Here is a 144,179-nt window from a genome sequence, read left to right as displayed (position 1 = left end):
AAAATGTAAAATCATAAAAATACACAAGTTTATTGTTTATTTATGACCTAAATAAAAATATAAAGTACTGAACCATTTTTATGTCCACAATAATCAAAAAGCAACATTTTCTCTTTCTTCTTTGCACTTTTTTTTATTTGTTTGAGGCACTAAAAACACTCTAATGTATGTTAATAGTTATATATAATTAATAATGAAGTGATAATAAAGTCACTGAAGAAAATCAAACATCCTGAACATTTTTTCATTTCTAGTCATGAGAGCAATTAGCTGTATGATTATCACTATAAATGTACTAAACTCACATTTGCTTTTACAGCAGTTTGGCTCAAGTTTGGCTTTATCAGCATGGAGGAGTCAGCTGGAGCAGAGGGGGTTAGAACACGGCAGGACATAGACTCTTATTTGTTGGACATCTTGCCTTGGATTAGCTAACAGCAACGCAACTCTACCAATGACTGTTTACTCTGCAACGTTGATGTTTTATCGCCACAAATAACTCAAGCCTGAAGGAGTTCTGCTGTGCGGTGCTAATGCTAGCAGCTAGCTTCTACTAGACATTGCCTGCTGTTTACTGGACACTAAAGGAACAACAGCTGATGGGTGAGTCCATGAATATTAAGTGACAGTGTGACGTTGATCTGTTTCACAGTCTATGTTCTATCAGCAGCTAATGCTAGGTGTAGGAGACTATTTTCATGTTCAGCCTGCATGAAAAAGTCAGAGTAATCAATTTATAATCTGAAATAATGATTAAGAAAGGGGTTTTCAGTGTTCCACGGCTTTAAAGGTGAAACTAATGTATGAGATAGACAGTACACACAAAGCTGTTCTGACTGTGATAATTATGGCCTACAGCTAATAAAAACTCCAAATTTAAAATCTCAATCAATTAGAATATTGTAAAAAGTTTCAATATTCAAGGCTCAAAGTGTCACGCTCTAATCCGCTTATGAATCAAAAATACCTGCAAAGGTTCCTGAGCCTTTAGATCAGTGAACTTCAACTAAATTTGTTCAAGGGCTGGAGTTTTCTCCAGCAGACACCATAAGGCCCAGATGCTCTTTTAAAATAAAGTTACTGTAACTTAATGAATAAATTTTTTAATTTGCTTTGTTTTCTAACTAAACTGTTTGGATTGTAGTTGTGTTTGGAGAAGGTAAAATAAATTGCTGATATTTGGGACATGAATTGTGCTGCTAAACTACAAAGTCCCCTAATGGGGGGACGCTAGGGCCCGGATGTAGTCCACGGGCCGCCAGTTGAGGTTCAATGCTTTAGATGGTCTCTCAGTCTAAGGACTTTTACACAATATTCTAATTCATTGAGTTTCACCTGTATTTTGCTGGTGCATGCTCAAATAACGGTTTTTACATATTTAGTTGTAATGAGATATTTTGTGCATAGAAAAACACCATGGTTGTGTGAGTAGGTGACACTTACACCTATATGTCTCCACAGATTGTTACACAGTGGTGGTGCCTATAAAAAAACTTAATGGGTTCTCTTTTAAAGGACAAAACCTTATTAAGTTGTGTTCACATCTCTGATATTCTTTTGTCTAGACCTCAACAATAGCAAATATTTAGTAATTCTAAACACACCGTTCTACATTTTATTTGTACAACTACTTCATTTTAGTGATTAGCAACAAGATATAGGAACCATTTTAACATTTCACACATGACATGATACAAAACAGGTTGTTTTGGATGCTAATCAGGCTGCAGCTGCAAATAAACATTCATGAAATCCAACTTTTGTCCATTTATCTGCTGCTGGCTTTCTGTGTTTTCATGGTGCGCTTCATTTTGGGAGAATAGTGAGTATTTAAAAAGCGGATGTCAGTGTCATGCTTGATTTTGTCGCTCTATGGCAAGAACATGCCACAAAATCAGAAACTGCTGATGCAGCAATGAGACTTTGACCTCAGGATGTCAGATCACATCAGATGTCGAGCGGTCAGAGTAATATGTGGCGCAGTGGAAAGTCAGAAATTAGTAATACAGTTTATGTGATGCACTATTGCTGGCGCTAGTGTGAGGTGTACATGTGGTCTGACTGAAGACAAAGCTCATTCTGTGTCTTTAACTACGTGCTGATGGGATTGTTTGACACACCGTTCCACCATCTGCAGAGCGGTCGCACGGTGGCATCACTTTATTTCATTCAATAATGTAAGCACGATCATGGAAACGCACACACACGTCCCACTTTTCCTCTTTTTCCTCACTCCACTTGTCATCTTTCTTTGTCTTTTCTCTCTTTTTTTTTTAAAAGCTCTTTGTTCTTTGCCCACATCTATTTTTATCCCAGCGTTCACAGGAGGAGTCAGAGAAATGACGAGGCTTGGGAGACTTGCTCATCTCCATGGCAACTATATTGCAGGCCTTTGCTTGTCTAATGTAGCCATTTCCTCTGTCTTGCATACCTTCATCTTTCTCGGTTTGTTCATGTGTCTTTTTTTAGTTTTTATGAGAGCACGTCCTCTCCGGATGCTCATTGGAGGTCTTATTCTTTTGCACGCTTCCTCCATTGGAACCTCTTCTCCTCATGCTTGCCCCCCACCCCACCCCCCACCCGGAGCGGATTAAGCTGTCTTCTCCTCTCTGAACCAATGGGCGTGCTGTTGGAGAGTCATTCTGCGCTAACCCACGCCTCACTCATGAGACATAACTCGGATGCCATTCGACTTGCCGCCACTATGAGGCCCACTTTCATGAGCCTAAAAATCTCTGTGGGCTTTGTTCATTCATAGGGGTTTCCCCATTTTCTCTCTTCATCCCTCCTCAACCCCCCCACTCTCTTTCCCTTCTATTTTCCTGCTGAGAAATGCAAATTTGCTGGCACCTTCCCCACTCAATCACTGCAGCCTGGCACCCTCTTAAGAAACACAAGTTGCACTGCTTTTTTGTTTTTGATTTCACAAGTAGAGCATGTATGTCACTCGCACATTCGCTTTGATGTTTATCCACCTGGAAACACATTTAGAGGAGGTTCCATTCAAACGCTGTTCTCAATATAGTTCAAATGTAGTAAACTCATTTTAAATTCAGCCACTAAAAATGAACCGACGTCATCATTGTTCAAACGATACATTTCCCAACCCTTGTTCCCCTAAATGACGGAAGTGTTCAGTCTTAAAAAAGTCAACATGCATTTATTGTATTTTGGAGATTTCTTCCTGTCATAAAACCCCAGAAAAAGAGCTGTCAGGATGACTTAAACTATGTGGACAAAGACAGAAAGAAGAGTCACTGTTAAAGAGAAGGTTAATAATAGATGTACAGTGCTGTGGAAAAGCCCGTTAAAGATTCTTTCTTTTTTTTTTAAATTTGTCACACCTGAATGTTTCAGATTAACAAAGAAATGTCAACAGCAGAGAAAATATTCAGAGTGAATGCAAAATGAAGTTTTCAAATGACAAAGCTCCTTAAAGGCGTTTTTACACCATACTCAGGTCGGCCTGGCCCAGGTTGGCACAGCTCACCTCAGCACAGCCTGGTTGTGTTTACATTGTCTTCTCATGAACACAGATGTAGGAGGGCTCCACTTCATTTGTTCTACGTAGCCCCATTCATGTTCCCTCTGGATTCTGTCCTCAGCAAGCAAAGACAGAAAAGTCATTACCTCGCCGTAGCTCAAAGCCAATTCTTCTGAGCAGAAATCTCTAAAACCGTTCTTTAGTAAAAATTAAACACGTGCTATGCATGCCCGCTGTTTTTTTGGGTTCAGTTAGGCGGCATTGTGTGACATTACTTCACATGCACACCACCAGGGCAATCACTTAAGCTGGTATATCAGTCCATAAGTGGTAGAGTTGGATCACCACACAAAGAACTGCAAGGCTGAAAAAAGCATCTTAGGTGTGTTCTTGCTGTGTCTTTCTAAATCCATGCTTTCGTTCTTTTTTAAACACAGAAACAGTTTTGTTTACCTGTTTGGCAGCCGTCGGCGAAACTGTAGCTACAAACAGGTAAACAAAACTGTTTCTGTGTTTAAAAAAGAACGAAAGCATGGACTGAAAAAAGCATTCGGCTCCGCATGGACAACACAGATGTAAACGCACCATTTAGGAGCTGAGCATACAGGGCCACTTAAACAAAACTTTGTGGAAAACGTTACTACCCCTCATTATTTCATGGGTTAACAGTGGTTAACATTCTTTAGACAAGGGGTGGGGGGAGCTCCAAGTCAAATGGAGTGCACACTGTGCAGAGGCGCTAGTGAGGTGAGGTCACCGGGCCACAGTTCTTGGGCAGCAGAGCGCATCAGGCACAAATAAAAGACAGAACGGACCAGAGAATATGAGCAAACTTAAATGATCCCAAGATAATTATATATTTTTTGTTGATGCGACTTTGAGAATGCTACTATGGCCATGTGCAGGACACAGCTGCCTGGAGGACATGAATAAAATTCAATTCAATTCAAAAATACTTTATTAATCCCAGAGGGAAATTGATTGCTGTAGTAGCTCAGAATAATAATAATAATCAAGTCATCAAAGAGTTGTTGTATATTACAATGGCTGTTGGCAGGAAGGATCTCCAGTAGCGGTCAGTGTTGCAGCCAAACTGAAGAAGCCTCTGACTGAAGACACTCTTCCGTTGTCGGACATTTTCTTGATTCTCTGGAGAATCCTTCTTTGCATTATCTCTTCCAGCGGTTCCGAAACTGCCGAAACTGGCTGAGTCCTTGAAAGGGCTTGGAGTTCCTCCATCTTGTTGGCCAGTGATCTCACATTGCCCATTATGATCGATGGAAGAGATGGTTTGAATTTCCTCTTTCTCTGTCTCCGTTTTGCTCCCGCTCTGCACCCACGCTTCTTGCGTTTTAGCTCATTTGGGATTTGTGGCTTCAGTTGAGGTATTATTTCAGCCTTTCCAATGTTAATCAGCTGTTCCCGATTGTAAACCAGCTTGTTGCCATGGTTATGCATCATAACAAATGCTCAAAAAGTGAAAAAAGCTAAAAAATGCACCCTCTGTCCTCGCCACTAAAAGAAATTCCCGGTATGCTGAAAGTCAGGGGCGGATTTAGACTGAAGAAGATCTGGGTCTTAACACACGTGCGCGCGCACACACACACGTGGCACACACAAGTCAACATCACATATATTTGTCTTGTACCACATAATTTTTAATATGAAGCTACATATTAAGCATATTCATGTGGCAAGGTGGAGAAACGAGGGCCCGGGCGGGATTCGATCCCCAGACTCCCGGGTGAGAGTTATACACTCTAACCAGTCAGCCAAAGGGACATCCCCGTGGCCAACTAGCCAGGGCACATGATCAATCGGGACATTGTGACAGGACGCTCACACTGCCACATTCAGGGCAGAGTTTTGTTCCTGTTAGTGTTTAGTGTGAGATGATAGTAAATATTCCCGTGTTCTTTCTCCAACAACTTTACCTGATAGTAAGCTAACTTTAGGCAAACCAGCAGCACTTCAAATATTTTCAAATAAGACTCAAACACCTGAGTCAACACCAGTCTCATCAAAGCTGGGGTTCTGTCGCGGTACTTTTGGTCATTAAAAAACGCCTTTATGTCCATCTTTACATTTGCGTTTCAGGCAGAAACTGTAGAAGAAGCCAGGCATTGTAGAAGAAGCTGGCTGCTGAAGGGCTTCTTCAGTGGTGGAGGCTCAAGCAGGCTGTATACAAACTACTGCCAGCTGCTCCCTCTCTGTTGCACTTTGGTACTGCATGTTACTTCCACGTTTTAGATTTGGGGCCTTTCATAAAACATTCGGGGCTTGAGCCCAAGTAGCCGGGCCTAACGCCGCCCCTGCTGAAAGTCCATAAAAAATCTGATATAGGTTGAAACTGGGTCTGTTTTCAGGCTCCCCCGGGTGTGTAAGTTGAAGGCTTCCAGGGGAGCCCATCACCCTTTTAAGGGAGCTGGGCTCCCCTTAGCTCCCCCGTAATTCAAACCCTGCCTTTCACATTGGATCATTTGGTTTGGACAGCTTCTTTTTCTCAGTAAATGAAATTTTCCTTTGAAAACTTAGTCGATCTGGCAAACACTTAATAATTATTATTCGAGATCGACCACTATGGGTTTTCACTTGCAGATTACCATATGCCGATATGTAAAAGTCTTGGTCAGCCGATTGCTGATATGTACTGCCGTTTTTTTGGCCGATTTTCGGCTGATGTCCGGAAGTTTTCTGCCTTACTTGCAAGTTAAAGTGTCACTGATATCAACAGGCATATTTCCAAACCTGAATCAGTTTTTTTTTATTTTGCCCACTGCACTGCAATCAGATTAATAATCATATGTTTAACCAAAGTTACTCAAACAGATCAATAAACATACTTATTTAGGGTAAGAAAGCGGTAAAAAAATGTTTTTATATCAGTTGATAATAATGATTTAAAGCATTCATTAGCTGCGTGGTTTTCGGAAATGTAAATATACCTTTAAATACATACAATTCACTTTAAACACCTGGCTGCCCACAGATATGCCTGACTTTAAATCAGCACTACTAAAAACATAATTTGCAAAATATCAGTCAATCCCTACTTACTTTACAACTGTATGACAGAAGAAAGGTGTCAACTGATGTGCAACCTTATCATCAGTACAACCTCTGCATTTTATTAAAGAATAAAAAAAATTCTGGTCCCAGACTAGCATGTGGGATAATGAAGTTAATTGTGTTTTGTGTTTTGTGCCAGTACACAAGCAATGACAGATGCTCGTAACCCCGAGGAGCTAAGTGCTTACCCGTCGACCACCAGATTGCTCCAAAGAGAAACTCTCACTCGTCTTTTCAATCCCTGTGGCGACTCTCGGACCCTCCGTGCTACCTGCTAGTAATGGAGCAGGTGGACCCAGCAGGCCCAGGAAGAGGCTTCACTTGTCTCATGTCCAGAGCTGTCCCATGCATGCCAACACGGGCGATAATGGAGACACCGTTGGCCAAACGTGCAATGTTTCACAAAGGTTTCTTTGTACAAAAATACAAGGGAGCAGCTGCATGCAAACCAACATGCAAATAAACAGGCATGTATAAATAGGGGGATTTACATGTGATTATTAGTGTGCACAAATAACCCAGATTATAAGAGCTGACTTAATGGGGACATACAAGTCCTTCTCAAAAAATTAGCATATTGTGATAAAGTTAATTATTTTCTGTAGTGTACTGATAACCAATAGACTTTCATATATATTAGATTCATTACACACAGCTGAAGTAGTCCAAGCCTTTTATTGTTTCTAATATTGATGATTTTGGCATACAGCTCATGAAAACCCAAAATTCCTATCTAAAAAAATTAGCATGTGTCATCCGACCAATAAAAGAAACTTGTTTTTACTACAAAAAAGTCAACCGTCAAATAATTATGTTCAGTTATGCACTTAATACTTGGTCAGGAATCCTTTTGCAGAAATGACTGCTTCAATGCGGCGTGGCATGGAGGCAATCAGCCTGTGGCACTGCTGAGGTGTTATGGAGGCCCAGGATGCTTCCATAGCGGCCTTAAGCTCATCCAGACTGTTGGGTCTTGCGTCTCTCAACTTTCTCTTCACAGTATCCCACAGATTCTCTATGGGGTTCAGGTCAGGAGAGTTGGCAGGCCTATTGAGCACAGTAATACCATGGTCATGACCTATCTCCAGCAGTCAATGGGCAATCAGTCGTGGTACACCCTGGACAGAGAGCCAGTCCATCGCAGGGCAACACAGAGACACACAGGACAAACAATCATGCACACACACACTCACACCTGAGGACAATTTAGACAGACCAATTAACCTAACAGTCATGTTTTTGGACTGTGGGAGGAAGCCAGAGAGAACCCACACATGCACAGGGAGAACATGCAAACTCCATGCAGAAAGATCCCAGGCCGGGAAGCGAACCCAGGACCTTCTCGCTGCAAGGCAACAGCTCAGTAATACCATTGTCAATAAACCATTTACCAGTGGTTTTGGCACTGTGAGCAGGTGCCAGGTCGTGCTGGAAAATGAAATCATCTCCATAAAGCTTTTCAGCAGATGGAAGCATGAAGTGCTCCAAAACCTCCCGATAGATAGCTGCATTGACCCTGCCCTTGATAAAACACAGTGGACCAACACCAGCAGCTGACATGGCACCCCTGACATCACTGACTGTGGGCACCTGACACTGGACTTCAGGCATTTTGGCATTTCTCTCTGCCCAGTCTTCCTCCAGACTCTGGCACCTTGATTTCCGAATGACATGCAAAATTTGCTTTCATCCGAAAAAAGTACTTTGGACCACTGAGCAAGAGTCCGGTGCTGCTTCTCTGTAGCCCAGGTCAGGCGCTTCTGCTGCTGTTTCTGGTTCAAAAGTGGCTTGACCTGGGGAATGCGGCACCTGTGGCCCATTTCCTGCACATACCTGTACACGGTGGCTCTGGATGTTTCTACTCCAGACTCAGTCCACTGCTTCCGCAGGTCCCCCAAGGTCTGGAATCGGTCCTTCTCCACAATCTTCCTCAGGGTCCAGTCACCTCTTCTCATTGGGCAGCGCTTTCTGCCACACTTTTTCCTTCCCACAGACTTCCCACTGAGGTGCCTTGATACAGCACTCTGGGAACAGCCTGTTTGTTCAGAAATTTCTTTCTGTGTCTTACCCTCTTGCTTGAGGGTGTCAATGATGGCCTTCTGGACAGCAGTCAGGTCGGCAGTCTTACCCATGATTGCGGTTTTGAGTAATGAACCAGGCTGGGAGTTTTTAAAAGCCTCAGGAATCTTTTGCAGGTGTTTAGAGTTAATTAGTTGATTCGGATGATTAGGTTAATAGCTCATTTAGAGAACCATTTCATGATATGCTAATTTTTTTTAGATGGGAATTTTGGGTTTTCATGAGCTGTATGCCAAAATCATCAATATTAGAAACAATAAAAGGCTTGAACTACTTCAGTCGTGGGTAATAAATCTAATATTTATGAAAGTCAGAAAATAATGAACTTTATCACAATGTGCTAATTTTTTAGAAGGGACTGTACATCCGTTATTGTTTTTAGCATTATTTCAAACCTTTACTGGAAGCATATAAAATTTGCAAAAAAAGCTAAGTGATCAAAGTTTTTGCTCTTAAACTCTTGATTAGCAATTCAGCATTTGATAATGCTGCCATTCTCTCTCTATGTGTGTGTGTGTGTGTGTGTGTGTGTGTGTGTGTGTGTGTGTGTGTGTGTGGAGGGGTTAACTCAATAATACTGAGTGCCCCTCATTACCGAAATGGAATGCCTCAAGCCTTCTACTCTCTGCCTACAATGGGAGCGAACATCCGGGAGAACAGTTCGGCAAAAGTTCTTTCAAATGTCTGAAGAGATTTAAAATGTTATGAGCACAGAACCACCTCCATTTGCTTGTACTTGAAGCAAAAGGTGACTGCTTTGGAGCGATGCTAAGGAACATGGAAGTTAGTTCCATAATTTCATTGGTGAATGTCCACTTTTGTTTTGCATTATGAGCACATGCTGGAGCTTTTTGTCTCTTACAAAGTTCATCTCTGGCCAAAGATACAGTGTTTGCTATGGTGTGTTTGTTGTGTAACTTAATCTTGGACCTTAGCAGCTTGTCCATGGGGGCCCTAGGGTGTCACCCTTGCTGACGTGAAGTGAAAAAAATATCTAAGAAGTAAAATCTAACAGTAGAACAGATTATTGCACTTTGAGGTGCACACACTTTGAAATATGATCAATTAAAGTCCAACGGATGTGAAAGCAATGCAAAACGGTTGCGGAACATACTTCACAACAATTAGCTGCCACCTGTAGCAAAGTGTAATGATTTGGACGTGCCCCAGAAACAAAGGTTACATATCGAGTCTTTCTTTTTACCTTAAAGGGTTCAAATGAAGACAACAGGACTTCTTTGGTTTCTTGAAGACGTTTCGCTTCTCATCTGAGGAGCTTTGTCAGTTCTAACTCGAATATGGGAGAGTCCAGCTTAGTCTACTCTATGCTTCCAAAAACACGTCAAAACAAACTGCACAGTTTAGACTGGGCCAGACAGGAAGTCAAATAAAAAAGCAATATAAAACATATGCAAACTTTCAAAATAAAAGTTGTGCAGATAAACGTACATAAGTTCCTGTGAAAACCTCCATAGTCAATGTAAACAGAAGTATGGACTAAGCTTGATGCTTGCTCATATGTATGTATTCCTCTCAAATTGTTCACTCGCGCATTGTCTGTGTAAACATTCAGCTTGTATGTTTATAAACATTTGTGTTAATAATAGTACAGTATTTGAATAATGCTGAAATGTATTCTCAAAGCTAACACCACCAGAAGACACACTGGGTTACACTTTGTTATGAAGATTTTCTAACAATAACAGTAAAATCTTTGTGTGTTTGGTTTTGGCAGAGCTGAGGCTGATTTGGCTAATGTGAACACCCAATCGTTCTTTTCCTCTCCCACCTCATTCACACATTTTGTTTCTCTGTTGACAGACAACATAGCAAGTGTGAAATATTGACAGAAATGTGGAGCTGTCACCTCCAAGGCTTTTTGAAAAGCTGCTGCTCAGTGTGAGAGTAATATCTGCCTGTTAGTAGTAGGGGTGCTCTGTTGATTATGTCTTCTATTTAGTCAGAAATATGACTTTGTGTGATCCACATACTGAAGTTTTAATTTTAATTTATGTGTTTGCAGGTTACATGGAAACACAATTAAGGACCTAAAGGTAATAAAAACATGAATCGTATAATATCTCCACCACTCTTAAGGCTTTTGGTCATTTGCAAGGAATTTAGGGTATTTTTATTAACTTTGAATTTAATTATTATCCATTAAAGGAAATATGTTTCTAGATGCTTAAGTAAGTTAGGTTAAAATGCGTAACTGTAGCATCCACTGCATCATAGGACAAAATGATCATGTATTATTAAATTAACCCTAACCCTATCCCTAATGGTTGAATAAACCAGTATATTCTTTGGAGATTCACAGATGGCAGCAATCTGTTTTAAATATAGAGCTAAAACAAGGCTTGCCCCAGTTGACCCTTCAAAATAGATTGCTGCCCTTTTAGAATAACTCTGCTTCGTAAAAGTTCCCCATCTATCTATCTATCTATCTATCTATCTATCTATCTATCTATCTATCTATCTATCTATCTATCATCTGTCTGTCTGTCTGTCTGTCTGTCTGTCTGTCCGTCCGTCCATCTTCTTCTGCTTATCCGGGGTCGGGTTGCAGGGGCAGCAGCCTAAGCTGAGAGGCCCAATTTTCTCTCTCCCGAGCCACTTGGGTCAGCATTTTCAAGGAAAACCCAAGGCCATGGCCAATTGAGAAGCATCCCTCCAGCGTGTCCAGGGTCTTAAAATGTTATTTGTTCCAATTTTAATGATATTCTCAAATATTTTTCTGAAAATCTTTTTTATTTTAAACTTTTGTTCTTGTGAAACACCTCGTGATTTTTATCTTGAGAGGCGCTGTGTAAAAGATTGTTTTCTTTCTTCCTTTCAGGTGTCTTCTCGGTAGGATGCGCCTGAAAAATCGGACCAGGGAGGCATCCTGACCAAATGCCCAAGCCACCTCAACTGGCTCCTCTTGATGTGGGGGAGCAGTAGCTCAACAGGTGGAGCGGGTTGTCCAGTTGTCAGAAGGTTGCAGGTTCAATCCCGGCTCCGGACAGAGAACTCTGTTGTGTCCTTGGGGAACACACTTAACCCACCTTGCCTGCTGGTGGTGGTCTGAGGGACGGGTGGCGCCTCGCCTCAGTCAGTGCACCCCAGGGCAGCTGTGGCTACATCGTAGCTCATCACCATCGGTGTGTGAATGTGTGTGTGTGAATGGATGAATGAATGATAAAGCACTATGGAGTCCTTACTCTGAGAGGCGTGCAGGTCATTTATCATTTATCATTTATGTGGAGGAGCAGCGGATCTACTCCGAAACTCTCCTGGATGACTGAGCTTTTCCCCCAACAATCTTCATGCATCAGTTGCACATTACACTTAATTCGGCAAAAATGTTAAGAAGTTCCAGCTGGACTTGAGCCGTAAATTAAATGGTATTGCTACATTTAGTTGCTGTATTCGATGTTGAAGGTGTAAATGATTGTGTCATGTGTCACTATTAGGAAGTTTGACATTTGCAGCTATTTTAAGATAGCAGCAATGATCGCTGGTCTTGGCTGTGTTTTGGCTTGCAGAAAGACATAACCTTACTTTCTAAAATAAAAGGCTTTCTACAATGGGTAAAATGGTACGTTTTAAAATAAAGTTTTACATGCAAACCTCAAATCATGGAATTTTCCTCTTTGTTGCTGAAGGGCATGGCCGTAGACAGCTAGAAACAAGATGGTTATTGCAGTTTAACCTTCCAGTGCTTAAATGCATTCTAATGAGGTCCGAAAGAGTCAGGCAAATGCAGGGCAGCTGTTATGGTGCACCGTTGGGATTGTCGGGGGAATCTACTGCTGACACATAGAGCAAAGTGAGGATGCAAGATAGCATCTTTGAGACAGACAATAGCTGGAATATTTTATTTTTGTCAAGGAATAGGAGAGCCTGAATAACTTTTAAAATGAGGGTTTTTCATGATCAGGCCACATTTTCATACTGTAGGTCATGGAAAGCATAACGTGGCCTTATCCTAGTGTGAAGGAGGTCTAACACAGGCTCTGAGAAAGCTGGTCCAATATATTTTCAATCAAATCAATCAAAGATACTTTATTAATCCCAGAGGGAAATTTTACACCTTTTTGAGATACAGGCCTTTTGCAGGACATCCTATAATGGTCTATCTCCTCAAAATGAACTTCATGAACTTGTCGTCACCACTTCTATACCTAAGTTAGAGCTTTGTGTTATTATTAGCTCTGCCATCAGGTCCTTGCTGTAAAATGCTTGGTTAAAACGTGTATTAGTATCTTCCTTGTTTGAAAGAAAGGTAACAGCTTGTTTGCATCGACAGCTGGTGTTACGTGTGTGTGACGGTTTATCTGAGCAGAAAGTACTGCACAAGTGCAAGAATGCACCAAATTTACAGGAGAAAGGTTTGCTTTGATATCAGCTATAAGGAGGCTGTTATTGACCATTGATGGAATGGGAGTGACAGTCGAGCAGTCCAGAACAGCATCTGAGGTCACACCTCCCCCTTTCCCTCACTGAAATACAGTGTGGTCAATAATGCCAGTGAGATGTGGTCTGATGAGTGGTCTATACCTCCAGGCAGGAGGAGGTAGTTTCATAAATCAATCATGTCTGTGAGGTTCTGATTGCTCGTAAGAAGGCGGGATAAAAGGTCATGTCAGCAGTTTTTTTTTCTTCTTACAACAAAAACATATTTGTAAGCAAAAATAAAATGTTGATAGACATTTCTGGTATAGTTATATATTTCTATGCTGTGTATATGCCCCATAAACTTTTTTCTGTACACGACTCATTTCAGAAAATATGAATTCAGGAAGTCAAATTTTCATACAAGTGAGGTTATATTGGACAAAGATGTGATGATGCAATGTGACACAATAATAAACCGCTGAACCGCTCTTGATGTTTTCTACTGACAGATAAAGTTTATTATCGCTTTTTCAGTTCTATATTTTATTTATGATTTTTCTTTTTCTTCCGTGTCATCACTTTCTATCTTTTGTCCATCACAGCGAACACCATCATGGATATGCACAGATTTATCTCACACACAATCAGCAGAAAAATTTTGCCACTAATTCTCATCGGAAGAAAAAGCATGTTTATTTATTGTCTGCCTTTGAAAGGCAGTAGGTGGAAACATTGCTGTGTGTGTGCGTGTGTGTGTGTGTGTGTGTGTGTGTGTGTGTGTGTGTGTGTGGCGTGTGTGTGTGTGTGTGTGTGTGTGTGTGTGTGTGTGTGTGTGTGTGAGTTCATGTCTTTAATCCACTGTGATACACACTGTGGTCACTTTATTGGGTACACCTTGCTAGTACCGGATTGGGCCCCTTTTGCTTTCAGAATTGCCTTAATCCTGGAACAAGGTACTGGAAACATTCCTCAGAGATTTTGGTCCATATTGACATGACAGCATCACACATTTGCTGTAGATTTGTCAGCTGCACATCCATGATGCTTATCTCCTGTTCCACCAGATCCCAAAGGTGCTCTATTGGATTGAGATCTGGTGACTGTGGAGGCCATCTGAGTACAGTGCTTACAGGAATGGCACACGGTGTGGTCTTCTGCTGCTGTAACCAATCTGCCTGAACATTTGATGAATTGCGTTTTCAGAGATGCTCTTCAACTTTCAATCAATCAGTTTTTATTTATGTAGCACTTTATCCTACAATACATGCAACTCAAAGTGCTTAACAAATTAAAAAGGCCCCGCAAACACACATTCCCTCCCATCCCCAGAATTTTAAAAACAGTCTGACAATTAAAACCCCTTCACGACACTCAACATCCGGCACACACGCGCGCGCACACACACACACACACACACACACACACACACACACACACACACACACACACACACACAAACACACACACACACACACACACACACACACACACAAACACACACTCATACATAACCCCTTCCCCATGGTAAAAAAAAGTATGATTGACTGAGATCAGATGAGCCAGACCAGCTAAGATAAGGATAAGGAAACACCATCAGGGGAGCCATCCGCCCCAGCAGCAGCAGCTGAGGCACTGACACAGGGCGCCCAAGGCAGGGAGGGCAGAGACCCCCCACCTCCACCTAGGCACACCTGGAAATCACCCAGGCCACCACAGCCGGCCATCGCCGCCGGGGCAGAGGGCTCCCACAGAGGAAGCACTGGAAAAAGGTTAAATTAGGGTTAACATATAAAATAAAAAAAGCTAAAATGAGAATTGTAATATAAAAAGTTATATAGATTTTTTTTAACCGTGTCCTTTCTGGCTGTGAAGCAAACAGAATTGATGTCTGAATGCTGGTAACAAGCCTTACAGATTTACTCTCAGGTGGAGCATCAAAGCGTCTGCTTTCAATGTCACACCTGATACTTAAAACTTTACTGTTATTGTTTTTGAATGCTTTCTTATTCCGACCAGACACGGAGACAAAGGTGAAAGAGAAAGGAAAAGACAAAAGGTGGGGAGAGGGGGGGAGGGGGGGGAGGGGGGGGGCACAAAAACAAACAATTATGAACAAGAGTCTGCTTCTACACCTGCAGAAAAAGACAAAAAAGCAAAAGAACAAAAAATAAAGGGACACAACAACAATACAACAAGATCAAGCTATCACTGTGTCAACTTGAGGAAGAAATATATAATCAACATTGTTTAACTGAAGAATCACGATAATAAATCACAGTGCATTAACTGCCCACCATAGTCTTAAGACCTGTGTTTAACATGCCCAAGCCCATACTTTTGAGAGCACCATGTGAGCACCTGTGTGTGTACACTCGCTTGTTTATGTAAGGTTTCTCTATAGGAGCGTCCAACAGAGAGTGTGAGGGACCACAGATCTGCCCCCCAAAGATGCGTAGGAGATGGGGGGGGGCTGCAAGTCCCAGAGATCCAGGCACTGCCCTAGAACACAGGAACCCCAAGGAGACTGAAACCAGAAAGGCCCCCGCCCCCCTCGAGAGGCACATAGGATCGCCCCGGGGGGCCACAACCAGCAGCCGGCAGAGTCCCGTGAGACATCAGCGGCAAGCCCACAGGCCCGCCCGAAGCCTCCCACCCCCTAGCCGGCTGAGCCCGGGACCCAGCGACCTGGGACCCAGCGGCGACCACCCCCGCCGGGGACCCAGCAGAGCCCAGGTACCCAGACCCCACCAGGCAGCCACCGGGATTGATCAGGCAGATGCCAAAAATCTTAAACCCCCAGACCAGGTTGCCACAAACACTCAGGCAGACCAAGGCACAACCCCCCACACCAGGTGTGGCAAGGGGAGGGGGGACGAAGATCTATATAATCAAAAGAAGTTCCAGGAGGGGGGATGAGTCAAAGGCCCCACCTGACATATACAGTCATACACAAACATAGTCACACACTCCCTCCCTCATGCTCACACATGCACATACAACCCAAGACTTACAAAAATGCACGCCGGACACCCACTCCTGCTCCCCATAAACACCCTATTCACTCTGGTCCCGGTACTGCTGCACATGGGGTACAACCATCACCGGTAACCAGAGTTTGACCCTTTCTGCTGGGGTGCTGATGAGCAGGCTCCCCCGCCCAACGCTGAGCACAGCAACCCACCAACCCAGACCCCAACTAGATGGCCAGATCTCCCTCCTAGCCTCCAGCCCCAGGGAGCCAAGCAACAACAGAGGTGTGCTAAGACCCCTAGTCTCCCTCCGCCTGCTCCAATATAGTGTTGTGTGATCATGAGGTCTATTCCATGGCTGTGGTGAGCGGGCAGTGCGGGCATCATCCGGCCTATGCCAGCTGATGCCACCACACCACCCAACTTGGACCCACAGCCCTCAGTGTCTAAGTGCAGTTTAAAATTGGAAGTGGGCACCGGCACTCGGTATGAGGCTGAAAAATCCCCCTGCCAAATGCCGTTGAATGTGCTCACTCCCAAGGCCCTAAGTGTTTTTGCGTGGAATGTCATTGGTGGAAGTGTTTAAGGTACAAATAAAATTGCGGGGCAGGTTGCCACAGGAATGCGGAAATGGGGTCCATATCCACACACCCTGACTTGTCCACCCCCCAAGGTCCTATGTGCATGATTGTGTGATGATGTGAGGGAGCAGGAGGAGAAAAATGTGTGGGGATGGGGAGGAATGGCTGGTTGGACTTGAGCCCTCCAGAGAGCCAGCTCCCCCACTGGCCCCAATAGGCACCTCTGTTGCCAAAATGCCACCCAGGGCATGGAGACCCCAGCCCATCTTGCCAGGGCCCAAAGCAGTACCATTGCAGAGCCCCACAGAGTCCGAGGGCACCAACCCAGCCCCACCCCAGCAGACTATCTACTCCCATCCCTGCATTTGCACAACTTCCAGAATATATAAGACATAGGACATCCAGGTAAGGTTGGGTCCTCCCCCTCCTGGACATCCCCCTCCCCTGTGATGGAACAGCAGAGGAGCCAAGGTCCAATCGAGGCCCCTGAGCATGGGCCATGCACTTCTGCATGTTCCTGCCTTCTTCCCGGCAGCATACATGTCCGAACCCGACCCCCAAGGCCCCGCCCAGATCCCCACACGGGGCCGGCCCCCCCACACCCCGAGCCCCCAGACCCCCACCCAGACCCGCTCAGGGGCAATGCAGCTGCCAGGCAGCGACCGATGGTCACCGCCAAGACCCCCAAGGGGCCCCACTCACAACAGCCAGTAGTCCACCCCCCAAGGCAACCCAAGCACCTCCATAGGGGGGAAGCAGCCCCCCCCCCCCCCCCCCAGTGAACCCACCTCCAGGGAACGTCCGGATACTCCAAACTCAGACCCTCCACCCCATCACCCACATCATCCCGGAGGACAATATCAATGATCCCTCATCATCGCTATGTGATGGAGCCGATCAAAGGAGCCCAGAGAGATTGATTTGAAGTGGAAACAGAGGCTGTATCAAGTGTAATATGATCTAAAAAAAAGATTTCTATACTGGTTAATGCAGAGAGTTCCTCTATTTTTCCAATTCAAGAGGATAGTTTTCTTAGCGATGCATATGGCAGTCAGAACCACATGAACTAAAGATGTTTCAATCGGGACATCGTCCAGGTTTCCCAGTAAACAAAGAGAGGGGGAAGTTGGGATATGACATTTCAGACACTTTGACAGGTCTTCACATACTCTACCCCAAAATTCCTGGACAGGTGGACAGGACCACAGTGGATCTGCCAACTTGGAAGAGACATTAATTCCCAGGTATGTGATATTCCCTGACTCTAACTGTGTATTAAGTAAATTGACAAAAGAGAAATTAATTGGTAGAAATGTGGATTTTAACCAGTTTATAGATTAATCTGAAACTTTTGAAAAAGAGAAGATTTCTTCAAGAGCTGCTGGACCTTCTAACTGTTCATTCATTGTGATTTCTGAATCTGTGCTAAATGAACAATACGATGCTGTACATTCATTGGAGGCAGCAAATCATCAGGCTGTAAAATATTTGGTGCACATCAGTGCTGACATGTGAGAACAGGATCAAGTTGCACCTTCCTGTCCACCATGCTAAATCCTAGTCTCTTATAGATCTGTCGGAAGAGCGCTGAGGTCCGACCTCTGGTTTCAAAGTTGCTATCTGCTGGGAAATCAGTGGGGTACGTGTGCAAAAGCAGGGCTCCCTTGGGACAGTTCACATCTGCACACATCAGCGCTGTTTTGTCACCACCATTTTTTCCTCAGCAATGTCAGATGAGGTCAGAAGGCCCACTAACTGGATCCTCACACACAAATAACCCTGGGATACTCAGGGGACGGACTTCACACAATTAAGGTATCAGAAAACAAGGAAACTAGGCCATCAGAGTCTGTAAATATATTGTTTTGATTGTGAAATGTTTTTGTGTGGTGACTAATTAGATGCAAATTTCATTCATTGTGTGGACTGGAGTGCTATTGTCAAATGATCTCCCTAAATAAACCGCTACCTGCGCTCTATAACTTCCTCTAAATCTCTGCTGCACATTTGTTTGCTCTTCAGCCCGCACTGGTCTTGTCTTTGCTCTGTTCCGTACAGTATATGAGTTTCTCCCCTCAGGTCTCACAGACATGCAGAAAACTGAGCTGTGCACATTTAGGTTGACAGATTAGTTTACATTCGGTTTGACACCACGAGAGAAGGGCTCGGCTTGCCTGCAGTGATGGCCTGTGTTCTGGGTTGGTTCAGTGCAAAAGCACGGCCTGCCAGGAGAAATATGGAGGTCCAAATCCTGACGCGGTGGGACCTGCCCGTGGGTTTACAGCCCCGTGCCTTTGGAACACAAGGTGAATCATCTCTACAGGAGTCTGCATAGACCAAGCAAAGCAGAAAGAAGCCCTGGGGAAGATTTGGTTTCTAAATTAGTGGCCACTGAAGGCTGTGTTACGGAAGAATGCATAATCAGGCTCCAAGTGAGCTTAATTCAGCACTGACCATCTCAGAGAGGGAGGAGACAAGCCACTCAGTCATGAGCTTATTCATGATATTGCTAGTAATTATAGCATATGCATCACACTCTTAATTATATCGTTAATCTCTCTATCAGTCAATTGCATCGGATGCATTTCTCGCTTTGAGCATGATTTTCTGCACTTAAACATTTAGATTCCACTTTTAAATCCTCCAGAAACTACAAAGACCCGAGTCACAGTATTACCCCACCCTGATCCATTTATCCACATCTCTGTGAGGCCACCTCTCTCTAAAGGAGTAGCACAGCTGCTGTGAGATGGCTCAAGTCCCCTGGCTGTTCCCGACCACACAAACACACACAAAAACATACATGCCCACACCTCCGTTCCCCCGTGTGGGCTCCGCAGCTGTTCCCATCTGTGAATTGGATCACTCCAGCCAGAACAAAAATAGTTCCCTCGCAGAAGATCAAACATAATGACATGTCAGATTTTTTTTATGTACACATTTGTGTGTCTTTTTGCGCATAAACTCAAGAACATTTTTTACAAACCAATAAACAAAGTGTGCTTGAGAGATGCTTTTAACATTGAATTGCTTCACATGAGGAGATCCCTGGTGGAAAGTGCATTAGATCCCGGCTCCTCCTGGCTATGACGGCAAAAGAGTGAGGAAATACCTGCTCAACCAACCCAGCCTGAAGCGTATTTCATTTGTGCTAAGAAGGCAGAATATTTGATGATTTTCATTGTATAAGTAGTCTAAAAATAATATTGTATACCGTATGGCTAATTCAGCTATAGGGTTCATTATGATTAATTATTTTGCCTTCACTGGGTTTTTAAAGGGACATTATGGAAGTTTGATAGCAAAACATGTATAGAAATAATACATTTCTTCTTCATACATTCTCCTGCAATGCCCTGGTCCTGTAGAATGAGCCCTGGCATTTTTACTGTGATTGCCTGTTTCTCTGTAAAATCACAGAAAAAGAGAGTTGCTCGGGTCGAGCAGGCTGCTAAATGCACGTTCACGCTCAGGCATAGCTGTAGCATTTGCTATCAGTAGCTTTAGCAGCAGAGAGAGAGATAGTGCCAACTCAGCGACTTTGTCGCTGTTCCTCACGCATAATGATGAACCTAGCTACATTTCTGAGGACCCTTAGCTACTTTCTTCTAGATATTTCTTGCAAATTAGCAACAAAATAGCCATTTTCGCTCCGAACTGTTCTTTGAACATTGTTTCAGCTGTCATTAAGGATATAAGAGCTACAGATGCAAGAGTTACTTTTGGTGTTTTAGCTCATCTAGAAAGACGACGGACTCCCGTGCAGAAGATCCGGGTTCGAATCTAGATGTGAACAAAATTTATTTAGAGTTTATTTTTTACATTAATGGTATATTTTTTACAGTAAGATGGCCAAATTTTTATTTGAGACCCGCCGAACGGCATTGAATTCACAGATAAAAAAGATGTGGGTTTAACTTTCATTTTGGAACAATTTTTCAAGCAAGGGAAGGGAAGCTCTATGAAGCTGACGAACTGACCCATCTTAAAACTTTGTCGGCTGTGCTGAAGAGAAAGGTACAGAACCAAATTATATAATTAATTAGCTGCGCATTCTCCTGTCCTCTATCCTCCAGGCCACACACACACACACGGAGCTGAATGTCTCAGATGTTATTTTCGTTAAGGAGTGTGCACGTACAGCATGCGTGCCTCGTGCACGAGCCTACCATTGAAGCTGCCATTACGCTTTTTGCCTGAGGGGGCAATCGCAAGCATAAAAATTCTAAACTCCGTAAAGTCCCTTTAAATGAAAGTGAAAGAAGTATGAAAGTCTACGTATTTTGTTTTGCTATATTTGATGGATTTTTGAGATAAAACGGGAAACTCTTGTGGAGATTTTTAGTACAAGCACTACAAATGTATTAGTTTATGACCCAGTATTTCATCATGGTAGGACCTTTATTTATTTATTTATTTTAAATGGGAATAAGGAAATTTATATTTTGGACGTTTTTGAGTGCTGGTGATGTTTCACATGCATGTCCAGGATAAAATGGTCTATCCAAAGTGGTTTTCTTTTGTATTGGGTAGCACTTTACAATAAGGGTCCTTTTATTAACTTTACTTAGTGTATTATAAAGCATTAATTAACCAAGTAAAGTATTAATCATGTCAATGTTAATATAAAAGGGATACTTATCAACTTTTTCATATTTTTAAATCATTTTATTGAGCCAGCATGTGCTAAAATTACCATTTACAGAATTAATGAAATGTCACTCAGACCCCCACCGCCCCCTGTGGCCAGAATAATGCATTTGCAACTTCAGAGGGCTGGCTTGGTCTCTTGGGCTGACATACATGACATGGTAGCCTCGTTAAAGCATGTTTCCTGCATGAACACAGCTGAATTGTTTAATTTAATGATGAACTGCTCCTGTAGACACTAATGAAGGCTGGGGAGATATTTCAGCTTTCAGCGAGTTAGAGAGGAGATACGTATTGCTTTCAGTTCTACTCAAGGGACAGTAGAGGTGCTAAAAGCAAGCCAAAGCTGGCTAGTCACACTTTAAGTAGTGCATTACTAAGCAGGCCCTTTGTTCTAACCTTAAAGTTGTGGTTCACTGAAAAAACATATTTTTTGTGATTATTTCTGATTATAATTAGTCACTCTGAGTTTTTCATGCAGGCTAAACATGAGTCTCCTATACCTTTCTCCTGCGTTAGCTTTGATGGAATAGACAGTGGAACTCTAGGATTTGAAAATCCTGACAGATCTACGTCACACTGTAACTTAACATCCATGGACTCACCCATCTCGGCTTGTGAAGAGGAAGGCTGTTGTTGGTTTAGTGTCTAGGAAACCGCAGAGAACATCTTAGCTAGCAGAAGCTGACCATTAGCATTAGCAACCCCACAACACAGCAGAACACTTTCAGGCTTGTGTTATTTGCAGTCAGTGGTGGAGTCGCGTTGCTGCCATCCAATCTGAGGTGAGATGTCCAAATATCAGGTAAAAAGACTCTAAATCCTGCTGTGTTAAGCTCTCCACTGATGTAGCGTACGGCTAGTTCCTGAAACAGGCACATCTGAGCGTAATATATAACAATACATAATGTAATAATAACATAATCAGAAATAATAATAAAAATATATTTTCTGTCAACCACACCTTTAATTAAGGGGCCCATGTTGCCTTGTATTGTTTTCTGTGTGCGTTTTTATTGATCTATGCAACTATTGCTTTTAATTTGAATAAAGTTGGTTATGTTTGTTCTCATATACCACATGTTGAGTCTGATGCTGGCAGTGTGCTTTATAAAGTTAAGTATAGTATCCATCATTGACTACTTATGAAGTCTTTCCCTACCTCAGTGGGTCATAAGTCCTTCTCAAAGAAAAACAACAGCAACAACAACAAAAAATAAAAACACCTCATCAAAACACTGAAACATTTTAGTTTTTTTGATTTTCCAGATAATGTAAAATGGCACAAATTCAGTTACGTTTGATCTTAAAGAAAACAACAAAACATGTGAAATCCAAGTTTGTAAATCACAGAAAGATGAGAAACAGGACTGGATAATGAATATTTGTTCAAATTAGATTTTTCTTTTCAAAACAACATCTCAGAGGTTTCTGCTCTCATCACTCTGTGGTCCACCCCAAGTTCACCACACAGGTTCTGCAAACTCTGGAATCCGGGAAAGGTGCATTTCTCTGATGAATACAAAAGCGTTAGCTCACCATATGTCTGATGCCCAGCCAGGTGGCTCGCTAAGGCGAGCGTGGGCCTATTTATAACATTAGATTGTTGTGGGAAGGTCAGTCGCTGCACTTTGAATATTCTGGAGCATCCTTGAGCCAAGTCTGCTGAGCCTAGCTCTGAAGAGGAAAACTATTCATAAGACTAAAACAGCAACAGTCTTTAGTTTGCTGCAACTCCACGTCACCTTTTGAACTTGTTCAATTCAAACTTTAATATTTTAAAAACGTTTGATTAATATCAATCAATCTTTCATATATAATATTAAAATTCAAATCAATTTATAACCATTTTGCAAATCAATCCTTAAAATGAATCTATTTATAAATCAGTGTATTGATTGTGCCAGTCGTTATGATAATCGGTAGCGATGGAGAACGATGAAAACAGGGGCAGCCTCCGCCCCCTCGGTGTGTCCGTGTATTGATGACAACTCATCCATGTGGTCAATGGGGCATAAATAATGGTTGCTAATAGTTACTCAGACGAAATGGCTCTGACTTCTGGTGCTGCAAATAGCAACATAAAATGTTTCACTTTACCACAGACTGTAGGCTCAGTGTAGATCCTTTTGAAAGGTTAAACCTAAATGTCACCAAGAAAGGAAATTTAAAGTAGGAGATGCACTTTTTATTTGTGCACTGTCATGTTATTCTAAGTACTGCACCTAATGTATAACTTGCATAGATAAGGAGACAGAAATCAGTCTTAGAAAGTGTAAAGTGCCTTTTCCACTGGGCATCTCAGAAATCGGTGCATAGTTTACATCATGTCCAATGGGCAGATAATGCTGACCTTGCTTGTTTTACTGCTGTTCCATCATCTGATTGTGCTGTGAAGGATTTAGTGGACACTTGGATTGCGATTTGATGAGCCTGATGATGCACTTTAGTGGTTTGCGTGGAGATCGGACTCTTCTGGATCCCATCCAGTCACGCAGGGCTGGTGTAAAATTCTAGAGAACACATTTGAAGCAGTGACTCCATTTTGAATTTCAAGGAAAGAAGACTGATGGAGAGATCTTAAGTCGCCCATGGTTAAAAGTGTGAATGGATTTCAAGCTCACCTCTGATTGGATGGTGAAAATATGCATCGAGCACACATACGACTCTTGTTTCTGCAGAGGGCTACCCTTAGCCTCAGTCGCCTCTGCTGGCAGATTTCCAGTCAGACAGGCCATCTGGTTGTAAATAATTTACTTCTGGGATATGAATGGTCTTCGCTGTGGTAATAGCTTAGGGTATTTTGTGCTCTGCTGCATTTGTGGCCTTGAGAGATTTAAAAGTCTACATGACAAATCTGCTATTTTACAGATCTGTTAGGCAAACTTATCTAGGTATTTCTATCGAGCGTGATACATTTTTCTGACTTTCTTCAAAGAAAGTCCATAAATATTCTTTGTCCTAAAATGTTAGGTCAGAATAGTTCATGCAAACATTTTTAATAAATCTTTTATCAGTTTTGTGGAACATCTGACAGCATTAGCTCTATATGTTAGTTGAAACTCCCCAGTTCCAAATGTTCATAATTTTTGTTGATAATCAGAAGTAAGGGTGCATGTTGGTGCATTTGGCAGTACTGTTGTCTTGCAGTGAGAAGGTTGCAGGTTTGCATCCCGGTTATGAACGTATGAGTGATGTTCTCCCTATACATGCATGGGTTTACTCCGAGAGCTCCGATTTCCCAAAAAGATGCATGTCAGGCTAACTGGAGACTCTAAATTGTCCCTGTGAGTGAGTGAATGTTTTTGTGTGTCCCTGTGATGGACTGGAGACATAAAGTCTGATAAAACATTCGTAGTGTTGTTTTTTATGCTATGGTTAAGTGAATGTTAGAACCAGACAAGAGAAACCCGTGAAGATTCCTGATAATTTGTCTGAAGAGCTTGGCTCCTAAAGTATTTGCTGTCAGAGCAACTCTGTATCTTTGACAAAACAACTTTAATCTGTTGTTTCTCCAGGGGTGGAGATGTGTGTGTGTGTGTGTGTGTGTGTGTGTGTGTGTGTGTGTGTGTGTGTGTGTGTGTGTGTGTGTGTGTGTGTGTGTGTGTACATGTACGTGTGGGGGGTCTCTCTTTGAAAGTCGCACCTGTGCTATTTCTAATGCTGCTGAGAGGATCATGTGGCCAAAATATAAGAGAGAGAGAGAAAGCGAGAGAGAGCACATAGTGGCAAGCCACGGCAGCCTCTCGCCTGATTAAAGACTCTGGTATTTATGACATCAGCAATAGCGCTCAGTGATAAATGATGCAGTTTGTACCCACAGATAGTTAATGAGATAATGAACTTGGGTGCAGGTGCTTAAAAAGTTGCCACTTTCTGCTCTTTGTTTCATAGATTTAAAAAAAAACAGCTTAAAGCTTCACCTGCTTGCTCTCCAGGTTTTGAAACCCAAATAAAAATACAGTGAATATGTTAAACATCAGTCAGAGAAGGAAAACTGTGATTAAAAAAAATGGTCAGATGGTAACAAAGACACTTCTGAAGTCAATATTGTGGCTATTGTAAAAAAGAAAATCCATTTACTGGCTGCGGCTAAATTTCTTATAAAAATTTCCATCTATTAAAAATGTATTTTAGCCTTTCTAATGTGTTTTGCTGGGTAAAGATTAAGCCAACTTTATATCTTACTTTTTGGAAAAAGTGTTTTGAACAAACTCTGTTTGTAGAATTGGTGTTTATGTTCTTCACGACTGATGAGCTAATAGCTAGTCCTAGCACAATAGGGAGCCTAAGTCATGCCCATCAACTTCAGGACCATGGGTCCCCAGAAGAACGAAAAAAATGAATACAAGTCAACGAGGCTAAAAACGCTATTTTCTAATTCTGTTTGTTTTGTGCCATGGATTTCACATATGATGTCCGTGAATTTTAAAGATACATTTTGATACCAAGAACGTGCTTATTTTCAAACAAGGGGAAACGCTATTTTAAGTTCTGTGTGAAAATAGGTCCAGGACTACAAATGCGCTTCATGAAAGTGACATCTCCTCCTTGAATCGTCACCTTATCGTGGTGAAGGAGTTTGAGTGCCCTAATGATCCTAGGAGCTATGTTGTCTGGGGCATTTTGTACCCCTGGTAGGGTCTCCCATGACAAATTGGTCTTAGGTGAAGGGTGAGACAAAGAACGGTTGACAGGATCTTTCATGGAAGTAAATTCAAAGAGTCGGAGTACCCGGCCCGGAGGGTTGCCGGGGTCCTACCCTGGAGCCAGGCCTGGGGTTGGGGCCCGTGAGCGAGCACCTGGTGGCCGGGCTTTCGCCCATAGGGCCTGGCCAGGCCCAGCCCGAGCCGGCTATATGGACTCATCCAACTGTGGACCCACCACCTGCAGGAGGAACATGAAGGGTCCGGTGCAATGTGGATCGGGTGGCAGACCAAGGCGGAAGCCTTGGCGGTCTGATCCCCAGACAAGAAAACTGGTTTTTGGGACATGGAACGTCACCTCGCTGGCGGGGAAGGTACAGGAGCTTGTGGCAGAGGTTGAGCAGTACCGGTTAGATATAGTCGGACTCACCTCGACACATAGCATTGGCTCTGGAACCCAAGTCCTTGAGAGGGGTTGAACACTCTCATTTGCTGGAGTTGCTCTGGGTGAGAGGCGGAGGGCTGGGGTTGGCTTTTTGTTAGCCCCAAGACTCTCTGCCTGCCAAGACTCTCTGCCTGTGTGTTTACCCCGAGGGACGAGAGGGTAGCTTTCTTGCGCCTTCAGGTCAGGGAATGGGTCCTGACTGTTGTTTGTGCTTATGGGCCAAATATCAGTTCAGAGTATACCCACCCTTTTTGGAGTCCCTGGGACGAGTGCTAGATAGTGCTCCATCAGGGGACTCCAATGTCCTGCTGGGGGACTTCAATGCTCACGTGGGCAATGACAGCTTGACCTGGAGGGGTGTGATTGGGAGGAACGGCCCGCCTGATCTGAACTCAAGTGGTGTTTCGTTATTGGACTTCTGTGCAAGCCGCAGTTTGGCCATAACGAACACCATGTTCAAACATAAGGATGCCCATCGGTACACTTGGTACCAGGGCAGCCTAGGTCGCAGGTCGATGATAGACTTTGTAGTCGTATCATCTGACCTGCAGCCGTATGTTTTGGACACCCGAGTGAAGAGAGGAGCAGAGCTGTCAACTGATCACCACCTGGTGGTGAGTTGGATCAGATGGAAGGGGAAGATGCTGCGTAGACCTGGCAGACCCAAACGCATAGTGAGGGTCTGCTGGGAATGCCTGGCAGAAGAACCTGTTAAGACGGTCTTCAACTCCCACCTTCGGCATCGCTTTGACCGTGTACCGAGAGCAGTGGGGGACATTGACTCCGAGTGGGCCTTGTTCCACTCTGTGATTGTTGAGGCGGCTGTTGCTGGCTGTGGTCGCAAGGTGGCCGGTGCCAGTCGTGGTAGCAACCCCCGTACCCGCTGGTGGACACCAAAGGTTCGGGGAGTTGTCAGGCTGAAGAAGGAGCCCTACAGGGCATGGCTGGTCTGTGGGTCTCCGGAGGCAGCAGACAGGTACCGGATAGCCAAGCAGGGTGCAGCAGTGGCAGTTGCCGAGGCAAAATCTCGGGCGTGAGAGGAGTTTGGTGAGGCCATGGAGAAAGACTATTGATCGGCTCCAAAGAGGTTCTGGCAAACTGTCTGGCGCCTCAGGAGACGAAGGCAGCAACTCGCTCACACTGTTTACAGTGGGGATGGGGAGCTGCTGACTTCAACTGGGCTATAGTCGGACGGTGGAAGGAATACTTTGAGGAGCTCCTCAATCCCACCTATGCGCATTCCGAGGAAGAACCAGAGCTGGGAGACCTGGGGATGGACTGTCCAATCTCGGGGGCAGAAGTTGCTGAGGTAGTCTAACAACTACACAGCGGCGGAGCCCCAGGGGCAGATGAGGTTCGTCCTGGGTATCTCAAGGCTATGGATGTTGTAGGGCTGTCATGGTTGACACGTCTCTGCAACATTGCGTGGTCATCAGGGGCAGTTCCTGTGGAGTGGCAGACCGGGGTGGTGGTCCCCATCTTTAAGAAGGGTGACCTGAGGGTGTGTTCCAACTATAGGGGTATCACACTCCTCAGCCTCCCTGGATAGGTCTACTCCAAGTTACTGGAGAGGAGGGTCCGATCGATAGTTGAATCTCAGATTGAGGAGGAGCAATGTGGTTTTCGTCCTGGCCGTGGAACTGTGGACCAGCTCTACACCCTTGCAAGGGTGATGGAGGGGGCATTGGAGTTTGCCCAACCAATCCACATGTGTTATGTGGATTTGGAGAAGGCTTATGACCGTGTCCCCAGGGCATCCCTGTGGGGGACGCTCCAGGAGTATGGGGTGGGTGGCTTTCTGTTAAGGGCCATTCAGTCCCTTTACCAGAGGAGAGTGAGTTTGGTCCGCATAGCCGGTAGTAAGTCAGACCTGTTCCCGGTGAGGGTTGGACTCCGCCAGGGCTGCCCTTTGTCACAGGTTCTGTTCAGTACCTTTATGGACAGACTTTCTAGGCGTAGCCGTGGTGTGTGTCGAGTTTGGTGGCAGGAGAATCTCGTCTCTGCTTTTTGCGGACGATGTGGTCCTCCTAGCTTCATCCAGCTCTGACCTTCAGCTCTTGCTGGGTAGGTTCGCGGCCGAGTGTGAAGCGGCTGGGATGAGGATCAGCACCTCCAAATCTGAGACCATGGTTCTCGACCGGAAAAGGGTGGCTTGCCAACTCCGGGTCGGGGGAGAGGTCCTACCTCAATTGGAGGAGTTTTAGTATCTCGGGGTCTTGTTCACGAGTGAGGGTAGTAGGGATCGGGAGATCGACAGGTGGATTGGTTCAGCATCTGAAGTGATGCAGACGCTGAGCCGATCTGTCGTGGTGAAGAGGGAGCTGAGCCAGAAAGCCAGGCTCTCGATTTACCGGTCGATCTACGTCCCAATCCTCACCTATGGTCATGAGCTTTGGGTAATGACCGAAAGAACGAGATTGCGGATACAAGCGGCCGAAATGAGTTTCCTCCGTAGGGTGGCCGGGCTCAGCCTTAGAGATAGGGTGAGGAGCTTGGACATTCAGGAGGGACTCGGAGTAGAACCGCTGCTCCTCCGGATGGAAAGGAGCCAGTTGAGGTGGTTTGAGCATCTGGTCAGGATGCCTCCTGGACGCCTCCCCGGGCAGGTGTTTTGGGCATGTTTTGCCTGCAGGAGGCCCCCGGGTCGACCCAGGAGACGTTGGAGAGGTTACATCTCCAATCTGGTCCAGGAACGTCTTGGGGTCCTGCCGGAGGAGCTGGTGGAGAAGGCTGGGGAGAGGACGATCTGGAGCTCCCTTGTTGGGAGGCTGCCCCTGCGACCCGGACCCGGATAAGCGGAGGAAGATGACGACAACGACGACAAAAGTGACGTCATCGAACCAGACACGGAGAAAATAGAGGAAAAATGGCTGTAAGTTCAGCAAACTTCCCACAGGAGGAAAGAATCACCATAAATCTGGTCATTTGGTAAGTAGTAGCTACTTTGGGGAGAGGAGATTATGTGGTGACGTCATATATGCAACATGCCGATTTCTGGTGTGAAGTAGTGCTAATTACAAACTTTTACAAGCTCATAAATCTCAAAGTATGTGAGTGGTGTGGTCGAAACACCCATGATTACTTTTCATTTAAACATAAGTGCGATCCGGGGCGTAAGGCAAAGCAGATTAGAAAATTGCTCTTTTAGCCTCATTGACTTGCATTCATTTTTTTCTTTCTTCCAGGGACCCATGAGCCGACCGGACAGGGAGGAGACTTAGTCTCCCTATCAAGTCCAAAGTTAGTATCCTCAGTTTTACAATGCTATTTTAAATAAACCTTCATATATTTAGCATTTTTTGGTTACATGACCCCTTGATGCACTGGGATTGCTACATTTTTCAATGAAACTGACACCAGTATAAAGGTATGAGGTAAGACTGCTGCTGTTTGTGCTTCAATGATTTAGTTTATCAGTGAGTAAACTATACTTATTGAAATACCTGTCGCTTCGGTTAACTCAAAAAATTAATCAGTTGTTGATAAGCTGCCAACATTTCCATTCATTAGTTTATGCGAATATTCCGATGAAACAACACACACACACACACACACACACACACACACACACACACACACACACACACACACACACACACACACACACACATACACACACACACAATGAAAGGCAATAAAACCGCTTCATCTTCCAAATGATTTGACTCATTGTGTCGTTTGCATCACCATGTCATCGTTTAGCTGGAGATGTTACATATTTTCACTCTCCATCTATATTTAGTTTTAAAGTAGGGATGCTTGATACAGTTTTTTTTAGCAATATCCAGTATCGTCTATGAATTTCTGACACCGTTATAAACCAATACCGATTTATGCATGGTCCCCCCTAGTGAAAAAGAAAATAAATACATAATTTGGGTTGCTATCATCACATATCTCCTATCATGAATGCTAAAGCTTCAAACATTATCTGTGCAAAATTGCAGTTAGTAAAAGAAAAAGATGTCATGATTTGTCTCCAACAACAGTGGAATGACATTCTCCTCGATATAATCCTGGTCAAATGCTCTGTGAGACCAAAGACAATTATTAAGTTCATGATGGGAAATTGTTTGATAAATAAGTTAATAAACAGTACAAGTGAATTATCAATAAGTTTAAAATGTTTTATATTGTTATGTTGTCTGTGTGAAATGCAACAAAGTGAGCGCTCTCAACTGTCTTAGTGTGTTTACGTTTAGGTAAGAATGAAAATATAAACAGCTAACAAACACTGGAATCTGGCTCTTTACATTTGTACCTTGGAGAACATTTGCTTTTGTAAGTATCAATTTGTTTAGGAAATGTTTGGGAGTGTATTAAAGTCACTCAGTTGATAAAATGCAAGCAGTGTTAGTGTACACATGCTAAGCTAGGCTAATTGCTAAGCGTGACGCTAAGATGTGTGCATTCGTCCGTAATGTATTGTTTCGGTTTCTGTATATTACCGCTACGTTGATAAAATATTTATAAAGATCTTCATTTAAGAGAAGCAAGCATTAAGTGAAGAATCGTGCTTGTTTTAGTTGTTTTGCTAGCTGGCTAGCTACACACAGCTACGTGCGCTAAGGACAGTAGATCCTATATACACGGGCAATTATACACGGCCTAATTATTCACAAGCTGTGTCAAATAAAACTAAAATATCTCAAAAACTAAACCTCAGATCTGTCATATTTTGGCATTTTGAGAGAGAAGAGATTAAGCTGATGTATAATTTGTGTATGATATATTTATGGTAAAGGTCATTAGAGGAGGAAAAACCTATACCAACATTTTCTAAAATTGCATTTTAAGGCCAATATCGGCTGACAATATTGGTCTACCGATATTATCTCTATTTTATCCCATCCTATCCTATTTTATCCCATCCCTAGTTTGAACCTAGTTACATGTTAAAGAACTAATTTTATGTATTTAATCAACATGCACATGCATATAAGAGTGCAGTGTTTATGCAGAGATTCTAAATTCACTGTACAACAGGAACTGATTGAAAACCAGGAAAATAATGTGTGCAGTAAATAACAGCTTCACATTACTGTACATGGGTAATAAGTAATATTTTACTGCCTCGTTGCACAAAATGATCATAATATATCAGAACTAGGTTGATACGATTATTGATGAATCCCAGAGGATCAATGTCACCCACCAAATGCAAAGATTTCCTTTTTGTTTTAGGATCCAAATCAGCTTTATTTCTCACCTGTTTCCAAATAAACCTGAGAAATATGACATACAACATGAGACATTTTTACTTGAACCTAAAAATAGTGTCTTGTGATATAGCATTGAATCACCCTTTTTATACTCTTGTCCCATCAGCTTCTCAGCCGTCATCAAAAACTCTGACATTGTGAGGTTTTACCACATTTGTAGCCAGTTAATATTCAGGAGGTGTTCTTGAAACGTAGTGAGAAGCAGTAGTCTAATCTACTCATGTGACTAAAGTTTTAATGTCATTCTAATACCAGCTCGGCATGTAAGGCACTGAAGGGTTTATTATCATTATTAAATCCGAGCCAAACGTGGTTTTGTGCAAAAAGAGTCCTCTTTTCAGTTTTCATGACAAAATAACAGTAGAGCAGATGGTTGCTCCGCCTCATAAATTTTAAAATTTGAATGTTTCATTCACCTCATAAATGTTAAACAAGTTAAACTCGAAGAACAATGTCCTCCATACGATGCCATCTGGACTCAGACATAATGTTAAACAGGTCTTGGATTAGAAAGTGTACTGAAATGAAAAAATATGAAGAACCAACAGGTTTAGGAACACAAAAGGTGTCAGTAGAAACTTACATTTTGGTAGTGATGGTAGGATGGAGCAAAGGAAGAACACATTGAAGAGAAGGTTGTTTTCTACTATAGGAAATTCAGGGTAATCTTACTGAACCTTCACAGGATGGCCGTCTCCACTGTTGACCATCACCTTCTGCTGGATAAGCTGAGAGACTGTTTAGGCCTATCAGGGACTGCTCTGGAATGGTTCTCATCCCATCTGTGAGAGCATTCATTCTCCGTAACAGTCTCCAAGTTTCGGTCCACCTTCACCTCCCTTACCCATGGTGTCCCACAAGGTTCTGTTCTGGGGCCTTTGCTTTTTCTCCTCTATTTGCTTCCTCTTCAGCACATCCTGATCTATTTGAAAGGAATCTTCTACCATCTTTATGCAGATGACATCCAACTGTACATCTGTCTGAGCTAAAGCTTTAACACACCTGCTTAGACTCTATTAAAAGCTGGATGGTGGGAACTTTCTACAACTTAATGAAGATAAGACTGAGATCCTCATCTGTGCCCCAGACAAGCTGGTTCCCAAAGTCATAAGCTTAATTTACACCAACCTTTTTGGCATTGAACGAGAAGGGTCGGCTCACTAACCTTTCTGTCTTGATTGTACCTGTCCAGACTATCGACCCGGACCGCACCACATTTTGGCCCCCTTTTGGACCGCTCCAGCATGGTTAGGGCAGAGCAACAACAAAGTCCACTGATTGGGGGACAGAAATACGTCACTATATGCAACAAGCAAAATAAAGCCCGGAGTTCTGATGTTTGAATTTTTGTTAGTTGTACCCAAATGTGAGAAAATGCCAGTAAGTAGCAACAAGTTTTGGTCAGCTTCAGAACTTGATTCGAGGCTACTCTTTTGGTCAGCTTGCGTCTCACACCAAACCCTTAGGAATCTTGATGTGACCTTTGACCCAGCTCTCACCCTGAATTCTCATGTCAGTTCTCTTGTTCGCTCTTCCTTCTTCCATCTCAGGAACATTGCTAAGCTGAGTCCCATTCTGTTATTCACACCTTCATCTCCTCACACTAACCCCGGCTTTCCACAGGAGCCGTCAGCAGCACGTTACTGCAGCAGCACGTCATAGCTGCTGATAGGAACCGCTGTGGTCAACAGAACCTTTTCCACGGGAGCCGTCAGCAGCCGTCAGCAGTGCGAGTCGGCCGCGTCTCAGGAGCAGCATGTCACGGCCTTTACGCGCCGGTTCTATTTCCTACGCGCGACGCCTCTGAAACGGGTCAATTTAGACATGTTTGGGGAAGGAAAGACAGGAAATCGGACGCGGAAATGGAGAGAAGCACCCGAGATTTTCAGAATAAAGAACGTACTGCCTTCCGGTTGCTTTACTTTTAAAAAAGTTACTAACTGTGCGGCCCCGTGAGAAGTTATCACCTAGCTAGCGGTCTCCTTTGTTTTTCAGGTCCGTATTGGCGATTATAAAACGGACAGAACATAAAACACAAACCATGTTGTAATTTTCTCCTGCTTGTTGTTGTGTTTACTGACGAAGTCACTCGTGTGACTTCGTGCTCTGTCGGTGACAGCTGCCCCCCTGCTGCTTCGCGTCTCGTGGGAAGGGCCAAGCAGCAGCTTACGCGAGCAAGACGTGCTGCTGCAGTAACGTGCTGCTGACGGCTCCCGTGGAAACCCGGGGTTAGACTACTGCAACTCTCTTTTCACTTGTCTGAGCAAAACCTCCCTGAACCGTCTACAGGTGGTTCAAAATATTTGGAGGACTTCTGACCAAGTCCTCCAAACACACCCACATCACCCCGCTTCTCCTCCAGCTTCATTGGCTGCCAGTCAACTTCAAGGTTCATTTCAAGATCCTGGTTCTGGTCATTAGGGCCTTACATAGACAAGCACCATCATACTTTGATGATCTTCTCAGTCATTACAACCCCAGCAGGTCCCTGAGGTGGAAAAGGGAGGGATAGATTTATGAATCCAGATAAAAAGTCATGTGAAGAAGCTGTGTCTTCTGACATTTTTGCTTTTATTCACCTTCTTTTTAGGCCACTTTTTAATTATTCTATTTAACCTTGTTGACACTGGGTAAAATTTCACTTGACCTTATTCTATGTAGGTAGTTGATGTCTGGCTGTTAAAAAAACAAGATGAAGTATTCCTGCATGGTTCATTTAGCTAATAAGATGATCTCTTCTCCCTTTCCTGCCCTACACAGACACAGAACCTCCCACTCATTCCCTTTATGACTTACTTCTCTGTATCTGTGAGAGGAGCCGTGATCGCCACCTAATCCTGTAACTCCTGGCAGCTGTGAGCAACCTCTTCAATTACAGATTCCCACTAGAGGATTGGAGCCCGAAAGGAATAGCTGAAAACTATTACACAATTATTATCTGCTTACAGTGCTGTAATTATAGCTGACCACATTCTTGTTAGGAGATGTGGGAAATGCTGAATCCAAGTTTGGGTACAGCAACTAACCTCTGACCTGTTACTTTGAACATCGTTGACTCTATTTAATATAATTATTCCATTTAAAAAAGAAGTTGTTTAATTTCATTGTTATTATTACAAATGTATTCCTTTATTTTTTGCATCATGGATTTAAGACAAAAGGACCATCACGGACCTATAAATATCACAAAACAGCAGCTTTGACTCCATTCATTCTGAGGTGATACTCGTTCCTCCAAGGAATAATAAGCTTTCATTTTTGTTAATTTTGTTTTTGCATCAAACAATTTTTCGGAGAAACTGTGAAATGGAGCAGACATTCAACACTCGGAGTAATGGACAGGACACAGGCAGATGGAATGTGGTTCACATCCTAAGAGAATTCCCTTCTCCTGTTTCTGATTGGCAGAGGGAAAAAAAGAAAAGCAACAACTAAATGAACTACTTGAGAACATTTCAGCTCAAAACGAATAGAAAGACAAAAATCTGCAGCTTTATTTGAGTAAATAAGATCATACACGCTGCAATGTGCTGATATTTGTCCCCTTTTATTTTACCTTTTGTATTTGTTTTTGTTCTCAGCCTCCCTGGATGCTGAATGCTCACTGCACCTACAGTACCTTGCATCACTGTGCCAGCTCTCCTCCAAGGACCTAAAAGCTTTTCATGGCAAAATATTTATGAATCTAAATACAGCTATTTTGCTTTTGAAGCCGAGAGCCAGGTGCAAGATGTTGCAGCACTAAACCTATGGAGTCGTATTTGCAGACCCTTGCATAAAAGTCCATTTGGTCAGTGACTATTGACTCTCTGTTGGGAGGACAGGTAACATCCCATAAAGAACATGTTTTTGTGCAGAGATGGATTGGGTTTTCCCATCAACACACAGTGTGCTGCATCACTTACTCCGAAAGTTCTGAGCAGGAGTTTAACATTTTACAGAACAAAACATGTGTGTGTGTGTGTGTGTGTGTGTGTGTGTGTGTGTGTGTGTGTGTGTGTGTGTGTGTGTGTGTGTGTGTGTGTGTGTGTGTGTGTGTGTGTGTGTGTGTGTGTGTGTTAGATCATTTATTACAAAAGGCAATGACAGCACTTTGCCCGCCCATCCAACACATTCAGACCGCTCACATTTTTGAATGCGACTTCTAAAAATGCATCTCCAATGTCAATCATGTCAAAAAGACCAAGACAGTGAAGGAAGGGTTGGAGGTGCATCATGGTTTATCCTCTTTCCTCTCAGTTTTTGTGCTTTTGTGGTAAAAAACCCACAGTAACCTAAATGTGACCAAGTGCACCTGGAAAGCCTCTGCTCGCAGAATTTTAAAATACCTTTGGCACCATTGTGTTGTTTTTCTTTTTTCCCCCTTTCTCTCCCGTGTGTGTATACAAGCTGCGAGCAGTCACGCAGCTGTTTCCATGGCAATATCTATCTGTGTGAGGAATTCATTAACCCTTTCTCGTAGGAGTTCCATGCAGACTACCCACGCAGAATACAGATAGGAACACAGGAAGGGATAGCACGGCGCTATTCTTGACAAAATGCAACTATTTCTGAAGTGCTCCACATTTTTGGAATACATTGGAGTATCCATGCTTTGCGTTGGCGTTGGCATCCTTTGTTTTTATTCTATACAGACAGATAAAGACTTTTGCATCAGGCTTTGACATTTGAATTGAAGGAAAACATGATGTGAAGACACTTCAAATGGAAATAGAAGCTTGAATAGGAACAGAAAAGTGTGCCCTTTTTTGGGCTTTGAGCTAAACTCACAGGAAAAGCTGTAAGGCTTTGATAGATGAAACATAAATGTGTGGCACGCTGACATCCATCGCGCTGAAAGACATTGTCATTTAGGACACATAAAGAACCGGAGCTATGTATGCAGCATGCAGACACCTCCCCTTAAAGACCAACAACACAAACAAGCATCTGCTCTCCAAAGGGAGAAACAACCAAGACCGACTAAAGATTTTGTCACATGACATGTTGTTTTGACATTGATGAACCAATGGCAAGATTAACCTGATGCCAGACCTTAATTATTAATTTTGTTTATATCAATAAAAGGCCACAGAGGTCTGGTTAGAAACACACCATGCTCTCTAAATGAAATGCACTCAGAGTGGCAAAGGGACACAATTGAGGCAAGGGACGGAATTACACATTCATATTAGCGTTTGTCCTCCATCAATAGTTAATTAGCATCAAGAGTGGTGCCTCGCCCATGCTAATTCTGGAGCCACGTGACTCTTTGAGATGCTCCGGTGTAGCTAAAGATGAGCAGTTCATGTCATTTAGCCGAGTGTTGCCTGCATGGTGGAAAGCCTCTGGTTATAGGAGATTGGAGAGGTGTGGAGAGGATCTAAATAAACAATAAACACTTGGGTGCCATCGTTTTTGGTCTATTTTTGTCATTTTAACTGCCAGAGATTTTCCTCATTGGTTTCCCTGGGCAAGACAAAAATAAAATGCAGAGACTGGGAAATGTAACAGTCAAAGAGCATCTGCTGCTTCAGACTTTCTCCTCTTTTTAATTTTATCTTTTCTTTTATGACTGAAATATAAAGGAAGAAGGATTTAAGTGTAAACAGGTCTCCTCACAAGTATTTAGCACACTGTGGCGCAGCTCAGCCTCGACGCACAACACTTTCATTGGGCTTTGTGCGGTAGCATAGCAACAATTGCCTGGTAGCGTGCTTCAAGGTAGTGCTCCGGAGCCGTGTGTTTTTCAAATCCTCCAAACTCATCACTGCAGTCAGCGAGCGCCAAGATGCACACTGAAGTTAATTTTCTCAAAGCTTTAGCGCGCTCTGAGGAGAGAGGTGGGGATGGGGGTTGTGGGTGGGGGATGCTCCCATAGTAACGCTGAAAGTGCAAGATCTCATGGTTGAACAATAGGAATTCAAAGGGAGATCATGTAATATAAACAGCAGCTAAACAAAACACTGCTTTGCAGAGGCCATGTGCGGCAGGTTGACTCAGACTCTACAAGACAGTTGGAGGGCTGTCCAAATCATTTCTAATTAGGTCGTGAGTCATAAGGTCAGCTGACCTCCATTTGACTTGTGTGCATCCGATCATATTTAGAGACCTGAATTCACCTGTCAATCCATAAAACGTCATCATATAGATGTGTCTTCCAGCTCAGGGTGGAGCTGGTACCGTATTTTCACCATCACATGTCCTCCCATCTACTTACAATGACACTGATCAAATATGTGACAGGATTTCTCTAAATGATGCCTCGCCAGATTTGATTTGAGCATCTGATTGTGTTCTCTCCAGGGTGGCTTCACAAAATTCCACAACACATTAATGTTAAATGGTTTCTCATTACGAAGCATCAGAGCCTGATGAAGAGGGGATGAAGCATGTTGAAACATCACTAGACACATCGGTTAAATATATCGTCTGTTACTTAGAGCCCATGATGACGCCGTTTGACGGATATAAACAGCAGGAGGAAACGCCAGTGACTGGAAGGCACCAATGCATTAACCATGTGATGCTATTTATATCAGAGGAGCAAGGGTGACACAGTAACTTGCATGTGTTACGTAACATGTAGATTTTGTAAAACGAGAATGGAGGAAGAAAACATGGTGGATGTGCATCTACAGAGCTAGAGTCCCTTTTCTGAGATTACTATTGCTGTTAACTGCGGTTCTTAAGAAACACTGGGAATGGAGGTGCAATTTTGCTGATGTGTACACTGAGCATGCTCAGAGACGGACATAATTCATAGCATGCTGTCACCATTCTGTCACTGCTCCACAAGATTATCAGTTGGAGATCAACTGCTTGGAAACTAGTATACAGCTTCAACAAGAACTCAACAGACAAATTCCTCTACAGTTTATTCATGAGGGAGAACATATTTTGGTTTCATGCATTTTTATTAAAATAACATGAATTTGAAGATAAGGTTGGAGCCCATTTATCGATTTTATGAAAACTATAAGAATTAACGAGGCTAATGGTCACAAAATGATTACATCGGACTCCCTTTCATCATTGGCAACAAGTGAAGTGGTAAATGTGTAAAACAACAATGTTCATGAATGGCAAAAGTTTTGTTACCGTTTGTTACAAATCAGTAAATGCATTTTGTCCTCTCAGGCTCCCATAGAAAGAAACATATCCTCTAATTTGGCATCGCTCAGAGACTTAGACCCGCTTCCATATTTAGACCCGGTTTTTATGGTTATATGTTACAAATCCGCCAATATTTTTCAATTGGGCATCATTTAATCAATTTCCAACAACATTTCCATTGATATTTCCAGATATTAATGCTAAAAACTACACAATGTCTCTTAAAATATATTCTAAAGCAATCTACAAATTGTAAAATCGTGGTGAACGACTGTGTGTGCGGGGGTTCTAACCACAATCTTCAGCACTTCTGCTGATGATAAATGTGGAAAGTGAGTTCACGGATTTTTATATATTGTTTGTCCAACCAGTCTTCAAGTGTAATGTATTTGGTTTCTCTTTTAGTGAAATTGGGTAAGAAGACCCAAATCCAGGCACACAGCAAGTAGCTTAAAGACATTCAAACATCTTCATTTACTAAAGTTATTTTAAAACATAAAACAAACAATTAGGCAAAGGTTAAAGAAAAACAGGAATAAAAGCAAATATCCAACAGTATCTTTGGCCTTATATGATCTGAGAAATTCAAATAAAAACCAGGGACAATATATTGAAGAGAAGTAAATGGCGGTGTTGTTGACTAATGTAAAGGAAGTGGTTTCCTGACCATTCACAGACTTGCAGTCTCCATTACTTTCAACAGACTGTTAAAAAATTGGGCACGTCTGTCACCCTCTGTGGACCTGCTGCAGAGCCCTTACTTTGATGCCTAATGGCATTGCGTATCTCCGCAGACCGAGAAATATAAATCAGGCTTGAGGCATTCCCAGGCAAGCAGAAAGACTGTCCCTCCAGCGTGCCCTGGACCTTCCTTTAGGTCCCCTCCTGGTTGGACAGATGCCCAAGCCACCTCATATGGCTCTTCTCGATGTAGAGGAGCAGCAGATCTACACCGAGCCCTTCCTGGATGACCAAGCTTCTCACCCTATCTCTAAGGGAGAGTCCAGACACCCTGCAGACAAGACCAATTTTGGCTACTTTTACCCGCAATCTCATTCTTTCGGTCACTACCCAAAGCTCATGACCATAGATGAGGGTAGGAACGTAGATGGATCTGTAAATCGAGAGCTTCGTTGTCCGGCTCAGCTCTCTCTTTAGAACAGCAGACGCAGCACCAATCCACCTATTGATCTCACGCTCCATCTTTCCCCCATTAGTGAACAAGACCCTGAACATTTTTGTGTCTTGTGTCTTAAAATATAAATATAAGCATCCGTCTCTCAGATGACTGGCATGCCATCACACTTCTAGGCTAAATTATTGTCCCAGTCCATCCCTCCAACTGGATAGAAGGTTTGCCAGTAGGTCCCTAAAAGACTGGTGACGTTATTGAGTGCTCAATAAGTGAATACTGATCATTCATTCAAGGGCAGACCCCTGATAGAGTGCATTTATTAATTTATCAATAATTGTTCTGGATCACTTTACATCAAGTTAAAACAGTAGTAGAGTTTGGGAAATAAACAAAACTCAGCAAGTGAAATGTCAGGTTACTTAAGGTCACATTCAGAACCATAGATGCTTGTTTATAACTGCTGGGTCCATGTGAAGCAACAACTGTGAAAGCCAGTCTGACTGTCTTGCAGATCATGTTAAGTTAATTGTCCTCCCTTCAGTCCCAGGTCACGGCCAGTCACGGCGTTAGCCTTTGACATACAGTATGTAATTGCAATGCCACTCTATTTCAAATTGCCACATTATCTCTGTCATATGATTGGCAGTTTATGCTTCCTGCACGGCTAAAGCCCAAACTATAATTGGCTCGTTTGTGACATTTCAGAAAGGGTGACATATAGTGTAAATCAGAAAACATCACTTGCTGTTTTCCACACTTTGCCTATTAATTTGGTTCAGGGCTGTGACGGCATCAGTGGGCGGGATGTGGTGCTATATTGTTTCATGCATCCCAGCAGAATATGTCAATATATTAATGGCTGAATATTCTTTGCAGGAATGCATTTCATCTACAGACGTTTAAAGATTCTAATATGAAAAAAATGTCAGAGCCATAACCATTTTTGGTCAAATCTTGATACTGTATGTGTGACCTCGTGTAATATCGCAATCTGTTAGCACTCAGAGCAAGTGTTGGGAAAGACTCTCGGCTACTTCCTCACCCAATTCTGGCTAAAAATCTGTGAAAAACAAAAAGGACTGCATGGTGGAACAGTTGGTATCACCATTGCAGAGTAGCAACTACAAAGTCACAGGCTCAACACTCAGCTGGAAATGTTTAGTGTATCGTTTGCTTCCAACCCCCCACCCCACCACCACCACCACCACTAACCTACCCACCCATGGGTTTTCCGTGGACATGCTGGTTACTTCCCAGAGACCAAAAAACTGGACATTAGGTCAGTTGTTCCTAAATGGTCACAAGGTGTGAAGGTGTGAGTGGATAGTTGTCCGTCAGGCAATGAACCACACCGTCTTTGATGACCATCTCCCTGTGACCTTGCAGAGGAAATGAATGGATGAATAAATGTGTAAACTTCTTTGGAATGATTAGCTGCTAATTAATGTGTCTTTGCTAACAGGAAAAATGGTTCACTCTAGTTCCACTATATATATATACATTAAAGTGGTAGGCATTGACTATGACATTAAGCCTATAAGCCCTGTTGGCTCTGAACATGGTCCTTGTGATCCTGAAAGTGATTGTTAGATGGAGAAATAATGATGATGAAGCAAAAGCAGTGCTTCTTCCTTCCCCAGTGATGCACACTACACTTCCTTATTGTGACCCCCCCCCCCCCCCCCCCACACACACACACACACACACACTCACACCCTCTCTCTGTTTTTAAGCTCTGTTGTACATCAGTAGCTGTCTCCTTTTGTCCCGCTGACAGCACTGGGTCTACTCCTTTAAATGAGCCTTTGCGCATAGCCTTCGAATCACCACAACTGCATCAGTGCTGGCTGGGTTGCTTAGCAACTGGACAGCACAGAGATCCCTGAAGAAAACCTCCTCTCTGTATGTAACACAACTCACTGTGATTCTTAGATTGTGATGTGCGCGCGTTCGCAATCTCCAGCAGAAAAAAAAAGTTTACGTTCTGGTAATAATTATGATAATCATAAACTGAGTAACAAAAAGGGATACTTTTTTGGATTTGGGCGCGTGCACTCGTCGCGCGCGCGCGTGACTCAAACATGTGGCTGAGGCATGAAAACGCAGCAACACACACGCGCAGCATCCTAATGGGGAGCAAAGAGAAAATTCAGCGCTTGGACAACCTGTCGCTAAGGAATTCACCTAGGTGTCCCCCCTCCTCCTCCCTCTCCCCCCCTCAGATGTGAGGGACTTAATTTTAAATCAAACTGAAACACGGATCCAGAGGAGGACAGGACACCAGGTCTCCTCACCATGTCTCTTTGGACACTGGAGACGACAACCGGAGCGTGTTAACGTGTCCAAACGCCATTGAGCGCAAGGCAGCTGAGGCAGGAGTCCTTCTCACGTAGGTTCGCATCTTTCTTTTTCTCCCAGCCCGACGCTGGGAGACATGCTTTGACTAAACAGGGACCATCCGTATTTCTGGGCATCTATTTTTTTCACCAGAGGAGCGATAGCCCGCTCTGACGTCTGCATCAGATATTACCGAGAGCTTTTTCATTGTGCATTTTCCCCTCAGTGACTTTGCGCTGATCTACATCATCAGCAGCAACAGCAGCAACGGGGGAAAAAGAAGGGGGGAATGAAGATTCCATTTTTCTTTTTCTTTAATTAAAAATTTTCGTGCGCGTGAACCCACCCGCTCCCCGTCAGCCGAGCATCGTTTTCAGCTCAAACTAATATCTTATTACAGCATCGCGTTAAAGACTGGCGCCAGAGCCTCGCTGGAACCATGCCTCTTCTGCAGATTTGGACTGGGAAATTTCATCCACCAATTTGATCGTCAGGAGGCTGCTGCTCAGTCATTCATGCCAGTGTTTGTTTGGGTTTTTTTCTCTTTCCTTTTTCTTTTTTTTAAGAGGGAGAACATTTGTCATCACTTTTAAAAGTACTGTGTAGGCTGTTTTTATTATTCGAACAAGATGTCTGATCTTCTGGTGCTGGTCGAGGGGCTCTGTGACCTGCACGGATTTCCATAGCTGTGGAAAACAGCAGGGGCCAAACACCACATTCTTCTTTTTTATATTTAAACCACCCAGCCCGTTATTAGAATGAAGACATAGTAGATGTAGACTCATTTATTCGACCATCTCAAAAGGCAATTCTTTTTTTTTTCTTCTTTTTCTTTTTTGGGATTGCCTTGTTTTTATTTTGTGCAGTTTTTTTTTCGGGAGGACCACTGGACTGGTTGGATTACAGGAGCTATATCTATAAGGATTTGTGGAGATGTTGGGTCGTCAAGAAGAAAAATTATGTGGATTTTTCTCTGCTCTGGCGGCTTTGTCCTTCGTATGCTTTGTTCAAAGGTAAGAAAATGGCTCTCGGGAGGGAAAAATTAAACTTTCACACCAATGAAACGAGATCAACGATCAATAAAAGGGCTGAGATGTGGCAAATTACATTAACGGGGTACCCAGGCCTAGTTATTAGGGGCATTGCTGCCGATATATGCTCTATTAGACAGAGCTGTGACGCGCGCGTGCGTAGAAACATGCGTGTGCACAACAGCAAGCCTATTGTGAACCTCATTCCGATATCAAAAAGAGGATATACGTGCATACATGCAAGATGGCCATCCTTAGATAAGCTGTTATTATGATCAGATCAATTATTCATTGATTATAGACAGATATAGTTCTCTAATATTCATTCCCAGTATCCCAACTGCTCGTTTTATTGACCAAAATCAAATCAATCCAAATCAGAAAAAAATCTCTGCAGGTTTTCTCCTTCCCTTTAGATTAAAGGCTGGAGAAGCTTTCAGTGTTTTAATAAATAAGCTCTTGTCAAGGCCTTTTAATGTTTACAGCCCACATTTCTGCACCATCTTCCACGAACATCATCCCAGACAGCTTCTCCTGTTGGGTTCTCTTATTGTTTTGATGTTGAGGACACTGATGTATGTCCCCTGTGGTCCGTGCTCAGTTTCCTTCTCTGCAGCGATCAGTTAAGAGACTTCTGGACATTCTGATTCTGTCAAAATCAGATTCAGGCATTCCTTCCCTCGAGCAGTGATGCTTTTGTGTTGGAGATCCTGAAACCAAATAGCTAGAACAGTGACACAAAATATCTGAAGAGTCCTATCATGGCATTATCAAGAGACTGGAAGTTTTCTGATTTTGCTTCAGCTTCCACCTTCCTCTTTCTAAGAAACCCCAACTAGTGAGTCCAGGTGATGCAGGTCATCAGTGTTATTGGTGTCAATCCCCCCTAAATGGCCTTTCCCTTCTTTTTCCAGGTTCAAAATCAGCTCAGACAGGGTCTTTGACTGCAAGATGGAAGGCTTTGTTAGAGCTCTCTTTCTTTAGACATAACCGTGAATAAAACAGAGTTAGGACGGAAACATGACAGGGGCACTGTTACTTTAAATGCCTTCATTTTGAAGGACCAGCATTAATAAAAGGCTTGAAAGATTTATTGTCACTATTGCCCCCCCCCCAACTCACCTCTGTGGATGAACATGCAGTAGGTGGTGTGAAACTGCAGGCACGTGCATAGCTGCCACCGTGTCTCAGTTAGATCTAGTAATTTGATCAGCAAATTAAATATTAAAGCTGATCTGATGTTGACTACATCAGCATTGAGATGCAGGCATTTGTGAATGAGTTGTTCAGTTAATCTCACGTTCCTTAAAGCATTCCCTTGCTGACACAATAGCTTTCTCCCATCAAAGGTTGCATTATTTTTTTCCAGCTGAAAACATATAGCACCAGCAGTAAAATGTTCCAAACTTGCCAAATGAAAAACATCAAAAAGAATCAGTGTCGTTACTTGTGTTGTTTAAAGGAGGCCATTATGCTTGTGGTTTCTGCCCTCAGCTCCTCCACCGGAAGCACTGGAATGACTGTGGCAAAGACTACCGTGGACAAGTTGCTGAAGGGATATGACATCCGTTTAAGACCTGATTTCGGAGGTACGTTCTGTGACTAACTTTGGTCTCTGGGCTCTGACTGTGGTGGGTGTCAACAGGTCAGGGTTTGAGCATCCTGCTATTTGTGAGTCACCTGTCTAAAATATGTTGAAGAGCTGGCTGGTAGCAAAACGTATCAAAGTTGTCCACTTGTGTAAAAGCAGGCCACACATGAAGAAGAGCAACAGAACATGTTTTTGTTTCTTTAAATCGTCTTGATCTTTAATATGTTTTGGAGAAGAACTGTGTTCAGCAATATTTATGTGAGTAGTACCGTATTAGTCTAATAATAATGACAGGATACTGTGCATTTGCTCTTGCTAACTAGTTGCCGTTTTGCTGAAAAAAAACAGAATGGTCTAAACTAGTTGCAGGTTTTGCGATCCCTTATGATTTCAGGTAGATTGCTGAATATGTGTTCAGTTTTCAAAACATCAATAATACTGGATGAGAATTTGAGCTTATTAGATAAAGAAACCCTTATCTGAAACAAAACCACATTTAGTTGGGGTAAAATATCTTTACATGTGACTGGACAGAATTAGACTTTGTGTTGATTGCACAGTTATTTCAACTTGGTTGACAGCTAAGCAATGATGCTTTTTTTATGGTAAAATTCTCTTGGCCATAATTTGTCTTTGTCTGCAAGTTCTACATTTCCAAATAAGACATGCACATATGTTCAATAAATATCAGTTTGATCCACACTAATGTTGTCCTGCATTAGTCATCAACCAAAGGTTTCCTGACCCAAAAATAGTCAATGTTGATTCGAGAATACAAATATTAGTGGTTGAGTTGCACAAATGGCTAAAAACTACAAAAGTGATCCAACATAGCCACCATTTTTAATGCTACATCCACAATGGGTGCCAACCCCAATGTTGGAAACTGTTGCCATAGACCAACTCGGTTGTAAAAATATTTTGCATAACCGAGATATTTTTGTCTTTACTTTGAGTTTTATTAATTGTTATTAATGTGGCATTTTGTGCACAAGAGCTATGAAAAATTGACTGAAACATGGAAATGTCAGGGTTAGGGTTAGGCTAAACATGGTAACATGGTATTTAAAAATATCCAACCAAAACTTGCTCACATCAAAAAATATTTTAATTTCTTCACAACTTGAACTGTGGACCCCAACATTTGTTTTGATGATTATCGTTTTATTTAGAGATAAAATCCAAAAGGTGCTTATCACATGTATCTCAACACTCTTCCTATATTTTCAAATGCGCTTCAGGCAGCAGCTTGTCAGTCCTGCTACTACAACACCCTTGATGATAATGAGATCAAGCAGTGAAAAACATAAAGCAGGTGCACCTCCTCATCCAACTTTCCACTGGTTGGGTGCTCTGCCAAAAGCAGATGCTCTGATGAAGGCTTATGTGCCAAGATGCGTTAGCTTGATGTTAGCCAATGAAAAACTATGTCATACTTGAGGTTATGTCTTTGGTTTAAGTCTCTGTTTTGGAAATGTTGCCAATTCAAACATGATTCTTACATTTATTGATTTAGTATTGGAATATTGGAAAAACACTATCAATAATGAAAAATAATCATCTAAATATTAAACAGTTTCTCATCTTTGCTGTTAAAATAAGTAATTACATTTCCTGACACCTAAAATGCAGTATTATATAAATATTTATTTATTTATATACATTTAGACCTAATATATGTGTAATATTGTTATTAATGTGGTATTTTGTGCACAAGATATATATATATATATATATATATATATATATATATATATATATATATATATATATATATATATATATATTAGGTCTAAATGTAAAAACTCATAGTAGATGTGCATTATTGCTATCTTGATGTTAAAATCAAACATAGTTTTAAGAAATATCATCATTTGAATGTACAATGAGGACAGATTTGTTTATTACTTGCTTGTTGATGAAAAAGTGAAGCCCAAAAGCCCACAGTAACATTACGACTACAGATGTGGTCGTAATGGGGCACCATGTTCTGCTGGGAAAACCGTCGTCCTAGCTAAGAAGAGGTTTCAATTAAATTCAATTCAATTCAATTTTATTTATATAGCGCCAAATCACGACAAGAGTCGTCTCAAGGCACTTCACATAATAAACATTTCAATTCGGGTCAGTTCATTAAGCCAATCAGAAATAATGTTTCCTATATAAGGAACCCAGCAAATTGCATCAAGTCACTGACTAGTGTCAGTGACTTTACAGCAATCCTCATACTAAGCGAGCATATAGCGACAGTGGAGAGGAAAACTCCCTTTTAACAGGAAGAAACCTCTAGAGAATCCTGGCTCAGTATAAGCAGCCATCCTCCACGACTCACTGGGGATCGAGAAGACAGAGCAAACACACACACACACACACACACACACACACACACACACACACACACACACACACACACACACACACACACACACACAAATAACACACACACACACACACACACACACACACACAAGACAAAGTAATGTGTCTATAGTTATATTGTGATTTCTTAGTAAATATTCTATTTAGCGAGAGATAAACTTTATTGTATTTATCCTAGTGGATCTATAATTAAACGGATAAACTAGTAGTAGCACATCCAACGTCAAGGAAAGCAAAAAGTTATTATCAGGAGAGGGAGAATGTTTAAGTGGTTAGCAGCAGTGTGCTAGATGATAGCCCCCTCCATGAGGCCACCACAGCTCAGCAGAACATCATTGTAGCTTCTTCTGGGGAGAAAAACACTTAGAGAGAAAATAAAGTTAACAGCTGAAATTGCAGAAAATACAGTTAAAGAGCAGATTGTAGAAGAAAGTAGTAGAGTGTGAAAAGTGGTCAGTGTATCCTCCAGCAGTCTAAGCTTATAGCAGCATAACTACAGAGGTAACTCTGGATAATCTATCCTATTTAGATGGAGGCCTGTTGGAGGCAGGGCAAGGGAGAGCCGTCTTTACCGACTGTACACTCCACCTCCCTCTACTCCCCCACTTGTCCAGATTTAGGCTAACATCAGATTTTAACCATAGGCCCTATCAAATAAAAATGTTTTAAGCCTAGTCTTAAAAGTAGACAAGGTGTCTGCCTCATGGACTAAAGCTGGGAGTTGGTTCCATAGGAGAGGAGCCTGATAACTAAAAGATCTGCCTCCCATCCTAATTTTAGATATTCTGGGAACCACCAGTAGACCTGCAGTCTGAGAGCGAAGTGCTCGGTTAGGAACGTATGGAAAAATCAGATCACTGATGTATGATGGAGCTTGATTATTAAGAGCTTTATATGTGAGAAGAAGGATCTTAAAATCTATTCTGAATTTAACAGGTAGCCAATGTAGGGAAGCTAAGACAGGAGAGATATGATCTCTCTTTTTAATTCTCATCAGAACTCTAGCTGCAGTATTTTGGACAAGCTGAAGACTTTTAACTACATTCTGTGGACTTCCTGAGAGTAATGAATTACAGCAATCCAGTTTTGATGTAATAAATGCATGAACTTGTTTTTCAGCATCACTCCTGGAAAGGTTGCTTTTAATCTTAGCAATATTCCGAAGGTGGAAAAAGGAAATCCTACAAACCTGTTTAACCTGGAATTTGAATGACATGTCCTGGTCAAAGATAACACCAAGGGTCCTTACTTTGTTCTCAGAGATTAATGTTTCTTGATCAGAGGTTATGGGACTCACATGCTTAAGGCTCTGAGCCTCCTCAGTCTGCCTGCAGGAAGGAGGGTTGATATTTCATTTGCTGGATGAGTTATGTCCGTCACTACATTCTTAGTACTAATCCGCTATGTTAATGTTGATGTCCTCTGGTGAACGTGGCTGCTTCTGGACGTTTGTTGAGCAAATCTAACCACTCTTTCTAGTGTCTTCTTGTCAGTCTCAGAGCAGTTTCCTTAGTACTAGTTCACACAGCAAGATAATTAATGCTAAAGATAATCTCATCAGATATTCCTGCTGTGTGGGGTGTGTTAAAAGAAATCTGATCTGTTCTACTCAGAAGGACGTAGGGCAATCCCAATTACAAATTGGGGATAACACATGTTAGATTACGTTCACTCAATTTAGAGACAAATGAGCATGTTGCTTTTTGAATGTGATATTTAGCCAATCATGATTTGAGAGGATGGAAGCAAGCTGCCCGTATCAAGGGGAATCCAAATCCTCATTGTCCGCCTTGATTGTTTACTCCGAAGTTATGTTTGATCTTGCTTGTAAGAGAAATCAATATGTGTGTGGCGTGTTGTTTATGGTGAGTAGCCGTACACTCCAAAACTGTTATATCTATGCTTTTTACTGCCAAGTGTGGAGTCTCTACTGTTTTGAAAAGGAGACAGTTTTAACATATTTTATGTGAACCAGGTCTTACCTGTCCTTTATGGAAGATGTTGAGACCACACAGCCATAAAATAAACAGCAGCTCAGAGACTGGGATTTTTCAACCACCTTGTGAAATAGAGCCTTTGCTGTTCCTTATTAATGATGGTGTATGTGTTCATGGTCCATGTAATGTCAGTGGTCACATACATTCCCAAGTACATTCTTAACCCCAATGATGATTGTGTGCTGTAAAACAATGAGCAAGCTCCTCTTTGCCCTGCCTACAAGTAGAGTTGCATTTTGTCAAACCAACAACAGCAGTGTCATCTGCAAACTTTGTAATATATGTGAGTAGTGTGATCAGATGTGGGCTGAATACACATCCTTGTGGAACACCTGTGTTGATAACTATTGCTAAAAAGGTACAATTACTGACTGACTCAATTAATAGTTGAGATCCAAGCAATAAATGTGTTTTTTATTGTAGATAACTCTTTGAGCTACCTCAGTTTCAAGAAATAAAGTGTAGTTCTGAGTTGATTGGAGAACAGACTAAAGTGCATTTCTACTGTCCCATGACAACAATCATCCAAACAACATCATAGCAGTTTATGTAAATACTATTTTACAAACTTGTAGATTGCCACTAAGGGTTCATGCATGACAGGGTTCTCAACATAGAATTGTATGATTATATCCAAACACAAATAGCAGTTGCTAGCTGTAGCACTTGAGACCATAATACCACAATATTTCTGCCAAATGTGGGGAAGAAATGGTTTGTTCAATATCATTATGCAGAACTCCATTTCAAAATATTCAAGTTATCTATTAAACATTTATTTGTCTAGCTTGTTGAAGTTCAGCATACTAAAGTTAACTAGGACAAGTTTTGAAGGTTGAGAATCCCATCCAGTGAGTAGCTGTGGTTTCCTCTCAGGCCCGGGAGCTGTACTTCATCACGCCTTGACATTTGCACCATCAGTCAGCTACTTCTGCTGTGACACAACTGCTGACGACCCCAAGCACTCAAGATTCAACACATAGGATTTACATTTGGCACAATGCTGGAGACCAATGGTGGCTTCTTTCCTGGCTAACACCCATGCTTGAAACAAAGACTATTCTAAATGCACATTTTCATGAGACAAAATTTAGAATCATGGGCAAAAACAAGGTCCTAGGAGATGCCATCAATTTTCATTTGTAGTGGTCACACCAGTATAGCCATGACAAAATGCCCTGCCTGACATCACCTTCTTCCTTACATTGATCTGTGTGCCAAACTGGACGTCAAAGGAGGAACTCTGCAATAGTCAAGCAAACGCAATGGCAGCTAAATCATTTTTTTATGTTTACTCAGAATTCACTTAGGTAATTTATGTTGTAAATAATCCATAGCTGACTTAATATTTGAAATAAATGGTTGATGTCATCAGTCAAGCTGCGCATGCTTGCTGCCTACTTGTTGATAAAGATTGTAGATCCATCATCCTCAAACCATCATGAAATCGGCAAGAAATCCATTTTAATCTCAGTATACTCCAGCTTTACACCCACAAACACCAATGTTTTTGGTACAGTTTGTGTGCTTTGTTTTAGGCAGAAGAAGCTCAAATAAGTTTTTTAAAAAATTGAATGCATTTCCCAATCACTGATGTTGCATTAGGCAGATAGGTCATAACGCAGAAATTAAGAAAATTATTAATTTGACTATAACTATTAAGCATGCCATTTATGGACTGAGCTCAAGTTCTCTTCCACAAAAAAGAAAACAAAACAAAACAAAAAGGCTCCATCTTGGTACAAACTCTGCTGTGATCCTCATGTGCCCATACAATATTTTGATTACCAGGCTAGCAATAGCAGAGGCCGTTGTAAAGCTGGACTAGGTACTGAAATGTCTTTTAGATACTCAGATATGCCTGAAGAAATGGAAATACATCAGGCACCTACTGTGACTGTAGAAAAAAAATCATCACAGTGTGTTAGGAGCGGGTAGAGGATTACTGTAGAGAATTACAGCCATTAAAGAACCTGTTTGTACCAATACCCTATTTGAGTTCAGGTCGTTTTCACTCATAATAAAGTACAATTGCAATATCTTCTCCAATGTGGACTCTACTATTCAAACTTCTTTGCAAAACTATAAATTATAATGAATAAGGATGTGCTTTGGAAGTCGATAGAGTGGTATACACATTGCACGGGCATATCTTCAATTTCCCAGGCAGAGATGTACTTGTGCAGTCTTTTAAAAAGTTGTTTGCATACATGTGTTTGTTGACTTACATTTGTTAACCCTTATATTACCTTTTAATTTCCAAACATCTCTGGTGTTTGAGCACAAAAAAATGCACATAGATAACTTCCTATAGAAATATTATATAATATTTCATATGTCCCTATTTTTTTACATGAATTTTATCCTTCTCTTCAGCCCTAACACAAGATAATAAACAATGTGTGTGTTTCTGAGGTTTAACCCCTTTATTGCCAGGTTTATGATCAATTATAGAACTATGAAAATAAGAAAAAAACTTTTTTTTATTAATTAATTTTTTGTGTTTTATGTTCAGATTACTTTTTTGGGGGTTAAACTGTCACAACCTTGGAGTGTCACAAATAGGCATAAAATATTTTTGCTCACTTTATAGATTTGGTGTAATTTTGTGTTTTCTAAAAAAGTCACAATTTTAATTTTGGTTCGCACAAAAAATGCAGACACAATACTTCCTCATATAATGTTTCATAACTTCCAAGTTTTTTACATGAATTTTGTCCATGGCTTCTGTCCTCACAAAATATAATAAAATATTTGTGCGTTCCTAAGATTTAATCTTTTTATTTCCCCCTTTATTGTCAGGTGCATGATCATAACCAGAAATGTAAACAATTAAAAAATATAAAAAAAATTTGTGTGTTATGTCCAGATGATTTGTTTTATGGGCAAAATTTCAACACATTGGAGTGTCATAAATGGTCATAACATTTTTTTCATAGAATCTTTTTTATTCGAATGCAGCGTTAGTTATTTCCCCGCCATAGATAAGAAAAATGCGCAATCTAGTGGAAAACGTAGAAAAAACTCTAAATTGAGTCTGGAACTACCCTGGGAACCCAGGCAGAATAATAAATGAATATATGTATATGCTAATATTAAGGCTTGCTAGAAAAAAACGATTTACATGGGAGTCAATGGCGCAAAAAATGCACCTAGGTCGGTAGCGCTTCAAAATGATTTTAGTGTTACATTAAATGGAGTAGGGGAATTCGTTTTAATTATTTTTTTACATTTCCCCCAACAATACACATTCTCCCCCCAAAAAAGATAAATTGCAGTAGTATAGCCAAAATTAACCATAAAAATACACCTGTCTGCACAAAAAAATTCACTTAGGACATATAATTCATTGAGATATTTTGAAGTTATAAAAATGAGGGAAGTCTGGGCCTCTCGCCTTAGGCTACTGCCACCGCGACCCGACTCCGGATAAGCGGATGAAAATGGATGGATGGATGGAAAAATGTATCTCTTGTAGCTACAAACTCATTTGGGAGTCAATGATGTCAAAGTGTCAGAACCTACAAATCTCTACAGCCTTTTTCCATGTTTTTTCCCCTGATAGACAAACTGAAATTCTGGCTATGAGTGTCGGACGCTCAACATGACAAGCTAAAGATAGCTAACCTTACTGCTAAATTTTGCAGTAGATAACCAGTTAAATGTAAAATTTTTAGCAGTGCAAAGGTTGTACTTACTTTGTGTAGATAGCTCTTTGAGCAACCTGAATTTAAAGAAAAAAGATTCATAGCAAAACTCATTAGGTTGCTAATTTCACATTCAATATCAATTAGCAAGAACTACTAGCAGTTGTGGTATGTAGCTTTAGCCCTTCCAGCAGGAATGTTATTATATTTCTGATGCATGACTGTCTAATGCAAAATTAATATCTAAACATTTATGAAAAAAAATTGAGATAGGACTTGTTTCAAGATAATGGTAGTTCACGTTTCGATTTGACCCTTCCCGTGTCCCAGCGACACCGTGGATGACCAGCAAAGTGAAATTCCTATTAAAAATCTGCAACACCGCATTCAAGTCAGGGGACAGGGCAGCGTACGGCGCGGCCAGGGTGGAGCTGAAGAGAGGCATCAGGGAAGCCAAGGCTGCCTACAGAAGGAAGATCGAAGATCATTTTGCTGAAAACGACCCCAGAAGGATGTGGCAGGGGATAAATCACATCACAAACTACAAAATCAAGAACCAGGCAACATCCAGGACTGATGCCTCACTGGCTGAGGATTTAAACCACTTTTTTGCATGCTTTGAGACAACCAGGCCATCCACTGACACATCACTTCCACCCGCGCCCAGCACCGGCACACTGACACTTCAGGAGTATCAAGTGCAGGGTGTTCTGAGGTCAGTGGATCCAAGAAAGGCGGCAGGACCTGATGGAATACATGGGAAGGCTCTAAGGGCCTGTGCTCATGAACTGGCCGGAGTCTTCACCAGAATCTTCAACCGGTCCCTGGAGCTAAACATCGTACCGCCGTGCCTGAAAACCTCCACCATCATCCCAATAGCGAAGAAGAAAGCGGTGGACAGCCCGAACGACTACATGCCAATTGCACTCACGCCTGTGGTGATGAAGTGCTTCGAGAGGCTAATCTGCAAGCACATCAGAATCTGTTTGCCTCCCACTCTGGACCCCCATCAGTTCGCATACAGGGCAAACCGCTCCACCGAGGACGCCACCACCATAGCGCTCCACACTGCTCTGAGTCACCTGGAGCTCAATGGAAGCTACGTGACAATGCTCTTCCTGGACTGCAGCTCAGCATTCAACCACATCATACTGGAAATCCTGATCCAGAAACTGTCTCACTTGGGACTTTCAACCTCCATCTGCCTCTGGATCAAGGACTTCCTGACAAACAGACCACAGGCTGTGAGGCTCGGCCCCCACCTGTCCAAAACCATCACACTCAGCACCGGGTCACCACAAGGATGTGTTCTGAGCCCCCTACTGTTTACACTCTAAACATCCGACTGCTACTCGAGCCATCCCTCGAACACCATAATAAGTTCGTGGACGTCACCACCATAATCGGACAAATCTCTAGGGGAGATAAGTCGAACTACAGGGATGAGGTAGACAGACTGATTGAACGGTGCTCAGTAAACAACCTCAAACTGAACATCACAAAAACCAAGGAACTTGTGCTGGACTTCAGGAGGGGCAGAGCAGAGCCGGGCCCCTCTACATCAACGGAAGCCGCGTGGAGAGGGTACACTCCATGAGGTTCCTGGGCGTGCAGATATCTGAGGACCTCAAATGGACTACAAACACCACGGCTGTGATAAAAAAGGCACAGCAGCGTCTCCTCTACCTGAGGATGCTCAGGAGCATCAGCTTGGAGGAAAAGCTGTTGGTGACATTCCACTGAGCCACCATAGAGAGCATCCTAACGTATTGCATGACAACATGGTATGCAGGGTGCTCAGCTGCAGACAAAAAGGTGCTGCAGGGAGTCATTGAAACAGTGCAGGATATCATCGGCTGCTCTCTGCCGAGCATGGAGGACATTGCAAACCCCAGATACCTCGGCAGAGCCAGAAACATCATCAAGGACTTCTCCCACCCCAGCAACCACCTGTTTGGACTGTTGCGGTCTGGTAGAAGATACAGAGTATACAAAACGGGGACAGAAATATTCAAGAACAGCTTCTTCCCCAGGGCAGTCATCGCTGCTAACAGCTCACAGAAGATTTAGGGAGGATCTTGTGCAATATACAAGTCATCTTGTGCAATATACATAAGTCAGTGCAATATACAATTTACATAAGTGCAATATACACAAGTCAGTGCAATATACACAAGTCAGCGCAATATACACAAGTCAGTGCAATATGCATATGCCAGTGCAATATATTATGCCTTGGACGATATGTCACCTGTTTTCTTTGACGGTATCTAAACTCACGACTGTATTTCTTTTCTGCCATGACTGTATCTCATCTTATTTATGTTTATTACATTATTTTTCTTATGCGTATTACATTATTGTATTCAGCACCAAGGGAGTAGCACTCCAATTTCGTTGTACTCTGTACAATGACTATAAAGGCTATTCATTCTATTCATTCCCAGACTAGCTGTTAGCTTATCAATCTGGTCAGAAGAACTAAACTCTTTCCCTAACCGAGGCTGTTCAAAAATCTATCTACGACAGTTAAGATGTGAATTTTCCATAGAAACCCAATTCTAAGAGGTGAAATCTGCAATTCATTGAGATTTGTCTGAAAAGAAGTGTACAAAAAATTAGAAGTGGGATGATATAATATTTATGCTCATATTTATGTCCTTTACTTGTGACACAATACATTTATCTAAATTCATGAGTGAGCCATGCTTTTATGCTTGCACACAAAATTATTCTAGTGGCCATGAGAACCTAAACACTTCTACGGTAAATCTTTTTTTGTTAAAGATAAGACTGACTAAGAGAGTGTCTGCAGAGCCTTTCGAACACACCGTATGGGCTTTCTCTGACACACACACTCCACTTGCTGTGTGATGAAGTGGTTTGCATAAAAGCGATGATCCATAAAATGTATCTGAATAAATTTATAAAGTAGAGTAATGAAATACATGACCTAGCTAAATCAGTTTCATAAGAGCCCTATTTAATTATTTACTATTCTCCCGATACATTTACAAATACGATGTTTCCTCAGGTATTTAGATGATTAGGTCTGTTTTAGATCATGATTAACAAAAAGACATTTACAGCAGATTTACAGCATGTGTGGTGGAAAAAAAACAACTTCCAGATTTTGTGATGAATTACATTTGCTCTGTCTACTTGCTGTTTTCAGCCATTTTAGTTTCTGTACGTATTTCATTCTGCTCGAGAAAATGAAACATTGATACTCAGCACATGCAGCTGGTTTTGATGCCAGAATTCAGAAAGACTGCATATGGTCCTGAAATTAGAGCCAAGCACTGAACAGTTTATTTACCACAAGAACTATGGCATATTAACAGTGTCTGATTTAAATGCATGCTGGCAAATTAACATGTGGTCACATGTTCATTGGTTTAGTAAGAATCTTTGTGCTTTCAGGACTCATGGTGTGTGTAAATAAACTGCAGTTTTCTACTGTCAGTCAGAAAAAAAAGTGAGATGATCTGTCACTGCGTCCGCTATTGATTTGTACATGGGAACTGAAATCATGGTGAAAAATGGGCCACCAGAGTGCAGACGTACTGACGATTTATTTTACTTTATTGACGCCAACATGATATATCAACAAGAAAAATCCAAAAACGAGCGAGTCTCCTGTCCATCGGAAGAGATACTGTAGGAGCGCTGTGCTCGGCTCTCACCTCATTCACACATCTGTCCTTCAGGAGGACATGTTTGAAATCAAGCTGCTATCACAGGAATGAGTTTTATGATCTCAGCTTCCACCATTACCAAAGCATGAAGGGTGACGTATCGAGAACGCTTTGAACATGCTATCCTCAGCAAGTGGAGGGCATTTCTGGAGGACTACATGCATCAAAAAGCGTTACTCAGAAATGTACAATATTGTTAAGAACAGAAAAATGGTTGAGCGCGCTGTTATTTCTTGTCTGTTTAAAGTAGGCTCTAAATGGTTGGAGCAAGGAAAGGCAATGCATGTATTAAAATAGAATAGCTGACCATAAAGTACATTTAGTGAAGTTGAAAGTCCAGCTACTAAAAATAGCTGGCCGATGTCCAGAGGGGATTCTGATGCAAACACTTTTGAAATGGTGACTTTGGCGTAAGCTTTTGTTTTTCAAACGGCCACTCATCTACAATACTCAGGATGTTTTCAGATGGATATTTCTTTCCGTTTCTAAAATATAAACTACATTTTTGAATGTAAAGCAGTCAAATCGATGGCAGGGGTATCAGTGTTGAGTTAAAGATGTTCAAAAATACCTTTTTCTTTGACCTTATTCAAAATGTCTTCTCAGGTTTTTTTTAACACAAATCAAAGTTTAATGAGGACATGAAGATAATAAAGAGATATAGAAACATAGAAAATAATGGTTTGTAGGGTCAAACTAATGTCATTGTTTTCAAATTTCATCTCACCACCTAAAGGAATGATTGTAAAACTAGACTTAGCAAAAATCTCTGTTGTTCTTGCCATTTTTATTATTTAATTAACGATGCTTGATTAACGAATTAGATGAATAAATGTACGAATGCAGCAATACAAATTAGAAAGAATCTCAATAAGGAATAATGAGGCCTTATTATGTAAAAAATGTTTACAACAATAGTCTACTACAAAACTGTACAATTTTTATTCAGATTTTACTTTAGGTGAAATGCTACAAGTACAAGGGCTGCATGGTGGTGCAGTGGTTAGCACTGTTGCCTCGCAGCACGAAGGTTGCAGGTTCGAAACTCAGCTGCAGAGTTTCTGTGTGGAGTTGCGTGTTCTCCCCATGCATGCATGGGTTTCCTCCGGGTCCTCCGGTTTCCCCCACAGATCACAACATGCCCTATAGGTTATAAATTTTAAGTCACTTTGGATAAAAGCATCTGCTAAATAAATAAACAAACATAAACATTTTAATTATCTTGCTCTCAGTTAGATTAATTAATGTGGTTTTATATAATAAAATAGAATTAATTTATAAATCCCACAGTGTGGACATTCACTTGTCACAGCAGCATATACACAATATTAACAAGATTACAGATAAACACACAAAGGCAGTAAGCTATTATTGTAACCTTCAAACAATAAAAAAACAAAAAACTATTAAAAAGAACATTTGTGTTTCCAGAATTATGCAGCATAAGGGACACAGGGATAATAATGTACATCTGGTGTTGCACAAGTATTGAACACACACTGAATATTGCATTGATGTTATTGTGTACCAGGATAATGCCAGTACTTAGTTAAACTGAGGAGTTATACACTTACTGCAGAGGGGATGAATGACCCACTGTAGCATTCTGTTTTACATCTGAGATGTCTCAGTCTGCCTTCCAAAGAGCTGTCCATGACCTCTACCGCAGAATGCAGTGAGTGGGAGGAGTTTTCCAAGATGGTCATCTTCTTTTATTTTTTTAATTTTATTTATTGTTAATTTTTTCCGTGTCCTGTCTGGCTGTGAAGCAAACAGAATTAATGTCTGAATGCTGGTGACAAGCCTAACAGATTTACTCTCAGGTGGAGCATCAAAGTGTCTGCTTTTAATGCCACGCCTGATACTTAAAACTTTGTTGTTATTGTTTTTTGAATTCTTTGTAATTCCGACCAGACACGGAGACAGAGGTGAAAGAGAAAGGAAGAGACAAAAGGTGTGTATATGTGTGAGTGTTGGGGGGGGTTCCACAAAAATAAACAATCAATGATGAACAAGAGTCTGCTTCTAGACCTGCAGAAAAGGGACACAAAACAAAACAACAGGAGTAAGCTATCACTGCGTCAACTTGATGAAGAAATGTTAAATCATTGTGATTTTGTTGGATGGTGATTGTCCATCCAACAGCTCCAGTAGAGCTATAGCGTTAGCACATTCCCGGGACTCTGCAGCCTTGCAGCTCCGATGCCGCAGATCTCGGAGTGCTTCATCTGGGCTGTTAGCTGCACAAGTGACGCTGCATACCTGGTCGTCTGTGAAGCTGAAAGCAGGTTCATTGCTCAGAGGCGCAGCTAGTCATTTCACCGCATTCAAACGAGGATAAAGGTTGTTAGTGCCAGAGCTTAATTTGAGCCTGTCTTACTATGAAAGGACACATTCCAGTAACTGTCTGCTAGGATCTGGCAACTCAAAGCTAACTTTTTAGCTAACAAGCCTTTAGTTTAGCGCCAATGTTCAAAGCACTAAACAAGAATATCAAAAGCAGAAGTAGCCATATAAAACTTTTCACTTCCTTTGATTACATTTTTTAAACATTCACAGTGCTGCAGCGGTATTCTGAGCGGTTCCGGTTCAGTTCTGTGTGCCTTCTGCATCAAAAAACATCCCTGCTACGGAGAAATTCCTCAACTCTCTGCAGCCACAGGGCATTCCACCACATCACCCATTCCTGATGCTCATGCATAACCTCAACCCATTATACGGGATGGTTAATGGCACCAGATTCATCATCAAATCATCCAGCTCCATGTCATCCAGGCTGAGGTCATCACAGGCACCCACAGTGGCAGACTGGTACTAATCCCCAGGATCCCTATCGTGCCCTCAGACTATCATCCTTCCTTCACCTTCACCAGGCACCAGTTCCCCATCAAGTCTGCCTTTGCCATGACCATCAACAAGTCCCAGTGCCAGACCTTCGGCAAGCTCAGAATCTTTTTGCCACAGCCGGTGTTCTCCCATGGGCAGCTGTATGTCACTGAGTCGAGGGCTGGAGAGCAGGAAGGAGTGAAGATGTTGGCGTGCGACAAGGAGGCGCCCCGACAGGCATCATAGACAACTTAGTGTACACAGAGATTCTTCAGAACTGAGTTCGATATCTTCATTAAGAAACTGATGGCCATTAAATTTGATGATTTCTCAAATAAATGCTGTTTTTAAACACCACCATTTGAGTGGCTTCCTGAATGTACATGCCACTACTGTTGTGCTCCTTGCAAGTTTCAGAACCAGCTCTCTTTGCACAGCTCTGATGAAAAGGGACTTTGGAAATTGATCACACCTTTTACAATGCCACGCTTCTTCGTATAACCCATGCATGTGCACGGGCACGCACACTAGTAACTCTAACACTTAATTCAGAGGAATTGGGTCATTTGTGTTACATTAAAATAAAATAAAAACTACATATTTTTAAAATCCAATGATAGGGTTTTGGACTACAAAGCCACCCAGCAAACATGCTCGTTAGGGCCCACCATGGGCTTTAGTGGGCTGTGTTTTGGGTAGTATAGACAGGGAAAACCCACACTTACCCTAGAGCAGGGATTCCCTAAGTGTGGTGCGCGCACCCCTGGGGGTGCGAGAGCTGCCACTAGGGGGTGAGTGATGTGAAAAGTGTAATGGCTGCGGAGCTCAGAGAAGTCTGTCATATGTCACCATTAGCGTAGCCAGAAACTCATTTGTGGGTGGGCCTAAGAAAAAGTAAGTGGGCCCAATAAATGTAGTTGAAAAGTATATTGTGTGTGTGTGTGTGTGTGTGTGTCCTCCGCATGTGCCCTAGCTTCATAATAATAATGCGCCGAGCTTCAGCGCTCTGGCCTGCGCACACTGTCAATAGCAAGATATGTTCTGTATTTGATCATTTTTAACGATGTTGGAGAAATCTGAAGGTGGTGAGTCATTCAGGCAGATTGTAATTAACACCTGTCTCATGCAGGTGTTCTGACATTGTGAACCTCACACACAGAACATTGTGGTTGTAACTAAATAAATCAAGAAATGATTCCCATCTGAGCATTTTAGCATTATTATATTATTATATTAGCACACTGACTGTGGGACAGCATTCTAAACGTGTCAGGCTATTAACAGCGCTCTGAAGATCTGAAGTTCAGAGTGCGTCTGTCAGAGGTCAGATGCGTTCCAGTGGAACCACGGCTCACTGGTGCACATGTGAGCACATCTGGGCTGGGCTAGGGTTGTCACGGTGTGAAAATTTAACCTCACGGTTATTGTGACCAAAATTACCACAGTTTTCGGTATTATCGCGGTAGTTTTTTTAAACGTGCTACATTTTCACACAATTAAATAAACCCTGTATGTCAGGAAATATTGCCCTCAGTTTGTGTCCTTCCAGTGAGCTTTGCAGATTTGGGAAAATGTCATCAGGCAGTAATCATTGTTAAATTCATAATTATTCTCGGAGAGAGACCAACTCTTATCTGCCCCTGGGAGCCCCGTAATGCATAGCTTCATTTCAATATGGGGGTGTCCGCGACACGGTTTATATGCAGGTAGCGGCGTAGCGGCTGCTTTATATAGCGACTTGTTGCATTCTCCCTCAACCCAAATACTCGGATCACGCATTTTAGCTAACAGTAAACTGTTTATAATATTAGGACTATCCATCCATCCATCCATCCATCCATCCATTTTCATCCGCTTATCTGGAGTCGGGTCGTGGGGGCAGTAGCCTAAGACAAGAGGCCCAGACTTCCCTCTCCCCAGCCACTTGGGCCAGCTCCTCCGGGGGAATCCCAAGGCGTTCCCTGGCCAGGTGAGAGACGTAGTCCCTCCAGCGTGCCCTGGGTCTACCTTTAGGTCTCCTCCCGGTTGGACGTGCCTGGAAAACCTCACCAGGGAGGAGTCCAGGAGGCATCCTGACCAGATGCCTTTGCCACCTCAACTGGCTCCTCTCGATATGGAGGAGCAGCAGGTCTACTCTGAGCCCCTCCCGGATGACCGAGCTTCTCACCCTATCTCTAAGGGAGAGCCCATACTCCCGAAGTACCCCCCACAGGGCCCACCGAGGGGCGCGGTCAAACGCCTTCTCGAAATCCACAAAACACATGTAGACTGGTTGGGCAAATTCCCACGCACCCTCCAGGATCCCCCTAAGGGTAAAGAGCTGGTCCATTGTCCACAGCCAGGACTAATCTGTTTTTTTAAACTGTCTTTTTTTTTATTTAGCCAGTGTGAGTCCATGTGAGGTGAGCTGAGTATCAACTAAAATGCTGCTTGAAAATGACCAAATTCAACGATGTTTAGAAACACGAAATATTTTGCATTAGATAAAAAACTAAATATAAATAAGTTAAATCTGTTTCAGCTGGCTAAATAAATTACTGGCGACACCGGGAGTCGAAACGGCATCAACACATGGCAAAACAAGACAAAATGCAGGCACTTAAACCACTGGACTACCAAGGCCAACACAAGAACAAACTTGACTAAGATTCAATTCAATTCAGTTCAAAAATACTTTATCAATTCCAGAGGGAAATTGATTAGATGCTCTTATAGGTGCATTTCATCAGAGCATGCATTGGCGGCGCATCTCTGAAACAAACCGTTTTATTTCCAGGTATATATTCAGGCTGACAAAAATAATTTTTATTTAAGATAAATGACATCCCAACGTTAAGATTTTATGTATTGTGCCTACCTGTGCTCTTAAAGGTTTAAAATAGTATGGTGGGGAACCATTAAAATAGGTTTAGACTTCCAAATTCCATGGACCCACTAATGAAAAAAGAACTGAAGGTTTCCTGCACGCTTCTGCTCGGTGAACTCACCGTACTCTTCTCCGTGTTTTCTCTTTGCATGCTGGTCCAGATTTGTAGTGCTCCCGGAGTAGGTCAACGAGGCTCTACACAGTTTACAAATAGCATGGCATCTGTTGAGCTTCCCTTCCGTCTTAAAAAACCCAAACATGGTCCATACCTTGGATTTTTGTTTTCCCGGTGTGTTGAAAATCTGTCTCGGTGTATTATCACCTCTTTCGCCCAGGCTAACGTTGTTGGTCACCGTCTCCTCCATTTTTGTGTTGTCATTTGAGCTAACGGCTAGTCACTGGCAGCTATCGTGTTTAGCGGGGTAGCTTCTTCTTCTTTAGGTTCACGGGGTAGCTTAAGCTCTCGCGACGTTTTAGCGATTCTGGCGCCTGGCCTACGTATGGTGCAGCCAACCGACTCAAAATCTCGCAATACCCAATCGATGACTCTACAATCGATTCATCTATGAGTACATGTCTTTTCCCTATCGATTGAGGAGGCTGCTACCGATGCACCTAAATCTCTCACTTGTTTAACAGAATATCCAGTCGCATCGGTTTATCTCTCACAACCCTAACTAAAACATGAAAGAAATACAGCATAAATCTCTGACCTTTACGGGGGTAACTTCACGTATCTGTGTATTGGTTTATATTGGTATCTGAAAATTAAGTTAGTACTGTGTATTCAGGAATCAGCAACAATTATACTTTACAGACTCACTAAACATTTTCTACTTTGTGCAGTTCCAAATTGGATCAGGTGTTTGCTCCCTCACATGCGTTGGAAAAGAAGAAATCCATACTTGAACACTTAATGAGAGAGTATGGTGTTATGTTTATGCAGAATCAGTAAAACAATTGTGCAGCAGTGGTGATCCTGCTCTGACAGACATATCTGTAATAGATGTGATGCAGAGTTATGAGGCTGTTTCATATGATTCAGCTTCTTTTCACTGCTTGTTGATTAGGTCAGCGTTTTACATCGTCTTTCAGCCCTTTGTATACTGAACATGGAAAATAATTGAGATTATCAGCATAAATACGATCCTGTGAGGCTCTCCTCCCGTATTTCGTCCTTGTCTGGTGAAATAAACAGCGATACTTGCTTAGTTTGTCTTAAATGGGAATTTCTTTTTCAGTTGCGCAGCAAAGAGAAAATGAATTTTGCTGAGCGTATCATACTGTGAATGTGCACAGCCGAACCTGAAGAGCTTGTGAGCGTCTAATTGGCAGTACTGCAATTTACAAAGTATTTTGTTTGTGTGGATAGTTCTGCATATTTTGGAGGATAATAGAAATAATGGATTCAAAATGGCAAGTAATTGTGTCTTTTGTGACCGTTTTACGTTACTTAGAGTCCTTCTGTGGTTCACATGGAGGATGTTTGTGTTCAAATGGAAGTTGACTCATGTTCCTTTCAGGGAGAGAGGACAGTAAGAAGACAGGCTGTCCTTGGACTGTACTGTCACGGCAACATACCGCCTCTCTGAGAATAAAACAGAAATCATTTCATAGGTGACAGTGAGAGAGTCCCTGGGTGGGGGGTGGGTGTGTGTGTGTGTGTGTGTGGGGGGGGGTTTGATGCTGTGGAGAGGTGGAGCATTTTATGTTTTGCGATGGTTGTCACAGCTGTAAAAGAAGAATGTCTGCACTGTGAAGCTTTATGGAAACACTCACCTGTCACCATTTAATGACATCTATTTATTTTATATCAGAACACCAAATATTAAAGTTGATTATCCAGAGGAGTTTTTATATGAATTAATAACAACAAAGCAGGTTTTGCAAAGAATAAATTAGATTTGCAAATTCTTTTCATCATTTTATGACTTAAATAAAAATTTAAAACATAAAAATACAGAACTATGCTGATGAAATGTGGACATAATTTTCAGTTCACTTCTATTCTATTCACCTCCTTTATTATCCCTTATTGCTGCTTAAACTTTCTCATTTAATGCTCTTACACAATAACTACCTGTCAATTATTTACAATAAATCTATGAAGAAAAGTTGAATAAAAGTTACTTTATCTAATTTATTAATTGACACAAATTTAATTAATCAAAACACTCCTTCTCGTGGAGACATCACACAGAATTCTGCAATCTAGCAGGATAACCTATGGAAATTTTAGAGTTTTTAAAAAGTATTTTTCAAACATTCACATATTTGATTAGTTTTTAGACTTTCGATGATGCAACTTTTGCCGTGTACGTGCAGTGGCTTCTTTATTAGGTACACCTAGCTTGTTCCAGAGCGGACCCCCTATGTCTTCAAAACTGCCTTAATTATTCATTACATGGATTCAATAAGGTGCTGGAAACATTCATCAGATAGTGTGGTCCACACTGACAACAGCATCATGCAGTTGCATCCATGATGAGAATTTCCCATTCCACCACATCCCAAAGGTTCTTGACTGGATTTAGCTATGGTGACTGTCGAGGTTGTTGGGAGTCCAGAGAATTCATGGTCATGTTCAAGAAACCAGTTTGAGATTTGTGACATGGTGAATTATCCTGCTAGAAGTAGCCATAAGAAGATGGGTCCACTGTGGTCATAAACCAGCAACAGTCAGTTGATGTAAGGCACGATGGATCCATGCTTTCACGTTGTTGACACTAAATTCTGACTTGGCCATCCGAGTGTTGCAGATTCCTCTGACCAGGAATCATGTTGCCAGTCAGTTTATTTCCTTTCTTGCCCCATCCCAGTGTCCCATACTAAATTTAAATTTTAAAACATCCTCCTTAATGACTACTTGGGTACGCAGTGTACTAAAAAAACAAATTCAAAAAATCGTGCAAGTGTTCCCGTCACACTTTAGTAGTAGGGCCTCAATTTGTTTGTCAGTTATTTGCCAATCTTTCTCAAAGTTGCCTTATATTTATCACACTTTCTAATACAGATGGGTTTTAGATACCCACAATGACTCATAAAACCAAGTGGCATTTTAACCCTCCCACTGTCTTTATGGGTGACCCTGCGAGGAAAGTTAACCACTGAGCAGGATTGATGGTTTATCCCTTGAGGTCCATGTGGCAGGGGTGAGGTGGTGCTCACTCCTCACCCCTGCCACATGGACCCAAGGGATAAACAATCAACCCTGCTCAACGGTCAACTTTCCTCGCAGGGTCACACCCATTAGGACAGTGGGAGGGTTAAAGCATGTCTAAAATCCCAGAGACTGAAGGAAACATTTTGGAAAGTCGGCCACAAATGCTGTCTTTTTTGCTGTTTGTTACCAACAGTTGCAGCCCATTGAGGAGCTAGTTTTAGGTGCATTAAACCCTTTATTTAGTTTAATTTTGTTTTAATTTTTAAGATTTGCCCTGAATTTTTATCTCAATTTCTTGTTGAAAAATTCCTTTTAACCAGATTCCAAGTGAATCATGTTTTATTTTGTACGAACACGACTGAGGAATACCACATGTCTAGGAAGTTACTGTTGGGCATATTGTGAGTAGAATCCGGTCTGACTTAGGGCCTGCATTCGTTTAACCAGCCTGATACAAACAAGCTGGCAGTTCAGCCTGTGGCCATGTCATCAAAGTATGGTCACCTGTCCCACCCGCTCTGCCACACACAGCCAGGGCTTTTCTAATCTCATTCCCCATTGACCCAAATGAGTCCCAGCTGCAGCTTTATCTTGTTTGTAATGGAGAAACAGTTCATGTAACCACGAAGCTGCAGATCAGCTGCAGCGAGGCTGTGAGTAGAATAGACTCTTAATTGACTGAATATGAAAGACGAGTTGGACATGCGGGAATCAGCTGGGGCTGCAGCACTTTGTAAGGTAAGTGTAATTGATCTGAGGCTATCTATTGTGTTCTGGGAGATAGCAGCAGATCTACGTGTGCAGCTATTTACAGAAATCACTCCCCACACCATTTTTTTTGCCCTCTGTGAGCATGACCGCTAATTGATGCGCGCAGGACATGAGTAGCAACCTGCGCTTTGGCAGCTGCAGCCGTTAAATGATACATGAAAGCAGTTCTGTCTAGGCCAGTGGACACTTTTGCAATGGTGAGGGCGATCTCTTAGCCTGTGCGCTGCCTCGTGTCAAAAAGTGGGCTGCTTTGCATATGGGCTGATAGCAGAGGCCACCGTAATTCCGACTCAGGGTAATGCAGACTCAGCGAAAAAACCAGGGGTGTGTTGTAAGAATCCCAGGATGGATGTGGGAGCACGTACAAGTGATATATATCCTGATGAGAGGAGAATACCCGATGATTTATTACAGAAGAGAGCAGGAAAAATGCTCGAACTGGGTGCTTTTTTGTGTTTCCCTTCGCTTAGATTTTCTATCTGAATTAAATGAGGTGTGTATGAAGGTATAGGCAGAGGGGCCAAGGGGTAGTGTGAGAGATGGGATGCTGGAGAAAGGACATACTTCATCTTCCCATTCAAAGTGTTGTTTTCAGCAACTTTGAAATGGAGAAAAAATGCTGATGGAAATGCAGCAGAGTGCATCACAGTGGACCACAATGTACAAAAACCCTGGGTCAGGTGTTAGTGAAGCATCCTGCGTGCAGAGCGTTTTCCCTTCTTGCCTTTTTATTTATTTTTTTCTCCCTTTAAGGTCTCCTGTGGCTTACTTCTCGACCTGCAGTATGGACGGTGTGTCCTTGACAAGGCCAGGGATTTCTGGTCAAGGGCAGGGTGCAGCTATTTATTTGTTTCATTTAGATAAAAAAAACGTCATTTACAGCATGGAGAGATAGATTCTGTTGATGAGGAAGAACTCTTAAAAGCCCATCTCATTATTGAACTCCAGCCATATAAAACACTAAATCATTAAGTGTGCATCTTGTGATGCATAGTTGCAGGAAAGGAACCAAGAAGAGAAGAAATACTTTATCACATAATGCCTTTCATCTTTATTATTTAATATCAGGGATGCACCAATGTCGATACAGGTATCGGTATCTGCGCCGATACCGATACCTGTAAAAATTAACCGAAAGTGGCTTCACTGTAACTTGTCATTTCTGTTCACCTAATATTTTAGTTTTGTGATCATTTTCATTAACATATTTTACTTTTTATCTACCTCACAGTCAGTGGCGGCTGGTGAAAAATATTTTTGGTGGGGCTGTGCTATTTTTTTTTTTAACAAACTTGTGCTTTCTGAGCTTTGTGCACAACTTCACTATTTCCTGAATTAAGCACAGCTCTTTTATTTCCTGTCTTACATTATTGGACAAAGGGATTAATCCACGTGTTTCTGACTATTGGCACACTGCCTTGCGGACCAAGGTTGAAAAATACTGCATTAAATTGCACATAAAATAACATGACCATAAATGGTCCACATCCACATTACTGTTTGTGAAACTAACATACTGGAGAATTTCATCACAATAATATTAAATAAACAAGTATGTACCTCATCTTTTTCATACTGTTGGTGAAGCTCTGGATGACCCCTGTGATGTAGACAGAGTCAATGTTCCTCTTCTGCAGCTGGTTGAACTGCATGTCCACATGTGGCATGATCTTGTGACACAATGCCAGCAGAAAGCCGAAATCTTCTTCCTCCAGCATTCTCACAAAGCCTCCTGCCTCTCTCTCAGTGACTGGATTGAAGTTATCCGAGTCTCTGATCATCTGGAAAAATCTGAGGAGGTCATCCTTGTGCTCATACACTGTGTTGACATCTCTCTCTTGGACAAAATGTGCCAGTTCTGATCCACTTCTTCATTGTGTTTCTTCACTGCAAGCCTGTGTCCCTCGTCTCTAGCTGCATGGCAATGTTAGCTCTGCCTAGCATAGCTAGCTTCACCGTGTTGTCCATGTGTGCCCGGGACATCTCATGTTTCTTCACCTTCTCAGAAAAATGTTTGTCCGTAACTCCTGACTCAACCCATGTCTCATCTGTCACAGTCATTTTGAATAACAAACAAGGAAAGCAAAATAACGCATTAGCGTGATTGCATCCAGCTAGCCAAGCCTTCCCAGAAGCCTGATGTGTACAGTTTACCTCTCTCCTCCTCCTGCTGGCTTATCTTTACGTCGGGCTGATCTGGTCCAAGCTCTTGGAGATTAAGTTTTTCCACCATAGTTCTCCTCTCGAACGGATACTGGAGAAGAGACCGAACTGAATTCAGTGGCTGCTGAGATCTGGTATCCATGCTGGTTGTAGTCACTGGCGGCATCCATGTTACATCTGCGTCACGACCAAAAATGACTCTGCCGAGTTCTACTGAACACCAACGAAACCTTTGGCGGTAGCTCTATCGCCCATCATGCTTCTGAAACAACGTCAATGCTGATTGGATACATTCCCATTCCTACCCTTTGATTTTCTTGTCAGCAATTGGACGGCTGGTCCCGTCCTGTTTGGGCGATTCAAGAACAGCCTACAGCCTCCACCGCTAAATATATGATTTATTTTTGTTACAAATTACACAATTAACTTACAATATGTGATTATTGTTAATTTTATTTATTTTTTTAAAAATAAAAATTAAAAACACTGGGGGAAACTGGGAGGGCGGCACCCTATCGCCCTCTACTGGCCAGCCGCCACTGCTCACAGTGTTTTCCTGTTGAAAGCAGAGAAGAAAATAAAAACCTGTATTCCAATTCATAGCATTTTTTTGTGTGGCAGAAGTATCTGTAATCGGTATTGGTGAGTACTCAGATCCAAGTATCGGTATCGCATTGGTTTGGAAAAAAGTGGTATTGTTGCATCTCTATTTAATATCCAATTTATTTTACAAAATTTATTATGTGGTCAATTCAGTCATCCATTAAAGTGGCAGTGTGTGGTTTCCTGCCACTAGGGGGCAGTACATACATTTCAGCTTATCGTCGTGACTGTTGCTAGTTTAAAAAATATTACAGTAAATGTTAACTGTGGAGCAGAAAGCGTGCAACCTCGGCGTGACTCAGACTTTGATCGTCCTTCAGTTAATTCCATCGAGAGAATGCAATGTCAATTCTAGTTTTCTGGTGATCTAGTTTCCGGATCTTCTCAGGATCCTGCACCTGTTGGTAACATCATCATGCTACAGCAATGCTAGGTTTTGGAAAGAGTTTAGCGGTAATTATTTATTTTTTTACTACCTAAATGTTTTGGAACGTGGTAACTAGGGCTGCAGCTTTCGAATATTTTTGTAATCGAGTACTCTATTGAATCTTTTATCGATTAATTGAGTACTCTAATACATTATTCTTTTGCGTTTGTAAACCATTATATCAAATAGCATGTTATAAAATATGAAAGACCTCTTGAAATGAGCAAGCAATTGTCAGTTATTCTTCAAGTTTTATTCAAAATTAGTTATCAAAACTTCAGCACTTCAACTTTACTTCACCGTAAACAAATGCGAGCGGCTGTGGTCCAAACAGCACCAGAACCGCTCACGGCGCATGCGCAAACATGTCTTGCCAGCTATTTCCCTATTAACACACGTCCATTTTAATTTCTACACTTTTTTTTTCTCACACTAACAAGGATTGTCGAAAGCATGTTTGCCGTGGTTATGTCAAATTGTACTGATCACAAAACATTTATTTACTTTCTTTCGTTTTCCTCCGCCACTCATAAATACCTGTGTCCTCCTGCAGCAATCCTGAGGGACAACGGACATCAATAACAACACAGTAAAAAGACTGATGTGTTTTGAAAAAACTGCTATTTTTAGCACATTTTAAGTCCGACGTGTTGCTACCAGACGTACGGTGTGAACTGAAACTGAGTGCTACAAATGAAAAAATCGCAGAGTGTCTGCAAAATATATAGAAATACAGGCTAAAATGCATTATCTTGTAGAGGCTCCGAGTCCGCTTGCAGAAGTGACATTTACATGTGGATGTTTCCTGGTCAGGTGCTGCAGCTTGGAGGATGTGCTGTTGTGGTAGGCTAAATTCATTTTACAGTATTTACACTGGACTACGTTTTCCGCCTTACGACGTGAAAAATTGTCCCACACCTTTGACATTTTCTGTCTTTTTCGCACTCCACCGGGGTTCACATTGTCCACCATGGTTTAAGAGAAAGTTAAGTTACATTCGCTACTCCCGTGTGCATTCAGTGCAGTATGTATGTGCGTCACTTATTTTGGTCTGGGTGAAACATGACCCCCGGTGAATGCAAAGCCATGAATTAATTAAACATGAATTAAACAAAGCCTTGAGGCAGAGAATTTGATTCGAGGATTTTTTGTACTCGAATTATTCGAGGTACTCAAGGAATCGTTTCAGCCCTAGTGGTAACATAACTTCTGTGAATTGTACATCCAGCCAATCATCTAGTGTGACATCATCAACAGGTGCAGGACCCCGAGCCGTCCAGAAGGAAACATGGCTTCTAATAAGGCGTTCATTTGCAAAATATTCAATCTGGTGCATTTTTCAATAAACTAATGTTTGACCATTTGTAAGGTGAGGTATAATCAAGTAGAAGCTAACCATTAGCATTAGCAACCCCACAACATGGCAGATCATGTTTAAACTTGTGTTATTTGTGGAGATAACACATCAGTGTTGCATTTTTTACCCCAGAAAGAAGAGTGAAAAACAGCAGCAGAAGAGTTGTTTTCCTGTTAGCCAATCAGGGGCAAGCTGTTCTCATCTCATGAATATTAATTAATAAGACTCCAAACCCTGCCCTTTTCCATTCTCCACTCCTTTAACATCTACTGTCAGAAACAGGAGTGCCAGACCTTTATTTGCACAGAAAATTACTCTCGGGGCTAGGGCTGCACAATATATCGTAAATATATCGTTATTGCGATATCAGCATGCACAATATGTGTATCGCAAAGAACAGATAAATATCGCAATGAACGGTCAGTTCAGATGTTTGCTAAACATAATGCATTGTGTTAATCAAATGGAAGCATCATGTTTTTTTAACAAATCAAATAGAGCTCTTCACCCATTTGGCCAAATGGGTGGATTCTAATAGGTTAGATGCTCACCCCCGAGGCGGATGGCACTTAATTTTGATGGTTAGCAAACACCTGAGTTAGCTTTGTTCGGCTCTTTTTGCTGATTCTGTTTTTCCCGAGATCCACTGATTGCCTTTTCTCGTTCATTTTCTTTTTGCCTTTCCTCACATCTATTACTTTTCTAATTTTTATGATTTATTTATTTCTTTGTTTTGATCATTTTTGTTCCTAAGTTAAGTTTTTATTTATCGCAAGTAATATCGTCATCGCAATATTAATCACTGTTATCGAATATCGCAGGTTTTCCTAATATCGTTCAGCCCTACTCGGGGCATTTGATGATACTAGAGACCACAACAGATTCATTCAGAAAAAAAAAACGTAAATGAGAGCTTTAAAACAACAGAAATGGTGCTTTTGTACCTGAGCTCACTAGAATACCTTGCCTTGGATAACGGAAAACCTTTACTAACCAACTAACCACAAATATTCACTTTCCATTTGGTCACACCAAAAAACTAGATAAATAACATTTACATCAGAGAACTTTTTAAATAATGCATACAATTTACAATAAACACAGAATATAATTCTAATTATTCATTGAGAATGATTAATCTATGATAGTTCAACTAGAAATTAGTCAGTAGCACTCGATAATACCTGCTCAAACAATTAGTCTTGGTTAATAATAAGCTATAAACTTGTTGACTGCTTTAGCAAAAATGTGGATTTTTTAATCCATTTGAGTAGTGTTCTAGAACAAGTAGTCATTCTGCTGTATCACTGACACCACCATCACTCAGTGACTTTTGGTACTCTCTGGTTTTGATTTTTGTTTATTTCATTGATTTTTATCTCAGAAGATCCATTGCATCTTACAGACATTTGTTTTTTCATTCAAACATTTTCATTGGTGAACCCCAAAGGCCCATCCCCCTTTATTTGAAGTTTGCTCCCAAACCAATCTTATTTTGGAGGGACATGTAGCCCGGTCTTTTCACAAAAAGAATCAGGACACTTCTAACAAGCAGCATTTAACACAACAAAAGATAGGAGGATGGAGTAAATTCAACCTTAGTGTCCAAGTATCTGTCAGAGAAAAATCTCCACAGAACAATGCTGCCATTATCATACTTAACCACTGACATGATTTGAAGGAGTAGCTCCTTTCACATTGGCTTTTGGCAAACATGCACAGAGATGTGATGTGCCTTTTAGTGAGGAATGGCTTCTTCTTGACCACTTAACCATAAAGGCCTGATGGGCTGAGTGCTGCACTGATAGAGGGGTTTCTATCTCCTCATGAAGGAACTCTGCACCTCATTCTTGGTGACCTTTGACTTGCTGGTCACCTTTCTGAATAACTGTTCATCACAGACCCATAAGTCTTCTGATGGAGCCAAGAAGCATACGTTTGAGAATAATGGAGGTTGATTTTTAGCATGGGTGTTTTAAAGCTGCAATGACAAATCTCAAAGATACTTTTATTAATCCCAGAGGGAAATTAAGAGTTTCAGTACACACAATTCAGAGATCAGACATACATGGGCAAGACACATGACAAGAATTGGTGACTGTGGTCATTCACAACCCTGAGTTGCGCTACCTTAATAGAGATAAGAGGGGTTACATGAGGATTGGTTCAGGTTCAGGTGGAGGGAAAAAAGGCACTTCAAAGTTACCCAATAGTTACCTTCCCACCAGAAGGGCAGCTTTGCTCTGCAAAAAAACACCACAGACAGAGATATGCAACAGACTTCAGACAACACATCATAAGTGTCCACTAGGAGGGGTGGTGGGTTGGGACTATCCCAACTTCAGTTCCTGCAGCCACGATGAAGCAAAACAAGCTTGTAAAACAAGCTAGGTTTAAACCCAAATACAGTCCCAGAACTCTCACTCCTCCCATCAGCTATCATTCCTAGGCCATGCTGCCCTGATAGGGGAATGCGCATTGCCACAGTAAACAAGAGAGCGCTAAAAAGACGTTGCAGTTTTCTAGGTCCAAACGTCTTGCTGTCCGTGACTTCAAATGGAGTTTTTCTCCTTGGGACTCTGGTAGTTTCTCCTAAATTTGAAGTGGTAGCACCTGGCTGTTATATTCTCTGGTACATATGATTCCTTCTCAGTGGCCTAGTGGAATAAGTGTTGGGACTAGGGATGAGCCGGATAGGGATGGGTACCTTTGACATTTGAATCGATCCGGTACTAATTCCCGGTACCTACGAATCGATACCGGTACTTAACGGTACCAATTTTCGATACTTTTGAGTGTTTCATATTTAAATTCTCTTTTATAATTAGACATATATTTTTCTCAATTTATAACCATATTTGATAAATATCACGATAAATAACATACAACTGTTTGTATTTTAACATCATCCTTGTAGTTTTATAAGCTGATAATTAAACTGAAGCAAACATCTTTACTGTGAACTAAATTTACTGTGTATCTTCATTCCTTTTACCATCCTTTTTCAATTGATTTTTCCTACTTGGAAGTTCGAATTTCCGAGTAGAAAGCGAACGCACCATTAGATGATAATGGTGGCATAGGAAGCTAACATATCAAGCTACGTTATCTTAAACAGATATAATGAAGTTAATCGGTGCTCGGTCGGTACTGTGGAATTCGGTCGGTACCTTAAAAAGTACAGAATTCGATACCCATCCCTAGAGCCGGATACTCGTTTCAGACGAGTATCCAATACGGATAAAGCATTTTTGACAAATACAAGCATGAAACGAGTAAACCTTGTAAATATCTGTAATCGTGCTGAAGGAGAATCCTCATTGGGTAACTGACTGTCTTCACGCTCTGTGATTGGCCAGTCACATAGAGCGCCCACCCCTCCCTACACACAAAACTCTCTAGCCGGCCGGGAGCGCAGTCCGTCCGGTTCATCCACGCACACACAGAGACAGTAATGGATCTCGCTGTGATTGCTTCAATGTTGCTCACGTTTCTTCAGTTTTCCCTAGGTTTTCTTCAGCCCACCTCTTTTTCGGTTGAATATTTAAAGTTACTTTTTTTGTAACTTACATGGTGCATTTGACAAGACAGAGCTGACGTGCTGCATCAGTCACTCACTACCTCCGTTCCGGTCGGGTTTTTTATTTTTTTTAACTCCATCTCTCTCCCTCTCACCCTCTCTATCTCTCTCAGACACACACACCTTAATCAACATTGTTTTGTTTAACTTTGTGGGGCAAAATGCCAAGAACGTTAAGAAAAAATCAGTTTAATCAAATTAAAATAAAAAATATATACATAAAGTTGTGTCTGGTTCTAGCATTTCATATTTCCTAGTTCCTACTGCATGAGTTCAGATGTATTAATCCATGCACTTAAATATTAATGTTCTGATTTTATTGAAACTCTTGTTCTGAAATAGTTCCTTTACTATTGTGATCAAAAATATTTAATCTCAATTCTGAGGCTGCTCTGTAAATAGTTTTCAAATAAACAATACACATTCAACTTCTGATCATTCCATATCAATTTCAGACTTAAAATAATATATTGATGTAAACCACACCCACTTCCAGTTAAACCACGCCCACTTCCGGGTTATACCACGCCCATTCCGAGTACAGATACAGATACAGATAATTTAGATGGTTTAACAGATACAGATACAGATAGTGGTGTACTCGCTCATCCCTAGTTGGGACTGGGAAATTAGGGTCCAAATCCCCGTCGGGTCATACCAAACACAGGAATATATACGTAGACACCTCGTTACGTAGACACCTCGTGTACTGCTGCTGCCTGTTGGAGCTGCTGTAGTAGCCGGCCGCCATCTTGAATGTCTTCATTCTCCCCCAGTGCATTTATTTCTAATTTAATAATTTATGTCTCACACACACACACACACACACACACACACACACACTGCTGCAAGATACAGCAAAACAGAATGCAAAATCAGAGTCAGAGAGTCTGCTAAAGCAAGACTTCTCAGGACGCTTTTTGTTTAATAATGGAGACACTGCGGACTTCTCTGTGATCTTTTGCCCCGCCCATGCTCGGAGATGCGCTCATGACATCAAAGGCCACAGACCGCCCTGTGTTCTCATGACAACAGATGATGCTAAGGGGCGACGGTGGCACAGGAGTTAAATACTTGCCCCGTAATCAGAAGGTTGCAGGTTCAAACCGTGCTCCTGTAGTTGCGTCCTTGGGCAAGACACTTAACCCACCTTGCCTGCTGGTGGTGGTCGCAGGGACCGGTGCCGCCATCACCACCAGGATGTGTGCGAATGACTGATTGTGTTGTAAAGCACCTTGGGTGGTTCCAGGCCTCTAGAAGGCGCTATATCAAATACAGACCATTTACCATTTACACAGTCATGTCCGCATTCCTAAGGCAGTGTGGAACAAACGCGGCCGGGCAGGGGCGGGCGGACCGGGGTGGAGCTGATGCTAGTGGGTTGGTGGCTATAGCTCCCAAGCACAGCCACAGTTGCAGCTCACCGCTCCCTACGAGGACGGGTCAAATGTGGAGATGTAGTTCCACCAGCATGTGATGATGATGAGCGGAGAACCTCTCAGACCAGTGGAGTTATGTTGCTAATTGCCCAAGTGCTTACTGGCAGAGGGTTTTTAGACAAATTTGTAATCAGCTTTTGTTTTTGTTATTTTCTTTAATCTTCACAAAATCTTTCTAGTTATACAATGTTAAGAAGCATTACAAAATGTTTCAAGCTAGCTTGTTTTGCTGATTTGCCATTGTAGCTTCAAGCGTTGGACAACGTTTTTTGTGTCTTTTCCCAGTTTTTTCAACATGTCTGTGAAATGATTTTACGTCCATTCGTCACTAAAACTCATAGAAAAAACATTCTGGGAACCTTCCAACTTGTTTTACACAGATTAGCCACAACATGAAGATCAGTGACAGGTCAAGTTAACAAAGGAGCTTGTTCCAATGTTCTGGGAAAACTTACCCCTTAGCAAGGATGCTACTTTGAGACCTTTCACCTGGTCAAACACTTCCGCAGTCCAATCACACCCCCCACATGGAAACAGCCCTGCCTTATGCAGAGGCAGCCCACTCCCAGCAGGAGAGCAGCGTGCCTTGCAAACACTGCACAGGCACGGCAAAGAAAACACAACAGAGTTTGATGTGTTCACACAGCCTCCGACTCCTCAGATACCAATCAGCTAAGATCTGATGACATATTTGGGAAGCATGGCGATCCCATCCCATAGTCCATAGGGTCCAAACAATCTGTTCCCAGGCATTTGAGGAGACCCTGAGGTGTTCTTTATCCACACCTTGATTGTTATGATATTTGGACTGCAGGTTAAGAAGACCATCTGTGATGGAAGGTCACATTCCTCTGGAATTCAGACAAGATTCATGCATCAGATGACAGATGAGCTAAACTGAAAAAGTCGTTTCTCAAGTGGTGCACCCCACGTTCTTCATTTCTCTTTGTGTTCGTCCTTCTTCTGTCGAGGGTTAGAAAAACAAACCCGAGACATAAAAAGTGAACTCTAAACTCCAGATGTCGGTGCAGGAGAAGCAAAGTTCATTTGTGAACTTCACATGGCTAAAGAAAAAAAAGTCTGATGAGAGAAATCTTTGTTCCTCTGTTTCACACACCGTGTTCATGACTAATGAATCAATCCCAAGAAATGTTTAATGCAAAAAGCTCTTAAAAACTCAAATCCTCATTTTTGCCTACTTCTAGGATACCCATATGTTTCAAATTCAAAGTTTATTATTGACAATACTCCCTCAAAATCCTTGTTGGAGTTTTTTTTAGAGTCTTTGAAAAAAAAAAGAGATTTGAATTTGAATTATTTGCAACAGAGTTGGTATGACCATGTGGTTAGAAATTAATATATCAATAAAGGACTAATTCATGAATGTTATTCTCCGGAGATGTATTAGCCATGATCGATAAGGAAGATCTCCACATAATTACAGCAGGTTAACGTAATTACTGTGACGGCTGGAGCAGATACACGCTGCAGCGACATGTAGGGTTACTCATGAGATTAGCTTAGAGGCATTACATCAGCTGAACCAGACAAAGGCAGAAGGCCTTTTAAAAAAGGAATAGTTCAGTTTCATTAAGATTTGAAAACATTATGATTCATATGAAAGACCTACATGAATTACACATAATTTATGTAATTCCAAATTTGAAATAAAAAGGTAACATCTAAAAATGTGTTTCTGGGCAATTGTTTTTTTATTTGTATTTTTTGTGATTTTATGAAATTGCAATTATAACAGTGACTGGATGCTGAAGATGCTGCTAAATGTATATTAGCTGCACAGAAGCTATTAAAATACATTTTAAAACTAAAATTAATTAAACTTGTGCTTTAATACCTGATAATAGACTACACAAAATGTAATTTTATTTCCAAAAACAAACCATATTCAGGAACAGAACAAGCAGACTCTGTTGCAATGAAAGCTGAATGTCTCTCAGAGAAACTCCTTTTGATAGAATGCTGCCCTGCTGCATCATGGGTCTTGTAGTTCTGTCCCTGAATAAATTAAACCAACTTTTTTAGACAGAACTACCAAATATGGAACAAGTAAATAGCGCCAAAACAGTAAAAAGTTTGTTTAAGGCAATTATGGATTATTAATAATTATTATTTCTTTGTAATTACTATAAACAATAAACTATTGTACTCATTAGCGCCTTAAACACTTCGAGTCACATGGTTGTAATGTGTTTTGTCCAATTGGCTGGACATTGGAATGCTAAAGCGTTAACAATTATTATTAACAATAATTATTATATGCAATGATATTATTTTATTTTATAATTTTATCAAACATAATTGAGTGAAGTATAGACGGAGCGAAAGATCGATAGGTGGATTGGTGCTGCATCTGCAGTGATGAGCTACATGAAGAGCTACATGAAGAGCTGAAGGAGAACGGGGTACAAATGCTTTGTTTTTAAACTCTGAAACACATAAACACCAAATAAATACACAACGTAGACCGGAGACATGACTGCAGTGGTAGGGTACCCCAGACTGTTCTCCTGTCAGGAAATTGCTTTGCAACACTCCCTAGGTGACGGAGAAATCCAAAGGGAAAACATATTCATCAATTTGTGTGCGATACACCGCAACTGAGCTGATTAGCCACTACCCCCATGACTCGACCCCGGATAAGCAGAAGAAATGGATTGATATTATGTTTAGTTGTATTGTATTAATAATTAGTAATAAATTAGTTAACTTATTTTAGAGTTTGGACATATTTAGGACTTAAAAGCCCAACATTTGAATGACTAAATATAAGATTGTTTATGACCTTCTGGACAAAAGGGGTTGTGGGTAAATAAAGAATGAGGACCAAAGTGATGTGTTAAATGAATAATATGCTTCTTTAGCCAATAGTTTTGCAATGGAACATGAAATCAAACATTCTCAGGCATTTTAAACATTTATTAAACCAATTTTTCTGGTATGAAAAAACATCCTTAAAAATAATTTAAACCTAAAACTAAAAGAAAAAATCTGATAAGTTATGTTAAACCTGTGTTTTATCCCTCCTGAGGACATTAACATCATTCCTGATGGGATTGCAGTTTATCAATTGGAAATCCTTCTGGTAATACGTCCAGCGGATCATAATTTTGTGTTTGTAAGTAGAAAACATTGTTCATTCTCATTTTTCAGTGCAATATCTAAGTGGGTTTCATATATCAGGTGCAGGTTTGCTGACAGGATAGGACGATAAGAAGAGGCCACCTTTACTTATCCTCTGTCTCGCTGACTTCCTGATGTACTGCCTCTGCTCTCCTGCTTTACCTCATCATTTTCATTTGTCTTCTGCGCCGTCCTTTTCAGTCTTTGTGCTGGAGCTGTTTTAATGATTTTTCTTAATCTGCTTGCAGTACCAAAACTTGTAGCTCAATTTGTTTTGCTACAGTCGCCCTAAAAGCAAAGTACTTTTACCGCTGTTCCGTTGTGACGACGCTAGAAATTCTTCAAAACAGAAAACACAGCACTGACATATGAAAAAAAACAAAACAAAAAAAACATGGAGGTCGGCATCCGCTGTAAAAGTAATTTTAAAATATCGTCTGCAGGACAGAAACATGATGTAACCAGCATTAATCCTGTGTTTTTCTGAGGTTTTACAACCACAAAGAGCTTGAGTTGTGCATGCTTGCCTCTGCCTAGTGAATGGTGCAAAGTCCATCAAACATCCTCAGATGTCAAACTTAATGTAAAAGAATCTGGTGCCAAAAGTGTTTGTCACATTTTGAAATGCAGACTTAAATTGGGCATACAATTTCAGTCTCTAGTATGAATGAACGCCTTGTGAGTTATTTGCTGTGGGGTATAAAAAAGCTCTGGCTCTCCTGTTTCCTGTTTCAGGAAATTATTCTGATGAATGGAGATAAAAAAAAAGGACAAGATTTTGAGTCTTAGTAGGGATGTGAGAAAATATCGATATGGCAATATATCATGATATTTTTTCCTGCTATATTATATTGATTTTCAAAAGCCGTGTATCAAAAATTTGGAAAAATTTATATGCAAATATTTGTGCATTTTCTTTTCTTTTGGTGCAATTCAAATGCCGACTGCCAGTTGGCAGCAGTTGTCAATGGGTTTTGATTAGGGCTGAAACGATTCCTCGAGTACCTCGAATAATTCAAGTACAAAAAATCCTCGAGTCAAATTCTCTGCCTCGAGGATTCGTTTAATTCATATTTAATTAATTCATGGCTTTGCAAACGCACGGGGTCATGTTTCACCCAGACCGAAATAAGTGACGCACATGCCCACTGGACTGCGAGTAGCGAATGTAACTTAACTTTCTTTTAAGCCATGGCGGACAACGTGGACCCCGGTGGAGTGCGAAAAAGACAGAAAATGTCAAAGTTGTGGGACCATTTTTCACGTCGTAAGGTGGAAAACGTAGTCCAGTGTAAACACTGTAAAATGGATTTAGCCTACAACACCACATCCTCCATGCTGCAGCACCTGTAAATGTCACTTCTGCAAGCGGACTCGGAGCCTCTACAAGATAATGCATTTTAGCCTGTATTTCTATATATTCTGCGGACACTGTGCGACTTTTTCGTTTGTAGCACTCAGTTTCAGCTCACACCATACGTCTGGTAGCAACACGTCGGACTTAAAATGTGCTAAAAAATAGCAGTTTTTACACAATATGTCGGACTTTTTATTGTGTTGTTATTGATATTTGTTGCCCCTCGGGATTGCTGCTGGAGGACACAGGTATTTACGAGTGGCGGAGGAAAACGAAAGAAAGTAAATAAATGTTTTGTGATCAGTATAATTTGCCAAAACCACAGCAAACATGCTTTCTCGACAATCCTTGTTATTGTGTGAGAAAAAAAGTGTAGAAATTAAAACGGACGTGTGTTAATAGGGAAACAGCCGGCGAGCTGTTTGCGCCGTGAGCGGTTCTGGTTCTGTTTGGGCCGCAGCCGCTCGCAGCGCTACTTCAACAGTTATCCTCCTAGTTTCTGTCTGGCTTGCAGGCTAGTAGATTCTCGCACGAGGGGAAAATCGGCTCAGGTTGTTTACTTATTTTTTGCCCACGCATTTGTTTACTGTGAAGTAAAGTTGAAGTGCTGAAGTTTTGCAAACTTAATTTTGAATAAAACTTGAAGAATAACTGGCAATTGCTCATTTTGAGAGGTCTTTCATATTTTATAACATGCTATTTTATATAATGGTTTACAAACACAAACGGGTAACTTATTAGAGTACTCGATTAATTGAAAAAAAGATTCGATAGAGTACTCGATTACAAAATATTCGATAGCTGCAGCCCTAGTTTTGATTGCACCATTGAAATGTAAATCCCTCCATTATGGTTCAGATACCTCATGTTAAACATGTTACGCATCCATTTGAACTCTTTATTGAATTTTCCTACAATAAATTCAATCTGAATAATTGCTAATATCATCTGACTGAATGTATTGCAAAATATTGTGATAAATCGTATCATCTCCCCTGTATCGTGATACCTATCGTATTGCCAGAGTTTCACCAGTATGCATCTCTGCTTATTAGTATTCAAGATATGCAAACACCTAAGCCTCTGATTGGCTAAAAGCAACACAACTCTTCCACTGCCTCTGCTCTGCAACTTTTATGTTTTATCTACACAAATAACACAAGCCTGAAATGGTTATGCCATGTTGTGGATGTTGTTAATGCTAATGGTTAGCTTCTACTAGCCGTGATGCTTTCTGCTCTCTCTTTGTTGCTAAATCAACAACAGCCTTCTCCGGTCATGAGCCAGAATAGGTGAGGCCATGAATGCTAATTTTCAGTGTGACATAGATCTGTGGGGCTTTTTCTGACACAAACGCTTCCCCGCCTATTTTCTTTTAACAGCAAACGCAGGACATAGGGGTAGAGCAGCATCAATGATAGACCCGAGGATGGTCCTAAAACGGACACTTAAGTGTGGATTAACCATTTAAACACCAAGTACCTGCTACATTCTACTATTTTCTGGGCAGACTACCTTCACCCTGACACTCTGACATAGCCCTGTTTTAAAACAATACCCACCCTGATGATCTGTCTCACATCCACGCACCTCCCAAGGAGATATACCGGTAAGTCAGCTGAGAAGACAGGATCATTCTTTCAGTCACTATACTAGGAGTGGGATGTCTTATTACTGTCCCTGGGCCTGCCAACTGCCCTGCTAATTGCTTTTATGCTCCAAAAATCTCAAATCCAAAATGATCACTTTCTACCACTCCCCCACGTTTGTCATCTGAAACAGTTTCTGTTATCCAGGACATGTCTGCTAGTCTTTGTTAATTAAGGATGTCCTGGATATTGTCTCGGCATGCCTCATGTTTGCTTAAAACGAGACTTATCGTCACTCTGCTGGCCTCCTCCTTGGGTAAATTTCAACCCACTGGTGTTGCTCTCACAATACCAACCTTGATTCTCAAGTTTCAATTAGAAGGAATGAAGCAAAGAACATTATTTGTAATTAAGTCAATTTTTATGACCGTATCCATCTTTTTACAGATATAACCCAAAATTCATCAGACAAGGATGAAGTAGTCATAATTTCAGGATTCAAACTTTATAGGAGAATGAATGCGGTAAAAACCCGTTTACAGTCTTACTCCCAGTCATTCCAGAGCTGGCCTGATATCCTCATTTCCATAGGCACCAGCTGATGTTTTAGCAGAAATAAATAGAACTAAAAATAACAATGAATTTACAAGTTACCATTGAAATAATGATTAAAATAGTAAAGCAAAAGTAAAGAAAAATATATACATACATATATATATATATATATATACATATATATACAGGGGCGGATTTAGGACTGAAGAAGATCCGGGGCTTAACACACACATGCGCACACACACGTGACACACACTACATCATATATATTTGTCTTGTACCACATAATTTTTAATCTGAAGCTACATATTAAGCATTTTCAGGGCAGAATATTGTTCCTGTTAGTGTTTAGTGTGAGATTATAGTAAATATTCCCTTTCTTTCTCCAACAACGTTACCTAATAGTAAGCTAACTTTAGGCAAACCAGCAGCACAACAAATATTTTCAAATAAGACTCACAAACCTGAGTCAACACCAGTATCATCAAAGCTGGGGTTCTGTCGTTGTACTTTTTGTCTAAAAAACGTCCTTATGTCCATCTTCACTCATGCGTTTCAGGTAGGGATGCACCGATCAGGTTTTTTGCTGCCGATCACCGATACCGATATCAAAGAATGCTGATCACCGATACCGATCACCGATACCGATCACGTTCATTGGCCAGAAATTTTCTACAACATTATAATGAGTGCTACAAACTACATAATCTGGGAATAAAGGAAATGTAACCTAATCTAAAATGGTCTGTATGACCCCCAAATTCCACTACCTCCGCTCCGCTCCGGTCCGCCCCCGCCTTCCGCAGCCACTCGCTTCCGAACTCAATTTTTACTGGTACCCGCTCTACAACGGCTCCGCTCCGGTGCGGAGACCTGAGGGGGGCAAACAAGCATGCGCGGGATTTTCGAGATCTTGCGATACAGTCCGAGCAGTAAACGCGGAAGTTAGATCCAAACACCCGTTGTGTGGGAGAAACATCGGCATGAGCTGTTTAATCTGCCCATCATTTGTGTTGACAGATCAGCAGTGTTTGGATCAACAAAGTGTGACTACTTTGATAGTAGAAACTGTATTTATGGCTTACTTTTGTGCATTTAAACTTCAGCCGCCATTGATAGTTGTTAAAAGTTGTTAAACCTGTGCATATGAAACAAAAAGCGCCTTTTGTTTATCGATTTATTGTGAAAAACGGAAATTGTGCTCACTCCTTTTCCTGTTGGGCCGTTGTGATTTCTGTCCATTTACTGCGGAGGTGCTCCGGCGTCCGTCGAAAATAGGATCGATTCTATTTTTGCCGGACGCCGGAACAGAGGGCGGCGCACGGCGCCGCACTGCCGGAGCACGGCCGCAGTAGTGGAATTGCTCTGATTGACTACAACGGGACCGATTTTGCTCCGGCGTTCGTGTCGGAGCGGAGCGCAGCGGAGCGGAGGTAGTGGAATTTGGGGGTTGGGGTTGTCACGGTGTGAAAATTTAACCTCACGGTTATTGTGACCAAAATTACCACGGTTTTCGGTATTATCGCGGTATTTTTTTTAAACGTGCTACATTTTCACACAATTAAATAAACCCTGTATATCAGGAAAATATTGTCCTCAGTTTGTGTCTAAATTTTGCCTAAAATGTGTTATTTTGTAATTAAGTTGTTTATTTGTTTACATTTTCCCCTTCAGTCTTTAAAATACCAATATTTGCCCATAACTTCTTATTTTATGTCTGTTTGATGTCATCATTTTAAAAATATTACATCAGATGATACTCAGTACTCAAGTAGCCTTCTAATCGGATACTTTTTTACCCTTACTTGAGTAATAAACCCTATATCAGGAAAATGTTGTCCTCGGTTTGTGTCCTTCCACTGAGCTTTGCAGATGTGGGAAAATGTCATCAGGCAGTAATCATTGTTAAATTCATAATTTTTCTCGGAGAGAGACCAACTCTTATCTGCCCCTGGGAGCCCCGTAATGCATAGTGTCATTTCAACATGGGGGTGTCCGCGACACGGTTTATATGCAGGTAGCGGCGCTGCGGCTGCTTTATATAGCGACTCGTTGCATTCTCCCTCAACCCAAATCCTCGGATCACGCATTTTAGCTAAAACGCTAACGTTAGCTTGCCTTGCGTTGACTGTAGAGTTGTGGGTGATGGTCACGCAGATGTGTCATGAGATTTGAAGCGTTGCTGCCTTTCACAGACACTTTTTCTGCTCGCGCTGCAAACAGTATAGCCGTCCGTCTTCCATAAACTCCCTCGGCATTCTTCAAATATCTAAAAGATGCCTGTACTTCCGACTTTGTCTTCTTTGAGGGATAATAAATGTCCTCCTGAGCGCTGCCGTCTCCTCCTCTAGCCATTATTTCAGCTTTAGCTTCAAGAAAGTTTTGTTGTAAACAAAGCGTGCATGTGCCGCCGGCAACTTCAGCCGATGATACGGTGGCTGGTAAGGGTCACCGCGCCTACACCGCAGCCACGGTAAACCCACCAAGATAATATAGTTTTTTTTAAAAACAAGACGGTTATTATTGTCAACTTTTTTCTTTTTTTTTTTTTTTTACCGGGGTTTAGCGCTACACTGGTTACCGTGACAACCCTACCTGATCGGTTTGCTCTGATCTATTTTGAAAATTCCGATCAAAACCGATAGGGGCGCTATCGGCCGATTACGATCAAATGCCGATCCATCGGTGCATCCCTAGTTTCAGGCAGAGAGTGTAGAAGAAGCCGGCTGCTGAAGGGCTTCTTCTTCAGTGGTGGAGGCTCAGGCAGGCTGTATGCAAACTACTGCCAGCTGCTCCCTCTCTGTTGGACATTGGTACTGCATGTTACTTCCGCAATTTAGATCCGGGGCTTTTCATAAAACATCCGGGGCTTCAGCCCAAGTAGCCGGGCCTAACGCCACCCCTGTATGTATGTATGTATGTATGTATGTATGTATACATATATATATATATATATATATATACTATATATATATGTGTGTGTGTGTGTGTGTGTGTACATATATAAATGTGTATATATGTGTGTATATATATATATATATGAATATATGAATATGAATATGAATATATGAATATTAAGGGGTAAAGTGGATAGTACAATGGGAAGAAGAGAGAACTTCTAATTGATGCATGTCATTAAACATTTTATGGGTTTCTTTAGAATGTAGCTCACCCTTATTTTTATTTTGATTATCAGTAGATCATCACTAGATGTTGGGTTTAGATCACTATATCATTTAATCTGGAATTTTTCCCATTTGGATTCAGCAGGTTTACTCTGTGCTGATTTCTAAACATATGCTCCAGTTTCCTTCTGAAGCTCTGAGGTCAGCAGAAACTCCACGTAGGTGTGTGTGTGTGTGTGTGTGTGTGTGTGTGTGTGTGTGTGTGTGAGTGTGTGTGTGTGCGTGTGCGTGTGCGTGTGCGTGTGCCTGTATGTGATAGACTGACATCATGTCTTAGGTTTATCTCCTCTTCATGTTAGAATGCAGACTCCAGATTCTTTGAACCATTTTTTTACATCCTCTAAAGAAAAAAGAATATTTGAATCATGAAATGTGCCGATGGAGAGCTGTTTGAAAGTGTCTCGGAGAGTAAGAGATGGGAAAAGAGTATTTACTTTCTTTCAGAGTTTTTCTGCATTTTGTTTTTTGGTCACATTAAAATGTTTAAATGAGGAAACAAATTTTAATAACAGTCACAGATAACCTGAGAAAATACAAAATGCATTTTTCAAATTATTTAATCAACGAGAAAGCGTTTTCCATACCACACTGGAATAATTAAGGGATGCACCTTTATTGTGAATAATTTAACTAGTCAAACCCAGTCCTGATTACCTGTAGAGTAAATACATCACTACAATAAAAACTGTCTGGAAAACTTGAAGTAGCTAAAAGATCTCAAAAAGCAAAAAATCCAGCTTAGTTCCAAAGGCATTCAGGAACAACAGAACCAACAGCAACATCAAAAGCATCTCTTGGTTCAGGCTAAGGTTGGCATTCATGATTCTACAATAACAGAGATGAGATTGGGTAAAGCCGGCCTTTTCACCAGATGTGTATGTGTTGCGTTCTGGATCCATCCCAGAAGAGTGGTGTTGCATTGCTTCTCGACTCGGCCCTCATCTCTCCTTCACTCGCACACTGAGCACCGGCTCCCCACAGGGCTGTGTGCTGAGCCCCCTCCTGTATTCTCTGTACACTCATAACTGCAGTCCGACCCACAATAACACTCTCATCATCAAGTTTGCTGATGACACCACGGTAGTCGGACTCATTTCGAAGGGAGACGAGGCAGAGTACAGAGAGGAAGTCCTGAAGTTGGCAGCATGGTGTTCAGAAAACAACCTGTCCCTGAACACCAAGAAAACCAAAGAGCTTATTGTCGACTTCAGGAGACACAGCACCGATTTGGCCCCCCTCTACATCAATGGGGAGTGTGTGGAGAGGGTCCACACTTTCCGGTTTTTGGTGTCCTCATCTCTGCTGACATCTCCAGGGCAGAAAACATCTCAGCGGTCATCAAGAAGGCCCAACAGCGGCTGCACTTCCTGAGAGTCCTCGGGAAGTACAAGCTGAACTCCGACCTGTTGCTGACCTTCTACTGCTCGTCCATTGAGAGCCTGCTAACCTACTGCATCACGGTATGGTACGGCAGCTGCACCAAGGCGGATAGAGTGAGGCTTCAGAGTGTGGTAAAGACAGCACAGAAGATCATCGGCTGTCCTCTCCCCTCCCTGATGGACATTTATTCCTCCCGCTGCCTCAGTAGGGCAGCAAACATCATCAAGGATAGCTCCCACCCTGGCTTCAACATGTTCAGACTGCTTCCCTCAGGGAAGCGCTACAGGTGCATTAATACAAAAACCCACAGACTCACAAACTGTTTCTTCCCCAAAGCAATAACCACCCTGAACTCACACATGCACCGATAACACACCCCCTCACTTCCCACTTCCTCTATTGACCACCACTATCTATTTATACAAATTCTATGTGCAATAATTGTATATGCATAACACTATTACTGTCCATATGTACATAGCACTGCAGAACTGTACCCCCCCTCCCCCCCACAGTATGTTTTTTTACACCGAGTAGGAGATGCTCTGTATCTCACTTTACATCTGTATAGTGACAATAAAGGCATTCTATTCTATTCTATTCTATTCTATTCTATTCTATTCTATTCTATTCTATTCAAGTCTACTTTTTACGTGCTACGCTTCCAGAGCGTGTCAAGCTCTGCAGCTCAGATTGGTAAGGCAGTGTAACACATCTAGAAACTTTCAAAATAAAAGACACGTGCAGACTGTCAGTTGCTTAACTAGTGCAAAATATATATATATACACATGTTGTAATGTACAGCAGGGTGGAGATGGAGCCAAGCAGAGTGGTGTGTGAAGATCAGAAGAGCAACGACTTTCTTTACTTTTCTCAATAACTAGTTAATTTTTGTCATGAAACAAATGACGAAGACAGGCTTTACCACACCTTAGTAAATGGAACACATTCTGTACACACAGGAGGTTTTCCTAAAGATAGCATACAACAAAGAACAGATTATATAGACAAGTGCTGCCACCTTGTGGCGCCATACTATATTATACCAGTGACAATAGCAGCTGATTGACGCCTGTGGTGGTAGTGTGATGGTCTGGAGCTGCTTTGCTGACTCAGGACCTGGGTGATTTGCTGTAAATGATGGAACAATGAATCTAGCTCCCTAGCAGAAAATCCTGAAGGAGAACATCACACCTTTATGACATTAAGTATTATATATGCACACCAGACAGATCAATGAAAAATATTGTTTCTTGTGTAGGAAAACTAAAAGCAGTTCAACAACAGATCTGAATTCAGTAAATCTGAAACAGCATTCAGTAATCATCTTTAACACTGCCCTTGTTGTTGCGTGATCTCCTTTTGTTCACCGTTGATAGCCGAGTAGAAGTGCCTGGTCTGCAGTTCTGCTTGATCTCTGTTGTTATCAGAATAATTGAGGCTGTTATGTTGAATGCAGGAACAGCCTGGTGCAGGGCGCTATATTGCTGCTTTTGTTCATTTTCTTGAGAACAGGACTTGGTGAGAGCTGTAGCCACTGAAAACAAAAGCGAGCACAGATTTGACTGGATAAATCACCATGCTTCTCTTGCAGCATTGTAGAGAAAATGCTGCACAGTTGCTATGAAACCTTCTGTTGCTAGGCAATGTCTTGATTATCAGAGTTTTTTTAATTTTATTTATGAAGAGACATTTTTTTCCTTGCTGTCCAGCAAATTTGTTTTTAGGAGGCTTCCCAGCTGACAAGATATGTGGAATACACTTTCTTCATTTGGAAAGTAATGTATTCCGTTTGATGTGCTTACTGTGAAGCTAATATTCAAGCACTCCGTATTTATCTAAAATGTATAAATCATAAAAGGTTTCACTGGCAAACACTGGTTATAAAGGACATTAATGACCATGTTATTGACATCTAACATATCTGTAACCATCACAACTCTGCATGTGATGATGCTGGGGTGTAATCACATAATTAGCTCTTAAAATTACTTCATATAAACACTTATTTATGATTTTTAAATAAACAATAAAATGATATATACAAAACCACCCTTGAGGCCAACTGCACAAGTCTCCATCAAATGTGGCTGATACCAAGGAGACGCCCTGTTGCCACTGCTGTTCTGCATAGGTCTGAACCCGCTCAGACATATAATCAACAAGACTGGCTATGGATACCAAAAAAAAAAAAGAATAGAACCACAGTCAGACACCTCCTCTATATGGATGACATAAAGATGTCCACCAAGATTGAGCGAGGCTTCAACTCACTGATCCACACCACCAGGATCTACTGATATCGGAATGTCATTCAGACTTGAGAAGTGTGTTTGAATGGCGACTAAGAAAGGGAAGGCAGTCCACAGAGATGGGGTCTCCCTCCCAGAAGGAACAGTAGCAGACAATGAGGACAGCTACAAGTACTTTGGTATCCCACAAGGAAACGGCAACCTCGATGAAGCTGGAAGGAAAAAAGCCACAGCCAAATACCTACAATGAGTAAGGCAAGTCCTAAGAGGTCTGCTCAATGGCAAGAGCAAGATCTGGGCAATAAACAGCTGTGCCCTGCCAGTAATCGAATTTCCTGCAGGAATAATAAGCTGGCCAAAGGAAGAAATACAGACCACAGATGTACAGTCAGGTCCATAAATATTGGGACATCGACACAATGCTAACATTTTTGGCTCTATACACCACCACAATGGATATCAAATGAAACGAACAAAATGTGCTTTAACTGCAGACTGTCAGCTTTTATTTGAGGGTATTTACATCCAAATCAGGTGAACGGTGTAGGAATTACAACAGTTTGCATATGTGCCTCCCACTTGTTAAGGGACCAAAAGTAATGGGACAATTGGCTTCTCAGCTGTAGCAAAAACATTAGGCGTGGCCAAAACAACAGTTTGGAACATTCTCAAAAAGAAGGAACGCACCGGTGAGCTCAGCAAAACCAAAAGACCCGGAAGACAACGGATATCAACTGTGGTGGAGGACCGAAGAATCCTGTCCCTGGTGAAGAAAACACCCTTCACAACAGTTGGCCAGATCAAGAACACTCTCCAGGAGGTAGGTGTATCTGTGTCAAAGTCAACAATCAAGAGAAGACTCCACCAGTGTGAATACAGAGGGTTCACCGCAAGATGTAAACCACTGGTGAGCCCCAAAAACAGGAAAGCCAGATTAGAGTTTGCCAAACAACATCTAAAATAGCCTTCACAGTTCTGGCACAACATCCTATGGTTAGATAAGACCAAGATCAACTTGTACCAGAGTGATGGGAAGAGAAGAGCATGGAGACGGAAATGAACTGCTCATGATCCTAAGCATACCACCTCATTAGTGAAGCATGGTGCTTGAAGTGGCATGACGTGGTCATGTATGGCTGCCAGTGGAACTGGTTCTCTTGTATTTATTGATGATGTGACTGCTGACAAAAGCAGGATGATGAATTCTGAAGTGTTTCAGACAATATTATCTGCTCATATTCAGTCAAATGCCTCAGAACTCATTGGACAATGCTTCACAGTGCAGATGGACAATGACCCAAAGCATACTGCAAAAGCAACCAAAGAGATTTTGAAGGGAAAGAAGTGGACTGTTTTGCAATGGCCAAGTCAATCACCTGACCTGAATCCGATTGAGCATGCATTTCACTTGCTGAAGACAAACCTGAAGGGAAAATGCCCCAGGAACAAGCAGGAACTGAAGACTGTTGCAGTAGAGGCCTGGCAGAGCATCACCAGGGATGAAACCCAACATCTGGTGATGTCTATGTTCCAGACTTCAGGCTGTAATTGACTACAAAGGATTTACAACCAAGTAATGAAATGTATAAGTTTGATTTATGGTTCTTATTCTATCCCATTACCTTTGGTCCCTTAACAAGTGGGAGTCACATATGCAAACTGTTGTAATTCCTACACCGTTCACCTGATTTGGATGTAAATGCCCTCAAATAAAAGCTGACAGTCTGCAGTTAAAGCACATCTTGTTCGTTTCATTTGATATCCATTGTGGTGGTGTATAGAGCCAAAAATGTTAGCATTGTGTTGATGTCCCAATATTTATGGACCTGACTGTAAATACATGGATAATCCTAACCATGCATGGAGGGTAACATCCCAATTCCAGCAACCTGAGACTGTAATCTGGTGTGAGAGCCACCGTCCAGGATTAATCATCCAAGATCCATAAGTACATCAAGGACAAGGCCCCAACCGATGACATGCTCAGTGAATGTCTCAGACAATGGTGAACAGAGCTGGAGATACTGGAAATACCCTCGTAGGCAACACATTCTCACACCCAAAGCGTCAAAATATGACGCGTGTGAACAAGCCTCAATATATGACGAATCGGGATGCCCCAGCACGTCAGGAGAGGACGATCAGGGACACACAGGGACATGTGGCACCGCTGGCGTCCGTATTTGACGCCCACGGTCACACTGCATTATTACATGATTTAACCTTCCCCTCACCCCAGTCCTAACCTTAACTCAGTAACTCAGCTGAGTTAAGGTTAGAATGGGGGTGAGGGGAAGGTTAAGTAGTTCACAAGTCGCTCTAAGGTCCGTCTCACCGCGGGCAACGGACACCTACGCTCTGGGACAGTGCGTCCTCTCCTGACGTACTGGGGCATCCCGATTCGTCATATATTGAGACTTGATCACACGCGTCATATTTTGACGCTTTGGGTGTGAGAATGTGTTGTCGTAAGAGGACAAAAAATAAATAAATTCCCATCTCACCCTCTGCCGGTGGTCTCATCCTTCCAAGCTCGGGTCCTCTACCAGAGGCCTGGGAGCTTCAGGGTTCAGTATCTCAGCTGTTCCTAGAACTGCAATTTTATGGACTGAGATGTCTGTTTTTCCTGAAATCTGCTTTAGCCACTCCTCCAGTCTGGGGGTTACTGCCCCGATGACCACAGGCACCACCGGTGTCTTCACTCTCCAGGCTTCCTTAAGTTCTTCTTTGAGGCCCTGGTACTTCTCTAGTTTCTCATTTTCCTTTTTCCTGATGTTGCCATCAGTTGGTATTACCACATCAGCCACAATGGCTGCCCTCTGTTGTTTGTCCACCACGACAATGTCCGGTTGGTTCGCCATCACCCTTTTGTCGGTCTGGATCTCTGCTTAAATTGCCTCAGACATCATTTGTTTAATCAAGATCAGGTTTCTCATCACATACAGCCTCTAAAATATTAACCTGACTGTGAAGACCCATTTCTCTTCCCTTGTTTACTCTGTTACCCTTTTTTCTTCTGTGACTTCCCACTTCAAAGGTAAGGTTCAAAGGGTGTGTGTGGGGGCATAGGTAGCACCACTTTCCATTGCACTTTGTGAAGAAAACCAGTAAAAAATTTTCCCTAGAAATGTCAAAGTGCATACATGTTTTATATGGAAACGGATAGCACCAAATCTCGCCCCCCGTGTCTCTGCATGTTTTTACGCCACCTCAGTAAAACAGAGGGGATCGATTCTAAGGTTTTCTCAAAAATAAAATCCACTTCCTGCACATTCACCCGTTAGGTTTTCAGAGTAACAATGCCTGTCATTAAAAAGACCTTAAGATTTTTTTATGCTTGTTCAATGTTTTCCCAGCAAATCTTATAAAACTAACTTTTTTGTTAATTTGTCAAAAGTTGGATTCCACATAAAAGAAAAGGAGTGACTGAGAGAAAGAGGTCATAATGTCCCGAGGCAAAGCATGTTTTCCATGAACAATCACTAAAATAGTCTATAAATACTTTCTGCACTAGTTTTTTCTAGGCAGACACAGAATTTGTCAACCTGCCCTGGTTTTCTGATGGGTGTTGGCCAACATAACAGCAGGAGAAGCTTCTAGCAGCTGTCAGATGAAGGCTTGGATGTAGATGGGGTATGATAGAACACAACAGTGAAGGAAACTAAATGAGATCCTCTTTAATTGACTACCAGCTCTGCCTTATGTGAGGTCCTGTGAATTGGGTACAAGAACAGCAATCAGAGGAATTTTAATTTAACCAAATTAAAGGTGTCCTGTGAGGTTTTTCTGAGGATTGCATGGATGACAGTGAGCTGATCACTTGTTCTGTCAGCACGAACATTCCCATGTGCCTGCCTGAAACAGGTACTGACTGGTTGCAAATGTGATCATAGTGGTTGGTGTAAATTCAATCGAAGCACTAATTATAGAGAAGGTAACTAATACCAACATGCATTTTTTTGAAATTATTACAATTAAATGTTATAATACAAGGTGGTTATTTGGTGGCTCCTACAGCTTTATTCTGTAACACCTTCAGTCATTTTCCACATTCTGCATTGCTGTTAGTGGGAACACATCTTACCTTTGATTGGTTATCAGCAGCCTGGCTCTTCAACTGTCTCCATTCCCACTGGAACACTGATGTTTTATCTCCTCAGATAACAAGCCTGATGGAGTTGCTAATGCTAACGGTTAGCTTCTACTAGCTGAGACACCAGTTTCCAGTTCCCATTTTAGAGTAGGTTTAAACTTTTTTACAGGCCAACATTAAAAACCAAAAATAGCAATTATCTTATATATCTCATCTATTACAAGCAGAAAAAGTGCATGAAAACAAAATAATTCAAACTCAGTTTGCTCTAAGGAGCAAACAAGGTGTTCATTAATGAGACGTCTGTGTTGTTGTATTCATCTTCATCACAGACAACAGTTGCTCACATAGATACTGTATGTGCTGCTGAACATGGAGAGCATCTGAGCAGCTAAGGTCAGAGTTGGGTCGGTGCGTCTTTGAGGAGAGATAAAAACTGCAGGCCCCACAGAGTCATACTCTGACTTGAGCATGTCGTGAAACTGGAGTTCAATCAGCTTCGTCTGGAAGTTGGTTGGTGAGCTTTTCATGTCAGCCATGGACGGACTAATAGAGTGGTTGAAATCTCAATTTCTGGGCTTCAAAGTTGGCAAATTGCTGAGTAAACTTGGCGCTTGAAAGGAGTATTATCAGTTAAACAATGAGGAAGGTATTGCTCCAGACGCTGATTCTAGTAGCATGGATGTTAATGATTGTGAACAGAGAAAAGGGGACACTTTGACTGATGTGCTAATGCTGCAAAGCACTATGGGATTTGTAGTCTATGGGGCAAAATGGGTCAGCTTTAATATATGTTTATGTATTTATGAGATGCTATTGTCCAAAGCGACTTACAGGTGATAATCAAGCCAGCAGGTTGCACTTGAGGCTAGCAACAAACACTATTCAGTCAATCCTAGGTGGCAGTGAGGCAGCATAATCAATCATAGAGGGAAGCGAACATGGAGTGTGCAGTAGAGTGGGTGGCAGGTGCTAGTTTAGAAGATGCTGTCTGAAGAGCTAGGTCTTCAGGAGTTTTTTGAAAATCAACAAGGAAGCCCCGGTTCTGGTAGTGCTTGCTACATCATTCCACACCTGTGGAACAACACATGAAAAGAGTGTGGATTGTCCTGAGCGTGGTGCAGGCACAGCTAGCCGACGATCCTTTGATGACTGGAATGGCCGGGCCATGATGTAAGCCTTTACAAGAGGATTCAGGTAGACGGGAACCGTACCATCCAGGACTTTGTGTGCTTGTCCTAGCGATTTGAACTTGATGCCTGCAGATAATGGTAGTCAATGAACAGATGGGTGACATGTGTGCTGTTAGGCTGATTGAAGACCAGACACGCTGCTGCATTCTGGACCGTTTGAAGAGGTCTCACAGTACAGGCTGGAAGACCAGTTAGAAGGGCATTGAGCTAGTCAAGGTGGGAGATGACAGTAGATTGCGCCAGGAGCTGAGCGGCATATTGTGTAAGGTATGGTCTGATCTTTTGTATGTTACACAGCGTGATGCGGCATGAACGAGCGACATAGGCAACGTGATCTTTAAAGGTCAGCTGGTCTTCAATCACAACACCCAAGTTTGGCCTGTACTGTATATTTGATATTTGATCTCATGGGCAAAATAAAAATAGGCCATGGGGCAAATTTGGCCCGAGGGCCTGAGTTTGACACCTGTGATTTAGAGTAAAGGAGACCACACCCGTGCAGCCTCAAACTTTGGACAACAAAAGGAACAGCATCGTCTATGACCCTTAAGCTGTATCTGCTCTTTATTACTACAATATGATTTTAGATATTTAGAAATTACTTTAGGCCATTTATTTATTCCAACATTCATTTTCCCATGACTCTAAATTGCCCTTGAATGACAATAATTGTCTGAATAATTAACTCAACACAACAGCAACTAATGCTCATGTCTGTTGTAATGTGCAAAGTGCCGTTTCAGATGTGAGCCGTGTTCGTCAATTCTGATTTATTGGGAATAAATTCAGTGCAGACAGATACTGAATCATCCTTGTAGCCTGAGCTGGGTCCTGGCAGCGCGCCCTGCAGGAAGCTGTCTGAGCACACAGACTACTGCGTGTTGGAGCCATTTCTTTGAGCCATATTTAAGTTTGGTCTTGGCTTCCTGATCGCTACGGGTCAGCGAACCCTCGGTTTTTAATTGCTTCGGGTGCTTGGACCCTGCACTTACTTACTTTCCGGTCTACTTTTTATTTGCTCTAGAGTTCGAGGGTACACCGAGATCGCCCAAGGAAGTTTCAACACAAATTTCTAAAAAACAAGGAGATATTGTTCTAAAACTTGCTTCATAGTCTAGTACATGATGTGATTAAACATGATGTGATCTGGTATTAGAGAGAAGTTGCTTAGCTCCAGCAGCTGGGGCATACGGATGCATGAACCTGTTACCTTTACAACCCATCAATGGAATTGTTGTGCAAACTATCTTAACATCTCTAAGACATTTTGTCAAGATATACACGTCATGATGGTGTTCAAATAAAGGTCAGCATCAGTACAGTGAAAGGTGATATTGTGTTTTCTGGACCCAAAGACACATTTTTACTGCATAAAAACACTGCAGTAGAAGGAAGAGGGGCTAAAATGATGAAAGGTAAAAGCAGCAATAATACTAGTTATGTGCTGAAATTAAATCTGAAGTTCATAGGTTTGATACTTTTTTGATTGTAGGAGTATACGTGAGGCCCTGATGGTGAAGCTGTTCCTGTGCAGCTTATGAATTCTATAAAAATGCCATTTCCACTGTAAAACCAAGTTACATTATAGAAATATACTGATTCAGCTCCACCATGTGAGCGAAGCAATTGTGTACTTTCTGTTTTCAGTGTCAGCAATTCATATTTTACAGCCTGATCAAGCAAAGTAAATGCAGCAGTAGAAGTGTAAAAAAGCATAAAAGAGAAAGGAATGGGGAAGGGTGCTAAGGCATATGTGCATAAAGGAAAATGATTTGTATTGATAAGATTCTGAAATTCAGTCGCACCCAAAAGCTTGTGGTTCTCATTAAAAGTCAGCTATCTTCCTCGCTGTGTCTTATCTGAAGCCTTGATGCTAAAATTACAAAGGTTATTTGCATAAAAACTAACAGAACAGAGTGCATAAAGTATACGAGGTTTGGGTTGATTTATTATTGCTCTTCTGCAATTTTTACCCCATTTTCACATGCAGCCATATTTGCTTGTGCATGGACATTGTGATTAACCTTGCAAACAGCTGAATCCAGATGTGTGTTGCCTTGTAAGGAAGTAATTCTGCAGTACACTTTTAGATGTGCTGTGAAGTGAGCTTGGATGAGCCCCATCTCTCGGTGTTGTTCAGATGGATGATCTTCATTTCGCATTATGTGCACTCTCCCATCACGTTATGCAAAGTAGCTTTTGTATATTGGCTGTATTTAACAAAAAATGTCATTTATAATCAGTGTGGCTCTAAAACGGAATGATTCACTTTTAACTGGATTCTTATTTTTAAGGGTGAGATGAGCAACACGTGCACACACTAAAAGTGTATAACTTCTACTCAGACATGTAATACGTGTGTTTTTATTCTTTCTAATCTCCTGTTTTCTTCCCCCCCCCAGGTCCTCCAGTCATTGTAGGAATGAGCATCAACATAGCCAGTATCGACTCCATCTCAGAAGTAAACATGGTGAGTTAAAGTCTATCTGGTCTCATGGTGGTGAAGGATTAACTGTAGTAGTGATTGTGCGACAAAACCATTTGTCCATATGCTTGGTTAATGCTTGATCGATTAACATTGTTTCTGTAGGTATTGTTGTGCAAATGAAGCAGACAAAAACAGAACAGTTTATTATACGTACAATACAGTCGGCCTCTCTAGGAAGGGCCATGCCGGGAGAGTCCCACTGACATTCAAACCATTGATTTGGGAGGAACAATGTTATATTCATTTTGTTGACTTAGATATAGCCAATAAAAACATGTTCCTCTAGAAGTTTCAGGTGTCCAATTTGAGCCCTCAAATCAATATAAATATTAATTCAAGCATTTGTTTGAGGTGTCCAATATCACCATTACTGCTCATTACTTTAATGGACACAATTCCTAAGCACAAACAAGTGGTGGAAGAATTGGCGGGGCTCTGATTGGATTACTGATTTTTGTGTTTGATGTTAGCTTCATTGAGCTTGGACGCTGGCATGGTGTGTAGATAAGTGAAGTAGCAGGAATGAGAGTGGGCACCTTCAAGTCTGGGGGGGTTTCTCAATGTCAAGGTGCCTGGCAAGTTCTACCTTGGTCAAAGAAAACGGTTAAATGGAACAGACTCACATCACGTGACCACGACTTCCATGGTGGTCCTGTCACGTGACATGTGAGGTAACGTTATATTTTATACGTACAAGTTTCAATATAAATATATAACAAGCTTTTTACTTTTTAAATTGTGTATATACTGATTAGATTAAATATGTAAGCGAGTTACTGCCTGTTAGCCACTGAAGCTGCAGCTACTAAGCAACCAACCATAGCTAACTGCTTTGGATTTAAAAAACATTTTAGATATCAGCCCGATAGCTACAATGAGTTGACTTACATTTAAACTTGAAATTTGACCCCGAAGTAGCTGCCAGCTCCTGATCTGCCATCCTTTTCAAAATACAGTGCTGTATTCTGGAAAATGTTTGACCAAGGCCAGGCTAAAAGACACATCCCATGTATCCTTGATCCGCTAGCTAAACAGCTAACAGATGGAGAACAGATGTCTCAGTAGAACATGAACATTGGAACATACCTTGGCGGTTCCTGATGACGTATCTCTAAGGCAACCGAGGTGGGGCCAAGACATCAAGGCAAGGTTCCTTGGCACTGAGAAACACCCTGGGTCTCCAAGTGTGCTGGTATGCAACTCCGTGTATGTCCGTCAGAGTGGGGAGGGTGTTAAGATAAGTTGAAAGCAAGGCATGGGACTGAGGGAAGGAATGAGTGATTTTGATTTATTTTGCTTACCAAGTGTACCATCAAAGTCCCGGTACTGTGTGATCCAGTCCATACTGGCTCATGTAAAGCACTGGTTATAGGTGTTGACCAAAACTATCAGATAGCAAATACACTCAGTTGAAATGAGCATCCTGAGGATAGTGTGATTAGCTCAGCTTAATGGGAAGAGCTCAGACTAGAGTCCCTGGTCCTCCACATCAAAAGGAAGTGGTTTCATGTCTTAGCAGGAAGAGACCTCAAGACAGACCCAAGACCCTCTGGAAAAATTAAATCTCACAGTTGGTTGGGAAACACCTTGAATGAGTAATCGGAAAGTTGTAGGTTCAATTCCGGCTTCTGCCAGGCAATGCTGTTGTTGTGTTCTTGGTTAAGACACTTAACCTGCCTTGCCTGTTGGTGGTGGTAAGAGGGACTTGTGGTGCCAGTGTTCGGCAGCCTTGCCCCTGTCAGCGCGCCCCAGGGCAGCTGTGGCTACACTGTAGCTCATCACCATCAGTGTGTGAATGTGTGTGTGTATGAATGGGTGAATGACTGATTGTGTTGTGAAGCACCTTGGGGGGTTGTAGAACCCTAAGAAGGTGCTCTACAAATACAGACCATTTACCATGGGGAGATGTCTGCTTAAGCTGTTGCCCCAGCAACCTGATTCTAGATGAGATGGATAGCTGTGCTATCATGGTAGAATGAAGAATAGATAAATAAAATTAGCTTAAAAAACAGTTGCAATTTTGACAATTTATTTATTTATTTATTTGTAGAGGTAAGTCAACCATTTAACTGAATTGACAATCTTGTAGGCAGAATAATGGATATAAAAATAGTCCCAAGTGGCAGCTCTGCTTGTGTCATAGGAAGAGCTGCTAAAGTGTCTCACAGTCTTGCTGCTCAATAAATCTGTGAGACACTGACACACAGGAGGTTCACGCTTATCCACGCAATTTGCTGGCAATCAGAAATGCAGGCTGAGCAGAGAAAAATACAATATGGCTGATGTCTGAGGGATGACGTCAGTATGTCTCTCAGCTCTTTCTGTAGTTCAGTCAGCGTGACAAAATCAGTTGGCGTGCAGCTTCCAAATGCAGCTGCTTTTCCTTCTGGTGCTGATGAAATTACAGCGCTATGTGTACAGGATCAATGAACCATCATCTGCAGCACTAATTATCTCTCCTTGACATTATTCAGATAAATACATTACCATACATGGATAATGGTATTTATGGATATTCTAATTCTCTAACTCACTTTTAAAGAGGTTCTTTACTGAGAAACATGTTTTACTTATTATTTTTGAAAATGATTGACCACCCTGATTTTAACGTACTAAACGTGAAAATAGTCTCCCACACCTATCAACTGCATTTGCTTATGATAGAAAATAAATGGTGAAACTCTAGATTTGAGAATCCTGACAGATCTACGTCACACTTTCACTAACATTCTTGGACTCACCCATCTTGACTCGTGCCAGGGAAGGCTGTTGTTGGGTTAGCAAGCAGGAAACAGCAGACGTCTTAGCTAGTAGAACCTAACTGTTAGCATTAACAACTTCCCCACATGGCAGAACTCCTCCAGGCTTGTGTTATTTGGGGAGGTAAAACATCGTTGCAGGGCAAACAGTCAGTGGTATAGTCATGTTGCTGCTAGCCAGTCAGAGGCTAGATATCCAAATATCAGGAAATACCACTCCAAATCTTGTCGTCTCAAGATACTTTGTCCTCCAGCTTAAACAGGTGGACCTGAGCTTTTATCCCCAGAGTAAAACTTAAAAGGCATTGATTCCTACTATAGACCACTGCAAATGTATTAAAAATATGAGTAGAGGACGTCTAGACCAAAAATATGGTGTATCTGTTGAAACTATGTGTAAAGCTGCCTGTGGTTTTGTGTCGGTGACTTTGTTAGTTTTTCTCTCTGCCTTCACAGGACTACACCATTACAATGTATTTCCAGCAGAGCTGGAGAGATAAGCGTTTGGCCTACGGTGAGCTGAACCTGAACCTGACATTGGACAACCGTGTAGCTGACCAACTCTGGCTTCCTGATACTTACTTCCTCAATGACAAGAAGTCTTTTCTTCATGGTGTGACAGTCAAGAACCGAATGATCCGACTGCACCCTGATGGCACTGTCTTATATGGACTAAGGTAAGGCAAACACCACCCAACACTCGGTGTGCTCTTTGGCAGTAGTAGTTCATCTACTCATGATTCAACATGTTCTGGTTCAGAGATGGTGTTTAGAATAAAAATATAGACTAATCGTAGCAGTAGCAAAGATTTTGCTCTGAAAGTTTCATTAGCCACGCACCATTGTGAACTGAGCAAGTCTACCATTGGCTCGGCGAAATGTAGGTCGGGCCAGTCACAGTGCTGTGTTTGTAGAGAGACATTGTGTGGGCTTAGTACTATTTTTTTTTCTTTTTTACGATGACAGAGCTGCAACTAAGCAAAACAAAAAATGATAGCACCAGTTCAGGCATCGACAATTTAGACTTGGGCTTTTTTTTAGTCCTTTTTAGAAGACACACCGTGGAGGCAAATCAGCGCAATACTGCCACCACGGTGTGTCTTGTGTACATGCTGTGGTGGCTTGGCATTGCAGGAATTTTGCTGCATTCGTGCCGCCACGCTTGGTAGTAATATTGCCGCAACGCCTGACTTGTGAATGCATATTACGCCTTGGCGCAACAGAGGGAGGTGTCATGATCACGTGGGAAGTTATTGCAGAGCTCCGGCCAGCAGTGATATTGAAAATGAAGGTAAACATTAAGGAAGATAAACATTACATCATCAGCACCCCAGCAGAACGTGTCAAACTCTGGGAACCGGTGATGGTTGTACCCTTGTGCCTGCCTGAGCGTTCGCGGCTCCCGGGTCAGGGGGTTTACCATTTTTGGCGTCTGCCTGATTAATCCTGGTGGCTGCCTAGTGGGATCTAGGTCCCTGGGCTCTGTTGGGTCCCCGGCGGGGGCTGGTTGCCCCTGGGTCCACGGTCATTGGGTTCCGGACTCGGCTGGCTTGGGGGTGGGAGGCTGCGGGCGGGCCTGTGGGCTTGCCACTGATTTCCCCCAGGACTCTGCCGGCTACTGGTTGTGGCCCCCCCAGGCAATCCTCAACACCTCTCGAGGGGAGCAGGGGCTTTTCTGGTCGCAGTCTCCCTGGGGTCCTTGCTCTCTGGGGCAGCTCCTGGATCTTTGAAACTTGGAGCTCCTTCCATCTCCTACACATCTTTGGGGGGCAGATCTGTGGCCCCTCACACTCTCTATTGGACGCTCCTATAGAGAAACCTTACATATACAAGCGCGTGTACACACACAGGTGCTCACATGGTGCTCTCATAAGTATGGACTTGGGCACGTTCAACACATGTCTTAAGGCTGTGGTTGGCACTTAATACACTGTGATTTATTATTGTGATTGTTCAGTAAAACAATGTTGATTTTATATTTCCTCATCAGGTTGACACAGTGATAGCTTGCTCCTGTTGTATTGTTGTGTGTCCCTTTTCTTTTTTTTTCTCTCCTTCTGCAGGTCTAGAAGCAGACTCTTGTTCATCATTGATTGTTTTTGTGGAACCCCCCTTCCTTTTGTCTCTTCCTTTCTCTTATACCTCTGTCTCCGTGTCTGGTCGGAATTACAAGCATTCAAAAAACAATAACAATTAAGTTTTAAGTATCAGGCGTGACATTAAAAGCAGAAGCTTTGATGCTCCACCTGAGAGTAAATCTGTGAGGCTTGTCACCAGCATTCAGACATTAGTTCTGTTTGCTTCACAGCCAGACAGGACATGGTAAAAAATAAAAATAAAGGGCACGATTGCGCAACATAGGGAGCCTAACCCCTTCTTTCCACGGGAGCCGTCAGCAGCACGTTACTGCAGCAGCATGTCATAGCTGCTGATAGGAACCGCTGTGGTCAACAGAACCTTTTTCATCGGAGCCATCAGCAGCCATCAGCAGCGCGAGTCGGCCGCGTCTCAGGAGCAGCATGTTGCGGCCCTTACGCGCCGGTTTATTTTCTATGCGCGACGCCTCTGAAATGGGTCAAGTTCGACATTTTTGGGGAAGGAAAGACAGGAAATTGGACACGGAAATGGAGCGAAGCTCCCGAGATTTTCAGAATAAAAAAACGTACTGCCTTCTGGTTGCTTTACTTTAAAAAAAAGTTACTAACTGTGCGGCCCCGTGAGAAGTTATCACCTAGCTAGCGGTTTCCTTTGTTTATCAGGTCCATATTGGCGATTATAAAATAGACAGAACATAAAACACAAACCTTTTGGAGCCATGTTGTAATTTTCTCCTGCTTGTTGTTGTGTTTACTGACGAAGTCACTCGTGTGACTTTGTGCTCTGTCGGTGACAGCTGCTCCCCTGCTGCTTCGCGTCTCGTGGGAAGGGCCAAGCAGCAGCTTTTCTTTCTTTCTTTCTTTCTTTCTTTCTTTATTGAACATGCATGCAAATCAATAGACAACCCAAAGCATTCAAAAAGTATCCAAAAAGAAACCCACACATATGTATATGCATATATACACATACACACATACATACATATATATATGTATATATGTATATACATATATATATACATATATATATATATATATACATATATATATATATATATATATATATATATATATATATATATATATATATATATATATATACACATATAGAACATGTTCAATGGGAAGGGAACGAAGCTCTGGTAGCTTATATAATCCCCCCACCCAAATCAAATTTCAAGAAAGACAAAACAAAAAAATATATATATTTTCCCTACACTGAGTGTCATTGCCATTTTCCTATAACATGTTTTATCCTCAATCACACAAACCAAATTTACATTTTCTCATGTTTCTCATGACTTTATTGTTGTTCTAAAATATGTATGCCTAAAGTTAAGTTTGTATCTGAAATTATATACGTTATCTGGTTTTATAAATAGCATTAATAATTTGTGTGGTAATAATTTCCTATGCACTTTAAACATGAATGTCGCTGTATATAGCTGAATTAAATCTTTAAATTTTAGTATTTTAGAATATATAAATAACGGATTAGTGTGGTCTCTAAATCTAACATTGTGAATGACAATGCTTACGCAAGCAAGACGTGCTGCTGCAGTAATGTGCTGCTGACGGCTCTGGTGGAAAGAAGGGGTTAGTCACTTCTGCACCATGGGTCCCCGGAAGAATGAAAAAAATGAATGAAAGTCAATGGGGCTAACTACGCTATTTTCTAATTCTGCTTGTTTTGTGCCATGGATTTCACATATGATGTCCGTGAATTTTAAAGACACATTTTGATACCAAGAACGTGTTTATTTTCAAATGGGGATAAATATTATTTTAGGTTTTTGTGAAGATAAGTCCAGGACTACAAATGCACATCACGAAAGTGACGTCATCAAACCAGACATGGAGAAAACTGAGAGAAAATGCCTGTAAGGTCAGCAAAATTCCTACAGGAGGAAAGAACCACCATAAATCGGGCCATTTGGTAAGTAGCAGCTACTTTGGGGAGAGGAGAATATGTGGTGGCATATGCAACGTGCCGATGTTTGATTTGTAGTCATGCTAATTACGAACTTTTACAAGCTGATGAATCTCAAAGTACATGCCTGGCATGGTCGAAACACCCATCATTACTTTTAATTTAAATTGCAGTACAACATATCTGTGATCCAGGGGCGTAAGGCAAAGCGGCTTAGAAAATTGCGTTTTTAGCCCCGTTGACTTGCATTGATGTTTTCGTTCTTCCAGGGACATGTGAGCCGGCTGGAAAGGGAGGAGACTTAGGTTCCCTATTACCACCACGGTCTAATCACTTATAAATGACCTAAGGCTCCTTGATGCCGCCATGGCATTGTGGCAAATTAGTGGCATTATTTTCTAAAAACAGCTTGAATGAGCGCAGCTTCGATAACAATAAAAAGCAAGTTATGTCCAAGATAAATGGAAGTCCCTGGTAGGGCAGAGACCGCCCCAATTGCCTCATTCCCCTATTCCCCCTTTATACTGCCATTGCCTAATCTTTTGAAAAAAGGATACAATTGTGCCACATTACAGCTACGGTCTGACCACTTAGAAACAAACTAAGGCTCCCAGATGCCGGCTCGGCGGCATAGTTTTCTAAAAAAAAGTTTTTGAAACATGAGCAGCCATGCCCTTTACTTCAAAAATGATCGTGTATGGTGGACTGACCTGTTGACAGAATTATGTAGTGATGAAGACCTTAGATTGTCCATTGCTATAATCTATCCTAGCAGTGTCCAAATGCATGCAGAAACAATTCGAAAGACATCTATTGATTCTGCCCCACTACAAATCCCCGTCTATGGGTCAGGGCCCGAGATTATATTTACAACTATGGGATGCTTGCCAGACTAGTTGTTTCATGGACTTTTGTAGGAACCAGCAGTCCATTCTTTCTGATTCCTGGAAAACTGTAAACCCAAGAACTGCTCATAGGTGGATTTTCCTAGCCTGGCTTGCCAGACTCATCCTCTGTTTAATTCTGCACAGTGAAAAAGTCTGGTAACTCACAGGCAGAGGCACTTGAGAGGCGGGACTAGGCAGCTCAAAGTAACCAATCAGAAAAAAGATGGAAATCCCGACTGTATCGCACGACGCTGTCGTTTTCTAGCTGTAGTAAAAAAAATAGCGTCTGGCAACGGTGCAAACATCTTTTATTTTTTTTTTAGAAGAAATGCTTTTAGCGCTTCTACTTGTGGCTTTAACGACATTTGAGTCATTTAGAACAGAGAAAAGAGCCGCAGTGAACTCAGTCGCTGTCTTTGCTGTTAATGAGAAAGTGAGCATCGCTGTGTGTGACGTCCGCGGCACTGTAGTTTTTTAGCTGTAGTCAAAAATGGAGTCTGGCGACAGCGCAAACATCTTTCTTTAGAAGAAAGGCTTTTAGGGCTTCTACTTGTTGTGTCCAAGTTATTTAGACCAGAGGAAAGAGCCGCAGCGAACTCCACTTCAGTCGCCATGTTCGACAAACTCTGCATTGTGGTGTGTGACGTTCGATACTAAGCGCTGATTGGCTCCTCTCACAAGGAGGGGCTATTTGAATAGGAGAGTTACCAGACTCATTCTCTGTGCAGAATTAAACAGAGGACGAGTCTGGCAGGCCAGGCTAGGATTTTCCAGAAAATCGGCAGCTTCTGCAGTACTGCAACCAACCTCTCAAACTTGATTTATTTGACCAACGTCATGGTATAAAACCACCTCTTATCCATGTGTTATGGTCACATTGAGTGTCTCTCTGAGATTGTTGCAGCACTTTAATAATTCAAGAAGCTTCAGATAGAAAGATACGGGTAGAGGAGAAATGTTTCATGCATGCTGAGATGCACTTCACCTCCCAGTGACCCAGAGAGGAAATGGACAAACTGGATCTACAGTGTTTAAAAATACCCCTTTAAGAATGTGAAAAAGTCATCCACACAGAAAAACTCTTAGCACACATATAATACTCATGATTACCTTAAATAGAAAATGGATAGTAGATGCTGTCTGTCATTTACCTCAGTGTTTATGTAGAAATGGAGCAAAGGATTATTATGGCTGCCTGAGATAACCTGTGGCTATGGAAAAAACACAAATGTCCTGATGTTGGTATGTATTGTTTAATCCAAGCATAAAAGGAAATATGACAGATTTATATTTGGTAACAAAGGCAGGCTTGAAAGTTTTTTTTTTTTAAGTTAAAGTTCAAGACACGCAGTCTGTATTTCTGAAGGCATCAAAGCTACATTCAAGCACAGGTTTTCTGACCCCGAGAGTCTAAAAAAAGACTTGAAATCTTCATGCCTTCATCTTCCCAGATGGCTGTGACAAAACAGGCAATGAGGTCAATGTTAAATGTGAACAATGGCACCTGTCTGAGGTCCCCTGGGTGCTGTTATAAGTAAGAACACGTTTGGTCGCTGCTTCGTCTTTTTAACTGAAGTCATTTTCAAAAAGAGGTTTGATTCAATCAAAGACAAAGCAAACTTGTTTTACTCTAATAAAAAACCCAAATAAACATGGCAAAATAAATATGATTGCAAGATTTATGATTTAATTCACAATAAATAAATATGATAATGAACTTTTAATGAAGGCATCAATAACCTTTAGTTTATCAATGTTTAACTATTACAAAGATATAATGGTAAAAGTCTATTTTTCGCTTTCACAACTCTTCATCAGTCTGGTGAAAGTGCAGCTTGACTGGTTTGAAAGTGGTGAATAAATATTAAGAAGAAGTCTTTACTGCGACTAAGCTAAGTTTGGGCTCTTGAAAAGACACTTACAAACAAAAAAATTCAAATGCGAACTTGATAGCATTCTTCTATAAATCCCAAAACATTTTTGTGACTTACTTTTGTAATAATTTAAGCAAAAATAAAGCTACTGAGTTATTAACCATAAGAAATATAACATACTAAGAGAAAATATTACAGAATTGTTAATATTGCTGCCAGTAGCATATTAAGGTCTCAATAGTAACAGGGTTTCCCCCTGCGCTTTACAAGCCTGGCTGGCCATCAGGTCAAGCGTCCACTCCCCTTCCTGCTGTCATGGACAACGAACAGCAGCAACCAATCCTCTGTTGACACTGCAGAAGCTTATTGAAACAATAACACAGTGAATCTGTGTCGTAGTCAAAGCTAAGGGTGGTCCAACTAAATATTAATGTAACCCTTTTCTTTTGGGGACAGGCAGTGTGTTTGATATCAAACACGATCGCCTTCATTTTGGTTTAATGGTGGGGCAGCAGTAGCTCAACAGGTTGAGTGGGTTGTCCAGTAATTGGAAGGGTGCAGGTTAGATCCCGGCTCCGGACAGAGAATTCTGCTGTTGTGTCCTTGGGCAAGACACTTAACCCACCTTGCCTGCTGGTGGTGGTCGGAGGGACCGGTGGCGCCTGTGCTCGGCAGCCTCGCCTCAGTCAGTGCGCCCCAGGGCAGCTGTGGCTACATCGTAGCTCATCATCAACAGTGTGTGAATGTGCGTGTGAATGGATGAATGATACACTGTAGTGTAAAGCGCTTTGGAGTCCTTACTCTGAGAGGCGCTATACAAGTGCGGGTCATTTATCATTTATTTAAACCAGTACTTTTGAAGTCTTGAGGGGTTTAGTGAACTCGCAGGACCAGTGAGGAGGATGGTGGAGAAACTGCTCTGCGTCTGAGACGCTCCCTTGTGGGGACCGACATGCTGCTTAACCGTTATGCGCCGCTGATGCCTCCAGTGCAGACTGGGGGTGACATGTAAGCCTTAAACAAATCATTGCTGTGGAAAAAAAAAATGTAAAAATGAAATTTAAACTTATGGCTGACAGTGTTTGTCCTGAGGACGTCTATATTTCAGATACCATTGCATTTTCTTTAACTTGTCAGTTTCTGCGTCCCCACCTCCTGCTCGCCGTATGGTTAGTTCTCGTTTTCTTAATGAGAGCACAGCTAACAATTTTTCTGCTGCTTTTGATCCACCCTGTTCTTCTGATAACGACCCATATTCCTTAACTTCTCAGTTTAACGAGCATTGCCTCTCCATTCTGGACAACATCTGTCCTGTCAGAACCAGATCAGTTCCTGCAGTGAACCCTACTCCCTGGTTTAATGACAGCCTTCGCAGCCTGAAGCGCCAATGTAGAAAAACTGAGCGCTTGTGGAAGAAACCCCATCTCCACGTCCATCTGCTGCACCTAAAGGATCTTCTAACATCCTTTAACTCTGCAGTCAGAGATGCTAGGGTTTCCTATTTTTCCAACCTGGTGTCCCAGAGCAAAGGGAACCCCAAGGTGCTGTTTAACACCATCAGCAGCATCATCTCTCCTGCCTCTCCTACAGCCTCCATCCACTCTGTTGTAGACTGTGAGAACTTTCGGTCTTTCTTTGTGGACAAAGTCAATAAGGTTAGATCTAGCATCTCTCCTTCAGCCTTATCGCTGCCTCTGCTGACTACAACCAGGCCCATCATCCTAGATAGCTTTGCTCCTGTTTCTTTGCCTGAGTTAACCAAACTAGTTAACTCTATGAAGACCTCTGCATCCCCCCTCAACATCTTACCCTCATCTTTGTTGAAAGTGCTTTTCAGTCCATCTGTCCCAGCGTGCTCTCTATAATTAATGCTTCTCTGGTTTCTGGTCAGGTCCCTGCTTACTTTAAGAATGCTGTAATCCACCCGCTTCTTAAAAAACCGGGTCTCGACCCCTCTCTCCATAGCAGCTTCAGACCCATCTCTAAACTTACGTTCATCTCCAAGATCTTGGAAATGGTTGTGGTTAAACAACTCACAGCTGCTCTTGATGAACATAACATCTATGATTGCTTCCAGTCAGGTTTTCGTAGAGCTCATTCTACTGAAACAGCTCTTCTTAGGGTCTTTAATGACCTTCTGACTCACAGTGATGCAGGGGACTGTTCTGTTCTGGTCCTGCTGGACCTGACTGCAGCGTTTGACACTGTTGACCATCACCTGCTACTGGAGAGGCTGAGAGACTGGGTAGGCCTATCAGGAACTGCTCTAGAGTGGTTCTCCTCTTATCTTTCTGAGCGTTCCTTTTCTGTGGCCGTCTCCAAGTTTAGGTCCTCCACCACCTCCCTTACCCATGGTGTCCCACAAGGTTCTTTGCTGGGGCCTCTGCTCTTCCTCCTTTATCTGTTCACTCTTCAGCACATCCTGAGCTCCTTCAAAGAAATTCCCTACCATCTTTATGCAGATGACATCCAACTGTGCATCTCCTTTAAGCCCCATGAGATGTCTAAGCTGCAGCTGTTACACACCTGCTTAGACTATCAAAACCTGGATGGCTGGGAGCTTTCTTCAGCTGAATGAAGATAAGACTGAGATCCTCATCTGTGCCCCAGACAAGCTGGTTCCCAAAGTCAGAGACTCTCTTGGTCAACTTGCTTCTCACACCAAACCTTCCGTCAGGAATCTTGGTGTGACCTTTGACCCAGCTCTCACCCTGGATTCTCATGTCAGTTTTCTTGTCCGCTCTTCCTTCTTCCATCTCAGGAACATTGCTAAGCTGAGTCCCATTCTGTCCCACTCTGAATTTGAGACAGTTGTCCACACCTTCATCTCTTCACGGTTAGACTACTGTAACTCTCTTTTCACGTGTCTGAGCAGAACCTCCCTGAACCGTCTACAGGTAGTTCAGAATGCCTTTGCTCGGCTTCTGACCAAGTCCTCCAAACACACCCACATCACCCCGCTTCTCCTCCAGCTTCATTGGCTGCCAGTCAATGTCAGAGTTCATTTCAAGATACTGGGCCTTACATGGACAAGCACCATCTTACATTGGTGATCTTCTTAGTCCCTACACCCCCAGCAGGTCCCTGAGGTCCAGTGATCAAAGCCTACTGGTTGTGCAACGCACCAGGCTAAAGACCAAAGGTGACAGATCATTTGCTGCTGTGGCCCCCAGACTGTGGAACTCTCTCCCCCTGAGCCTGAGATCAGTGGACTCAGTGGACTCCTTTAAAAAGCAGCTGAAGACTCACCTGTTCACGCTGGTTTTTGTATGACCTTGCTCACCACTCTCTCTTTATTCTGCTCTCCCCACCTATTCCTCCTTCCTCAGGATCCACTGATTTCCCTCTTTCCTATTCACTCTCTCTCTTTCTTAACATTTTTTAAAATCACAATTGTCTATTTTTTGCTCATTTTAAATATATTTTTAACCATTTTCTAAATTATTTTTATATTTTTACAAAATTTTTGTTTTTGTGAAGTGCCTCGTGATTTTTATCCTGAGAGGTGCTATAGAAATGATATTTTCTTCTTCTTCTTCTTTTACCAAACGTCATGGTACCTAAACTAAAGGAAACATGCTAGAAAAAAGTTATTACAAACTTTACTCTTTGATTTTCTGTTTTGATTTAATGTGAAACTTCACACACACACACACACACACACACACACACACACACACACACACACACACACACACACACACACATGTTTTTATGGGTTTGTGTGGACAAAAAATTCTGAGTTGTTTGTGTGGACCCTGACTTCCACTATAGCCAGAATGGTGCAAAAATTATGTTTAACTCTAGGTGGGACAAAGGAAGCTTCCTCTAGGATTTTGGTTGTGTGGACTGGGTAAATGTCCACACAATGGTGAATGTCCACACAATGTTGGTCTCCCATCAGGGGTTGGTCCACACAAACCCATAAAGACAAGTGCACACACACACACACACACACACACACACACACACACACACACACACACACACACACACACACACACACACACACACAATCTGTTGTAGCATCAATAAACAAACCCTCCCACAAACAGTTAGTTTTTTGAATGTGTTTTGTGCACTCGTGTGTGTATTAGATGTATTCTGCATGGAAAAACTTTGCACCACCATCAATCGAAGCAGGTAGAGGCCCGAGAGAATCTTGGTGCCAAATTTGTACTAAATTACACGGCACCATCTGATCTGAATAAACAATCCCAGCTGCTCGGCTCGGCACACACGGAGGTTCCTCTGGAACCAGACAAGTACAAGCAAAGGCAGAATAACTCCATAGCTCCAGGCATGTTTTTACACCACCATGCAGTGTGTGCAAAATTAGATTTTTAATTCTGCTCCCATGTTCTGAGTTTAGAACATCCACAACAGCTGCACATCTCAGCTTCATGCTATCCGTAAAACAACACAGTGTTGGTGTGTAGGCATCTCAGACCACGAACCATTATTACCTTCAATGATGACTTTTTTAATTCCAGTAATTGCACGTTATTAAATGGATATTAGTGACTCCATGAGTCGTCCTGCTATAGTTATAGCAGAAACTCAGTGTGATATAATTATGACAGCAGGATTATGTTGATACTGTTCTTTGAGTCGTTCTTTATCACTTCTTTAATGAAGAGTGTGCCACTCTAACCGCGTGTGTCACTTTCTGCTTCTTATGCATTTTACAAATACACAATATGGTCTGTATTTATAGTAATTAATGAGGACAAAATACTGTGGGGGCAGTGGCTGTGTCTCAGTAGAAGTGGGTGGTGTGAATACACTGAGACATCCGCTACAAGCTGCTGGTTTGAAGCCAGTGTAACACCTGTTTTGTGTCTCCACCACAATGAAAGTAAAATCTACTCCTGAGACACTAGCATCATATGTTTAGCTCTTCCAAATCATCTGAAGTGGATTTCTGTGGGAAGGCATGAACTGTTCATATCTTATACATTATGGATAGGTTTTTGATTAACCTGAGTTTGGATAAACGGAAATTAGAGCTGAGCAGACTCGTGTGCTAACCCCTGGGCAAATTGGAGTCACCTTTACAATGAAGTATGCTAGCTCAATATTGTAGATATCTTCCAATCAAAAACAGGGAGTGCTAAACTCCTGTTGAGTCCAAAGCAAGATGGGTGAATTATTAAAATGGGTCTACACTTGTTATTTCACCAAATGTGCTGTGGTCTAAAATGAATGCCTATGCAGCCGTTTTCTGTGGAATAAAGCTCTGGCGATCCCGTTTTAGGAAGTAGAAGTTAGTCATAAGAGGAGTGCAGAAAACGACAGGATTTGGACTTTTACTCATTAATATGCATAATAAGCAAACATTTCTACTCTGATTGGCTAACAGCAACATGACTCTTCCACTGCTTCTGTTCACTCTTCTTCCTTGGGAAGGAAAACGCAGCGTTAATGTTTTATCTCCACAAAAAACACAAACATGTCTCACCATGTTGTAAAGCTGCTAATGCTAATGGTTAGCTTCTACTAGCTGAGAAGCACTCTGTCCTTTTCTGGTCCCTAACCAATATGAAGCCATTCCCATCTGTACCGGGTCGGTCTGGGCCGGGTAGCCCCAGTCGGCCCCAGCCCGGCCCGGTTGATTCCACACATCCTTGCCTTAAGCCCATGTGGGCTGATTCTACCCACCAATCAGAGGCTTGCTCTAATGGAAGGTGTGAATTTGCTGTCAGCAGTGGGTGTGTTGGCCCTGGTCGGCCTGAAGCAGACCCCCTCGAGAAGAGGGCTGAGAATGAGCCTTGGTTGGCCCGGAAAAATACCAGGCCACCCAGATATGTAAACAACCTACGCTACCCGGCCCGGGCCGACCCGGTACAGATGGGAATGGCCCATAAGTCACGCTCATCTATGTCCAGACCATGGGTTCCAAACTGACAACGAAAATGAACAGGAGTCACTCTGGAACAAACTCTCCGATGACCTGCATCTGATAACATATTTGTCTACTTTTAAATCAAAGCTTAAAACGTTCTATTTCAGCAGGCATTTTATTATTAGGGATTTCCTGGTAGCCATCTGCCCTTTTAGTCTTTTCTTTTAGCTTTTATGATTTGTGTATTTTAATTAGTTTCTTATTCTATCTTTATCATAATCTCTATTTTTATGCTCTATGGTCTAATTTTGTTGTGTAAAGCACTTAGGTCACCTTCCATGGTTGTGGAAAGCACTATATAAATAAACTTCATTGAGAGGATAAAAGTTATGTTCTGAAGTCATTTAACCCTCCCACTGTCCTAATGCGTGTGACGCCGCGAGGAAAGTTCACCATTGAGCAGGATTGATGGTTTATCCCTTGGGTCCATGTGGGAGGGGTGAGGAGTGAGCACCACCTCACCCCTGCTACGTGGACCTCAAGGGATAAACCATCAACCCTGCTCAATGGTCAACTTTCCTTGCGGGGTCACCCAAAAAGACAGTGGGAGGGTTAATATGTGCATGGATTTCACATATGATGGCCGTGAATTTTAAAAACACATTTTGATGCCAAGGAAATGCTTATTTTTGAACAGCGGCAAAACTTATTTTAGGTTTTGTGTGAAAGGACGTAACGAACTAATGTTTGTCTAACAGTATTGACGTCAATCAACCAGACAGAAAATTGGTTGTGAGTTTAGGGAGCGGCAAATGTTTCTTTCAGAACAAAATGAGCATTAAGTGTAGAGAAAACCACTGTAAATATGGCCTTGTGGTCAATGGCAGCTACGCTGGGGGAAGAGTAGATTCTTTGATGACGTCTGATTTGTGGTATTTTTAATTACTAATTTTTACAAGCTAATAAATCTCTAATTACATGACAGATTTAGTCGAAACACACATATTTACTTTTCATTTAAACTGAAGTACAACTAAAGTGCAGGTAAGGGTGTAAGGGAAAACGGGTTTCACTTCCATCCATTTATCCTTTTTCCAGGGACCCATGAGCCAACCAGAAGGGGAGGAGACTTAGGCTTCTGTACAGACTCCCATGGTCATAAACCAAGGTGGTTTAGGCCATGAATACTAATTTACAGTGTGACGTAGAGCTGTGTGACCTTTTCTGATCTGCAAGGAAATGAGGATATGTCCCTTTAGACAGTTATCTAATTAGGAGAAATTGGTAGAAGTTCTGCAAAATGTCTGGCCAGAATTTTAAGTTTCAAGATAACAGAAATTCACTAGTAAATGTAGCTCATATGTCTAGGCAGAATTAATCTCTAGATTTCTGTACTGAGGTTGATCACAGACCTCTCTACAACAGGTAAGATATTTTTAACCCTTTCTTATGACCCAACTCGTGGGACTGCAACATAGAATGGAGACTGAACTCATTTTTTGGAATTAAGCAGTACTAATAAGAAAAGCTAAATCCCAAACAGGGAGGCGGTCCAGAGGTGATCTTTCCTGAAGCTACACCAAGCAGGCTTTTATCCTCCATCCACAGGTGATGCCTCAGTGCATTCAAGGACTGCACAGCTAAGCCAATGGGACAGAGAGGTGTGATACCTTTAAGAACTTGATAAGATTCAGTTTAGTTAATTTACAGAGTCTTTTCTGGCATCAAAGACCACCAAAAACAACAATTCCATTTGACTGTATCAATGAATAAATAACTAAGAAATAAAATCATTTCCCTCAGCTGTAATGGAGTCTAGCAGATGACACCAAGCCCTTGGATCTGTCCTCTATACCTTATATAGTTTTATTCACCACAGTAAATCTATGGAGCATATCATCAACATCCAGTTGTGGTTTCAGAGTCCTTACGAGCCTCCTGTGAATGTATAATTAAACCTCGGTGTTAAATGTGAGGTACTTGTTTGAGCTTTTATTGTTCCAGGAGACAGACAGTCTCGTTTCAGTTGGTTTGAATTTTGTTCCTCTCTGGTTTGAGCTGCTGCAGATTGTGCAGAATGGGTTTTAAGAACGGTGTGTTACGCTCATGCACTTCACACACACACACACACACACACACACACACACACACACACACACACACACACACACACACTCTGCACCGCTCTTTGTGCTGCAGTCTCAACACTCCCCATTTAATGTGTTTGTCCTTTATTTTTAGCTCTGATTCATCTCTTGTCCTGCATGTCACTGTGATTATTACCAAAGTTGCACTCATCAGCCTGATCTATTTTTATACTTATTTTCAGCAGAAGCTGACAGCCTGCAAACTTTTTGTCTTTTTTCACACTGATCTGGTTCTGCGTGTTGAATAGTGTAGCTTTTGTTCCTTTTATTCTGTCAAATTCAGATTTCTGCATTAGATTTCACATGCCGTACACACTCAGTTCAGCCATGAAGAGAACCAAAATTTGATTATGTAAAGCAACAACTAAATTAGTGACCCGTTCATATTTTTAAACTGAGAGTGATGGTAGAAATAGATTTTCATAGGATGAGGTTGATGCCTCAGTACATCCAAGGTGAACATTATAGTGGAATGTGTGGTTTTAGAGCTCATATCAATCCCATAATCCTAAAGGAAATGTAACGGGGTAAAGTAATTTTACTTGATAAAATTAATTATTTCTACAAAACTTTGTAGTATAAGCAAAAAAGCTTTAGTTTACTCATTGCTTAAAATTTTCTTACTTTCTGTTTCACTAAAGAAGGATTTTCAACTTTGACCATCTTAATCTTGTCACAACGTGCCGGTGAGTGAGGCAGATACAAGGATCCACATGCGGGTGAGGGAAGCAGGCAGGCAGACAAACGGGAACAAGTAACAGTCTTTAATGAGGAGAGCACGCAGGACAATGAAACAATGAACCAACCAAACAAAATTGACTAACAGGGTTTAAATACAGGAGGAGCTGGGACCTTGGGTGATTGGGAGACGAGAGTCAGGTGGGAGCAATTAACATGAACACAGGACTGAACCGAATGGGGAGACAGGACAGGGTGTGACAAATCTATTGGTTTTAAGTTATGGAACACACAGGTTTTCTGCTACTTCCTAACAATAAACACTGAATGTTTCACTTACAGGCTTTCGTCTAGGATACAACAACAACGCAAATCACTGATCCTCCAAAATATGTTGAATAAAAATGACAAAAAAGTAATTTATTTGTTCATTAAAGGTGTGGTTTACTCTTTTATTCATTACGTTTGCAATAATCTCTAGTGTAAATCACTGCTTTATGATTCATTTAAAAAAGCTATGATGATTCTTTTCTGAGATGCAAAAAATTTGGTGGGGCGGATGTGGGCTGAAAACAGCAGGATTACTCATTATTATTAATGATATGCACACACCTCGCTTCTGATTGGTTAACAGAATGCATTCAGCCATGTTGCAAAGTCAATGTGGCATAGGTATGTGAGGATTCTCCAATCCTAGCATTTCACTGTCTATTTTCTATCAGAAGCTAATGCAGGAGATAGGTGGAGGAGAAAAAGTCCAAGTGACTGATTATAATCAGAAATAATAATTTAAAAAATGTCACACATTTAACAACACCTTAGAGATGTTTTTGTACATTTTGTAGTGACAAGAAGGGGCAATAATTACTATATTTACCATTTTAAACATATTCCTGAACAGCTTCTGTTTACAGAAATAGTTCCAGTGGGCTGATAAGCTAACAGCTAGTCTGAACCTAGCCTAAATATCACCCGCAGCAACAAAATGTAGCACTTTTGGTGCATGCTGGAGTCAAGTCTGAAAGGAATCTCTGAAATACTCGTGTCATTTTAAATTGATGTAAAAGGTTAGCATGTAATGCTGCATGAAATTATATGAAATGCTGGTGACCGGAGCTGTTTAATGAACCGCTAACTAGACGTTAGCTTCTCAGTCTTGTTGGATGAAAACACCATTTCTCTAGACTGATGCCAATGAGGATGCTGTAAAACAATACAAATCCTATCCAGCTTTCCTAATTTGTATACAACAGAACTCTAAAGTGCTGTGCAACAAATATAAAGACAAATAAAAAGAAATAGAGATAAATCAATTATTTGAACGAGGAACCATGAATCTTGATTATTATGTTATTATATTATTATTATGTGTTCTGATCAAGAGCAATTTCTGGGTCAGAAGTCACTGTTGTCATGCAAAAATGTTTGCAACCATAATGTTAACATTTTATATTAATACTAACAAAATAATATTAGCTCAGAGAAATCCCGACTGCACGAGTTTCGTAAAATGCCAATATGACCCCTAAGTAAATGGGGTCATATTGTAGTAATAACCCCAGAATATTAGTCATTATTCATAACTTCTAGCACATAAAAACTTCTCAAAATGGCCCTAATTTAATTTTATTGCTTACTTTTAATCAAATGAATGATGTAATAAATTCCATCTCTTTTTCTTTTAGAAGCATGAAAATGACAAAAACTCAACTCTACACCATTTTGCTTGTGAACCCTTTTAAAAAACAACCCAAAACCTCAAATTCTGCACATCTTCATGTTACACTGAGAAAATGTTTGAACCACCAACTAAAGAAAGAAAGCGGAAGATTGGGAGATAGCCTGGTTGTTACAGATTCAGACTCAGTAGAGCAGTGTGGAGCGGGTTTCTCCACCTTGCCTGTGAAATGAGAGGCTGAATCATCATTAGCAGGCTAACAAAGCCGGTTTGATAGTGTGCTGGGTCCTGAGAGCATTGAGGGCTTTGTTGAGCTAAGCTCTCGCCAGATTGTGTTTTCTTTCTTCCCATTCCAGTGACTCTGCTCTCTCTTGTTCTTCGGTTTATTAAGCCAAGTGCTGTGATAGTACAATGATCTCCTTTGGTAAGCCAGCTACCACACAGAGATGGATTCAGGAGTAGACTGTGTGGGCCTCGACAGTATCGATTACATGTATAACAGACATTTAGTCCGTTTGCTCCCAACATCTTTATGATCTGATGAAGCTTGCTCAAAAATACCAGCACATATGTTTCTACATAAAACAAAACTTTTTCTGTAAAGGGGTGTTTTTATCAAACTGAATTTGACATTTTTTTTCTTTTTTCAATTATTTGGGTGTGAAGCTAAAACAGAATTCTGTATTTTTAAGTAATCTTTGCTTTTACGTCACACCTGCTTTTATTTCACACACACACACACACACATTCTTGAATCCAATAAAAGCGACAGACTGCTGAGTCTGGGACTGCGGTGCCTGCTCAGGTCTGCGGCTGCTGATCATCTCTGGTGGGACTCTTAGTTGCTGACCTACATCTGCTGACAGTTCCAAATCCCAAATCCTCACTGTGAGCCCTCCAAACTCATGCCTACTCAAGTGATGACTCTCTCCTGACTTGTTAACTGCCACATATAAAGTAAATTTTATTTCTAGTGTTCTTTTGCCAAGGGATCGGGAATCCATTCCTGCCCATTGCTCCGAGCTGCTGCTGCTGCCTGACTTTCAGCACCTCATCATGCTCGTACACCGTCTGTGGAGAACAAAAGAACCGTGGACTGAATCTGTCGTCCTGTTTGTGATCACAGGAGATACATGACCTCGCTTCGGCTGGATGTTTGGGATAATAAATGATTGCTTCTTCCATATTTTAGTCTGGGTTAGGTCTTACTTTTGAGGCTGCTTTTTGTGGAGAAGAAATGTGCAAGCAGGCAACATTTTTGTTTTCTTTGGTCTTGACAGCATTATAATCTGAGCAGTTTTCTACCATCATTAGGAGCTACAACGCCACGCATTCTGTAGCTTTAATCTGATGAAAACTTTGCTAAATTGCTCTTTAAAATACTGTAAATCCAATAAAAATAATAAGGTAAATGTTAAGTTTATCATTAAAACCAAGCCTACACTGAAGCTCATCCCCACCAGCGTGTGAATGTGTGTGTGAACCCTAAGACCTGGGGCACACAGAAGACAGATGCGCCGCGTCACGCCCGCGCCGTCATTTTAAAAAGAAGTCATTATAGTTACTGAGAGTGGCTACACGGGGTGCGCAACGCCAGAAGCACCAGTCTATTTCACAGTTCTTTTTCAAGCACTGTGGCGCACGGCCGTTTACAACGTTGTGGAGTACTTCAACAGACACTACGCGGGACTATGCGGAACAGCTTTACGGCACAAACCCAACCACAGTATTGATATCTTTAAAGTACTATTGATCTTAAAATATTTAAATAAATAGTGATCTTATCCATTTTTAATGAATTAGTCTGACAAAACACGACAGTAAGTCTGATCACGTAAAAACAAAACAGTTACTATCTGCTTTTTGTTCTCAATTTCCTTGTGATGTTGTGACTATCACGCAACTTTCCAAGAAGCGCTCAGCTGCGCGGCGCCTCCTGTGTGACCATTAGACTTTCCAAAACTGCGGCTCTTCGGCAGCATAGCACATCTGTCGTCTGTGTACCCCAGGCTTAAGAAGGCGGTGTACATACAGGCGATTTACCATGTTAAAGCTGCTGTAGCAAATTTGGAAAACAAATTATTTTAACACCCTTTTTCTGCCTCTTAACTCATTCACTGTCAACCATTTCCAGATCAGAAAAGCCCTTCACAGCCAGCGTTTTTCTGCGTTTTTACAGTTTTTTTTAAGTCACAGAATGTTGCGTGCTAGGATGATGTCAACCCCAAAACCACCAAACCAATGAGTAGACTCACCTCTTACATCAGGAAGAATCTGCGCGTTTCGGTCGTTATTTGTTCTTTGATAATCCGTGGTCAAATTGTGATTGGCAGAAGCTTTTCTAGTTCGCGCCTCACTTTTTTTCAGCAGCGGCCCAAAACAATCTCCTAACACCTGGATTTTCTGCTTCCTGATCACGTGGCATGTGATGTACGCGGATGAAGATTGACTTTAGAGCTGGGATGTTTGTTCTCATGGTGCGGGGGCTCGATCCGACCCCCACGCAGTAAAAAAATGCAAATGACGACTTTAGTCGTCAATGGCAGTGAACGGTTGGATTTAAAATGACGACTTTAGTAGTCATTGGCAGTTAATGAGTTAACAACGTTCTAACATGGTATAGCCATAAATATATAGAGAGATACAAAAAGTGAAAAAAAGTCAAAGTGGTTCTCTCACATTTGTCTAAACCGCCGCCAACAACACGTCTCGCAAAAGCAACCATTGGACCATCACGTTGTCGCTCTCACTACACTGCTTCACTTCCTCACTTCCCTGGGTCCTCTATTCATTACACACTCGTTTAGCAATAGAACACCACTGGTGTGAGAGGTTATCTGCTCAATAATATCTGAGAAGGAGAAACAGTCAGCTGCTACCACTTCAACTTTAGGACAAACTACCAGAGTCCCAAAAAGAAAAAACACCGTTTGAAGTCAAAGACAACAAAAGACGTTTGGACTTGTAAAACAGCAACTGGTGTTTAGCACTCTCTTGTTTCCTCTGGCACACGGGTTTCCATTTCTAGCAGAAAGAAGGGAAAATACCCAAGGGGAGGGGAGAGTGTTTGCATTCAAGACCTAGCTTGTGCTGTAAATTGGCTATAGTCGCTTTAACTGCATACTTGTTTTATTTTAACTTGAAAGGACACTAGACAGTTTGGGCTTGCTTAAATGGCCACTACCGTCCAAACAAACTGTCCTCTGCTCCCCCTCGCTGTGCGATTGTGTTTCTGAACCTAATAACCACACATTAAAGGGTTACTTACAAGAAAAATAGCATGACCGCAAAACACTTTCCCGATGTTGGCTCGTTTGACCCCTTATTTCGTTGCACGTTCTTTTTCTCTTTTTAGCTTGATCAGATAAAGGTTATTTTGGTCTGGTTTCATCTGTTAAAGCATAAACACAGATTAGCATGAAGTGTTACGGGGATGTTCGAGTTGCAAATGCGGTAGTATACACACAAGAAGTGGAGGGGCCTGAGAGATTTTTCATTCACACTGTAAAGGGTCATCTTAGCAACATTTGGCTCAAGAAATGGATTTAAAGGAGACATAACATGAAAAACCCACTTTTTTATCCATTAACACAGTGTGTTTCACATTTTAAGTGTCTAAGTGAGCAAAAAGGCTTATATTATTCACTGGAGTTGCTATTTAGATATTTAATAATTAAGTTTTGGAGATATTTGTCCACCCGTTCAGTTTTTCACATTATCTATTACATCAGTAATTTATTTCGTCAGGATAACTACCAACTATGGTAATGGCCCTCGGCTAAACACAGAGCCAATCCGCCATTTTTTCTTCTCGCTAAGATTTTTTGTAGTCCTATTGGAAAAATGCAGAATGTCTGGTTATTTTAGCCACACACAGCTCAAAACTGTTCCTCGTTTTAAGGAAGGGTGGTGTGGCAGTATTTAAACCCAGGAGCTGATGACACTACTGCTAAAAAAAACACAGAAGAAAAAGTAGTGTGTTTGCATTTGTTTGTGTGTGTGTGTGTGTGTGTGCGTGTGCGTGCGTGCGCGCGCGCACGTGGTTCGTTCGTTCTGTCTCCAGGCTAGTAAGTACTGAGGGCTTCATCTATCTAAAAGGAGTCATTTCCATCTTAATGTGGCAGCACCGGGACACAGCAGCAGAGCGGTAAGCTTCATATCACTCTAAAATGTCGACAAACTTTACTTTAGGTTTACGGGCATTAGCAGCACTAAAGTGTTAGCATCCGGCTTGCTATCGCTAGCACAGTATGCTAGTAAAGTTAGCACCCAGATTAATGTGGATTTGGCTGATTTTCGTGGAATAAAACGTGATTTCTGATCAACGCCTTCTTTTACACCAGATGATAACCTCCCACTGATTGTAGCAGCAGAGAGCCTGTGTGTTATTCTACGTGAGTGTGATGTAATCTTAGCATCCAGTAAATAAAGTCCCATATCAGCTAAAATGCAGCGTGACAAAGTCATTATAGTGCGTCAACACAGTGGATTTAATAGAGTTTTAAAGAACAATCTCTGAGTGGAGTGAGGTTAGTTTTTTTGTCTCACTGCAGATATAAAAACTAACTCTGCATCAGTCAGACGCAGCAAAGCTCACCGTCTGTATGAGCGTGAGCGTCGGAAAGCTGATCAAATCGGCTGTAAAATAATTAAAACCAAAGTAAAAATGCTACTTTGCTTTTTAGAGTCCACATCCAGAAGGCTGGAGCCGTGTTTCACTGACAGGCTGTCAGACTAACGCCCTGATGAGCTCAGCTGGGACAAACTGGTCTGATGTTTAGGTAAGTGAAGATCTGCTTCTCCAAGTCCTTGAGATGCTAGTAAAAAATAATTTAGCCAGCTTGCAAATGTTACTTTTCTTCTCCTCTAAGGAACACAGAACGTTCAGATGTTGGCGTTTCACGTCACCTACTGAGGAAGGAGACCCATCAGTAAAGAGATGGTAGCTGGACCAGACCAAAGTGAGTGATGACACACCTCAGCCACCCTCATCATTAAGAACACCTCACCCCCTGAATCACTCCGTCTGATGACAGCAGAGTGATTTATTTGATGTTTTACTTGTTTAGTCTGTTTAGAAATTATTGAATTACATTATTTTCTGTAATCGACCATCTGATCTGGACGTGTGCAGAATAACTTTCCCCAAGTTCAGCAGCAGCTGGCCTGTAAAAACAGCTGCAGCATGTAGTAAGTCTGTCTGCACTGCTCTCTAATGACCTTCCTTTCATAAGGAATCATTTGTATAATTTTAGTGTCACTATATTATTACATTTGTAAGAAAATATGAAGTCACTGCAGCAAAGTGAACTTGTGAACAAACACAAACGTGACTACAAACATGAAAGCTAAAGAAACAACTTTCCTAAAGCTGCTTGTAAACAAAATATGTCATTAAAGTTATCGTCTATCATTGCAGAATATGGCGATGACATCATGGAACTGGTCTTTGGAAAAGTTTTCCCTGAACCAACTCCGTTTCTAGATGAGGTAGAGAAGATCTGCATCTCACCAACCCTCTGGTCTCAGTATTCAGACAACGGAGGTCTCCCACTGTTATCCAGGACCAGTTTGAAGCCCACATACTGCCCCTCCCTCATCATCAGGAAACATCAATCCGTATCCTGAGGACAACAGAAGACGGCAGGAGGACAGGAACTCTGAGACCTAGACACCACCAGCACCGGGACACAAAGCACCTGTGTGCACAACGCCTGTTTAACTACTAAAGCCTGTTTATTATATTGTTCTACTTATTTGCTGTGAGGTTAATACTTAGAAAATTTGTATATTAATGTAAACAATGAAAAAAATCACTGATTGTATGCTTTCTTTTAGATGTAATGGTCCAAACTCCGCCTTGTAGACATTTATTGCATCCTGTAGGTAAATACACAGAACAGGCTCAGGTCCAGGATGACCCAGCATGCACTTCTTCCATTCTGGCTGTTAGGGATTGTATCAATAACTCGATGCCTACTGATGTTTCCACCTAACGGTATTTATTTAGAATGCAGGTTAGATTTAACTATATTTGTTAGCAAAGCAGACTGATCTTGGGAATTTCACTGCAGCACTGATGTCCACCTCTCTGTACACATTAGAGAGAATTACCACTTTACAGCTAAACACATTTAATAAAGATATAGGCTACGCATTGCAGACAATAAAAACAAAGTTGTAAGCATTAGAATTATAATGATCACATTAAAGAACACTTGGAGGAATGTTCTTTATTTTTGACTAGAATCTCAAATCTTTAAATTAAAATGTAACTGCTTTTTATCCATTTTCAGCCATTAAGACACCCAATATAAAAAAAGACTACTTATAAAATTATTTATAATTATATGTATGTATATAGATAGAGATCTTAATAAAATATATTCTTTTAATGGTGTTTTAATGAGCTGTATCATTTTTTTAAACATTTTTTTACAGAAATAAGCAAGCAGCATTCCGTGTGTGTGCGCGCGTGTGCCTGCTCGCTTGTCCCTCCGTCGGCCGTGACCATAGACTGTACATGCCGTGACGGGTGTGTGTGAGTGACTACAGACAAATGCATGAGAGAGTTAGCAGCCATGAAACAGCTTGATGAACTACTCTCCCCACGTGTTTTAAAAATGCTAATATGCTATGCTAAATCTGCTATGCTAAATAATGATTTCTCTATAGAACTACAAAGTCCGACTGGGGGAGGAGAGTACAGGTCTGCACTATGGAGGGGGGCGGAGTTTACAGCTCCTCCTCCAGTTTAAAGAGACAGTACCCAAAACGGCTCGTTCTCAAGACTCTCCTCAGAACAGGGGTAGATGAGGGTCTGTAGAGCAACAATAATGAGGAAATCAGACCAAAGAACTGCAGTTCCACTGTATTTAGACCCCAACTGAAGGATTTAGATGTAAAAAGGAATAACTTAAAAGCATGTTATGTCTCCTTTAAAATATAGCCAAGTTACTTAGTTTACCTTTAAGGCCAAGAATTATGATTCTCCATTGACCCTTCCTAATGATGTAATTATATGTTGTGTTGTCACATGAGTTGTAGTTTTTACCTGAGAAGCTGCACCAAGCAGACCCTTAGAGCAGCTTTTTCCCTTACTCCATAAACACACACCTGTTGGGTGTTTTTTTTTATCGCCTTTATGGAGCCACCCACCCCCAATAATGAACATAGAAGCTGTACATGCTTCTGAGTTAATCTGGGAAAATCGGTTTCAGCAAAACATATTTTGTTTTCCAATTACCTGCCAACAGAATTCTGCTCCAGCAACCATGACCAATTTACAGACTCCGTACTCGAGTAATATATTTCCACAGCAAACGGCCTATTATCTTTTGTGTTGCTAATTCCAGATATTGTAGATGGTTGTGTATTTGTTGTAAAACTCTCTCATCGAGGTCTCGCGATTGAAAACATACCAAAACGGGTTAGACCTTAGATGATAGACACTGTGCACATCAAACTTTCTCTTTGTTGGTTTCTGATACTTAGAAGCTGAGCTGAAAAGGAAAATTTCCATTTTATTTACACCGGAGGGCTGTAAGTTAATGAAAGCTGGTGTGATGAACATGTAGCAGCTGGTGTCAACAACACAAATAAAATTACTAAAATTTGCAGCACTGGTAAGTATCTCAGCTAAATGCAAAGGACCCCTACATGAGCAATTTGCGGTGGAAGCAGTTTTCCTGGGCTGCTAGGTCTTATTATTGACATTAATAAACTTGTTTACAGATATATTTTATGGGGCTACTTGGAACAGAGTTGTCTCTCTGCAGCGGCCGTGCATCAACAAAATCTAACGTGTGTAATCCATAAAAATGTCTTTTCTTTGAATGACACAAAATATAGATGATATCACAATGTAGGAATAGTAGAAAACATTGTTTTTATGAGAACATTGATGAAGTCTTTGCTCACGTTGTCACATGATTTTTCTCAGATTGAATGACCCTTAAAAGGTACAAAAGGTTTCACTCCCACCCAAACCCATTAGGGTCTCTGTCTTCACGTTACTTTAGGCATAAAAGCTTACCATGAACTGTTGAACCGCTGCAGCACATTTATGTTTTCAACAACAAGAAATAAAGAAACAGCTAAATAATTATGCCTAAGTACTTCATACACCACTTTCACTGTGTGTCATATTTGAACTATAAAGTAAGTGGGGTTTTTTTCTTAACTTTTTCCATGATTTGCTATGGAACTGTGGTATAAGTGCCTCACTTGATGACATTATTTCACGATTTGTCTTTGTGCCCAGAATAACCACTACTGCTGCCTGCATGATGGACTTGAGGAGGTACCCTCTGGATGAACAGAACTGCACTCTGGAAATTGAAAGCTGTAAGTTTTGCTAAAACAAAAAAGATCTTAAGAGTGATTTGAACTTCTGGGGAATTCAAAAGGTCATAGGCCCTTTTGAATCCAGCACGACTGGTCAGTAAGATACCCTCTGGTACTTCTGCTGGAAGCTGATGGAGTAGTTTTGCGTCTGATGGAATTGTCGCAGATTAAAGCGAATAATGGTTGTTTGGTTTTGAAAAAGGGTGGTTCTATGCCGCTAAAAAGCATTCGACTGGGTCTCACAAGAGGTGTCCGTTTACCATTTTGGCTGGAATTCCCAGAGAGAGAGCGTGTGTCTATCTTTTAAAGTCCATGATGGACCAATCAGAGTCCAGACAGTTGACCTTTAGCACACTTATGACCTGTAGGCATGCAATGCCTTTCTTATGCTACATTTACTATACCTTAAAGGTGCAACTCGCATGCTGAAATACAACAGAAGGTATAAATAAGACAACATTACATTTGCTCCATTATAGGGACGTTAAAATACTTTTGCTCATTTTTTAAACTCTTGCTGTAAAGAACTATTGTTGAAAAGATTTGAAAACATTTCCAATTCCAACAACTAGCAATGCAATGCAAATTCTAAACTCGCATGTGAAACTTTGTCTTGGATGAATATGAGTCCACCTTTTTCGCAAGTTTTCCAAAGCTGCAATCATAGAATCAAAACCTTCCTTCAAAGAGTCAAATTTGCTCTCTCTAGTTTTTAGTTCCACAAAGGTGGTTAATGTTCAACGTGCACATTTCAAGAAATCAATCGGATAAATCCTTATCCATGTGAAAAATGTGCTTATTGTGTAATTAAAAATTGCGTCTACTTGATTATTTTCACAGATCGCACCATCAATCACACTGACCTGTTCAATACATCAGATGATTCGTGGTACTTGATCAAGATAAAACTGCAGAGTGTTACCCTCAGGCACTGGAGTAAGCAATGAAATATGGACAGGCCATGAATTAGAAAGCTGCAAGAAAATCTGCTGTTTATGCTCATGGAATGCTATGCACTAGTGACTTGTGAGCATTAACCATCAGGTTGATGGATTATGCAGGCAGTTGCTTCAATTTCATGGACAATGTCACATTTTCTTACCCTACAACTTCGCAGGGAGAATTAATGGTAATGAATCTCGGTCCCTTAGTAAGTTTAATGCCATCCAGGTCTGCATGTAGGATACCAGAATGTGAAATGTGGTAGCACTTCCTGGACTGAAAGATAGCTCTGCAGTGGAGCCATGCTAGCCTAAACACATAAATCTGCCCCTGTGGTCACTTTTAAATTGCACTGCCAGCTGAGAATGTGTGGCGGCGTCCTGGCACATGACACATGTTGATGAATATTCATGCTGGTTGTGGTGCACGCAGTGAAATGGTTTCATGGGATTCTGGAGAGGCAGCAAAGAGGAGGCTTTTTAGTCTAAGGGGGGAAAGGTTTAGAAATGTTTTCTCCTCTAATTTTTACGAGTAGGACGACCCTTCAACTGTTAAAAAAATAAGTAAACAAACAGCAAACAAACGGTTATGCTTAGAATAAAAAAAATTGTGTTCATCTGCTCATAAAAATGTCACAGGTTCTGTTTTTTCAGTATCAGAAACAATAAAAAATACAAAAAAATAAAAATAAAAAATAAAACACTGATACTAACTTTAAGGAATGCTACCAATACCAATTTTTGATTGGTTCTTTTCTATACCATTTCTGACTTTTCTTCAGGAGCTCAAATTAACTAAATACATTTTTTTTATTCTTAAGTTAAAGTTCTGGCTTGGAAATAAAAACTTGTCTATGTTTGTAAGTTTCAGACACTTTTATCCAAAGTGACTCAAAAATGAAAAGCTTCTACAAGGAAGATCTTTTATAGCTATAGGAATAAACCAATATATAGGGCCGATTATCCTTCCCATCTAGATTACGGTGACATCATTTATAGGACTGCTTCCAAAAAACATCTTCATAAACTTGATGTCATTTATCATTCAGCAGTCCGTTTCGTCACTGGTGCCCCCTTTCACTACTCATCATTGTGATCTGTACCCACTCATTAAATGGCCATCTCTCCATTCCTGCAGATTGTTACATTTGCATCAGTTCATATACAAAACAATCATCGGTAGAATCCTGTCATATCTTCACTCATTACTCATCACTTCCAACAACCAGTACAATTTGTGTTCCAGTTACTTAATCTCTGTGGTTAATGTCAACACTCACACCTCCTTTGGCTACTCCTCATTCCATTTTTCTGCTTTCAAATACTGGAATGAGCTGCAAAAAACCACTGAAGCTCACTACTGTACCTACATTCCATTATCTACCTTCAATAATTCATTGCAATCAATAGTTTCTGATGAATGTGCTTCTGAGTACTTAAAGACTGTTTTAAGTCTGTTTTGATTGCTTGTACATATTGTAATGGAGAACAGTGTTTTGTCTTTATGTCTAATTGTTTTATCTTATTTTTGTCTTGCATTATTTTTTATCTTACCAGTTTTTCTTTGATGTAAAGCTAACCACGAGTCTGTTGCTGCTGCCTCTTGGCCAGATCGTCGTTGTAAATGACAATGAGTTCTCAATCGACTCATCTGGATAAATATAGGAAGCAATTTTTTTAATACATCTGTATCGGCCAATATTTGTCTCTGGTAAATCTGATTTAAAGTCAAGTACATCCTCGGGCAGCCTGGCACTGTTGGAGAATTTATTTTAAATTTAAATCTTACATTCACCAATAGCGTATGCATAAATAAAAAATCTAAATTAAATTTATTAACACAAAGAAGTGCACAAAGTTAAGATGGAACAGTTAGTTTCAGTCAAAAAGAAATTGTGAGCATCAACTGATGGTACTGGTGACATTTTAGCTTGAAAAAAACAAGTGGAAATATCTAGTTGTTGGCCCATAATAATTGGTATTACATATAGGCCATCGGCTTATCATATATCCTGGATATCGGCATCGGCAATAGAAAAACCAACATCATTCGACCTCTAAATGCTAGCATGAATTAGTGCTTAGCAATGGTGCGTACAGACTGGAAAACAATGTAAGATTTTTTTAATTGCTGCTCAACAATACAAAGTAAATAAAGTTAATTTCAAAAAGTGACTCTATACCACTGATCTTTTACTCGCACTCAGGTACATTTAGATTATTTGAAAATTATGTGAAAAGAATTTTCAAGCACTAATTTACAGTTTAGGAAAAATATATATTTATTAATGTCAGACTACTGTCTACAATAACAACAAGAAGGTCAAAGTTGACAAAAACAGAATGTTTAATGACATTATTATCATTTAGATGTTTGACCAAAACAGTTGAAGGGATTGTTTTCCACCGCGTCGTTATCCAAACATTACAGTTTATTAGTGTGCTCCATTTTGGTATCTTTTATTAACAAATATAACATACAACCAGTAACGTGAAAGCCATTTTGTTGTTTCATAAGGAAGTTATGAAATATTTACACCTTGCCTGTATCTCAATACTCTTTAAACAACTTCAGTTTTAAAAAAATTTGATTATTTCTCACCGGATTAAAAGTTAACCACTAGTTACAGGTGGGCAGTTCCAAAGACAATTTCTGCCATTTTAAAACAATGTATTGTGACTGAATTTCTAATGGTTATTTGTGCGGCTTTAAAAAGGTATAAATTACTGTCAGTCTTGCATTTCAAATTTGAAATGGCACCAGTAAATGATGAGCTTAGCTAGCTGTGCAGCTACATTGCTGCAAAACACAGCATGTAATGTATGCAATGATGAATTTGCAGCAGTGCAATCGTTCATTTAGTTTCAAAATGATTAGTTTTAATTTAAGTGTAACCCTTTTGGCCCTTTGTATTTTCATGCTAGCACTTATATCATTACCTTTAAACTAAGAGCTATCTACAAAAGGTTCCAGAGAAATCACCAGAGGTGTGGACTCGAGTCACTTGACTTGGACTTGAGGCAGACTCGAGTCATTATTTCAATGACTTCTGACTTGACTTGATAAAATCTATAGAGACTTATGACTTGAACGCCAATGACTGCAGTTTGAATCGACTTGCATCTGTTGACTTGATGATGACTTGAGCTTATTTGATATTTTAGCACAAAAGTGGCCCGACATGGACAAAAATCATGAATCATTCTTGGTTCTGGGTTTGATCTTGTTCTGCTAAATGCAGCAACGCTTTGTTTATAATCAGTGTCAGTTGCACTTTCTGCTTGTTTGAGCAAATAAATGAAGCTTTAAGAAGCTTTATTTCTGAAATTTATTTATTATCATTGTCACTAAATAGAAGTTGGACAGACGACTTGATTATGACTTGAAAATTCAAAGTTAAGGACTTGGACTTGACTTGGATTTCCACATCATTGACTTTGGACTCGACTTGGACTTGTTATCTTTGACTTGAGCTTGACTCGAGACTTGACTGGAAAGACTTGTGACTCACTTGTGACTTGCAAAGCAGTGACTTGGTCACACCTCTGGAAATCACCTTTAACTGATGTGAACCATCCCTTTAAAGAGTAACATTTGTCATACACCCTTCCTCTCAACTCTAAATAGATTTGTGTTGTTACATAATACCAATAATGTGGTCTCATTTGCTTTGACTTTCTCTCAGATGGTTACACCACAGATGACATTGTGTTCTTCTGGCAAGGAGGAGACAGCGCTGTGACCGGCGTTGACAAGCTAGAGTTACCCCAGTTCTCTATTGTGGAGCTGCGCTTGGTGTCCAGAGAGGTCATGTTTACTACAGGTAAGACAGCTCTGGACCTAAGTCGACTCAGAGTCTGCTTCTACTGCGTCACATTCCAAAAACATCTGTACTTCCTTAAGTGAGGTCATTGTTGTCACTGTGGAGGATTCAATTCTCTTTAGTCTTGCAGATAATCAATGGCCTTTGCAGAAAAAAAGTGAAACTGAAGGAGAAATTGTGCAAGCTTTTTATTAGTGTTTGCTCTTTGTTTTATTAGGAATAAATATTGACAATAAAAAACTAAAACCATTATTATCAGCACTCCACATCATAAAGCTGCTTCAAACTGTATTGGAAGCAAAGCATTGTGGTTTTATAAGCTGAACATATTATTACCTTATTGATTAAAGAACTTAAAAGTCTATAGTGTTAATTGGCACCTACAGATGGGACTGAGTTGACAATGAGTCACCGTGTGTTATTTGTGTTTAAAGGCACGAGCAGCAATTATCCCCCTGAAAATGCCCTTTTGCTAATGCTTAGAGGACAGAGAGAGTGCAAAAGAAAAGCCGAGTGGCTCACTGTGACAATTCTCAGAGGGATGCTGGAGCTGCCTGCTGAGATAGGGGGTTGCAGAAAAATGTGCCGTGTTTGCGACTTTCTGCCATGTTTAATTGGAATCGAACGTGTCCCTGGAAAGGAATCTATCGCTTTGGGGAAATTAAGTGCTCCATCTGAACAAATGGAGAAATGACTACTCTGTGCGTTGTCAAAGTGCAGACTGTGGAGCTCACGAGTCATACCGACATTTCCCCCTCCTCTGTCCCTTTTTCTGTAATTCGTTTTCACTTTTGGCCTTGAGTTTTCTAAACCATCACTCCATCTTATCTCTGCACAGGTTCCTATCCAAGGCTCTCGCTGAGTTTCAGGATTAAGAGAAACATTGGATATTTCATCTTGCAGACGTATATGCCCTCCATCTTGATCACCATCCTCTCCTGGGTCTCCTTTTGGATCAATTATGACGCCTCGGCAGCTCGCGTGGCCCTGGGTAACACGCAGCCACTGCTACATTATTAAACTTTAAACGGTCCCCAAAAGAATTCAGTCATTAGAACAGAAATGACCATTTCACATGTTATGTGCTTCTGCAGAAGTTGCCCATGTTTAACGGCACAAAGGAAAGCAAATACAAACCTGCAGTAGTTATCAGTGGAACCTATTGTGCTGGATGAGATTTCTAGAATTGACTTGAAAAAATGTGTAAAAAGAGCAATCACTACTGATATTTTACCAAATGATTTAAAATTATAAATTATATATATATATATATATATATATATATATATATATATATATATATATATATATATATATAGATAGATAGATAGATAGATAGATAGATAGACAGACAGACAGACAGACAGACAGACAGACAGACAGACAGACAGACAGACAGACAGACAGACAGACAGACAGACAGACAGATAGATAGATAGATAGATAGATAGATAGATAGATAGATAGATAGATAGATAGATAGTAATTAAAAGACGTCTGCCCAGTGAATACAAAAATATAATTTTATGTTAGGGCTGGGTAATACTTCGAAAATTTATCGTTATCCAAATTTCTGACTGATATAATTTTTCCATGTCAATACATTTGCTAATAAGAAAAATGGAGCGGTGTGTAGGTTGGCGACGTTCAAGAAATGTAAAAATAAAATTAAAAAATACTTTAATTTTCATCTAAAATTCTTTTCTACTCACATATGTATTTTCAATCCATCATAAAACAAAAATGGACACTTATCACTCATTTGAGGCTTATTACTCACCCTACTATATGGAGAAATAGAGTAAAATAGAAGAGACTTTGTTAACCCCTCAGTGGGGAAATTCACTCATTGCAGCAGCTAACTTAGAGGAAAGGAAGAAGACATCTAATAAGATTACAGGTAAACACACACAGGCAGTAAGCTAATATTGTAACTTTCCTCCACTAAAAACAACTAATAAAAATAGAAATTTGGTTTACCAAAAAATATGCAGCATAAGGGGCACAGACATACTAATGTACATCTGGATTCGGACAAGTATTAAACACACACTGAATATTGCATTGACCTCATTGTGTACCAGGATAATGCCAGTACCAGTTACACTGAGGAGTTATACACTCTTACTGCAGAGGGGATGAATGGCGTACGATAGCGTTCTGTTTTACATCTCCGATGTGTCTATCTGCCACTGGAAGAGCTGTCCATGGCCTCCACAGTAAAATGCAGGGGGTGGGAGGGGTTTTTCATTATGGAGGTCAGCTTCACCAACATATAGAGGTATAGTTTATGTAGCCCAATCCTGAAAATTGTAAGCAATTCCATACACAATCTCGCAATCTAATGCAATCTGTTAAGCACTGAAGACTCGGCATCTATAGCATCAAAAATGTTTGTTCAGTATTTGCACAACTGAGTTAGTCATAGCAACCAGCTTGAATTTACTACAAACTTTGACCATTTTTTAACTCAAAGATGACTTCATGAAAATTGTATTAAAATCATTCAGTGGTTCATGAGATGTTCTGCTACAGTCAAGACTGAGTACATAGGACTCTTATGAAAATTGTATTAAAACCTGTTGATAAAATCAGTAAAAAGTCAATGACAAAGTTGTTTATGCAGGTTCGTTGGGTTTTCTGTGACAAATGTTCAGTGAAATTGAATTGTGAGCAGCAATCCGTGTCTAAGTGAGGTTTCTGTGTGTCTCCTTGTACCTAGGTGTAACAACGGTGCTTACCATGACCACAATTAACACCCACCTTAGGGAGACTCTCCCAAAGATTCCTTATGTGAAAGCCATCGATGTCTACCTCATGGGCTGTTTTGTGTTCGTGTTTCTGGCCCTGCTTGAATATGCCTTTGTAAATTACGTGTTCTTTGGCCGGGGTCCTGCGCAACAGAAGAAAATCAATGAGAGGCTGAACAAAGTCAACAACGAGCGCTCGAGATACGAGGAGAAGCGCCTGAGGGAACAGGTTTGCATCTCCCTCTTCTGCTGCCTTGACTTCCATGTGTCAGTCAGAGTCCAAGTAGACAACACACCAGGTTTCTTACCGTAGTGGTTTTAACTACAAAGGAATAAACACCAGTCCCTGAAGCAATCCTCTACAGGCATACTGATGTCACCACCACAGCCTAATATGCATTCACCCACCATCATCCATTGCTTCTCCCTCAAGCATTGACTTCTTTTTACTGAGCATAGCCTTTTTCATTGAGATACCTGTTCATCTAACTCAACGTAAACCGTAAACATTCTCTTTTCTTATTTAGATTGTTGTCTATGTTGATGCTGTAGGCTTTATTCACTCTCACTCAGCTTCTTTATATTTTTAAATGTGTTTTGGGTGCAAAATAAAAAAATAAAATCAGAACACAAGCCAAGGAAGCTACAGGCATATTAATCGTTTCACAATACCCCTGGCTAACATGGCCAGACTGAATGAAGCCCCCTCCCCTCTGTTTTTTGTGTGTGAAGTATTAAATGGTATGCCTACTCAAAAACCTGTTCCTGGTAACTGTCTTTTTGTGAAATTTTTGAGAAGAAAATGTGCTTATCTGCCTGTAATTTAGCCATTTTAATGTTCTTTTCATTTTTCTTTCACATTGCAAGGACTCCATTTCCGTGCCGTTTCAAACCAACACCTTCAGGTCATTTACACAGCGAAGAAATCTGTATCTCGAGGAACAAAGAAAAGTTGGGGTACATGTATTTAGCAATCATATCAGCTGTAGGCCAGCCCTCACTTTAAAGTCAGATGATTTTTACTTGTCACAGTTTTTCCAACTGCAAGAACATTACTAATTGATATATGTTTAAAGCAGCTAACTTTCTGTTGCATGCAAGAAATGACATTTCATATCATCCCTGCATTTTGCTTAAGCTTTAAGGATGGGAGGGGGGTTAATGTGTCAATGTTAAGGGGATTTGGGGCTGCCGCTCAGCATTTTAGCCCCCCCGACTCACCGTGTCGTCTTCTTTTACTCACAGGTGGACGCTTACGGAAACATCCTCCTCACCACGCTGGACATGAACAACGAGGTGATGCCTTCTGACGTCGGGAGCAGCGTCAGTGACTCACGGAATTCCGTCATGTCCTTTGACAGCTCCGGAGTCCAGTTTAGGAAGCCCATGGCGCCACGCGATGGCTACAGCCACCACTCGCTGGACCGCAGTGCCATGCGAAACCGGGCCAACTGTCGGCTACGACGACGCTCCTCCAAGCTCAAGTTAAAAATCCCAAACCTGTCAGATGTTAGCACCATTGACAAGTGGTCCAGAGTCATTTTCCCCATCACTTTTGGATTTTTCAACCTAATCTACTGGTTGTACTATGTGAATTGATGTGCATCCCACTAGGAATCATGGGCCATATTTTGAGAGCACATTAAATTGGCTTTGATACAGTTCCAAAATATGTATACACATATACGAGTTGAAAATATGTATATGCATATTTCTATATATTATATTTATATATCCACATCTGAAATCTGGAGGACCTTCCGCTGTACAAAGTATTTCTAGGATGACTTGAATGTTTAAGAATACTTGTGCGAGAAGACTTTCAAGGCTTTGAGTTTCTTTTTCCTGCTGAAACAAACAAACAAACACAAGATCCCACCATGGGGGTTTTGGAACTAAAGACTGCATGATATTTTTGCTAAAAAAAAGGAAAGCGAAAAGGAAAAATAAACACTGACAAAAGAGGAAATGAAAGCTCTGGAGAGAGAAAAGATGTCTCAGAGTCCCATTGACTTTTTATTGATACTTCTTGTACTCAAAAATCCTCTTCTGCAGCTCAAGAAAACAGAGGTGGCTTGTCGGTTCAGGCATCGGCTCAGTGAGGTCCTCGGCACCACCATAGACCCCAACCCCCAGCTCCTAGACTTGCTGACATCACCCAGCACCCTTCCTTAACTTGCCCCTTCCCCATCCCCACAACCCACCATCACCCATAGGATAAAATGCACTGAAATCCCCTGTTCTACTATGTACAGCAACCTTGTTTGGGTAATGTGTTGTTCCTTGGGTTTCTTTCAAGTGATATTGTTCTCTTTATCAGACATCAGCTCGGGCCTGATGGTCTACATTAGAGGGCCTTAAGGGTAGGATGTTTGACCACCACATTCTCACAAAGAGTCAACGCAGACCTCTATTCCTTTCTCTCTTTATTTTTAGAAACACATCCCAAGGTGGAGGCGTGGGTGGGCGGGGTCTTCTTTTTTCATTATTAAAAGAAATATTGTAGATATGATTTTGTCTTGAAAAATACTGTGATTTCAGAGAGTGTTCTAGTGCTAGGGCATTATGAGATAAACGAATCAAAGGTATGCATTGCTGATTTTGATTGACAAAAAAAAAGAATAATACATTATTCTGTACATGTTATCATTCAGTAATCTCATGATAGTAACTTGTGCTCTTTCGTTCCTCCTAACGATTGATTCACGTTCTCTTTAGATGCTCACTGACGTCAAATCCTGCTTTTGTGTTCGCCAAAGGGAAACTTTGGGTTGTTTTTGTTCTTCGTTTGAAAATATTCCTCGTTTAAAATGTGAGAATATGGTCCACCCGTAGTTTTGATTAATTTCTTCTGTTTTGGAGTTGTCGTGTCTGAAGGCAAGTTTACCAGGCGGATGATAGGGAGAAAGGGTTCAACACCACCACAATGCTCCTCAAGGTTTAGTGATCCTAATGTAGAAAAAAGTCTGAAAAATGCCATGAATTGAATCAAATGACGTCCAATAGGCCACCTTTTTGTAGATTTGCTCTTAAATTGAAGCACTCACATTGGGTTTGAAGTGCTCAACTTCATTTGTCAAGAAAATAAATTCCTTTTTGAAGAAAATCGTTTCTAGCCATTCAGCTCGTGCTAAATCAGGCTTACTTACCAATGAATTTAAGTTCCACAGTAATCAAACGCATTTAAAGCGGAGGTTTGGTGGTGAAGGCAAATAAATAATGGATATCAGCTAAAGTTCTGGGGAAAAAAATTATTAAAGTTAAAAACAGTAAAATAAAAAAGTCAAACCCTCCTAGCCTCGACCAAGGAATACAGAGGGAATTTGTCCAAATGCACAAAAACAAAGTTAAAAATGTAGGAGCTGCAGAGTATCTAGATGAAGACGGAGAGGCGGAGGTATAAATTTATTTTCAGCGATGTGTGTTCTCCTCCAGAGCACAGAGTATGCATGCATATTTTTTTTCAAAAAGGAATACTGACCAAAAAGTTAATGTATCTCCCTAAGTCATAGTGACGTTTGTACAGTGTTGTGGCCTGAGCTGTGATTTGAGTTCAGTATTTCTTTTTGTTTAAATTTCATGCAGCATTGTCATATTTTCTAGTAGTAGAAGATGAAATATTTTTAACCTTTCAGTCAAAACAGGCATTCGAGAAAAAGACACGTAATACTTTTCTTTATAATTATTATTATACCTGCAGCTGGAAATTTCTTGTCTCAGTTACCTGAGATTAAAATAGAAAATAGCATGTATATGTTGCCTTCTAAGAGCTTTTTTTTTTTGGTGTAGATCGTATAATCAGCAATGCACCTGCAAAATGCATAAAGGCTGAAATAGGGAATTCTAAGTTAGAAGGAAATATTGAGAAAAATGATAAATCTGATTCCAGATTTCAGAGCACTTTACTGCTATCACACCACAATCCAATCACGAGAAAACTCACAAATGTCGTACTTTTATTCCTTTCACTCTTCCTCTCTGTGTAAATCTCCCACCTAGATGCCATTCCACGGGAAAAACTCGACCAAGTGACATCACTCGGGGCACGTAAAGCTTTACAAGGCTTCTTTCACATATGCAGTAGCACTCCCCGACACCCGTGGACCGACTTCGACGTTGCTATTCCCCTTTAACTCATGTTAGATTTCCCTGTGAAACTTATGCTGCAATTCTGACTTCTGGCTGCAGAAGTTTGATTATGTGAGATGCTCAAACGGCATCAGCACTAGATGTGGCTCACTTTTGTTGCCAGTTAGTTGTTGAAACCAGATGAAGAGTAGAATTAGCGTTCCAAAGTGTTTATTACACCAGGATTGGTAGAATATTGATGTGAGATGCGGACATTTTTTTTCTAGTATATTTTTTAAACATAGAATTGGACATAAATTAGTAAAAACATGTAAGAAATTAAATTTGGCACTCTTTTCCATTGTTTTATCCGGTTTTTAGTCAGAAGATGCTTTTTATTTCTACAGTGAAAATTTAAAACATAATCCACCAACCTTGCTGTCTCAGTAAGATGCACTTATAATAAACATTTTGTACAAAACTAAAGTATCAAATTCTTATTCAGGTTGATTTATTCAAAGAAATGAATCCAGACATGCCTATTCAGGTATCGTACTTTTTAAATGGTAGGTATCTTTAATAAAGACATTTTAAAAAGACATGGAGGAGAATTCTTAGCAGCTCATGTATTCTCACCCTAAATATATTCACCTTTCATTTCAAGTATTATCTGCTTTCTGGACACAAAATCAGCACGTTCATCCCAAAGACTGCGGATCTTCAGTTTGAAGCTCTTTTTTTTTCTCCTTTAGGATATTTGTTTATTCAAGGGAGAAAATACATTTCTGTTGACACATATGTTCGAGTAGTAGAGGAGGAAGGGGGAAAAAAAGGTGTTGAACTGATTTCAATGTGAATTTTCTTGCCTCTAGTGTATATGTGTAATTACATGTGAATTGTATTGTAAATATGATATCTTTCACTTAATAGTTCTTAATGCATGAACAAAAAACATGGCAGTTCTTAATACCAGCTAGCCTCACTGCTAAAGGCATGGACAGCTTCTCTTGCATTGGCATACTTCTGCAAACGAAACCTTAAAAAAAGACAAGAAAAAAAAAGGAAACACAAGAAATACACGGTGTGAACAAAACGATGGAGATATCAACCCAAAGTTCTTTAACAGTGGAGGAGATCCTGGTAGCTCTGGAGAGAACACGTTAACACTACTAGAGGCACCAGGAAAACGCAATATACTTTGGTGCACTTTGAGCGAATCTGAAATTCTGTGGTTTAGCTCTCCCAATTTATCTGTTTTTCTCTGACTTTGTTAGGGACTTCAGCACAGTTTACTTGCTGCATTTACCTGAGCCGTCAACAAATCGCTCAGCCGACTTCTCAGAAAAAAAAGAGGGCATGATCGGCTAGCTGGCTTACAGCGGAGGAGCAGGGTTGCCTTAAGAGGGCGAGTTGGGAGTTTTTTTGTTTTTTCTTTGTCCTGTTCCTCATTAAGACAGCCACAAGTGCCCTTGAGCAAGGCACTTAGCCAATTGCCCAAGTGTAGCTGCTCAGTTGCGGAAGGTTGTGCTGGATTGTAGCAACCACGTTGAGGGTAAAGTTAACTAACAGTTCTTAGGTGCAAAAATTCCTTTAAACACTAGTGAAATTAAACCATTTGAGTTAATTCAACTAAAAATAGATATTCTAAATCAGTTTCTTTCTGGTTGACAGCCATCTAAAAACCATAAGAGCAAGTTTCACCAACATAAGCACCAGAATAAGGCTGGTTAGCTCCTTGCTGTTGGATGGACTTTCATTGGTGTTTTAATTGTTTTGTTCGCACCTTGTTGGTTTTGTTTAGCATGACCTGAGTTTTAAAAGGTTTATTTTCATATATTTTTACTTCACACCATTCAGTTCATCTCCACAGCCAGTAAAAAAAATAATAAAAAAGAAAGATCCAGTGTTTACATGCTCAAATTGCACTTGTTTTACAGCCAGCTCTAAATCTTGTGAAATAAACTGTTCATACAGCTGGAGGACAGATGTTACCACGGAACGTACATTGTGTGATTCCTGGGAGTCACGATTATGTACTTCTACAAAATGTATTTACTGTAAATCAATTTGAGATAGATGCACCAAGTGCATGCTGTAGATTTATCAGATTCTGCATAACATCAGACGCCCTTCAACCTACAAAGGATGTAGAGGATGCTCACCAGAAGCATCCTAACGTATAAGCCATGTGATTGCACACTGAGTGGGTGTTCCCTGTATTTTGTCTTTGATAAGTTGCCTCTGGTTACGGCCTGCTGCCAATTACTGCATAAGGGCAACTTGCAAGATGCTGTGCCAACTCCCAGTTACACATCAATATACTGTACCTCCCTCTTTGTAAAACCCTACCAGAGACAATGTTTAACCAGTAAGTAAAAAAAAAGAAGAAGGATTTTCCAATACTTTCAATGATTTGACAATGTCGAGAAAGAAGCCCACATGATCAACAGCTCATTTCTTTTTCAGTAAGAGTTAGTAATTAATGATTTGGTTCATTTCTGTGTTCATTTCCGATTTACTGTATTTGTAGCATTTGTTTTTATGGATTGTTAAAGTTGTTTTTGCCATCTTTATTTATTTTTTCAAAAGAAGGAAATGTAATTCATCTGATATACTGGCATTGGAAGAAAAAATGCATTTGGTTTTTGTACTGTAATTGTTTTGTTCACATTGGGCGCTTATTTGATTCAGTTGTTTAATAAGGTGTTTGATTTCATTCGGAGTACCAGTACTCATGGAATCAACATTTGTGTAGTATGAAGTATTTTTTTTGTCAGTGCAATTTAATGTTATAGTGTCAATCAGCTTTTTTAGGTGTTTGAACAAAATGTGTTTTTTACAAATACAAAGTGTTCAAGTATGTGGTATAAAAAGGGTTATCATTCAAACAACCAACTTTTTACAAATAAAGGCTTATACTGTAAAGAATGCTAATGTCTTTTCATTTGCCCTTTGAGGACTAATACACAGCCATTCCTTTTTTTTAAGTTTGTTTTTCTTTTTTGTTCATTTAGCTTTATATATTAGTCCCCAAAAGGTAAATAGCATAAATCGTTGCTAAACAAATGGATGAAATCAGGTATTCATCAGGGTGTTGTCCAAGCTCTCACCTCTTAGTTGGTGTTTTGATTTCAATAAGGACTGAAACAGTCCAGAAACAAAATTTAAGAAGAATTAAGACTGTGTCATTTTAATTTGATTAGAAAACATTGCGCGTTTATAACCCTTCTTTCACACCCTGTTTCCTGAATAAAGACGCAAAGTAAGTCCTGCTGACAAGTGTTATATTTGCCACTTTTTCAATTCAGGAACCTTATGCATTTTTCTCCGTTGCTGTCAAACCATTTAATTTACAGTCTGCGGTGCAGAAAGGCCTGTTCTGGCACAGTCTGCATCTTCAAATCACTTGTGTATTAATTTGTTTTGTCGCTGTAGCTGGAACCTTTTGCCTTTTTGTCCTCTGGTTGAGGATGTGTCCTCTGCTTGCACATTTGGAATATTATTTTTGTCTGACTGATGTTCTCAGAACTACAGTAACTGTTTAGGTGGTGAAGGTGATTTTATCGACCTCAAACTCCACCTGGAGCAGCACATTAACAACAGAGCCCTCGTTAATGATCCCGGGAGACACTTCAAATATGTTCTGCATATGACTCTCAGCTTTGGGAATTACTGTATAATAAGCATATTATATGTATTGATAAACATACATCAGGGCTTTGTTTACAGATGTTTGGGTTCTCTTCCACATTGTTTAGTCCCATTTAAAGGCACACTTGGCAGTTTTGCTTACTTTTAGATCCCCTTAATGTCCGTTATTATTCTCTGTGGTCAAAGCAAAAGTGAAACTTATCTCCTGGCTGTGTGGTTGTCTTTTTCCCACCTTAATCAAACTGTTGAAAAGTCTCCATCATAAGTTTCTAGAGGAGTGATTCATCACTAAATCAAAGAAATCAGCTGTGTTCACCTGCCTCTTTCCCACTAGCATCAGCTCCACACCACCCGGATAGCTTCAGTCGGCCCCAGCCTGGCCCGATTGATTCCACACATCTTTGCAATGCAAGGAATGCAGTCAGAGGCATTTTCAGCTCCTAGGTAATCAGCATGATAAGGAATTGAGCATGCCTTAAGCCCATGTGGGCTGATTCTACCCACCAATCAGAGGCTTGCTCTAATGGAAGGTGTGAATTTGCTGACTGATAAGCCGGCCTATCATTCAGTAGTGGGTGTGTTGGCCCTGGTCAGCCTGGAGCAGACCACCTCAGAAAGAAGTCTAAAAAACAGTCTCGTTGCACCCTGAAAAAATGCAGGCTATGCTAATGTGGACACTATGCTATCCAGACCATGCAGAGCTGATGCTAGTGGGAAGGAAAGGAAACATGCTAGAACCAGACTCCAGCTCCACTCCACTCCACCACTCCCTCCACCGGCAGGTAGCAGCCCAGCAACTCTGAAGTTGCAATTGCGATATTTTGGCCACAGAGGGCGATGGGGCCGAGTGACATTTCATTAACCCCTGTAAAGGGTCATTTTAGCACATACTGGCTCAAAAAAATTATTCAAAAAATGAAAAAATCGCTAAGTAACTCGTTCAAAATACTAACTTCTTTAAAAGATGCCTTTCATAGAAACATAAGCAATGTAATTGAAGGGTGCTTTTGCTGTCTTCTGTAAGGTTATGTTTCTAATGACAATCTCTTAAAGTATTCTTTAGAATCAACGAAGATTACTGTTCTTGCCTTAACCTACACAAAATAATAGAACATGGATGGATTGTGGCAAATTTAGAACCTTCAGTGTAAAGGCAAACATGACAAATGTCTTGCTATTTTTCTTATCTCTGCAGTGCTCTCCTGTGGCCTTAACAAACTCCACATATCAGCAGCAGGTTCCCATGATGATCCTGTTCCAGTATAACAATGCTGACAACATGATGGGGTGCATGATGCCAGCATAGCGAGTCCACCAAGCTATGCTGGTGTGTGAGCCCCAGCTCTACCACACCGCACCCAGAGCATCCATGTGCTGCGGCCATGACAATAAACCATCACAAGCTCACTATGAAAAATGTATGCATGCTGACAACTCTCACTGTCTCTGATGAGTAAAGGGAAACCCACTGCATTTGTAATACCTGCCTGAAGACCTTGCCAAGACTCATCAACATTCTGGCTGATTTTATCGTTATGGCGATGCTTTCATCCTGTGTGAAGGGGGCCTTAAACTTGTGCTTTCCCTACGGTCTCTTCTACAGGGTAGATTAAGCAAAAGGGTTTGCTGATGTGTATTGCTTCTCCTCAGCTGCTGAAACGTTGCAGTGTAGCAAACAGCTGAGGTTCGTTCATAAACACATTTTAATAGTTAGTTATTGGAAGGGCTTGAGAGACCATATACTGTATTTGATGAAGTGTCTCTGCCTTGTTTTATAGTTTAGGAAAATTAATGTTTTATTACACAGCAGAAAAGGTATAAACTATGTGTATCAACAGTCAGAAAAAGTCCAATTTCTTTACATAGAGACGGAGGGAGATATCCTGGAACCAGCAAGGAGTCGCACTTGGAGTCCTATGGCTTCAATTCTCCATTGAAGGTGAATACAGCCAATATGTCATGATAGATATTTCTAGACTGTTTTCATGTCATGTGAAAGCTTTCCATGTCTTTCTGCACTCCTTACTCATTACTACTCAATAACTTAATCATGCGTACCTGTGCATAAAAGCCCTTTTCAGCCACAGCACTGGTGCAAGATTATCTGAAGTTTCATGCCAAGGAAATCTAGCACTTTTAGGTGAAATCAAGTCTAGCCAAACCGAGCCAAGCTTAGCCAAGCAATTCCAAAACTAGCAAAGCTGAGCCAAGCCATTCCAAAGCAAGCCAAGCCATTCCCAAACAAGTCAAGCCAAGCCATCACTGGTGCAAGATTATCTGAAGTTTCATGCCAAGTAAATCCAGCACTTTCTGGTGAAGTCAAGTCAAGCCAAGCCAAGCCAATCCTTTTTTTTTTCCTCCCCGTGTCCTGTCTGGCTGTGAAGCAAACAGAACTGATGTCTGAATGCTGGTAACAAGCCTTCCAGATTTACTCTCAAGTGGAGCATCAAAGCGTCTGCTTTTAATGCCACGCCTGATACTTAAAACTTTATTGTTAGTGTTTTTGAATGCTTTGTAATTCCGACCAAACAAGGAGTCAGAGGTGAAAGAGAAAGGAAAAGACAAAAGGTGGGGAGAGAGAGAGGGGGGGGGGGGGGTCCACAAAAATAAACAATAATGAACAAGAGTCTGCTTCTAGACCTGCAGAAAGAGAAAGAAGAGAAAAAAATAAATAAAATAAATGGGACACACAACGATACAACAAGAGCAAGCTATCACTGCGTCAACTTGAAGAAATATACAATCAACATTGTTTAACTGAACAATCACACGATAATAAATCACAGTGCATTTAGTGGCAATGATAGCCTTAAGACATGTGTTGAACATGCCCAAGCCCATACTTATGAGAGCACCATGTGAGCACCTGTGTGTGCCACATGGCCAAGCCAAGCCATTCCATAAGGACACAAGCCAATCTAGCACTGATGCAAGATTATCTGAAGCTCCATGCCAAGGAAATGCAGTCAAACCAAGCCATGTTATATCAAGTCAAAACATTAGGAACTTTACCTGACTTCTAACTCCTCTCTGACTGCTGGATTTTTGAAAGAGTCAAACATAGGGGCTGGTGGCACCAGTGTCCGGCAGTCTTGCTTCCATCAGTGCACCCCAGGGCAGCTGTGACTATTGTAGCTCACCATCACCAGTGTGTGTGTGAATGGGCGGATGACTGATTGTGTTGTGAAGCACCTTGGGGGGTTGTAGAATCCTAAGAAGGCACTATACAAATACAGGCTATTTATCATTTATTGGGCAACATCGAAATCTGAACTTGATCATTTCTTCAATAAAGCTTCCCTTGTTGCTGTAATGTGAAACCTTTTAACCATCTCTGCTTCTGTCCTTTCAGTGTTACCCATCTGAGTTAAATCAGTCCTCTGCAAAGTTGTATGGGTCGCTCTACAAGGTCTGGAGGATCATCTGTTCACAGATCTTTTCTGGGGTTTTCCCTTAACATCTGGAATAACACTAAATAGATCAATGCACAGATTTTTGTTATACATTAAATATATCACTTTTTATATGTATAGATTTGTATAAATAAATAAGCTTTCATAATAGAATATTAGAATTTTTTGTGATCCTGTTCTATTATTATATTAGCCTGATGTGAACACAGCTCTCCTAATTTTAACATTGATTCCCATCTAAAGCATCTAAAGCTGATAAGATGATAAAAAAGAGCATCACTTCGCATCGCTTTAAAAAATCTGTCTTCTTAAATACATAATAATAAATAAACAAACACATCTGAACAATCTTCAAAATTGCTTTTGCCAAAGGCAGCAAAAGGGAATATCTCTCTGATCATATTCTTGACATTAAAAAAAATCATGCA

General features: G+C 41.2%; 1 protein-coding gene and 1 long non-coding RNA gene across 3 annotated transcripts; both read left to right on the top strand.

Annotated features, from left to right (window-relative positions):
* Positions 1 to 42,839: 42,839 nt before the first annotated feature.
* Positions 42,840 to 134,538, top strand: gabrb4 (gamma-aminobutyric acid type A receptor subunit beta4). 2 transcript variants are annotated; one of them, XM_015961148.3, is made up of 10 exons: positions 42,840 to 43,105; positions 44,618 to 44,712; positions 96,779 to 96,846; positions 100,080 to 100,300; positions 125,022 to 125,104; positions 129,732 to 129,869; positions 130,708 to 130,860; positions 132,592 to 132,848; positions 133,487 to 133,576; positions 133,865 to 134,538. In XM_015961148.3, exons 1-10 carry the CDS (start codon positions 43,026 to 43,028, stop codon positions 134,216 to 134,218), a joined length of 1,539 nt encoding a protein of 512 aa, XP_015816634.1. In that variant the 5' UTR covers positions 42,840 to 43,025; the 3' UTR covers positions 134,219 to 134,538. The 2 variants fall into 2 exon arrangements, with proteins under 2 accessions (XP_015816634.1, XP_015816635.1); XM_015961149.3 differs by lacking the exon at positions 133,487 to 133,576.
* On the top strand, positions 120,795 to 122,362 carry LOC139072221 (uncharacterized). Its single transcript, XR_011521811.1, has 4 exons — positions 120,795 to 120,905; positions 121,444 to 121,539; positions 121,630 to 121,719; positions 122,178 to 122,362. It is a non-coding gene; the product is annotated as an uncharacterized lncRNA (long non-coding RNA).
* Positions 134,539 to 144,179: the final 9,641 nt, after the last annotated feature.

This window comes from Nothobranchius furzeri, chromosome 10, assembly GCF_043380555.1.
Source record: "Nothobranchius furzeri strain GRZ-AD chromosome 10, NfurGRZ-RIMD1, whole genome shotgun sequence".
In the NCBI taxonomy this organism is placed as follows: Eukaryota; Metazoa; Chordata; class Actinopteri; order Cyprinodontiformes; family Nothobranchiidae; genus Nothobranchius; species Nothobranchius furzeri.
The sequence above is the reverse complement of the archived record's forward strand: the minus strand, read 5'-3'. Positions and strand labels throughout refer to the sequence as shown.

What these genes read in the sequence shown, in the direction of transcription:
- gabrb4 (XM_015961148.3), top strand. Translation starts at nt 43,026, where the DNA reads ATGTTGGGTCGTCAAGAAGAAAAATTATGTGGATTTTTCTCTGCTCTG. An exon ending in TTCGTATGCTTTGTTCAAAG is followed by an intron (nt 43,106 to 44,617) that starts GTAAGAAAATGG and finishes TTCTGCCCTCAG; the next exon opens with CTCCTCCACCGGAAGCACTG. An exon ending in TTTAAGACCTGATTTCGGAG is followed by an intron (nt 44,713 to 96,778) that starts GTACGTTCTGTG and finishes TCCCCCCCCCAG; the next exon opens with GTCCTCCAGTCATTGTAGGA.